The sequence below is a fragment of the Erinaceus europaeus genome, chromosome 6, assembly GCF_950295315.1.
Source record: "Erinaceus europaeus chromosome 6, mEriEur2.1, whole genome shotgun sequence".
NCBI lineage: Eukaryota > Metazoa > Chordata > Mammalia > Eulipotyphla > Erinaceidae > Erinaceus > Erinaceus europaeus.
The window spans coordinates 53,320,989-53,465,167 of record NC_080167.1 but is presented as its reverse complement, the minus strand read 5'-3'; the positions used below and the strand labels follow the sequence as shown (position 1 = coordinate 53,465,167).

Below are 144,179 nucleotides of genomic sequence, written 5' to 3'. Positions count from 1 at the left end.
TATTCTTTACAATCAACTGCATCATAGGTTACTGAAAGAATAGATGAATAGATTGATGAATCAGAATAAAGTCCATATGTCCCCTAGATTTGGGGTTGATTAACCTTCTACAAAAGCACACATCACTTCAATGAGGTAAAAGTAAAGACCTTTCCATAATGATGCCAGAATAGCTATGATTTCATACACAAATAATTTTAGCTAAATCATGAGGAAAAGTCTGAAAAATAAAAAAATCTACAAGAGCAAAATATAAGAAAATACATTCACAATCAAAGGTAGACATGGATTTGCTTAAATCATAAAAGGTACTAACCATAAAAATATCTTTTTTTTTTAATTTAAGAAAGGATTAATTAACAAAACCATAGGGTAGGAGGGGTACAATTCCACACAATTCCCACCACCCAATCTCCATATCCCACCCCCTCCCCTGATAGCTTTCCCATTCTCTATCGCTCTGGGAGCATGAACCCAGGGTCATTGTGGGTTGCAGAAGGTAGAAGGTCTGGCTTCTGTAATTGCTTCCCTGCTGAACATGGGCGTTGACTGGTCGATCCATACTTCCAGTCTGCCTCTCTCTTTCCCTAGTAGGGTGGGTCTCTGGGGAAGCGGAGCTCCAGGACACATTGGTGGGGTCTTCAATCCAGGGAAGCCTGGCCGACATCCTGATGACATCTGGAACCTGGTGACTGAAAAGAGAGTTAACATACGAAGCCAAACAAATTGTTGAGCAATCATGGACCCAAAGCTTGGAATAGTGGAGAGGAAGTGTTTAGGGGGGTACTCACTGAAAACGTTTATTGAGGGGGTTAATGTGTTACAGTGTAGTCATTGTCACATGCATAATTTCATTATGCATCCAGCCTCCCACCCTTAAAAATATCTTTTAAATTTCTTTTTATCAAAAGACACCATTAAAAGATTAAGTAAGTATTTTCCCCTTCCTGGAATATAGAGTCACAGCACATATATCTGGAAAAAACAAAATCCCTCCCCCTTGGAATATCTAAAAGATTCCTACATATAAACAATAAAAAGTATGAACAATCTCAAACTTTTTAAAGGGCAAAATATGTGAATAGGCACTTCAGAAAAAAAGAAGATGACAGGCACCAGTGTACTCATGAAAAGACTCATGAATCATTAGTAATCAGTGAACTTCATAGACAAGGAGATAGCATTGGGCACTCATCAGAATGACTCAGATTTTAAAGACTGTCAAACCCCATGTTCCTGAGACTAGAAGCAATTACAACATTGATGCATTGCCAGTGGGAGTATAAAATGGAAGACCAAGTTGGTAATTGTCGACAAAGTTAAAACATTCAGCTACCCAGCAATTTTACTCCTACATATTTACGCACAAAAAAAAAAAAAAAACCAGAATATTCTTATTCATAGTAGCCAAACTCCGGAAACACTTTTCCACAGGAGAATAGGGTGGGGGGTGGGGGAGCTGTGGTCTTCTTCTTCTAGCGTTTGCCCTTCTTCCATAGCCAGTCAACAGCAAAGCTGTCAGGAGCTGCTTGTTGCTGGCTTTGAAAGTGACTGGGATCCATGTGGAGTCAGTCGGCTAGGAAGGATCGTCAGTTTCCCCAATGAATGGGTACTCACGGGATGCACCACGAGAAGGTCGATCCAATGTGGTATACTGGTATTACTCCTTACTGAAAAGAAATGGACTACTGAAATATATTCAGCAAGGTGATTGTTTTTCCAAGCCATTTCTTTTAAATTTGTGATTAATAGCAGTTTACAAGATTATAAGCTTGCAGGGTATAGTCACACACTGCACCCACCACCAAAGTTCTGTGCCCCAGCACTCTCAATGATAATAACCACCAGAGTTCTTACAAAGTCTTAGAGACAATTTGCTTAGTTTGTTTTTATTTTTCTTAATTTTTTTATATTTACTTATTTATTTTCCCTTTTGTTGCCCTTGTTTTTTATTGTTGTAGTTATTATTGTTGTCGTCATTGTAGGATAGGACAGAGAAATGGAGAGAGGAGGGGAAGCAGAGATGGGGAGAGAAAGACACCTGCAGACCTGCTTCCCCGCCTGTGAAGCGACTCCCCTGTAGGCAGGGAGCCGGGGACTCAAACCTGGATCCTTATGCCAGTCCTTGTGCTTTGTGCCACTTGCGCTTAACCTGCTGCGCTACCGCCCAGCTCCCGCTTAGTTTGTTTTTAAAGGTTTGCGTGTTTCAGTTCTCTAGATTTCACGTATGAACCATTCAGCAGACAACAACATTTTTATAAAATGAAAACAACAAAAAAGAGGAGTTTTTATGTGAAGTTCTAAAAAGAATTATAATTAACCTTTGGTGGTAGGAATCAGAATATTGGCTGTTTCAATGACATGTGGAAACTTAAATGGTAATGGTATGATTTTCTTTTTTAAAAAATATTTATTAATTTATTTATTCCCTTTTGTTGCCCTTGTTTTATTGTTGTAGTTATTACACTGCCGTTGTTGGATAGGACAGAGAAATAGAGAGAGGAGGTGAAGACAGAAAGGGGGAGAGAAAGATAGACACCTGCAGACCCGCTTCATCGCGTTGTGAAGTGACTCCCCTGCAGGTGGAGAGCCAGGGGCTCAAACCTGGATTCTTATGCCGGTCCTTGTGCTTCTCGCCACCTGCATTTAACCCGCTGGGCTACTGCCCGACTCCCGGTATGATTTTCTTATTTGTAGTGTATGCTTTGTAGAGTCATTGACTTAAATATTTGAGGTCTGTCCATTGACCAACATGGTCCCAACTTTCTAGAACAAACCCTCTCAGGAGGAAGTTAGCATCGCCCCAGACCTCTGATTACTTCTACAAACTTTTTTTACATTTGCAGTATGTTACAAACTTAAGTACTTAGGTACGGAAAGGAGGTAGAAACCAAGAAAGAAAAGTGAGTAGAAACGTCACACAAGATAATCAGATCCAAAGGATATGCAGATATAAATGTTAATAAATTTTGTTTTAAACAATTTTAAGGGTGGGGTAGATAGCATAATAGTTATGCAGAGACTCTCATGTCTGAGGCTACAAAGTCTCAGGTTCAATCCCTCCACACCACCATAAGCCAGAACTGAGCAGTGCTCTGGTTAAAAAAAAGGGGGGGGGCCCGGGTGGTCCAAAGCAGGTTAAATGCACGTGGCACAAAGCACAAGGACCTGCATAAGGATCCTGGTTCGAGCCCCCAGCTCCCCACCTGCAGTGGAGTAGCTTAACAACACGATGAAGCAGGTCTGCAGGTGGATGTCTTTCTCTCCCCCTCTCTGTCTTCCCCTCCTCTCTCCATTTCTCTGTCTTATCCAACGACATCAGTAACCACAACAATGTTAAACAACAAGGGCAACAAAAGGGAAAATAAATTAAAATGTATATATAATTTTTTTAATGAATGAGCTCTCCTAATTATATTGTTGTTCATAAAAATTACTGATTAATAAATTGACATAGAAAGGGGCTCTTAAGAGAAAGTGGAAGCAACTACTCAAAGATGTTTTGTCATCAGGTTCTTCTCTGGACAGGAAAGGAGCCCCAGGGCTATCCAGAGCCTGATGTGGGGAAGCCCTAAGGCAGTGATGAGGAAGGACAAAGATGGGAATAGAGAAGGCAGAATGTGATACAAAGACTCACATGGCTGGGTGGTGGCGAAGCGGGTTAAACGCAGATGGTGCAAAGTGGAAGGACCAGAGTAAGGATCCCAGTTCGAGCCCCCAGCTCCCCATCTGCAGGGGTGTCGCTTGGCAAGCAGTGAAGCAGGTCTGCAGGTGCCTTTCTCTCTGCCTGGCTTCCCCTCCTCTCTCCATTTCTTTCTGTCCTATCCAACAACAAAAACAACTGTGACAACAATAACAATAATAACTACAAAGAGCGTAACAACAAGGACAACAAAAATAGGAAAATGGCCTCCAGGAGCAGGGGATTCATAGTGCAGGCACCGAGCCCCAGCAATAACCCTGGAGGCAAAAAAGACTGTAGGTTTTGTTCTAAAAGGAAGTCTGAGAAGCAATGATTGAGGAGGTAGAAAGACCTCAAGATCCTAAGCTTCTTTCTCTACTTGCCCTCAAATCTAGCTCCAGCCTTTCCAGACCTTCCCCAACCCCACTTCCACTATAGAAGTATTGTTTAAGTACTGACTCTCTGTAGAAATCAGGGAGGTTGGTAGGGAGACTCCTCTCTCCAATTTGGAGGCCAAGCAGTAATAAGACTTTTTCTCACTGGTGTACTCCAGTTTGACTTTCTGTGTCACCAGGAAGGAGACCCTTGTTCAGCTCCACTGTCTTTCCCAATACATATTACAGACCTAGTATTGAGGAAGGTGTCAATAAATGTTTGTTGCATGATAACACCACAAATACTGGAAGAATGTATTGGCATAGTTTGAAGTTAATTGTAATAATTTGTACTGAGATTGAGTAACCTATACACAGTCAATAAAGAAAGTGGTATTCAGTCCAATCCAGCAATGAATAAAAGAGTTCACGATTGTCTAAGGCACTTAGACACTAAGCACTGTCCTAAGAACTTTACAGTCTTCATATTCAAGGCCATGATAGCCCTGTTCAGTAAATACTCCAGAAGGAAAGAAAGAAAGAAGGGAGGGAGGGAGGGAAAGAAAGAATGAAGGAAGGAAGGGAGGAAGGAAGGAAGGAAGGAAGGAAGGAAGGAAGGAAGGAAGGAAGGAAGGAAGGAAGGAAGGAAGGGGTGCACCTGGTTAAGCAGACATAGTACTAAGGGCAAGGGCCCACACAAGGATCTCGGTTTGAGGCCTGGCTCCACACCTCCACACCTTCACAAGCAATGAAGCAGGTCTGCAGGTGCCAATCTTTCCTTTTCCCCTTGCCTCTCAATTTCTCTCTGTCCTATTAAATTAAAAAAAAATGGATGGAAAAAAAAGGGAGGATGGCCACTAGGAGTCATGGATTCATAATGCAGGTCTAGTGATAATCTTGGAGAAAAAAAAAAAACTAAAGCTAAAAGCTCAGAAAGTTAAATTTCCCCAGCTCACATGAGTTACCAAAAGGATCAAGTTGAATTCAAATGTCCATAGTCAGATTCTAGATCCTTAGTTATAAACTTCTACCTCTAATCCAATGGGAAAATTGTAGAGATCCATTCATGATTTCCTCTTTCTAGATGACACTATACTCTACATTCCACTTCCCACTTTCTAAAAGGAAATTAGTAATGAATTTAATGGAGCAATGAACATGTTGATTTTCAATAATGCACACCTGAAACTTATAAAGCATTATAATATAATGCTTAATACCTAGAGAACACATTTTACCATGTTTGTGGACCTGGGCTCAAGCCCCAGTCTCTCTGCAGGGGGGAAGTTTCAAGAGCACTAGAGCAGTACTACAGGTTGCTAACTAGTTCTCTCCCTCTCCCTCTCCCTCTCCCCCTCCCCCTGCCTCCCCTCTCCCTCTCCCTCTCTCCTTCTCACTCCCTCTCACTCTCATCTTTCTGTTTCTATCAAATAAATGAAAAAGGGCTGGGTAGTGGCACACATGGTTGAGTGTATAAGTTACCATGTGCAAGGTCCAGGGTTTGAGCCCCTGCTTCCCACATGCAGGAGGAAACTTCATAAGCACTGAAGCAGGTCTGCAGGTATCCCTTTCTCTCTCTCTCTCTCTCTCTTTACCTGTCTCTCCCTCTCTCTCTCTCGATTTCACTTTGTCTCTATTAAATAAGTAAATTATATATATATATATATATATATATATATATATATATATATATATATATACCAATCTAGATAAAATGGAACTTTAGAAATAATAGTTTTTAAAAAAGGCAAACAACTCACTTGGAATTCTGTCTTGGTTTTGAATCCTTGTTTTTGGTATATTTGTTTGTTTTGCATAAAGCACATCTAACATGCATTTGTTTACATGACTGCTTATTTTTTCAAACATACACAAGTGTTGGCATGCTGTTACCTGAGTTACGTCTCAAAGTTTTAGCCATTTCCATCTGGTCTACCTAAGACAAAACCAACTAAGACAACAATATTTTTTCACTGCAGGAACTCTTACTTAAAACATGTTTGAGTGACTTGTTGATCACACTAAATCTTTCCCAAAGGACTTCCATTACCTTTCAATTTTAAATATGGTATATGGTGTATTTTGCACCTAAAGGACACAAAAGACACAAAGCTTGGGAAATTATATACAAGTGTAGTTCTACCATTTTTGCAAATATAGTATAGTGACTATTTTTAAACCACTGGTTTTGGTTATGAGTGTAAGTGCACTGCCTAAATTGTGTGTGTGTGTGTGTGTGTGTGTGTGTGTGTGTGTGTGTGTGTGTGTGTGTGTATGTTCTATTTGAAGACCAGTGAAGGAATATCAAACTGTATATTCAACCCTGTGCATACATACTTTCAGACATTTGCTTGCTATGCAAGCATGCCAATTTCGAGTATCAAGTGCATACTTTATAGCTGTGATTTAATGAACTCAGTATGTGCAAAAATCTTCTCTATTTTATTTAAACACCAATATTCTTTTTAGGCAGACATGTGAAAATTGTTATCTGCTCAAATTCAATACAAAGCATAGAGTTTTCACAGAACTGAAGTACCATTTACTCAAATTTAGATCAATGGAGGTAAACTTGGATAACATAATATTAGGGGGGGATGCTTATTACAGGCAATAGAGTGAAGCCAGTTAGAGAAATCTCTCCATTTTTTTTAAATAGTAATCTAAGAGAAAAGCATTTTAGTTCATTGAGAGTTATGAGATAAAATATCCCATTAGAACAAACGTGCTTCTAAACTCTGTGACAGTGGACCTTAAGGTCAAAAGCAATGCAATCTGTGATGCTCAGCTCAGCCACACTCCAGCTAATATTGTACAATTTAAAGCTTTCCTGAGCTCACTCTTTCTTGACACCCAAGTTCAGGGATGCTTTTGTTGCATTTGAAACCAAACAAAATGCATGTACTACTACAGCAGTCGTCTGTTTATTGACTTTATGGCTTCCTATAAGCAATATAGGTGTCCTCCAGAAAAGGTATTTTGTTCTTCTTACATGTGTATTAGTTTTCCAAATCACTTGGGGGGGAGGGAAGATAACAATTTACAGTATAGTTGTTGACACATGGTTATAATTTCTCACCTTCCCATGATGTGTGTCTGCAAAACACTCTCATCCTTAACTGAATCCTTTTACACCATCATACACCAGGACCTTAAGCTCCCTCCAGAACCTCCCTTCCCCAGAGTCCTTTGTTTCGATGCAATATACCAAACCCAGTTCCAACTTTCACTTTGAGTTTTCCTTCATTATCCTTGTTTCTTAGGTTCCACCTGTGAATGAGATCTTCCTGTTGGTATGCTTCTAATTCTGCTTCTAAAAACCCCTTCTGTTTCATTTGGTTTAGTCCCCCCTGCTTAACACTGTATTCTGTTTACATAACCACTGTTAACTAAGCACCACCCTCCCTCCAGAGCATTGGTGGTTCAGTGGTAGAATTCTCGCCTGCTCCGCCCCCTCTCCTTGTCACACCCTGATTTTCACCAGTCACTTTTCTCTCTACCCTCTCTACATCACATCCTGTTTACACCCTACTTGGCAAGTATATTAGTTTTAGTTCAGCTTAGCTTGACTTAGATTGTGCTGCGCTCCACGTGAATAAAGACTGAACTGGGTACCAGCCATGAGTCCCTGGTCATCTGTATCCTGCCCGCGAAGCTCAGCCCGACATCTTCCAGTATTTACCCCTCTCTGATCAGTTTATCTCACTTAACATGGTTTTTCCCAAGATCTATCCAGGATGAAGCCAAGGAGATGACTTCATCATGTTTAGCAACTGCATAGTATTCCCTGGTGTACATATACTACAATTTTCTTAGCCATTCATCTGTCCTTGGTCATCTGGGTTGTTTCTAAGATTTGGCTATTAAGGATTCGATATATCAAGTTTCACAAGTGGTGAAGCAGTGCTGCAGGTGTCTCTCTGTCTCTCACCCTCTCTACCCTTCCCTTCCCTCTCAATTTCTGACTGTCTCTATCCAATAAATAAATAAAGATAATAAAAAAAATTAAAAGGGGCTGGGTGGTGGCGCACCTGGTTGAGCACACATTACAATGTGCAAGCACTGAGGTTCGAGGCCCCAGTCCCTACCTACAAGGGGAAAGCTTCACAAGTGGTGAAGCAGTGCTGCAGGTGTCTCTCTGTCTCTCACCCTCTTTATCCCTCCCTTCCCTCTCGATTTCTGTCTGTCTCTATCTATCCAATAAATTAAGATAATAATTTTAAAAAAAGAATTCGGATATATCCCCAGGAGAGGAATTACTGGGTCATAAGGTAGGTTCATTTCTGGCATTCTGAGAATTCCAGACTGTTCTCCACAGAGATCGGTCCATTGTGTACTCCCACCAGCAATGTAAAGAGCTGCTTTTCCTTTCCTAGAATCAGGGTTGGTGCACTTGGTTGAGTGCACACATGTGCAAGGGACCAGATTTGAGCACCTGCTCCCCACCTGTGGGGGGGGGTGTTTAAGAAGCAGTGAAGCAGTTCGGCGGGTGTCCTTGTCTCTCTCACTCTAAGCTCCCCCTCAAATTTTCTCTATCCTATCTAATAAGATAGAAAGGAAAGAAAAGAAAAAAAAGAAAGAGGGTAGGGGAGTGGCCATCAAGATAGGTGGGTTTTCCAAACACAAAAGGAAACTCCAATGCTCCTACTTTCTCTCTTCCTTCAAGTATAGGAGTAGCTACTCCCCTGCTGTGTCAACCCCAAGCTATTGCGCTTCCACTTGGAGTTTTTGACACTCTGGTGGCCCCTACCCCAACTGTGCAGTCCCTATGTGAAACACTTCCAGGAACTATTCCAATTCCAGTGTACCTTTAGAATCTAATTGGAGTCCTGCTTTACAAAATTATCTTGTGAAAAAAAAAAAGCCTTTATCTCTCTTGTGTTACTATAGTAGCCTTTAGAAAAAATGGGCAAGAAATGTGTGTGTGTGTGTGTGTGTGTGTGTGTGTGTGTGTGTGTGTGTGTGTGTGTGTGTATTAGTCAACCCATATCTGTGACTTTGGGAGAACGACTGCAGATTCCAATAGAAGCAATGGGGACACAGAACTCTGGTGGTAGGAATCATGTGGAATTATACCCCTGTTATCTCATAATTTTTAAAGCCCCAAAAAAGATGGCAGAGTACATGCTTTAGAATTCCTGACCCCCAGTTTTAAGAACATGGAGGCATGTAAAGTACAAGCTTCATGAATGAATATATCTCTCCTGTTTCTTTTATTTTCTATGTGGAAAAAATAAATGAAAATAGTCCACGAAGAGTGGTAGAATCATGCAGATGAAGTTCATTCAAACACACTTTCCTGCATCTCTGAATTCTCTCTTCTTTTCTCTCAATCCAGGCATTCTATGTGGAGTTAAATAACTAGGGAAGAAGAACACGGAAAGGGGTGGGGGGTGGCTGCTTTTAGGTCCTGGTACACAATGGTGGGTCTAGTTTGGAGATAAGAGTGCTTTGCAGACATCTATCTTGGTAAGATGAAAAATTGTTCCCATGTGCCAACAAACATACTGTAAACCATTAACCCACACACAAACAAAGAAAAGGAAATAACTTACAATTCTTCAGTGAGGGTTAGCAAGATAGTTCATAGTTCACCTGGGAGGGGGTCTACTTTGATATGTGTGTGACTCAGGTTGGAGCCCTGGCCTCACAGCAGTGGGGGGAAGCTTTGGTGTTCTGAAGGGTCTCTTCTCACTCTGTATTTATGACTCTGACTCTCTCTTTCTACCTGAAAAAGTCAAGCCAGAGTGGTAAAGTCTCCGTGACTTTTATTCTATTTCCCCAGCCCTATTTATTTTATTTTACTATTATTTTTTTCACATTTAAAGATTTTTTATATTTATTTATTTTCCCTTTTGTTGCCCTTTTTTTTAATTGTTGTTGTAGTGATTATTGATGTTGTTGCTAGATAGGACAGAGAGAAATGGAGAGAGTACGGGAAGGCAGAGAGGGGAAGAGAAAGACACCTGCAGACCTGCTTCATGGCCTATGAAGCGACTTCCCTGCAGGTGGGGAGTCGGGGGCTGGAACTGGGATCCTTAAGCTGGTCCTTGCACTTTGCGCCACGTGCGCTTAACCCACTACTGGCCTACTCCCTTATTTTTTTAATTAGTTACTTAATATTGATTTATAACAAGGATATAATTCCATCCCAGTTCCACCACCAGAGTGCTGTCTGTTCCCATTCCCTGCACTGGAAACTGCAGTGTTTCTCCCAAGATACACACACACACACACACACACACACACACACACACACACACACGTCCCATTTTTCTATGGTCCTGCCTTCCTTCTTTTCCTTTCTAAGTCACATCTACTACTTCTGAGTGTCCTTTCCTCTCCCTCCCTTTCGTCCCCACTTCCCTTTCCAGGTCCTCATGGAATTGGAGTTCAGAGTCCTCTGGTCATCCTCCCCGAAGATTTACCCCCTCTGGGAACATAGGTCCAAATTCTTTTTGGGGTGCAAAAAGTGGGGTTTCTGACTTCTGTAACTGCTTTACTCTGGACATGGGCATTGGCAGGTCAATCATACACCCAACCTCCAACCTATTTCTATCTTTCCCTAGTGGTGTTTGGGCTCTGGAGAGGCAAGATTCTAGGACACATTGGTGAGGTCATTGGCCCAGGGAAGTCAGGATGGAATCATGGTGGCTGTGTCTTAGTAAGTTTGTGAAGAAATCCTGGTTGTATTTTGTTGAGTTTTCAGGTGATTTTTTAAAAAACTTATTTATTTACTTATTTTCTCTTTTGTTTCCCTTGCTGTTTTATTGTTGTAGTTTTATTGTTGTTGTATTGATGTCGTCGTTGTTGGATAGGAGAGAAATGGAGAGAGGAGAGGAGACAGAGGGGGAGAGAAAGATAAGACATCTGTAGACCTGCTATTCAGCAAAATGCATAAGGGGAGCTGGGGGCTCGAACATGGATCCTTACTCCGGTCCTTGCACTTTGCACCACGTACGCTTAACCCGCTGTGCTACCGCCCTGCCCAGATTTTTTTTTTTTAATAGTTTATCAGGAGCATGATCTGAAAGGGCTCCTATTCTATAGCCATGTCTCCAGACACCTTCCTGTTTTTTTCTTTCTTTTTTTTCCAGAGTGAAGACCTAACACACTTATGATCTCACTGTTCCCTGACCACCTTTTCATTCAGCTAGAGCGCCAGAGAGAAACATATGGAGGCATCACAGCATTGGAGCTTCCCCTAATACCACAGTATTTGTCATGTGGTGCCACATCTCAAACCTGGGCTGTATACATGGCAAGTCATTCACCCTATCTGGTGAGTTATTTTTTCCCAGCCCTTCCTAAGCTTTTTGATTTTCTAAATAACAGTAGATAAAGTGTTCATAATTTCCTGTGATCAAAATGCAAACGTTAAACAGCCTTTAAAACCTCCCTGAACTAGAAAGTCATGTGTTGGACAACTGTATGAATAAGTTCCATTATACACCTTATGGCATGACATTCTTACACAGAGAGAAAATTACACCAGCTAGCTAGCTTAAAATATCAGCAGTCGGGAGCTGGGCAGTGGTAGCACAGTGGGTTAAGTGCACATGGAACAAAGTGCAAGTGCCAGCATAAGGATCCCGGTTTCAGCCCCCAGCTCTCCACCTGCAGGGGAGTCTCTTTGCAAGCGGTGAAGCAGGTCTGCAGGTGTCTATCTTTCTCTCCTTCTCTCTGTCTTCCCCTCCTCTCTGTCCTGTTCAACAACAACAACTATGACAACAATAACAACTACCACAAGTGCAACAACAAGGGCAACAAAATGGGAAAAATGGTCTCCAGGAACAGTGGATTCCTATTGCAGGCATTGAGCCCCAGCGATAACCCTGGAGGCAAAATAAAATAAGAAAAAGAAAAAAATATTAGCAGTCGAAAACCACTCACACACACATTCATGAGTGACTGGAAATTAAGAACAATTTTAATGTCCTTAGCAACAAAAAATACAATGCATAATAACACTATAATAATTCCTCACCTATTTGCAATAATTAAAAAGGATATTACTCACTGGTGCTAACACTTCACAGACTGTTGGTGGGAGTGAGAATCAACTTTCTCTTTCTAGAAAGTATTGCGATGGCCATACCTATTATGTATCCGTGCTACCAATGCATGTGTAACAGATGTTCATTTGTAAGTGTGTGTGGCTATATCACAGAAAGTTCATGCATTTTGCTTATTAGTAAGAGCCCTTATGTAAAATACTTGCTAAGGAAGCATAGATACATATGCAGACGTGCAGATGACTCCACTTCATTGTGAGGAAGGAAGGAGGTGTACAGAGTTCTTCATGGCAAGGTCAGACATGACCTGGGAGCTCCCCTTGCTGTGCTGTTTCTGTCCTTTTCCTCAGTCCCTGCAGGTCTATGGTTCACCTTTTCTCCTGGGACCCTCTACCTCTGGCCCTTTCCTCTGAGTGAGATCCGTTCTCCCCCCAGCTGCATTCCCAGCCCTCCTGGGACTCGGTAAGAGTCAGGGCTGTATTTGCAGAATAGCAAAGATGGGGTGATTTGTAGATGACATAAAGTGACATCACACGTTTCTGGTAGCCAGGTGTCCCTGTCTAAGTGCCTACAGATTCTAGGTCTGGTGAAGACCCACTGCCCATTGATACTGTCACTCAGTGTCCTCACACAGAAGACAGACCAACAGAGCTTTCTGGGACCCCTTTCATTAGAGCACTAACGCTACTTCTAACGACTCCACCATAATGACCTAGTGACTCCCAGAACCTCATCTTCTAATATAACCACACTGGGAGTCAGGTTCCAGCATATTATTTCTGAAAGGGTACAGATATTTAGTTTTTAGTACACTTGCAGCAGAAAGCACTAGAAATCACCTTCATTATTATTATGATTACGCTTTCTGTAGAAGTAGCACTGTACTATTGTAATATAGTACAGTTAAGGCTTCAATGTGGATTATTAAAAGCCAACATGTGTCTATGAATTATTAAGTTTGCCCCTGAAATTCATTTCTTGTATTATTGTGTCTCTTGCCCTAATTTAAACTCATGCCCCTTCCCCTATTCCCTTTTCGGTAGCTACAGTAGGGGTCTTCTAGTCCAAAAGTTCAATTTTGCCTTATTTAGTTCATCTGCTTGTTTTTCTCTGTATTCTGTATCTGAGTGCAATCACATGGAACTTGTCTTTCTCTGTCTGGCTTATTTTCACCAAGCATGATAACCAGACCCACGGATGCTATTGCAAATTTTGGGTTTCGTCTTTTCAGAGATGAATAGTATTACCCTGTGTGTTTAAACCTCAGCGTCTGTATCTATTCATCTGTTTTTCTCTATTTTTAAAAATTTTTGCTTTTTCCCCCTTTTGTTGCCCCTGTTGTTTTACTGTTGTTGTAGTTATTATTGTTGTTGTTGTTATTGATGTCGCCATTGTTAGATAGGAAAGAGAGAAATGGAGAGAGGAAGGGAAGACAAAGAGGGGGAGAGAAAGGTAGACACCTGCAGATCTGCTTCCCGCCTGCAGGTGGGGAGCCGGGGCTCAAACAGGGATTCTTATACCCGGTCCTTGCACTTAGCGCCATGTGCACTTAACCAGCTGCACTACCGCCCAACCTCCTATTTTTACTTTTTACATTATTATAAATTTTAAATTATTTTTATGAGAGACAGGGACATATACCAGAGCACTGCTCAGCTCTGGCATACGGTGGTGCCAGGGGTCAAACCCAGGCCCGTGGGCATATAACTCTTGTACATTAGCAACTGAACTATTCATTAATCTGTTGCTGATGGTATGGTTGTTTCTAGCTCTGCTGTTGTAATAATATTTCATAACTCTTAAAATTAGTGTTTTTTTCCCCTTGGTAATGCCAAGTAGGATAACTGGCTCATACAGGATTTCTATTTTCAAGTTTTGGAAAACTCTGCATACTACTTCTCACAATGGCAAGGATCAGCTTGCATCCTATTCACAGTTAACAAGGGCTCCAGAGTAATTTTTGTGACCTGGTCAGTCACACCTTTTTCTCCCATCATTTTTTCCAGGAAATGAGTGAGACAGATTGGAGGCATAAGGGTTGTGAGCCAGACATCCCACCTAATATCTGCACCAGGCTGGAGAGAAGTGGGCATCTGGACTGCTGGCAGGAGATTGAGCGTGTTATTCCAAGCCCTTATTATGAGTTTGACTTAAAGATACTCCTGTAAGTTATTTTTTACTGAGAGTTAGAGTAGCCTGTTTGCTAAATATATTATATGCATAGTATCTAACTTGTAGATATCCAGTTTGAAATACATTTTTTTTTAACCAGAGCACCATTCAGCCATTTAGCCACTTCTCTACTATCTCCTAGTTTTGAAGTGGATTTTAAAGAAAATAACATCATCATCAACAACAATAACAATGGCTTTACTTGGACAACTGGGGAAATGGCTCTACTAGTAGAGTGCTAGACTTGCATGACTGAGGTTCCTGATTTGGTCCCTGGCACCACATATATGAGTCTGGTGTTCTGATCTCTCTCTTTCTCTCTCTCTCTCTCTCTCTCTTTCTCTCTCCTGTCTCATGTGAAACTCTCTCTCATATGTCATAAAGGAAATAACTCTTACAAAAACTGAAGGATGGATTTTTAAAAGATAAAATGACTATTCTTGGGGTCCAGAAGATAGAGAGAAGTGTGTCTTAGGTAGGGTTCGGTTTCCCATGAGCATGACCCAAATTTCAACCTTGGGATTACATGGGGGTCTCACAGCACCAGGGGGAGCTCTGAGTCTGTGATGTCTCTCCCTCCCTCTTTTTCTTTGAAATTAAAAAAAAAATAAGAAAGAAAAGAAATGAAGATGTCAACCCAGGAGTGAATAAATAGTGTCTGTATACAGCCATACATAGTAAATGAAATAAATTATTGGGCTGTCAGAAAAGGCATGGCATATTTTTCTGTGCTTTTCTATGTAAAAATGTGTCATGCCTTTACTGACAACTCAATAGTATCCTTTCAATTTTCACAAAATTAGGGGCTACAAATTCTAACTTGAACTAATCCCATCTCCAGAATCATATTCTTCAGTTTTATAAAACCTTTGGTATTCTGACCACCTTTGGTATTCCTACTTATTTAATTCTTCCTACTATATTATAGAATCATACAGTTCCACAGCAGACCTTCTGGTCATTAAAGATGTAAAATATCAGGTATCTGGATCTCATCTATTCAAAATGAAAAAAATGAATCCAGATGCTTACCTGCTGAAAGGTGTCAGATTCTCACTCCACCCCCCCCCCCCCCGGTATCTCAGATTTAACTTGGGAGAATAAATAATAACTTTGGGTCAATTCTGTAGGGACCAGTGGTCACAGATGGCTGAATGATAATAAATCTTTAGGTGGGGTGAAAGTTCTGCACTACAACATTTGAACTGATCTTAATAATTCAAAAATACTTCCTCTGGCACCATCCAAGTAAACGAAAGTTATCTATCTCTCACATGCAGTTCTTTTCTTAAAGAAGATATGTTGTCATCTGATTAACACCTTACTCTTGTTCTTCACCTTACTTTGAGGCTCTGCATCTTTTCCAGGAATTGAGGCCTTCTTTCCCCATAAAAAGGGTCAGTTTCTTCCCTCTGTAAAAAGACAATCCCTTTTCCCACAGGAAGCTTTGATTTGTATTCTCACGCTGAGTTCCTATGAAGATGCTTTTTTTTTTTTTGCATGTTCTTATCACTGAGTGGTACTGCTAGTTCCCCTCAGTGTCTTTTATTTTATTTTATTTTATTTATTTAAGAAAGGATTAATTAACAAAACCATAGGCTAGGAGGGGTACAATTCCACACAATTCCCACCACCCAATCTCCATATCCCACCCCCTCCCCTGATAGCTTTCCCATTCTCTATCCCTCTGGGAGCATGGACCCAGGGTCATTGTGGGTTGCAGAAGGTAGAAGATCTGGCTTCTGTAATTGCTTCCCCGCTGAACATGGGCATTGACTGGTCGGTCCATACTCCCAGTCCGCCTCTCTCTTTCCCTAGTAGGGTGGGTCTCTGGGGAAACGGAGCTCCAGGACACATTGGTGGGGTCTTCAGTCCAGGGAAGCCTAGCGGGCATCCTGATGACATCTGGAACCTGGTGACTGAAAAGAGAGTTAACATACAAAGCCAAACAAATTGTTGAGCAATCATGGACCCAAAACTTGGGATAGTGGAGAGGAAGTGTTAGGGAGGTACTCACTGCAAACTCTAGTGTACTTCTGTGAAGATGCTTTTCTTACTCACATCACACATCCACATAGGATTATGATTGTTGGGTTGTACATCTGAGCTCCTTAGAGGAAGGGATCCATTCTTTATCCAGTATTGCCTTTTCCATGGTTTCCCAGGGTACAGGGTGCCTGGCATATTATAGACACTCAATAGAGAATGAAGTCTCCTCCTCCTCCTCCTCCTCCTCCTCCTCCTCCTCCTCCTCCTCCTCCTCCTCCTCCTCTTTCTCAAGATTTTATTTATGAGAAAGACAGGAGGAGAGACAGAAAGAACCAGTACACGTGCTGCCAGGGATTGAACCCACAACCTCATGCTTCAAAGTCTAATGTTGGGGGTCGGGCAGTAGTGCAGAAGGTTAAGCGCACATGGACCAGCACAAGGATCCTGGTTCGAGCCCCCGGCTCCCCATCTGCAGGGGCATTGCTTCACAAGTGGTGAAGCAGGTCTGTAGGTGTCTATCTTTCTCTCCTCTCTCTGTCTTCCCCTCCTCTCTCTATTTCTCTCTGTCCTATCCAACAACAATGACATTGATAACAACAATAATAATAACCACAACAACGATAAAAAAAAAAAAAAAAAGGGCAACAAAAGGGGAAAAATAAGCCTCCAGGAGCAGTGGATTTGTGGTGCAGGAACCGAGCTCCAGCAATAACCCAGGAGGCGAAAAAAAAAAATCTAATGTTTTATCCATTGCACCACTTGCTGGACCACAAGAGTGAAGTCTTTAAGTCTAAATTTATGCTGAGCCATTTATATTCTCCAGTATAGGCTAAAGGGAAGATTGGGTACATCTTTGGATAAAATATATTTATTTTTATTGTCTTTATTTATTGGAGAGAGACAGTCAGAAATTGAGAGGGAAGGGGGAGATAAGGAGAGAGACAGAAAGACACCTGTAACCTTGCTTCACCACTCACAAAGCTTTTCCCCTGCAGGTGGGGACTGGGGGCTTGAGTCTGGTCCTTGCACATTGTACCATGTGCGTTCAACCAGGCCACTGGTATAGAATGTTTTTTAAAAATTTAATTATTGGGAGTAGAGTGGTAGCGCAGTGGGTTAAGCGCATGTGATGCAAAGCACAAGGAACAGTATAAGGATCCTGGTTCAAGCCCCTGGCTCCCCACCTTCAGGGGAGTCGCTTCACAGGCGGTGAAGCAGGTCTTCAGGTGTCTATCTTTCTCTCCCCCTTCTGTCTTCTCCTTCTCTCTCCATTTCTCTTGACATCAATAACAACAACAATAATAACTACAACAACAATAAAAAACAACAAGGGCAACAAAAGAGAAAATAAATAAATATAAAAAATTGAGTTACTCATATATATTTTTGGATAGAGGCAGAGAGAAATCGAGAAGAAAGGAGGAGATAGAGAAAGACTCTTGCAGCACTGTTTCACCACTTGTGACACTTCCCTCTTATAGTTGAGGACTAGGGGCTTGAAGCCAGGTCCTTGGCACATTATAACATGTATGCTCTATTGAGCACAGCATTGCCTGCCTTCTCCACACTCCCCCCACCAGTTAAAATATTTTAAGACTATTTTTATAAGCAAAGAGGAGATTATGTATTTCATGTAACAGGAGAATTTCTTTTAATTTTTTTTTCTTTTTTTTCTTTTGGTCACAGAGACTTTACTTTTGGTTATGCAAAAAGCTTTTCATGTCTGAGGCACCAAAGATCCCAAATTTAATCCCCAACACTACCATAAGCCAGATCTGAGCAGTGCTATAGTAAAATAATAATAACAAATTAAAGTAGATAAATAAAATAAGAAATCTTAAAGTCAAGAAATACACTCAGTTGATTTAAGATAACCAACTAGTAGCTATAACACATATTGCCTGTTGAAAGGTTAAATATTGAAATCACTTTTCTAACATATCTTGACCCAATGTCTAATGCCTTGTTTTAAGTAGAACATTTTTCTTTTCTGATGGATGCATAATCTTTTGTGCTAAATATTTTTCTGTTTTTGCTTTGAGATTTTGCTCCAAATTTTTTTTTAGGACAACAATTAAAACATTTTTTTTACAATTTTTATTTATAAAATGGAAACACTGACAAGACCATAGGATAAGAGGGGTACAGCTCCAGACAATTCTCACCACCAGAGCTATATATCCCATCCCATCCCCTGATAGCTTTCCTGTTCTTTATCCCTCTGGGAGTATGGACCCAGTTCATTATGGGGTGCTTCTTAATGGCAAAATAATTTTTTTTTCTTTGAGATTTTGCTCCAAATATTTTTTTAGAACAACAATTAAAACATTTTTTTTTACAATTTTTATTTATAAAATGGAAACACTGACAAGACCATAGAATAAGAGGGATACAGCTCCACACAATTCCCACCACCAGAACTCCATATCCCATCCCATCCCTTGAAAGATTTCCTATTCTTTTTTTTTTTTTTAAGAAAGGATAAATTAACAAAACCATAGGATAGGAGGGGTAAAACTCCACACAGTTCCCACCACCAGATCTCTATATCCCATCCCCTCCCCTGATAGCTTTCCCATTCTCTATCCCTCTGGGAGCATGGACCCAGGGTCATTGTGGGTAGCAGAAAGTGGAAGGTCTGGCTTTTGTAATTGCTTCCCCGCTGAACATGGACGCTGACTGGTTGGTCCATACTCCCAGTCTGTCTCTCTCTTTCCCTAGTAGGGAGGGTCTCTGGGGAAGCTGAGCTCCAGGACACATTGGTGGGGTCTTCAGTCCAGGGAAGCCTGGCCGGCATCCTGATGGCATCTAGAACCTGGTGGCTGAAAAGAGAGTTAACATACAAAGCCAAACTAATTGTTGAGCAATCATGGACACAAAGGTTGGAATAGTGGAGAGGAAGTGTTGAGGGGGAGGTACTCACTGCAAACTCTAGTGTACTTCTGCTTTCAGGTATATATTTTGCACTAGCTTATGGGTACGTGTGAACATATGCTCTTTCTCACAGAACCTGGTCTATATCTAGGTTTTGGGACTTTGTTAGAAAGTGAACCACCTGGGATGGAATTAGAGAATACTATGAAAGGAAAGGTCTCACCCGAGTAATGAAGCTGAAGGGTTGTCATTCCACACGTGAAGTCTCTGGACACAGTCTGAGCTGAAGCATGTTGAGGTGGCAGTCATTGCGTTGACTAGGTTGTGATCGGCAGATGCAATATTATTTGATATGGATTGGGAGAAGCATGCGGGGAAGTGGGCCCTATCCTAATTGTTCCGGGACTGGGGGAAATATAGGCTCTATAGTGGAGATGTGAGGTTCCTGCTGTCTTAGGGTTCAAAAAGACAATGGATAATTAATGTTATCATCACATTATTTGGTAATTGGGTTAACTTTGAAAAGTCCTTTTGTTAGGGTTTGCTGTACAGTACCCAGTATCTTGTATATAACTGTGCCATTAGTTGCTTCTGATCTATTTGGTCTAGGCTTTTGAGAGAGTCCGCATATCAAATACACAGCCTATATATTAAAAATACTCAGTCTGTGTTTTAAAAACTTTGAGACATACAATTAATTTTTCCCCTCTCATCCCTCTGGGAGTATGGACCCAGGATCATTATGGGGTGCTTCTTAATGGCATAGTGTCTCTTAACATCTTATAGATAGTTTAAGCTACTTAAATATCTTTCAAGTGTTCCCTCCAATTTTTAAAAAATCCTTTGGTCTCTAATTATCATGAAGTTCTTTCTCATAATTATTTTCTTTTGTAGAAAACCATAAGAATGTATTAAATTGAAAAAACTCACTATGCATATGCCAACTTTATTTTCAAAGCCATTATTAATACAAAAATAATAGTTCTTCATCCTAAAACAACTTTTTTATGTAATACATTTTGACCCTTTCATTTATCAATCAACTGCTATGAATTGACAGTGTGTGCTACAGCTGTGAATATGAAAGACACAAACTCTTGATGATTGGGCTTATGAGATTTTAACATATGAAAAAAAAATTCCGGAAAAATAAGTAATTTTTGTATGTAGGTAGCTCCCCAATACACTAAATAAGAAAAACTGCTTATTGGACATTCACACTTCACTGGAAATGTTCTGCATTGTCCTAATTTTGCATTGAGAGCAATTATGACCTAGTAGAAGAATAAAAGCAATTCTCTCTTTAAACCAAATATTTTAAACCAGAGCACTGCTTACCTCTGACTTAGGGTGGTGCTGGGGCTTGAAACTGGGGACCTAGAGCCAAAGGTATGAATGGGCTACCTCCCATGAGGGAGATAGATTGAATGGTTGAACCTGGGATTTTGAAGCCTCAGGCATGAGAGTCTCTTTGCATAACAACTTTGCTATCTACCCCACCCAGCATGAAGGTCTTCTTTTATAGTTATCGTGCTATCTTCCTAGCCCAAAAACAATTATTTCATTTAATAAGAAGAAGCAGTTGTATTCTGTGCTATAAGGCAAGAATTTATTCGTGCCATACAGGCTGAGAGCTGGTGTCATTAGAGTGATTTCTATACTAAATGCCATTTTGGACAGTTGATAACCACCACTATTCCAGATAAGAGGAGGAGCATAAACCCACAAAAGGTCTTGACAATCTGTACTTTTTAGCAATGACCCTTAAGTGTTTCTTTACAGACAAGTTTGGGCAAGGTTTTCAAATGCAAATCTTTCTTCTTAACGGAAAGGTGAATGGAAAGAAAGAAATAAGAGAAATCCCGACACTGTGGTTCATTTTGACTGACAAAGAAATTCTCACTAGAAGCTGTGTGAACAGGAGAATCTTGAGGAGTGTGTGTAGAAGTCTCAGGTTATAAGTTATGAAGGAAATGCACGAATTACATTTTTAAGTTATTAGTTCAACGATGTACTGGGTGGTGGTAGTTCTGCCTGGAAAAAATGACTGCTCTTTATTTCAAGGGGAATAGCTCTCTCTACTGGTAGAAAGTAGAAGAATCTATTGATGTCTAGCATCAAAGTAATGGACATTTTGTTATAAAGTATGGTAATACTGGCAACTTCTTGGAATATCTTCTTTTAAGCGAAACAGGTGTTTTTATTTTTTTGTAAATACTATAATCCCAAAACCTATTAGTGACAGAAAACACTGCTAAGAGTCTTTTGAGGATTAAGTTAAAACCATAAAATGGAATATGTCAAATGGCTTCAGTGAAGCTCACGCAAGTTTTTTTTTTTTTTCCCCTCATCAGCACTGTCTTTCCAACCTAATCTGACTGAATGTAAGAGAAAATGCCACATCTGGTGATAAATATATTTCCTGTCCTCCTTGGAATGAGATTTAATGGAAGCTTGAATAAAAATACTGTTCAAAAAATATTATTGTTCCTACCCCAAACCACTAAAATTTAAGTGCCGCAAAGAGAGACTTGACAATATGCTCTTTTAAAAAGAAAGATTTATTTTAATTATTTCATGAAAGAGAGAGAGATCCACCAGAGCATCATCTGGCACATGCAGTGCCAGCAAAGATCAAGCTCAGGACCTCTTGAGGCTAAGTCTAGAACTCTACCACTGAGCCATAGATAATTGGCTCTTTTGATAAACAGCCCCTGTAGGATCTTTACCAACCAACCCCATTTGGGGAAACCCTTTTCCAATGCAAACCTTCCTTCTCCAACTAAAACTCTTCTGCCACTAACTTGTTAAGTAGCAGACCTGGGATGATTCTCCATTAATTAACACCACCTGTTTAACAAAGGCAACGGCTCCCCATTGTCCATTAGATCAGCTCTAAAAGCTCTGTCTGGCAGCAACTCAGTCTCTCCACCAGCTGGTCTTGTCTCATCTGCTTCCATTCCTCTCCAAGGCCTTGGCTCAATTTGGCTTCTCTCTTATTAGACCTTGTTTTGCTATGTTTTTCCCTACAGGAAAAAAAGGAAAGAAAGAAAAAAATGCTTGTACAGGAATATGTAACTTCGCTGCAGTCTCCATGCCCTCTGTGCTGTCTCCCCTGGTCTAGCATGGTTCTTCCTCTCCAGTTCTGTGCATTCTTCAAGGATTAGTCTTAAGCCTGCCATCCTACCTGCCCTGCAGTAGTCACTAGTTTCTTTTCTCTCAGTGGGCACTCCCAGTAAGCTAATCATTCTTCTAATTCAGACTAGTTAGATATGAGCCAGCCTTTCGGTAAAGGAGAGGATGGCAAGTATAAGGAGGACTGCAGAGCTCAGTTATGTCTCCATAAGTCTCCTACTGTCATCTGTTAACTCACCATCCCCTTCTGGGTCTTCCAATTTCTTACTCACATTAGGAAAGATTTAACCAAATGTGAGAAGAGCCAGTGAGTAAAGAAGCCAGTACAGTGTTAAGACAAAATTTACTAGTCAAAAGAATTACTGGAAGCTCACTTGGGAAATATTGCACCCTCCCCCAAAGAAGGTGCTTTCAAGGAGGCAAAAAGAAAAAAAAAGTGCGGGGGGGGGGGGCTTGAATCCATGGATTCCTGGTTTATAAAAGGTGTTCTGGGGGCCAGGCAGTGGTGCACTCAGTTGAGCACACACCATGTACAAGGCACACACCATGTACAAGGACCCAGGTTCGAGCCCCTGCTCCCTACCTGCAGGGGGGAAGCTTCATGAGCAATGAAGCAGGTCTGCAGGAGTCTATCTCTGTCTCCCTTTATTTTTTTAAATATTTATTTATTTATTTTCCCTTTTGTTGCCCTTGTTCTTTCTTTTGTTGTTGTTGTTGTAGTTATTATTGTTGTTGTTGTTGTTAGATAGGACAGAGAGAAATGGAGAGAGGAGGGGAAGACAGAGAGGGGGAGAGAAAGATAGACACCTGCAGACCTGCTTCACCGCCTGTGAAGTGACTCCCCTGCAGGTGGGGAGTTGGGAGCTCAAACCGGGATCCTTAGGCCGGTCCTTGAGCTTTGTGCCACGTGCGCTTAACCTGCTGCACAACCAACCAATTCCCTCTCTCTCCCTTTCTGTATGCCCCGCTCCTCTCAATTTCTATCTGTCCTATCAAATAAACTACAAAGGGAGAAAAGGTAAAAAAAATGGCTACCAGGATCTGTGGGTTTGTAACGGCAGCACAGAGCCCCAGCAATAACCCTGGTGGCAATAAAAATAATAATAAATAAAAGTCTTTCTTAGTCTCATTTCCATTGCTCAGGTTTGGCCAATTCATATTTCACAGCCTGGCTGAGTTATTGTGTTTCACACAGGAGAAAGCTGGCTGGTTCCTCCCTTGGGTCACAGGTCAGGGTCAAAGGTGGTCTTACATCAGACCTCCTCGCTGAGTCATTGTGCATAGTCTCTGCCACATGGACTCTGTCTCTCTGGTTACCTATTCTTACACCACCCCAGGCTCCCAAGCACCATCCTGCAACCTGACCTGTTTTTAGAGACCTCCCACCTCTACCTCTTCTACTCCACCAGTTGAGCTATATCCAACAGTTTACAGTTCAGAAGGCTGGGAGGACATGACCGGTTCTCTATATGAAGTCTCATGAGGCTTAAACCAATGTGCCAACAGACCTGATCCATTATTCTAAGGCTTTTGACAATCCCAATTCCCAGTTCATCAGATTCTTGGTAAAAATCAGTTCCTGTGTGGCTGTTAGACTGGGGTTTCTGTTTTTCTTTCCTTATTTTATTATTATTTCTTTATTGGGGGATTAATGGTGGACAGTAGACAGTAAAATACAATAGTTTGTATATGTATAAAATTTCCACATAACAATACAATCCCCACGAGGTCCTCCTCTGTCATCAGGTTCCAGGACCTGAACCCTCTCCCCATCTCTGTTTTTCTTCCTGTCAGTTGGAAGCTGCTCCTATTTCCTGCAAATCTGTCCCATTCATGGGAACTCCACCATTTTCTAAACCAGTCACAGTGTATCAAGTGTCCCTTGTGCTTTGTACTTCACTTTTCTTCACCTGTCTGTAAAAGTATTGCTTTTTTTTTTTTTTTTTTGCCCCAGGGTTATTGCTGGGGCTCGGTGCCTGCACTATGAATCCGTTGCTCTTGGAGGCCATTTTTTTCCCTTTTGTTGCCTTAGTTGTTTATTGTTGTTATTATTATTATTGTTATTGATGTCATTATTGTTGGATAGGACAGAGAGAAATGGAGAGAGGAGAGGAAGACAGAGAGGGGGAGAGAAAGATAGACACCTGCAGACCTGCTTCACCGCCTGTGAAGGGACTCCCCTGCATGTGGGGAGCTGGGGGCTCAAACCAGGATCCTTATGCCATTCCCTACGCTTTGCGCCATGTGCTTAACCTGCTGCGCTACCGCCCGGCTCCCTATAAGTATTGCTTTTACAAGACTTGTAAAGTTAGATGATGCCCACCTAGTTCACCTCCTAACATTATGGTTATGATATTATATAACCATATAGTGTTGTGGAACCATTTAATAACAGTTAATGATATATAACCATTATGTAATAAATAATGTTATATAACCATGGAGAGGGTTCCTCAGTATAAGTAGAGCTAGTACCCTACTCAGAGTGAAAAAAAGAGTCTAAAAATAATATGTTCTTATAGTAAATAATAGCATATAAGTGTTGGGAAGGAAAACAAAAAATCCAACTTTATTTAAAAAGAGAGAGATAGAGAAAAAAACCACTGGCCAATGGGGGAAAATATAATTCTCAAATCTTTGTCTCCTACCCTCCATGTCTTTCTTAACTATAAAGTTTTTCTCCTCTTGTCTACATATATGACTTCAGATTATCTCTTTTTATAGAGTTAAGAATTTTAAAAATTGTGGTTCAAAGGGCTGGGTGGTGGTGCACCTCATTGATCGCATGTTAAGGTGTGTAGGGATCCAGGTTCAGGTCCCCAGTCCCCATCTGCAGGGGGAAAGCTTCACAGATGGTGAAGCAATGAAACAGTTGTCTCTTGTCCTCCTCCTCCTCCTTGCTGTCTTCCACATCCCTTTCAATTTCTCTCTTATCTCTATCTAGTAAATAAATAAAATATTTTTAAAACTTGGAGCCTGAGGGAGGCCAGGTGGTAGCACAGTAGGTTAAGCACACATGGCGTGAAGTGCAAGGACCGGTGCCTAAGGATCCTGGTTCAAGCCCCCGGCTCCCTACCTGCAGGGGGGGGGGTTGCTTCAAAAGTGGTGAAGCAGGTCTGCAGGTGTTTATCTTTCTCTCCCCCCTCTGTCTTCCTCTCCTCTCTCCATTTCTCTCTGTCCTATCCAATAACAACAACAGCAACAATAGCAGCAACAATAATAACAAGAGCAACAAAATGGAAAAATGGCCTCCAGGAGCAATGGATTCATAGTGCAGGCACTCTTGGTTTTTATTGTTGTTGTTATTGTTGTTGTTAGTGATATCATCGTTGTTAGATAGGACAGAGAGAAATGGAGAGAGGAAGGGAAGAAAGAGGGGGGAGAGAAAGATAGACACCTGCAGACCTGCTTCACTACCTGTGAAGCGACTCCCCTACAGGTGAGGAGCGGGGGCTCGAACTGGAATCCTTACGCCGGTCCTTGCTGCTTTGTGCCACATGTGCTTAACCCACTGTGCTACCGCCTGACTCCCAGCATTTATTTATTAATTCAAAAGATAATTATAGAACTCTGTACCAGGTATTTTTCATGCAGAATAAGGAAGCCTGTGCCCTGCCCTCAGAGAGACTGACTAACGCTTAAATCTTTCCTGTAATTAATGCCCTAACAGTGACTGGTTGGATGTAAGATGGCTGTGAGTCTTGGTGTAGGCTCCAGGTGGGTATCAGAAAGGGATGGTAAGCTGGTGATTAACCCCAAAGAGAGAGACAAGAGAGACACGACAGCACTGCTTTACCACTGGTGAAAACCTCCCCTTTGACGGTGCTCTGACTTAGGGGCTGAGGAGCCCTAACCCAGCTTCCAACATATAGGAAAATCTGTGCTCTACAAACTTTACTACCCTCTGTCCCCCACAACCATACTAATTTCTTAAAGACATATGATATATTTTGAAATCAAGGAATAGGATACCTCTAGCTTTATTCTTCTTTGTTGGATTTTTATTCTTCTTTTAGGGCCTTTTGTTATATTATTTGAAGTCTAGGAATTTTGCTATCTGTAAGCAATGCACTTGCTTAACAGGAAAAGAAAATGAGAATGTGCTAGAAATCTGTCCCCCTTTTCTCGCCGGCAGCCCGCACTGGTTGAGGGGGCGACATGCCACCGCAGGGATACCAGTGGTGAGGGTGAGCACAGAGAAAGACACAAACCTCCGGGAGTGCTTCAGAGAGACAGCTCCTTTATTGTTCAGCAGGCGGGGTTAGTATACTGTGGTTTAGGGAAGGGGAAGTAATAGTAATCCAATCACAGAGCCACACCTCATAGCATACCACGTCATGCCCGTAGCATAAGACCACATAGTCCCTAACAGGTGCTGGCCACACTCTTCATCCTAAGTTATGGAACTCGTGATGAGGGCGTCTCCGGCCCCAGCCTGGAGTCTAAGCGCCATCTTGGGTCCACATGGTTAAGAAGGGAACCGCCAACCCTTCCCTCTCGATTTATGGACGTCTCTATCCAATAAATAAATAAATAAAGATAATAAAACAATTTTTTTAATTGTGTGGTCTGAGAGGTGGCTCAGTGGATAAAGCACTGGGTTCTCAACCATGAGGTCCTGAGTTCAATCCCCAGTAGCACATGTGCCAGAGTGGTGTGTGGTTCTTTCTCTCTCTGCCTATTTTTCTCATGAATAAATAAACAAATTCTAACCTCAAGTTGGGGAGGAAATATACCTAGAATTCTAGTGGGATCTAAATTAACCTCAAGTTTTACTGCATTTAGTTGTTTATTCTAATAAAGGTTGTCATTAATTGTCCTTTAGTTGATAACTTTTTTTTTTTTAAATTTAGCAAAGCACCATTAAGCTTTGACTTATGATACTGGAAATTGAACCCGGGACCTCTGGAGGTCTGCTGTGTAAATTTCTGTGCCATTTTACCCTCCTCCATTTTTAAAAAAAAATTTTATTATTACTATCTTTATTTACTTATTGGATAGAGACAACCAGAAATCGAGAGGGACAGAGATGATAGAGAGAGAGAGAGAGACACCTGCAGCACTGCTTCATCACTTGCAAAGCTTTTCCCCTACAGGTGGGGACCCCTACCCCATTTTTAAACAGATTGTATACTTTGATGCTGTTGAATTTTATGAGTCTGATATATTTTGCATATTATCCCCTTGTCAGATTGGTAATTTTCAAATGCCTTCTCTTATTTCTTTTGTTTTCATGAACAAAGTTCATTCCATTCTACAGATACCCTTTGTTTGAGGTAGTTATTTTTGCTCTTTGCTGTTGGAATCAAATATCAAAAGACATCTGTAAGGTCAATGTAGACATATTGCCTGAATTTTCTTCCTACTATGTAGTAGGAAGAAATGATACTACCTGACTTAACCTAATGAAGAAAAAAGAACAATATGTTAGTATACTTCATAGGCTGCACCTCTACTTTTTTTTAAATCCTTTTTTAATGTTTTTTAAATTTATTTATTTTCCCTTTTGTTGCCCTTGTTTTTTTACTGTTGTTATAGTTATTGATGGCGTCGTTGTTAGATAGGGCAGAGAGAAACAGAGAGAGGAGGGGAAGACAGAGAGGGGGAGACAAAGACAGACACCTGCAGACCTGCTTCACCGCTTGTGAAGCGACTGCCCGCAGGTGAGGAGCTGGGGGCTTGAACCGGGATCCTTGTGCTTCAAGCCACGTGCGCTTAACCCACTGCGCTACCGCCCGACTTGACTTCCCTCATCTTCTTTTGCAATCTTATTTTTGGTGGGACAGAGGTCTTGCACTTCAAGCCAATTTTTCATTCAGGTACAGAGACACAGAGATAAAGAGACAGAGTAGAAGATACCACAGTGCCAAAATGTCCTCTGTTGCCATACCAACTCCCAAGTTGTGTCAGTGTTTGAACTGGGTTGCAGGTGTCTTATCTGGTGAATTATCTTTCTGGCCCTATTATCAGTTTATTAAAACTAACATTTCTACTGTACCATACACTGCCTATGCCTTCTGAACAGCTTTATTTACTGTTATAAAAAGTCATGATTAGAATTTATTCTTTTTAGTTCCTGTTTTAGTTAGGGCTTTGATATTCCCTTTCAGTATAACTTGTGAAAATGTATCTTAATTGTGAAATGAATGTTGTTACAGATTTATATAAGAAACAAGGAGACTAAATCAGAATAATTTTGAAAATGTGTCTAGGAACCACATAAGTATGCTAATAATTAGGAACTACATATTAAAATTTACATTAAAGGAAAATGGTCTTAAGGTATCTTTCGATTCGTTGTAAAAATGAAATAAGATAAAATGTGCCTGGTGTGTTGCTAACCACACTAGTTAGCATATAGTATTTAACTTGGTTTTCTGTTCCCAGATGAACTCTGTTTTGTTGACTTTGAACTGAATGTTTCCTCTGTTGACCTACTCATCTAATTGATGCAAACGATTTGAAGTATTTGTTTCATTGGTATTGCCTGCATTTTTACTATTGCTAAAGAACAGTATCATTTTCAATTATTTTCTTCATCCATATCAACAATGCAGAACTAATGAGCTTTAGAAGAGCTAGCTGTTCTTGAAATCACTGAGGAGAATCACAAGAAGCCTCAAACAAATCTCTCTGTCAGTGACTTGTTCCAACTTCTAATTACTTCCTTCTGTGACCATGCTGTGACTTTGAAAACCATCCTGGAGGAAATAGCTTTGTTCCTTTACAGAGTGAATCCAAGATAGTACTAGGGAAGGGAGCAAGCCTAGTGTTAGACTTTATCTATTTTCTTTCTAGCAGGTCATTTGGGGTTACCAACCCATATAGGGTTTCACATCTCTTACAAGGTTATCCATCCTATGTGGGGTTACCCAGTCCAGGCTTACCCTGTGTGACTTACTGTGACATAAAAGGGAATCCTGGTGTTATTTCTGGGAAGACTTAACTACAAAGAGAATTCTTGGCAAAGCTGTGACCAATGCTGTATTTAGCATTTGTAAAGAAAAAAAAAATCCCAAACATGCCTGGGTTGTTGTCTTGTTCATCTTAGTTTTTTTTAAATACAAAGCAGTAAAATAAAGTGAGAATGTATTTTGATATATACTAGCAAGGCAGATTTTGATCCTCTTTGTGGACCATATATTAGAATATGTAGCTGCCTATTACAAACGCTACTTTTGGCTATGAATTGCTTCATAGACAGAATAGCATGCATATTGTATAGTTTCTTGAAGTATAGTCTACATTAGAAGATTCAGTCAATTGTATGTCCACAACATAAGTTTAAACAGATTAAAAACTAAAAGAAACCCTAAAGTTGGTATTTCATAGGATGTAAAAGCAGTAATATACAACTATTAAAAACAGTAAAATAAGAACAGGTACAACTACTTCAAAATTATGCTTTTCCTTCACAAAATTCAAACTATAATACATTGGCACCACCTGTTGATGGAATAACAGAATTAAAATCCTAACATAATATCAAATATACATTGAGATTCTAAATCAGGAATAGTAGGTTTTTGATCATTCATTAGATGGCATATGTTAGTGAGATGATCAGATTTGATTCCATTGACATTCTTGGAAAGTTCTTTGACTTTCTAGCAGTCTGTAAATGTTATGACATTACTTTAAGGGTTAGCTATTGCATTAACATAGGAAAATGCACAATTAAGGTTAGTGTTCTTACATATGTTTAAAAGTAAATTTTAGAAGAAAAATTGTAAGTTCGTTCTTTTTTTCTTAAACGTTAACTTTTCTTAGAAAGATTTTAAAATTAACTTTATTTATTTATTTATTTCTTGGATCGAGACAGCCAGAAACCAGGAGCCGGAGGGGGTGATAGAGAGGGAGAGAGACAGAGATATACCTGCAGCACTGCTTCACCACTCACAAAGTTTTCCCCCTACAGGGGGGGACCTGGGGCTTGAACCTGGGTTCTTGTGCACTAAACTAGGTGCGCTACCATCTGGTCCTCACTCTATTTTCTTATCCAGCAATTCATGTTAACCACTAGTGGCCTGGAGAATGTATATTAGGGGATCTAGATTCATTTTGTGGAGAAATACTGGATTGAATATAAACAATAAAAATATTTAAAAACAACTTTTGTGCCAAGCACTCTGAAATGCATGCTGATACTTGCAAGAAAGTAAGAGCTATCCTTATAGGTCAAACCTGGAAAAAGAACTCACATACAGAGCAGCTCTAACTGGCATCAATTTTCCTCCCCAGTGTTACCACGACTAACTGCAGAACCTTATTCTTCTCTAGATGACCCATTCCATCCCATTTCTGAGTTTAATCCAGCAGACATCCATTTTTCTTTCAGATTAAGGGAAAAGAATTAGATATTATAATGCAGCTTAATTCTGTATTCATTTTTGAGAGCGTTATTTTGCATTTTTCTGTGTGTAGGAGATTCAAGAAGTGATGTGAGGGTCTCAAAAAGTATGATGTTGTCAAAGGCTTTTTAATTCTGGGTACCAGCAATAGATGCTATTGGTTTCCACCCATATTGTTTTCATCAAACTAGTCAATGTACCCATGCTTAGATACAGAAAATGATTGGTAATTACAGTGTATAGTTGTCTATTTATACAAAGAAATACCTTTGACCAAATAGTAACCACAACACCAACCACTATCTAACTACAAACTAACTTGTACTTGCAGACTCATCACTTTGTAAAATACCACTGAGGGCCCAGGTGGTTCTGCACCCAGTAGAGTACACATGTTACCACGCACAAAAACCTGGGTTCAAATCCCTAGTCCCCACCTGCAAAAGAACACTTCATGGATAAATGACACAGGTGACTCTCTCTGTCTTACCCTCTATCAAAGAAAATAAAGTAATACTTTTTAAAAATTAGCTGCCAGCAAGAACAGTGGAGCGGTCACCCAGGCACCAAGCCACAGTGACAGCTCTGGTGATAAAAACAAAACAAAATACTGAGTCATTGAAGGAAAAACAACAATTCATATTGATTAATCAACAACCCAAGACAAAGTATAAGGTGCAACAACTAATTTAATTTAGCAGCATTAAAACACACACACACATTTATTTCAGTGAGCAAATCAGGAAAGTTGAAGGCTATTATATAATGTATTTCTGAAGGTAATAGAGTTTCAGAGAAGACTGAATTCTACTTTCCTAGCTCAGACCATTCACTTATATCTCAACTAAATTTTTTTGCAGATGGAAGGACTAGAGTAATAGTCATAAACAAGTTATTTACAGTTAAAGTGGGACAAATTTTATTAATTTAAGGTGTAATAGTTGGAGAAAGTTTTCTTTCAAAATGACTTTTATACTATGTCATGAAGAATAGATAAGATTTGCAAAATTAAGGTAAACTATATTCCAAAGATAATTAATAGCAGGGCAGTTATGAATATGACTCAGGCACTTTAAACATTTCCTTTTAACTATAGCAAAGTTTGCTGATGTCTAAAATAAAGCAGCAAAGCCCTTTAATTGCATAATAGAAAAAATCCATTAGATTGTGCCTATTTGTTTAAAATTCAAAGGTCACCCAAAATAAATGTTCACACCCCCTCCTTCTTCTCTTCGCCCTCCCTACAAATAGAGGTTTCCATAAAAACTAAATTTAAGTGAATCCTAGTCAATGATTAAAGCTTGGACTTTAGACCAGGTGCCACCCACATAGCCCAGTCTCAAGCAATGGAGTGCTGATGAAAGTGCCCTCTTACAAACAGGATACTTTGAATCTGTCTCCATGTAAATAGCTTAATTACTCATTACACCTGGTAGAGACTGCTAAAGCACATTACACCATACTCTCAGGTTATGTTTTTAGTAGCTGTTTTAACTTTGAGGCACAGAGACTTGGCAGCTGTTAACTAAATACAAACTTAGATTTTAGAGTTTTGTTTTTTTTTTAAAGAATCAAACTGAGGATTCAAGTGTGGAAACAGCTTTTAGATTACTTAGAGAGACAAGTTACAAAGATGGTGTTCTGGTATAGAGATTTTACAAAGTGTGTAGAAATGATGGAGTTTAAGAATAATATTTATGTCAGGACTACCGCAACATAGTGATGCATAATCTGTCTCATGACTCAGTGTCATCTATTGAGGCAAATAAATGGGGCTTGCTCCTTGTACTTTTTCTCCAGTAAATTAGGGTGTTTTTAATGTCACTTTTCTGTATGTTTTGATGGTTGGTGAGTAGTATATCTAAGGTGGAAGTTCTTCAGAATCAGTAGGCTTGTGTGAGGCCTTTTCATAGAACCAAACCAGCTTCACCCTGACTTGGTCCACACATTTACAGCAAAAGTGATAGTGGACTTAATTAGTTCGTCTCCCACGATGCCTTTTTTTTTTTTGGGGGGGGGGGTACTGCTCAGTTCTGGCGAATGGTAGTGATGGGAGTTGAGCCTTGGACACTGGAGCCTCAGGCACTAAAATCTTTTTTTTTTTTTTTTTTATATCCATTATGCTATCTTCCCAGCCCTAATTTCTTGTTCTATTTTGTTACTGTCATTGCTGGGACGTGGTGCATGCAGGATGAATCTATTTCTAGTGGTTTACTCCTTCCTTTCCTTTTCTCTCTCTTTTCCCTCCGCCTCCTCTTTTCCTTTCTTTCTGGACAGAGAGAAATTGGGGGGGGGGAGTTAGAAAAAGAGTAATTTGGGAGTCTTGAGCAGTAGCAGTGGTTTAAGCGCACGTGACGCAAAGTGCAAGGACCAGCGTAAGGATTCCGATTTGAGGCCCCGCTCCTCACCTGCAGGGGAGTCACTTCACAAGTGGTGAAGCAGGTCTACAGGTGTCTGTCTTTCAAATCTCCCCTCTGGCTTCCCCTCCACTATCCATTTCTCTATGTCCTATCCAACAATGACACCAGTAACAATAAAACAAGGGCAACAAAAGGGAATAAATAAATATTTTAAAAAGAGAGAAACTTGTGGTACTGCTTCACCATTTGTGAAGCCCCCTATCCCCTGCAGTTGGGGACCTGGGCTTGAACTCAGGTATGTCCTAGGTATGGTAACAAGTGTGCTTTACCAGGTGTGTGACACTGCCTGCTCTATTTCTGTAAATCAGCTTTTCTCTACACAAGCATGTATTTTTCCCCATTGAGACCCAACCATCATCTTATAGTTGTAGTTTAGCATAAAATTACCCAACTTTAAGCAACAGGTTGTGTTCTGGGTTTAAGGACTTTGGCCTCAGAGCTCCAGGTAACAGAGAAGCCGCCGCAAGAGGAGGTGTCCCAGGAGCACACAGGCCAACTCCAAGGGATGTGACTCTCAGTATAGAAAGTGGCAGCCACTTAGAGCCCCAGGACACAACTCAGATAAACCCGTGGTCTCCCGAACCTGGTCAGCGCTCCTCTTTTATAGCCACTCCACTTCCGCTTCCGGGGAGGTGTCTCCGTGCTCCGTAAGAGCCGGAAGTGAGCGTACTTCCGCCTCGGGGAAACTCCTTCTTCTCGGCTCGGACTGGGCTTGACAGGCGCGTTCCCGGCAAGTGGCGGCTAGCTCCCTCTCGCTCCGCTCCGGCCGACCTCTTGTGCCGCCGCCTTCCCGTAGCTCCGGTCTCTGAAGCCGCCCCTTCCCCATGTGCCAGGGCAGGTGTTGTGGAAGCGCAGCCCCGCTGGCCAGTCCCCCAACATGTCCGAACTGACTCAGGAGCTGATGGAGCTTGTATGGGGCACCCAGAGCAGCCCCGGGCTCTCCGACACCATCTTCTGCCGCTGGACGCAAGGTACCCGCTGGCTGGGCTCCGGGGATCCGGGCGGGCGGGCTTGGGACTGTGGAGCAGCAAGCACCCTGCCTGCCCGCCTGCTAGGGGCCGGGTCAGTTGTCCCCTAATGCTCCGAGCAGAGCAGGTTGGGTGACCCCCTAAAGTGGGTGCAGTGGGTGCCCCCGAAGGTCCGTCTGCCCGTGCCCGGCTATCACTTTGTCCACAAGTGCTGGGGGCTCCGGTCACCAGCTTCAGGTTAGGGGTGTTGGGGGAAAGGGGGGGCCCCGCGGTGAAGCCCAGGCGGCCAGTTCCGGGCTCAGCTTCATCTTGAGGGCGTGGATTGTGTGGTCACGCTCGGTGCTGGGGAGCCCCGGGTTGAGTCCTCCCGAAGCATCCCCTTCAAGTAGGATGTGGAGCAGAGCACTAACTGGGTGGCCTTTGAGTTCTGTAAGTTTTGTTAATAATGCCCAAACGAAACACATTAAAAAAATAATAATCCCATTTATTGAGCGCCAGCGCCGTGCCAGGTTTTGGACAGGTAAATATCCCAAATTCTTGAGCTTTGGTATGAAAACACAAGTGTAAACACATTACCTAAAGTGATTTCAGAAAGGCCACTTTAGTGAAGTTCATCCAGCAAATTTTTGGAGCCAGAATGACTTAGTCGACTCAGGAAACACCACAGGCCAATAGGTTAGGTAATAGCAATTTCTTGTCGTTGTTAAAACACTGAGACAATCTTCTTAAAGGGTCTTGGGGGATTTTAGCCTAGTAAATCTAATTCTCTATTTCCTAATGTGTATTTTGCAACACAGATTTTTAGGATTTAAGTAATCCCTTCGGGGGGGGGGGGATGTGTGTGTGTGTCAGGCGGTAGCGCAGCGGGTTAAGCGCTCTTGGCGCAAAGCACAAGGACCAGTTTAAGGATCCCGGTGCGAGAGCCGCGCTCCCTACCTGCAGGGGTTCGCTTCACAGGCTGTGAAGTTGGTCTGCAGGTGTCTGTCTTTCTCTCCCCCACTCTGTCTTCCCCTCCTCTCGATTTCTTTCTGTCCTGCAATGGCAACAATAACAACCACCAGGGCAACAACAAGGGAAACAAAATGGGAAAAATGGCCTCCAGGAGCAGTGCATTGATAGTGCAGGCACCCAGCCCCAGCGATAACTCTGGAGGCAAAAAAAAAAAGTCCTTTCCCAGACCACTCCCTGTTGTCTCTTAAGCATTGGTAAAATTAGAATCATAATGCATTCATTAGTCAGTGTGGGTTAGTAAGTCCGGTTTTGTTTTGCCGATGAGAAAAAAGGTTAAATGACTCCTTCTGAGGTCAAATTGATATTGGAAGTGAATTCCAAGCCTTCCAGCTCCTAAACACAGCTCTATTTTCAGTTTTTAAACTTCACATATAGTTTGTTTCACTACTCATTTAATTACGTCAGCTAGCTAATCTGTGGCATCTTGGGTACATGCATGCCCTGATTTACAAGGTATTCCCACTCCGACTCATTCATCCTAGTAATGAGGATTGATGAGATACACAAGACTGAAGGGTCAAGGAAAATTTTACTTTCCGTGTGACTCGTCAGCATTAATTAAACATTTGCGATATGGAATAAGGTAACTTTCTGCATTATATATAGTAAGAGCGTGATGAAAATCCGAAGAGTCCATGTAGAAAGAGTTAAGAGCAGTTTTGGAATAGGCGTGTTTTAAACTAAAGTTAAGGGGCTAGGCGGTGGCGACCTTGTTAAGGGCATATAGTACTGAGTAGTACTAAGCACGAGGACCAGTGCTTAGATCCGCATTCAAGCCACAGCACCCTCCACCTGCAGTGGGACCTCTCACTAGAGGTGAAGCAGGTCTGCAGGTGTCTGTCTTTATCTCTCCCTGTCTTCCCCTTCCCTCTCAATTTCTCTCTGTCCTATCAGTTAAAATGAAAACAACAAAAGGAATAAATGGCCGCCAGGAGCAGTGGATTAGTAATGCTGGCACTGAACCCAATGATAACCCTGGAGGCAGTTTTAAAAAGTTATTTAATGGAGGCCTAGCAGTAGTTGGGCGATAGCACGGTGGGTTAAGCACACAAGGCGCAAGGACGGGCATATTGAGCCCTGGCTCCCGACCTGCAGGGGGTTCGCTTCACAAGCGGTGAAGCAGGTCTGCACGTGTCTTTTTCTCTCCCTCTCTGCCTTCTCCTCCTCTCCCAACAATAACAAGGGCAATGACAAAGGCAACAACAAAACAAAACAAAAAAAATGGGGAAAATGGCCCCCAGGAGTAGTGGATTCTTAGTGCAGGCACCAAGCCCCAGCAATAACCATGGAGGCAAAAAAAAAAAAAAAAAAAGTCAAGTCGGCGGTAGTGCAAGGACCCAGTAGCATAAGGATCTCAGTTCGAATCCTCGCCCCCGGCTCCTCACCTGCAGGGGAGTCGCTTCACAGGCAGTGAAGCAGGTCTGCAGGTGTCTGTCTTTCTCTCCCATTTCTCTCTGTCCTATCTAACAATGACATCAATAACAATAATAATTACAACAACAATAAAAAACAAGGGCAACAAAAGGGAAAATAAATAAATATAAATTTTTTTTTAAAAAAATTATTTAACTCTTACAGCTTCAATTTCCTTTTAAGTACAGGTGTTGGTAGTGCCAATCTTACAGGACTGTTGCATGGATTAAAGATGTGAAAAGACATTTAGGAACTCAACACATTATCTGCCAAATTGTAAACACTTGCAAAATGGTAGCTTAATGTAAAAACTTTTAATTTTGGGCTAAGCAAAAATTACTCCCTGGCTTTGCCCTAAGAAATTGTTTGTTGCTAAGTAATCACACAAAATAGAACTTTATAGTGACACAATGAAATGTTATGCCACCTTTAAGTGTTAGGAAATTTTATTATCAGGAATCAGTCAATACTATTTTAAAAAATTACAGAGATATGAGATACAGGAGAAGAGATACGGTCAGAACTGTGAAAAAGTCAGCCTTGTGAAACTCCCCTGAAAGTGGGGACTGTGGCTCTCACACATGGTAGCATGCACTTTGCTGTGTTCACCACCACCTAGCCCCAAGAATTTTATCTAATTAACTAATTTTATATTTTTGCTTTTCAGAAGGTGCAGTTATATTATAGATGTATAATTCTTCAAGGTCTTTGAAGATTTTAAAACATTCAAATCAGTGTTTAAGTTATTTCTGAATCAGGAATGCTTGCTAATGGGGATATAGATGCAGAATCTATTTCTAATTTGCTGTGGGAACTTTGGGTTAGTGTGACTAAGCCCAAGTCACTGCTTTGTTGTGATTGTTAGTGATGTGACAAATGTACTTTGGCAGCTGTAATTCCTTTTTATCTATCTATTTTTTTGAAATTAAGTTTATAGGTTTAAGATGGAGTAAATATATATAAAATTATCTTCATGGATATTCCATTTAGGAAAATTTGTTAGTCAAATTATTTTGATATATTGAACCAACAAACTTAGAAGCACATAGTTTCTTTACCTGCTTGATTGACAGTTTTTAATAATATGATAAAAGTTACTTCAGGAGTGAAACATTACTTTTTAAAAAATTGATAATATTTAAATTTAAATTATTTATTTGATTAAATTAGATATCATACAGATTGTTTTAAAAAACTTATTCCTCTGCTCCACTTTTTAACAGTAATAATATATGTAATTGAAAGTTTTGAAGTTGTTGCTCTTTTAAATTGGACTTTTGTTTTTATTTTTGACTTATTTATTTTAAAATATTTATTTCCTTTTGTTGCCCTTGTTTTATTGTTGTAGTTATTATTGTTGTTGTTATTGACGTCGTTGTTGTTGGATAGGACAGAGAGAAATAGAAGAGGGGAAGACGGGGAGAGAGACACCTGCAGACCTGCTTCACTGCTTGTGAAGTGACCCCCCCCCCCCCCCCCCCCCCGCAGATGGGGAGCTGGGGGCTCGAACAGGGATCCTTACGCAGGTCCTTCGCTTTGTGCCATGTGCGTGCTTAACCTGCTGCGCTACTGCCCAACTCCCTTTTATTTTCTACTTCTACATCACACCCTCCTGTTGACTTTTTCTCCTTTTTTTAAAATATGTATTTTATTTATTCCCTTTTGTTGCCCTTTGTTGTATTGTTGTAGTTGTTGTTGGATAGGACAGAGAGAAATGGAGAGAGGAGGGGAAGACAGAGAGGGGGAGAGAAAGACAGACCTGCTTCACTGCTTTTCTTCTTCTTCTAGCGTTTGTCCTTCTTCCGTAGCCAGTCAGCAGCGTCAGGTTGAGCCTGATGTAAAGTTTCGAGACCTCCTTTTGAAGCGACTCCTCTGCAGTTGGGGAGCCGGGGGCTCGAACTGGTATCCTTACACTGGTCCTTATGCTTTGCGCCACCTGGGTTTAACCCGCTGTGCTAGAGCCCGACTCCCTGACTTTATTTTTTTAAGGCTTATATTTTCTATTTCCCTGGTTTATAAGCACAGTTTATCCTCCCTTCCCTTCTTCCCATGGACAACAGTATTCCAGGCCTCTGCATTTTAGGCTTGGGAGGGAAGATAAAAATAAGATAAATTGGTATAATAATTAGTAGGTAAGAAAATGGAGAGTTCTGGAATGGGGTGACCTGGATGGACCTCATTTTAAGATGAAATTTGATTCAGGGCTTTGAAGTTACTCACTTTGTCATGTAGCTATTGAAAGAAAGAGTGTGTAGGGTAGAGGGAATACCCTTTATAGACTTTGTGCAGATTATGCCTGGCCCTTTTATTTATTTTTATTTTATTTTATTTTATTTTTTTGGTAATTTTATTTATTTTCCCTTTTGTTGCCCTTGTTGTCTTTGTTTTTATTGTTGTAGTTGTTGTTACTGATGTCGTTGTTGGATAGGACAGAGAGAAATGGAGAGAGGAGGGGAAGACAGGGAGAGAGAGAAAGATAGACACCTGAAGACCTGCTTCACCGCCTGTGGAGCGACTCCCCTGCAGGTGGGGAGCCGGGGGCTCCCCACGCTGGCCCTTGCACTTGGTCCTTGTGCTTTGCGCTACTGCCAGGCTCCCATATGCCTAGCCTTTTAAGGGAAAGGAAGAAGGAGATTAGTTTGGCTGGAGACGAGGAAAGGGGAAGGTAATAATACTGGTGTAGGAAATAATATATCACAAATGATATAAAACTTCACAGAACATAGTGATGACTGGTTTTATTCTGAATGAAATGAGACATCATTGGAAGGTTGGAGGTAACAGAGAAGCATATGACAAGTTTATAAAGAATCTGGTGACTCGGAAGATAGACCTGTAGAGAATTGCGTGAGACAAGATGGGAAAAGAGGTCATTGCAGTAATCCAGACGGAAACAGATGTTAATTTGGGTCAGGATACTGGGCAGTGGTTTGTAGGTAGTGGTCAGATTGACCACATCTCAACATCACCAAAGAGTTACCTAGGTTAACACAATGAGCAAGCTTACTATAAATAAAAACATTGTGACATACCAACATTTTTTGTTTACTATATTGATGTCTACCTGAATATTAGGTTGTTTTTTGTTGTTGTTGTTGTTTTTGCCTCTAGGGTTATCATTGGGGTTCGGTGACTGTACTACGGAACCACTGCTCCTAGTGGCTGTTCTTTCCATTGTTGTTGGATAGGACAGAAAGAAATCGAGAGAGGAGGGGAAGAGAAAGATAAGACACCTGCAGACTTGCTTCATTGCTTGTAACAACCCCCCCTACCCCCTGCAGGTCGGGAACCAGAGAACCTGGATCCTTGCATCTGTCCTTGAGCTTTGCACTATGTGTGCTAAACCCGCTGCACTACCGCCCACCACCCTGGCAGGCTTTTTCTGTGAATTCACTGACTTCTGTTTTTCAATACTCAGCTCTGTCTTTGTGTGAAAGCAGCCCTAGATAGTGTGGGTATGGCTGTGTTCCCAAACTTTGTATACAAAGACAGTCCACCCTCAGATCTAGATCATAAACTCTCAAAACCATTATTTTCCTCCTTGCCCCAAGCTCTTAAGTTTATTGTCTCACCTAAAGATGAATCAGAAAGGGAGATGCCCAGTTGTGCTGCTTAGAGTTAGCTGGTCAGTGTGTTGGAGGGGTGGGGAAAACTTTAGTTGGCAGAAATTAGTTTTGAACTTCCTGATAACATCAGTTGGTATTTGGGGGGGATATAAAAAATTAGCTTAAACAAATTAATTTAGGAAAATTAAGGGATTGGTTAAAATGTTAAGTACAAAATGTACTTAGTGATTTATATATTTGGATTTGAGTTTATTTTATTTTTATTTTTTATCTTTATTGGATAGAGATAGAAATCGAGAGGGAAAGGAGGGATAGAGAGGGTGAGAGACAGAGAGACACCTGCATCCCTGCTTCACCACTTGTGAAGCTTTCCCCCTGCAGGTGAGGACTGGGGGCTTGAACCTGGGTCCTTGTGCATTGTAACGTTTGTGCTCAACCAGGTGTGCCACCACCCGGCCCCTGGATTTGATTTTAATAGTATGCTAAAACATGTTTACTATAATTCGACATTTCACCATAGTGAGAATCAGTTAATATTATAGATCATGACATTTTCAAGGTTTTTGTTATTGGGAACTTTTTATTTTTCCTAAGTGTGGGTTTGCATTTCTTCAGTCTACCTAAATTCTAACTCTGTGGCATTCAGTTCCTCATAAACCTATATATGACAAAGTTAACTTCTTGGTACTTTGAATGCGTGATGTATTCTTTCAGTCTGAGTATCAAAGTAACTTAGGTTTTCTATTATGGGCCACAGTTTTTTGAGTCTTACTTAATCCTTTCAACAATCCTGTGCATTAGCAAAGGATAAATGTAATTATCCTCCTATTTGAAGATGAGTAAACTATGCCTCAATCAGATATTTGGCTTAATATCTATCTGGGAATAGCTCTTCGGTGGCCTTTTGTTTATGTGGAAGACTAGATTTATAGAGGCAGTAGTTGTCAGACTGGTTTGAATGTCTATATGCATGTAAATCACATGAGACAAAGACTAGAAAATTGCAGTGAGGTTCATGGTTCAGGTTTCAATTATTTAAAAGATAAAAAACTGAGAAAGACTTCTTTGTACTATGATACCTGATAGAAAATCATATTTAAGATCAGATGCCTATATGGATTAATTCAGATCTAAGGAAAATCCATTTTGTGATAAATTCTTTTTGAAGCTAGGAAGTACTTGAGTGTGAGAAACAACAATCTTAAAAGTTCAGACTCAAGTAAAACATATTGCTAAAGAAAAGCCTACTTAGCATAGTTGTTTCAAGTTTGAATACTTTATTTTTCATTTAGGTGACTTTATTTCATATTAAGTACTGATACTCTTTGCCCATTAGAAATTAATATCAGATTGTGTAGAGTAGACTTGTCTCAGAATCTCTCCTTGAAGTTTTAGTATCTAAAGTACAAGAGCTACTCACTGTAAAACATTTCAAACTATCAGCAGTGCCATGGATCTTGAAAAACACCTTACATTATTAGTAATTTTAAATAAAGCAAGAATCCATTAGTATTCTACTTATTACATACCCTGACAGTTAGGCAAAGCCTAGTTTTTGCCTCTGCATGAGACCCAAAGCCAGGGTCTCTCTGCTGAGTCCCCATAGAAGAGCTCAACTGAGTGATGGCCTCATGGTGTCCCCTCTTATTCCTAGCTGGGACCTCAGTTTGATTTTTTAACATAACCAGCACACTTTCTTCTCATTTGTCCTATTCTTCTTATTTGTCCTTACTAAATTTGTCTTACCCTATTTCTAATCCTTCATTTATCCTGCCATTTGCTGTGTTTCTCCCTGGCTGCTGGTATCTCAGGAGAAGAGAGTGGCTAGCACCAGTACAAGTGCTTTAACTGTCACTGTATCCGTAGTGCTTTCTAGTTCTTTTCTCTTAGCAGCTTGTGATATATTTTCAGAATTAACATTCTCTTCAGTTCTTCTCTTCTTACCCCCCCTCTTCACTTTCCTTTTGCTACAGTTTAGAAGCCTGCTAAGATTTACTTAGCAGTAAATGATACTCATGGTTTGCTTTTGACTTAGTTTAATACTCTTAAATTATTAAAGTCTAATTGTGTTTCTGAGACAGCAGTCATCTTGTAAAAAAAAGTCCTCAGAACTAAGCCAATAATTAAACAGTTGAGGACTTCAATATGAAAAAATTACCAAGTTTTTTTTTCCCCCCCAAAAAAGCTCAGGAGGTAACAGCTAGATTCTCTACTGCACTCTGTCATTGGTTAAAGTAAATAGTAATTCAAGCAACAAAGTTAGGAGTTTTAATGTTTTTGCCCCTAGTAATTGAGGACATTTTCTTTGCCACTACACCAAGAACTCAACAAATGATAATTTCTTAGAGGTCTTATAGTTCAAAATCTGGAGCCACATCCATAAATTTTGTGTACCCTGTTAGATGGAAACTCACTGGCTTGTTTTCTACTTTTTAAAAAAAAAAAAAAAAAAAGATTAACCTTATTTCTTATGAAGTAGAGAAGCCAGAACACCACACTGGTACATAACATGCTGGAGATCCAATCAGGAGCCTCAGGCATGCAAGACCTGTGCTCTGCCAGTTGACCGTCTTCCCAGGCTGCTGTTTTATGACTGACGTGTCTTTCCAGCGCTGCGCTCACTTATATCATGCATTGACCATTGGCAAGTCTTGTCCAGTGGTTCATGAAGATCTCCCGTGTTTGATGCATTTCAATGTACAGTTTGAAAGGTCACATTTACCACTAGTACCACTGGTCTCATTAGAAAAATCTCAAGTATTCAGAAGCTGTCAAGCATGCAGCAGTTGACACAGGTTTTCCAAAATTTTAGTCATTGCTTAAAAGCTTGAAGTGCCATCACTGGCAAAAAAAAAAAAAAAAAAAAAAAAAAACTGTCAGTTTTCTTTTAATTGTCCAGCTCACTTCATTTATTTCAAGTCTGAATACTTATGGTTTGCCCATAGCTTTTGCAAGTAAAAATAGTGCTCAGTTTTGTTTTTTTGTTTGTTTTTTAAAAAGGAGTTTGGCTTGCAATTCAAAGCATTCCATGTGTGCTTTCCCCTTGAGGTGGATGTCAGCCTTTTTTCCCCCTGTTAGAGAGTGGTGTTTACTAGTTCAGTGACTGTTGTACAACTTGGAGTCTCTGCTTTGATGTGCACTAATGCATCAGTAGTTTAAGCCACTGTTGCTTTTGTACTACTAACACAGTGAAAGAAAGCACTTTTATTACAGAAAGTAATGTGACTGTCATTGGGCCTCCTGAGTGGTTCTCTAGGACTTCCAAGGCTCTGCGGACCACACTGAGAATCCATCCAGCACCACCTCCATCAGACCATGTTTGCTCAGAACTTGGAGTTTTTAAACTTTTTCTTTTCCATAGAACCGCTCTTTCTTGAAAAGAAAAAAAAAAAAGCCTTCAGTCTATAAATATTATCTCCTTGTCTATTACCCTTTAAACCATCTTTTCCCCCTTTATCATAGTTTACACTTTCTTTTTCTCCTTATATTCTGAATTCTGCCTCAGCAGTTTAAAACGTGACTGTTCTCTACAATGCTTGATAAAGACTGTTCAAATAGCTCCCTTCCCAATTCTACTCCCAATAAAAATATGAGGAAAAGCCAGCATGGTCACATAACTATTTGAATAAAGCATGTAAGCCATTTCAGTCGTGGCCTGACCCTGCCCAGTGCTTATGTCTTGTCATTCTCTCTCCTCCCAACTGCCACCTCTCCTCCCACAGTTCCTTCAGCGATGTCATATTCCCCTCTGCTGGGTCTCCTAGCAAACCATAGTCCTACCATAAAGGTGCTTTCTTTTTTTTTTTCTTTTTATTCTTTATTATTATTTTTAATTATCTTTATTTATTGGATAGAAACAGCCAGAAATCAAGAGGGAATGGGGTGATAGAGAGGGAGAGAGAGACAGAGAGACCTGCAGCCCTGTTTCACCACTCATGAAGCTTTCCCCTTGCAGGTGGGGACCGGGGCTCGAACTCACGTCCTTGCACATTGTACTACGTGCACTCAACTAGGTGCGCCACCACTAGGTGCGCCACCACCCGGCCCCTAAAGGTGCTTTCTTTACCTAAGAATCATTCTCCCACTGTTGGATTTCTGGCCAGTTCTAATTCTAGACCAGCTTCAAAGTTACCTGCTGTGTTTTGACTTGAGCAAAGCCAGTCATTCTTTTCTCTGCCCACAATGTCATTCGTGTTTAGGACATAAATGCTTGGTGAAATGTTGTTGGATGAGTGGCTAAATAACTATTAATGAAACTTTGCAAATTTCTCGCATGTCAGAACTGGAAATAAACGACTCTTCTGAAGATAAGTACACTGAGGCCTAGAGAGCTGAAATGATTTTCTGAAGGTTGAACTGATGGCATCTCAGTTCTCCTTCCCTCTGTCTGACTCCATGTCCTCTGGGAGAACCTCTGTTGCTGTCAGTAATGGATGAGTTAGAGGAACAAGAGAAGGCTCACCCAATACAGTGCACACTTCATAATGTGTGAGCACTTGGGTTCAAGATCCCAGCCACCACATGGAAGTAACTGCACAGCTTCACAAGCTGTGGACTGCTGTTTCTCCTCCTCTCCCACATCTAAAAAAAAGAGGAAGGGGGGGGGGTCTGTCTGAAGCAGAGGAATTGTGAGATATGGAGGAACCTAAGCAATAACCCTGTTAGCAAAACAAATAATGATGGCTAAAGACCTAAGACAGAGCTGGTATGAGCATGTTCGTTGTCTCATTAAATGATGAAACTGGCTATTTGTTTATTTATTTATTTGTTTTGTTTTGTTTTTACCAGAGGACTGCTCAGCTCTGGCTTATGGTGGTGTGGGGGATTGAACCTCGGACTTTGGAGCCTCAGGCATGAGAGTCTCTTTGCATAACCATTATGCTATCTACCCCTGCCCAACACTTGCTTTTTAGGTTATACAATGTTCAGAGATAGAAATTGTTTTGATACTGTATAGAAAGGGCCTTTTATCATCAGATTTAAAGTCTTTTCTTACTGAAGTTCATCCTTTATCTAGTCCCTTTTGAGGGTCCTCTAGCTGCAAATTTGTGTGTTTGTATGTATTTAAAAGGGGGACATAGTTCCATAAATTTTTTTAAAGATGTCTTGGTGAACTTCCCCACAAAGTTAACAACCAATGCACCTGACTTCTTCCAGATATTTTGCTGTTGTGAAAAATAATCTTTTCAGAGCAAAGTAAACTTTTTTAATAACTACTCCTTGAATTTTAATTTTAGTCTTTGCTACTTGCTTTCATTTTTAGGGTTTGTGTTTAGTGAATCAGAGGGATCTGCATTAGAACAGTTTGAAGGTGGACCCTGTGCTGTTATTGCACCTGTTCAGGTAACAGATTACTTTACCAACTCCTTAGAAGGACTTGTAATTAATACTGGTGATCATGGTATCTTCTAATAAATGAAACTCTTGAGTGGTAACATATATGACAGAGCGTACATCATAGTAATGGTACTATGTTCATGTCCACTGTCTATGAAAATGACTTTTTTCTGATAAGTTAAAAATGTATTAATTTCATGGCCTAAAACTATAAATTGACAGTATGTACTATTTTAAAATATAGGTCTAACTTTTAAAAATAAAATTAGTAGCAGTTGAAACAATTTCCAAAATAAAAAAATATTCCTTTGCACAAAATATATTTAATCTGAATATTTTTATCTTTGAATCTTAATTTGTTATACTGAATTTCAAAAATTTAAATTGTTATACTTAAGTTATAAAACCAAGAATTAAAATTTTAATTCATTACACTTAATGTCTAAATTGCAGTGTATAATTCACAACTGTTATTAATGGAGCTAGAATTTATTGTTAATGCTTCAATCAGCATATTTAATGTGATATTTGCTATGCATTGGGTATTAAGAACACATTCCTGAACTGCTAGCTGTAAATTTGTCTCTCAGATCTTATATACTTACATTATTAAATTAAAAATATATATCTATGAAGAAAACCCTTTTGGAATTAGTTTGAAAAAATGTATAGACTATTCATCTTCATTAAAAACAGAGCTTTTTTTCTTCATTAGTAAAATTGTAAAAAAAGAAAAAATTGAAAGTTTGAACCTTGTCTGGGAGGCATAAGATATAAAAAAAAATAAAATTTAATTGTGACTCAATTATTAGAACTGCTAAATGCTGACTAGCTAATACAAATTTCTGTTGCTTGTAGGGATTTATTTCAATTTGAAGATTCCTTATCCTTTGCACATCAGATTACATTAACATGTCTCTTTTAGGCTATACCAATTCCCTTAAACAGGCTCTGGGGACTTAGGTTTTTATTGAAAGACTGTGTATGTGGTTAAATGCAAGGCTTGCTACCATGAAAGTTGGTAAAACTCAGTACTTTTCCAAGATAGTTATTTTGCAAGTATAGTTGGTTTATATCAAGTAATTATAATTTTCAATTTTTTATTATATATTTTTTTCTCTGAGATAATAATCCAGTTGAATTGTCACATAAATTCAAATAATGTAAGAGAAAAGTAGATGTGATCTTGTTCTAATAGGGCCATTCTGTTGTGGAGTAGCAAGTCTCTTTATTTTCTAGTTATGTGACTATTAATTTTGAGTCACTTTTTTCTTTATCACCAGGGATATCACTGGGGTGTTGGTGGCGACATTAAAAATTCACTGCTCCCAGCAGCCATATTTTTTCTTTTTCTATTGTATTTGATAGTACAGAGAGAAATTCAGAGGAGATGGGTAGATAGATATTGACAGGTCTACTCCACATGTAGTGTGCCCCTGTAGGGTTGGTGGCGGGGGGCTTGTGCCTGATAATGTGTGTGGTCAGCTGGGTGAGTGTACCACTGCCCCGCCCCCTTGAGTTAGTTCTTGCTAGGAAGTGTGTGTTATGGAGGAATTTTATGAATTTAAAATAAAGTTAGTATATTCTGAGCCAATAATTTGTCATAGTTACTGTTGAATATGAAGGGGAACCATTTGAAATATTTTAGGACTATTCACAAGATGAAAAAAAGACATAGATTAGTCTTCATCAATTTTAAAACAAAAGAGTGCCATAAGATATGATGCTAATGCATTCTGCTAATTGATGCTTTAATTATCTTAAGGCGTTTCTTTTGAAGAAGCTCCTGTTTTCTTCTGAGAAGTCATCTTGGAGGGATTGCCCAGGTATGAAAGCTGACCATTACAAACTTTTACTCTAGTTTCTGTTTTCTAGATGGTCATCAACAGTAGCTTAATTGAAATTCTATATCTTAAAAAGTAAGTTCTCTGTTGAGACTTTATCTGTAAACAGTTGAACAGTGACTTTAATTTTTAAGTACACAATTTCAATTTTGCTTTTCTTAGGTGGTATAAAATGGAATACTGTAACTGAGGGGAAAACGTGTGTGTCATTCTAAAACACGTCCCTCAACTGCTCAGTGATAGCAAACCATAAGGAATAGTGATGTATGTTTTGTTTTAATGAGCACTGAGCAAGTATCAGAGTTGTTGTTTATGCCCCTTTATCTATTAGCATAATACTTTACTTAAGGAAGATAATGTTGCAAATCATCCTGAATTAAATTGCTAACAGTTGTCACAGCTTGTGCATATGATTACATCAGAGAGCTGTTTGGTGCTGCCTGATAATAGCATTCGACTTGACAGTTAACAGAGGTCTTCCCTTCTCTCAATTTCATCAGAACTTCTCAAAAACTTCTGGAAGAAGGTAGTACATATTATGATCCAAAGTCTACTCATAGAATCTACTAGTGATTTTTTTTTTGTTTGAATTAAATTGTAATTGTCAATTTTTTTATTCATAGCTGGAATACAAAATAAATTTTAGTGAGTTCTTTCTGTTCAAGTTATTGATGTAAACAGCCTTTTTAAAAATAAATTTTAAATATTAATTAAAATTTTTGCATGAAAATATATGCACAGAGATGAAAATTATGTAGTACTCTCATACGTGTCATAAGTGCTGTGGTGCTTAAAAAATGAATGATATAGTTCCTGCTTTTAAATCATTTTTTAATCTGTCAGGAGAGACAGAGACTTCCTTGCAATATAAAATTGCACATTGGATATGTATGTATATGATTATATGTATATCTATCTTTTCCCCTTTATTTGAAAGTTTCAGAAGGTGACACTATTTCTGGGCAGGTGCCCTGCTTTTGAAAAAGAATAACAGGATGTTCTGAAAGAAACTGAGCAATTGTACTATTGCTTTAAAAGGCTAAAGCTCAAATCTGCGGTCCAGCATTGGTAGCTTCTCCATTAGGCTGCCACAGTCTTGTCTGCTGATGCACTGGGCTGTATGTGTTGATCTCATTACCCTTGCCCCAGTGGGACAGTAAGATCAGAACATTAGGCTGAATCAGAAATGAGGGAAAATAGAGGTCTCATCAGGCCCTTACACTCTGGTTGGTTCTACAATTAGGAAACCCTAAGTGCTCCTTTAGCAGGTTCAGAAAGGACGATCAGTATCGGATTATTCCAAATAGCATGTTCTTTATCCCAGTGCTTAATTCTGCATTTTCAGAATGTTTTTTTCTAACAGCAATATTTTAATAGTGGGTACTTTATATTTAAAACCCTCAAGTACATTGTTTTCCTAAAATAAAACTTTGGATCTTTTTCCTATGGGTTCTATCCCTTTAAAATGCTTGCGATTCACCAGTAAATTAACACATTCCTAATATTGTTACTTATGACAGGAATTTTTACCCCCTACTCTCATCCCGTTATAACTTACACTTTGGTTATTTTTAGAGGAAGAGCAGAAGGAACTCCTTTGTCATACCTTATGTGATATTTTAGAAAGTGCTTGTTGTGACAACACTGGATCGTACTGCTTGGTTTCTTGGTTAAGAGGAAAGACAGCTGAAGAAACTGCTGGTATTTCTGGGAGTCCTGCAAAATCTAGTTGCCAAGTGGGACATTCTTGTAAGACACATTTTTATTTCCTGACTTTACTTGTGATTTTGATTGAAACAAATGACCATTTCAAAGAAAAAGGTTTAATTTTTTTCTACTTTTCTTTTAGCCTAAACTCAATTCCTGTCTTTTTCTTTTCCCTTTTAATCACTAGAGAATATATTTTTAAGTTGTTGCTTTTGTGGAGGAGGTGAAGGAAATGCATATTAAGCTTTTAAAAAAGTTCTAGTTAACTTCTGCCTGATAATCTTTTTAGCTTTTTAATTTTTCCTTAGAACCTCTACAGAATGTATTTATATACACCATAGTTTAACATATCAGTGTTTTCTTTCATACTGGCATTAGACTATTTCTCTGGTTTTATTGGGTTGCATACTCAAAACAGCTTTATTCAGTATAAAAACACACTCTAGAAGATAGGAACAGTTAAAGAATTTATTTTAGAGAATATATAGTTGAAGGGGCCAGTGGTGTATGTGATATCAAAGACACACATTACCTACTGGGTGCCTAGGTCCCAGTTCAAGCCCCTGCACCATCTTGGGGAGAAGGGAGAAGCTTCTTGATCACTGGAACAGTGCTGCAGGCATCTCCTGATTCAATGTCTCCATTCCAAAGAGGGGTAACCGGGTGAAAAGGAAAAAATTGACTGCCCAGCACAGTGGACTTTACTTGCAGGCAGTGAGCCCCAGTAATAACCCTGGCAGCAAAGAAACAAAACAAAAACCAGAATATGTAGTTGAAGCCACTTTGTTCATTGATGTGAAAGAATAGTAAAATTGCTTTTGTGACTTCTCATTAACATATTAATAATATACTAGCTTGCTTACTGTAAATATGTAGTGCATTTCTGTAATGTTAGGTTAAATAGTTCTAGGTTAAATGTCCTTATAATGCATTAACTTCAGTAAGCCCATAACAAATTCCCTTCCACAAAATGTTGACTATTAAGTTTACTGGCTACTTTGATACATTTTAAAAGTGGATGTGAACTAAAACATTATCGTAAATGTTTTTAATATTAATATCAATTTAAAAATCTTAACTGAAAAATGCTAATTTACTTCAGGTGTTGACAAATGAACTGAATTTATATTAAGATCTTGGCTCCACATAACAATCTGTTTTACCTGTTTTTTCCTTTATTCCCAGCTGTGTTCTTTCTCTTGTGTTTATACTTTTCCACCATCCTGCCTGCTAAGCTTATTTTGCTTGCTTCTTGCCACATTTGTGTTCACTGCCATACTGTATTCTCAATAAATTTAGGTAAATAAGCACTGCCAATTGATCAGTACAGATTGGAAAATGTTACGCAGAATTTGTACTTAATCTTGAAATTTTCCATGTGAGATGTTTGACACCTGTGCCAATACTGTGTTCTGTACAAACATTAATTTCATAAGCTTATGTGATGTGTATAGTTTTGGCTTGTTGGTAATGCACAGTTGTTTGCAGTAGTGAATATGCAGGTTCAATTTCAGTTTGTTTCCCACAGAAATTAAAAAAGGTGATTTAAATTAATTCACTTGTACTTCTCAAGATTTTTGAAAGTCATTTGAAAATGAAAAAAACACTTGAAAAGCTAACATAATGTGACTTAAAAGTTGTACATTAAAAAATTTGCTATTTAAAAGTTCATAATATATTTGGTTCTCTCATAAGGATATTTAGGAAAACACTATAAAGTTTCCTTTTTGAAATTGTTCATCTTGGTAAATTAGAGTAAATATTTTTTATTTCCTTATTTGTTGCCCTTGTTTTTTTTTTATTGTTGATGTCATTGTTGTTGGATAGGGAGAGAGAAATGGAGAGAGGAGGGGAAGACAGGGGGAGAGAAAGAGAAATACCTGCAGACCTGCTTCACCACTTGTGAAGCTACTCCCCTGAAGGTGGAGAGCAGGGGGCTCGAACCAGGATCCTTACTCTGGTCCTGTGCTTTGCACCACGTGCACTTAACCCTCTGCGCTACCGCCCGACTCCCAGAGTATACATTTTGATTCATTCATATGATGTCTTAAAAGATAATGGAATCAGAGCTACTTGGGTTCAAGTATCAGCTTTGCTATTTGTTGCTCTGTGCTTTTGGGACGACTCTTGTTCATTGGATTCATTCCTCTTCTGTAAAATGGGGATCATATGACTGTAATAGGGCTTACATGAGGTAAGCCTTGTAGAACATTTAGAAAGGGGTATGGCACTTAGGATCGTGCTAAACAAACATTTCCTTTGGCTTAGGTGCTTCATATTGTTACTACATTAGTAAATAAGCGAAATCAATTTCTGAAAACTTACCAGCAGTTGTTTAAGTGTGGAAACAAAGTTGTTGTTGAACCTGTGTAGTTTTGGAGTGCTATGCATTTTAGATTGTAATGGAGGAAGATGAGTTGTAATATTTGCATCTATAAATTAAAAGACTTAAAAGTGCAGGACACACAGTGATGTGTGAAGCACAGTGATCATCAGTAATTGCTCGTATCTCAAATTGTCCTAACATAACTGAGTTGGAAAAGAACAGTTTAACCACCCATTTACATTCTCAGTATTATGCCCACTTTAATTATAATCATAGAAACTAAGGTATTGATTTAGGAATTATATTAGAATAATGCTGAAAACATACTCAGAATTTTAAGGGCATAAGAAGTAGGGCAAATCTTGATTGCTTGAACCTATTTACAGCCTGCTGTGTGTATCTTGTGTCACTTATTTGCCATGTGTAGTGCTGAAAAGTGTCTTTTGTGTATAGCTGCCTTGGCTGTCGAAGAGCTTGGCTTTGAGCGATTTCATGCATTAATTCAGTAAGTAACATTGGAACATTTAAAATCCTTACCTTGTGAACACATTGCCATTTTAAGTTTGTTCATACTGTGAAAAGGTACTTAGCTTTATATGCTTGAGTATTGATTTGTTTTAAAAAAAATTTAAGTTTACATATGTAACTAAATTCTGGCTGTTAAATTAACCTATCAAAATACACTCTAGGGATTGAAAAGCTTTTCTCACTGTCATGAGAAAAATTAGATTAATTTACTGTTTCTCCTTAGTACATGTAAAAAATTCTATTAGGGTGAATACTTGAATTATTATTTGTTTGCTTTCTATAATTTTAAGGGCCAGATTTTCACTAGAGCATATCAATTATTACAAAATAAAAGGATAACTATGCTCATAGAATCATAGGCGGCATTTGAAGAAGTACAGTATCACAACAATTTTAAAACTTGTGAAGCCACAAGTTTACATATGTTATCATGTGCAAGGGCAGAGGTTCAACTCCCCAATCTGCCTCCACTCATAGGGAGAAAGTTTCATGAGTGGTGAAGTGGTACTGTAGGTGTCTTTTTTTCCCCTCTACCTCTCTATCCCCACTTCCCTCTCAATTTCTTTCTCTCCCTGTCTCAAACCAAAAGTCAGGAGTTCGTGGACTTGTATAGGCACCAAGCCCCACCAACAATAACCCTGGTGATAAAGCTGCAAATGTATGCCTTGTCTTTGGTATTTAGATAATTGTTAGGCTTTAAGAATTCCAGTTAAAATGATCTGGGTCCATATTCCCAGAGGAATAAAGAATAGGAAATTTCCCAGTGGAGGGGTTGGGATGCGGAACTCTGGTGGTGGGGAGTGTGTGGAATTGTACCCCTTATCCTAAGGTCCATCATTATTAAATCAATAAAAAAAAAATTCATTACTTTTGTTGTTCTTAAACACCTCTGAGAACCACCCATTCTTTTCAAGAACAGTAGTTACTAGAGAATATATCTATGCCACATAGTTCACCTAAGAGATGAGGAAGTGCTTGCCAACTAGGTATTCTGTCTTACTGGTTCACATTATGTAGTCATAACCGTCAGCAATAGCTTGTGCTTTATTTACATGGCTACATTAAAAAATCAACACAAAAAATTGTACATATGTTTGTTTTAATGTCTAAGACAACTTAATTTTTTTCCCATTTAAGAATGAGTTAATCTTATAGTGGTGCTAATAACAGAATTATCTTTGCCTCTCAGAAAAAGATGTTTCAGAAGTTTGTCAGAATTAAGAGATGCTGTCTTGGATCAGTATTCAATGTGGGGAAACAAATTTGGAGTATTGCTTTTCCTATATTCCGTGTTACTGACAAAGGTTTGTTGAAGAAAATGCTTTTGACTTTTATTATTTGGTACCTTTTCCCCTGCTATGTTGTGTAATTTGTTTACTTATTTATTTAACCAACTTTAAATATTCACTTATTAATGATAGAAACTTTCATACTTTCAAATTAGTCACAAATTTTATTTATTCAGCCTCCAGGGTTATTGCTGGGGCTTGGTGCCTGCACTATGAATCCACTGCTCCTGGAGGCTCCCCCCGCCCCCTTTTAGTGCCCTTGTTGTTTTTATTGTTGTTGTTGCTATTGTTGTTGTTGCTGTCATTTATTTTTAATGTATCTAAATCTCCAAGTATAAATTTCAAATCCTAATTAACTTCTCTCCCCTCACCACTTTGAAATTTATTTTCTGGACTGTATATAAGTCTGAATTTTTATGTCTAGAGCTTTTCACCTTGTCTCTCTCTTGTCATTTACAACCAATAAATCCTCATGTATAGTTAGTTGTCCTCCCTTGAGCTGGTCTTTGAAATGATGTCATTCTCCCCCACCCAGGTCTCATGATTATGCCACTTGGTCATACTGTCATTCTGGCTTTACCATAGCCTGCTTTGTATTTACTGGGAAGGCAAGTGAAAGATTTTATACTAGTTGTGTCTTCCTAGAGTTTTTATGCTGGCATTAAATATTTTGATTGTTGATCATTTCTTTAATTTTTAGAAATAGCTAGTGTTGATTTTTTGCACTCATAATTTCCATTAAAAATTAGTTAATGAAGTCTTGGTTTCTTTAGGGTATTGAAAACATAAAAAATGAAATTGAAGATTCAAGTGAACCTTTGATAGATCCTGTGTATGGACATGGCAGGTAATGTAACTAAAATCTATTGTTTCTTAATGAACTTAATTTTTTAGGAACTTTAGATAGAACACTAGTGAATTAGAAAAAAAAATGTCATTCACATAATTCTGAATTTGAAATCAATAAAATTATTGATTTTTAATTTTTAAAGCATTTATTTTTTTAACTTTATTTTATTTTGATAGAACAGAATTGAGATGGGGGAGAAAGAGAAAGAGGGAAAGAGGGAAAGAGACAAGAGACACCTGCAGCCCTGCTTTACTGATTGTGAAGCATTCCCCCTGCTGGTAGGGACCAAGGCCTTGAACCTGGGTCCTTGTGCATGATAATACATGCACTTAACCAGGTGCACCACCACCTGGCCCCTGTATTTGAACTTTTAACATAACCCACTTTACATATGAAATGCTAACATCCACTGTAAGTTTATGTATGCATTCATTTGTCTAGGTAAACAGTTTAAAATGATAAGAGAATTGTGACAAATTATACTTGCTAGTCCACTTAGGAAGTTAATGAAATATCCCAAATGATGACATTTACTCATTTTGAGTTTGGAAGAAACATATCCATACCCGTTCGTAAGCATATTTTTTCTGCTTGAGCTAGCTTTTTCTGAGACTGCCTTCCCCCCTCAAGCTTTGTATAGCTATTTCTATTCAAGTCAATAAAACAACAGTGTTATCCACTCAAATATATAATTCCTTCTCTAGCTCTTCTTGCCTCCAAGTTAAAATTCAAATGTCTTTCATTGAGCACAAGAGAATAAGTTACATTTCTTTCTTTCTTTCTCTCTTTCTTTCTTTCTTTCTCTCTTTCTTTATTATTGGATAGAGACAGAGAGAAATTGAGATAGAAGGGGGAGACAGAGAGGAAGAGAACAGAGAAATGCCTGCAGACCTGCTTCACCACCTGTGAACTGACTCCCCTGCAGGTGGGAAGCCAGGGGCTCGAACCGGGATCCTAAAGGTCCTTGTGCTTTGTGCCATGTGCGCTTAAGCCACTGCGCCACCGCTCGACTCCCAGTTACATATATTTCTAAAGGTGATCATAAATACTTACTCCATTTAAATACATCATGTTGTGCTATTGAATTCCTGTGCATATATACAAGGCATGATTGCAGCGGTATACTTATACTTAGTGCTGCTAAATTTAGCAAGGCATGCTGCTCAGCTGAATGCATAAAATGAGAAACGTTAGGGTTTTCCCATAACTATTTTTTCAAATGGCACAATTTAATGTAAGACCTTGCCATAGAAATCATTTGATTTGGAAATCAGTTGAGTCATCTTTTAATTATTTGTTGATGTTTTTAATTAATAGCCAAAGTTTAATCAATCTGCTTCTGACCGGACATGCTGTTTCTAATGTGTGGGATGGTGATAGAGAGTGCTCAGGAATGAGTAAGTATACCCTTGGTTGTGGTGATCTCTTTAATGGTGAGTGTTTCACTAGAATACAGTGAAATAGTTAATGGTTCTACATCATGTGGAGGTTAAATAAATGTTTTGTCATGGAAAAAATATTGCTACTTTCTAAGATACTCAACTGTAAAAAGCACACTTTGGGTTCAGACAAACTTGGGTTCAAATCCTACAGGTGTGATTCTAGTCTAGTTATCAGGTTTCCCAAGCCTTTGGTTTTCTCTGGTATAAAATTGGAATTACAGGATTTGTGAGATGTCTTAATGTAGTACATATTTACCCAGGGCTGTCAGAAGTTCAAGACACTATTGCATTTTGTTTAACATTGAGAATTACAAATGTTTTGATTCAAAAAATTTCCTTGAGTTATCCAGTGACTTTCCTGTATGTCAATCCCTTTAAAAATGTGGACAAATATGTTATTTGGGAGTTTCAAACCACCACCTGCACTTAGTGTCAATTACTTCATTTCTACAGCTTTAAATATAGCCAGGGACATGGAAGTAAAATGCTGAGTCAAGCTACATTTGTTTATTCATGTGCATACTACTAAATACTACTGTATTTCTTCTCTTGATGTGTAGAGGACCAGGACCAGGAGCCAGTTCAAAGGGAAATTTGACAGATTGAGTGAAAAAGAATTTACTGCTTTCTGTCCCTAAGTAACTATCTTGACCTAAAACTTTCTGAAGTTTTTAAGAATTATCTATAGTTAATTTACAGAGACAGAAAAGGATACAATATTCAGAAAAATATCAATGAAAGTTCTAAAACTTCAAAATTAGAAAATAGCATGATTCAACCCCTCAGTTAATGTTTTAAGAAAAGTACAGACTGTCTTCCCTCCTATTAAATAATATATGCAAGACTTGAGAACGAGGATCTAGTTTTGCTGGTTTCTGGTGAAGGTCACAACTTCAACAGGAAAAGTAACGGGCAAAAAGCTATCAGGTTATGTTTTCTCTAAGCGAGCCTATCCTAGTCTTGAGGCTATTTGGACTGATAGCTGAAAACATTCTGTCCTGCCAAGTAAAGATAGTCAGTCACTCATCAGTAACACGCAGGTTTCTCTCCACTTACCCACCCTCTTTAACCATTTCCCACTGGTTTCTGTCTGGGTCTTAGAATATCTTTATTTCAAATGACGAGAGAAAGAGTATCAGTTCTCTTAACTTTGATTATGGCTAAGGTAGCATCCCTCTGGCTTCTACCCTTGCTACATCCTCTTGTTTATTGTAGCTCTTGACTTACTCCACTTGTCCCTTTGTGCACTACTTCAGTTTTTGGTTAAGCTACCAGGTTCTTAGTTTGTGTGCATTTTACTTGCTGAGACTCCAAAGCCTTTCTTACTCCTAGACCCATAGTATTCTGACTTCCTTGACTTTTTCTCACTGAGCCTCCTACAGACCAGTGCCTCTTTCCTTCTTGCCACAAAAAACTTTTTCCTTTACAGAATATTAGTCATTTATCTAACTTTTGGTACATACTATGTACAAATTCATCCTTTTCAGTTTCTTGAAAGTCATCTTAACTGTAGATTTTAAAAGTATAGTTTAAGTGTAAAAACTAAACAATGACTTACATAATTATCATGGAAAAGAGAATGGGGTGGGGGCAGATGGTAGTGTGCAGCAGGTTAAGTGCACATGGCGAGAAGTACACATGGCGTGGAGTGCAGGGACCGGCATAAGGATTCCAGTTAGAGCCCTGGCTCCCGACCTGCATGGGGTTGCTTCACGGGCTGCAGGTCTGCAGGTGTCTGTCTTTCTCTCCTCCTCTTTGTCTTGCCCTCCTCTCAGTTTCTCTCCGTCCTATCCAACAACAATAACGGCAAGGGCAACAAAATGGAAAAATGGCCTCCAGGTGCAGTGAATTCGTAGTGCAGGCACTGAGCCCAGCAATAACCTTGGAGGGAAAGGAAAAAAAGGAGAATAGGCATGTTATATTTTTGACATTTTCCTTTGTTAGGAATTCTTTCTGTACATTGAATCTGTTTTCAGTCACCAGACAAAATAAAAAATCCATGTATTTTTTTTTTTTGCCTCCAGGGATATCACTAGGACTCAGTGCCTGCACTACGAATCCACTGCTCCTGAAGGCTATTTTTCCCCATTTGTTGACCTTGTTATCATAGTTATTATTATTATTATTATTGCTGTTATTATTATTGCCGTCATTGTTGTTGGATAAGACAAAGAAATGGAGAGAGGAGGCGGACAGAAAGACAGACACCTGCAGACCTGCTTTTGTGAATTGACCCCCCTGCAGGTGGGGAGCCATGGACCTTATGCCTGGTCCATGCACTTTGTGCCACGTGTTGACCTATTGGAAGAGCTTACCTTTCCCTTAAAAAGATAGTTTCCTACTTGGGAGCTTAACTCAAGAGTTAGAGCAAACACCTGGTAACTGACACACCAGCTTTGATCTCCAGTACCACATTTACCAGAGCTAACCAGTGCCCTGGGCTTTCTCATAAGAACAAATCAATACATCTTCAAAAATAAAGAAAATGGGGCTTAATTAAAAAAAAAATACTCAGTTTGGAGGAAGGTACACACACTAAAAATAAGAATATTTGGGGTCAGAGGGTGGCATACCCCTACAGCACACATTACCATGCATGAGGACCTAGGTTCAAACTCCTGGGCCCCTCTTGCATGAGGGAAGCTTCATGAGCAATGAATCAGGCTGCAGGTGTCTCTTTTACTCTCCCCGTTTTTCTGTCTCTATGATAAAAAAAGAAAAAAACAAAAACTGGCCTCAAAATGGTAGTCATTGTGTAGGCTTTACTAAAGCTCCAGCTAAAGCCCCAGCCATAACCATTGTGGGGAAAAAATATATTGGCCAATATAATGTATTGGAATGGGGTGACAAGTCAAAACTATAGCACCTAGATAAAGTGTATTACACAAAAGAACTTGTGAGAGAAGCATCATGGTGGTTCACTTAAAGTCACTGTTGTGGTAGAAAGAAAACAAATGATCAGATTTTAATTTATTTTCTTTCATGTGTTTTTAAGGCAATATAATAACTATTGCTAAAGGATAATGTTTACATTTCATTAACAGTGCCAAGACTTGTTCTTGGTATTTGATTTGATTAATATTTTTTAACATTTCCATTTATTCACTTCATTCTTGTAAGTACTCTATGATGGTCATTCTCCTTTTAGCAAATTCAGGCACATTCAAGGTGGTAAAGCCATAGACGATTCTCGTTTTATGGGAAAACTTGTGCCCAGACTGCTTTAGTGTTTATGCCTTTTTTTTTTGCCCCCAGGGTTAATTGCTAGGGCTTGCTGCCTCCACTACAAATCCACTGCTCCTGCAGCCTTTTTTTTAAATTTATTATTGTTATTATTATTTGGATAGGACAGAGAAAAATTAAGAGGGAGATAGGGAGGGAGAAGAGAGAAGGCACCTGCAGACCTGTTTCACTGCTTGTGAAGTGACACCCCCCCACCCCCCCACCCCCCCCCCACCCCCCCCCCGCGCAGGTGGGGAGCCAGGGATGAAACTGGGATCCTTGCACTTCAGACTATGTGGCTTAACCCAGTGCGCCACTACTTTTTTTTTTAAACCAAACCCATGTTAATAGTAGGACCAAGATTTGAACTATAGCAATCTGATTTCACAGCTAGCATATTTAATCATTCTGATGTACTGCCTTTTATAACACATTTCATTTTGAGTGCTATATAGTAAAAATGTGAGATGACTTAAAAGACATTAAATTTGATGGTAACTCTGACAGATTTTTGCATTATCTCTACAGAGACATTCAGAATAAGAAATCAACACCAGATTATCCTGTGTCACGTAGTGAGTGAATGAGCTGTGCTGTTCGTTTTATTCAAAGAGAGTGAAAACTAGGAGTCTGGCAATTAGTAAGGCCTTTGCAAACAAAATATTGCAGTTGATAAACTATCATAGGTAGTAAATGTTTCAGCATTGTAAAGCAAGGAAATTTGCTAGTGAAAATATGAGAAAAATTACCCCTTACCAAATCATAATGGAAAAAATATATATGTATATATAATATGTGTATATGTATATTATTTATATACACATATATTTGTTACTTAAACTATGATTGAAACAGAGAAATGAGAGCCCTGCAGCCCATCCACCACTCCTGAAGCTTCCCCTCTACAGGTGGCGAGAGGGGCTTGACCCCGTGTCCTCACACATAGTAGTTTGTGTGCTTTACTTGGTTATGCCACTGCAAGACTATTGCCAGCAATATATTTATCATCCTCAAAAAGAGCCATTAGCAATCATTCACCCTACTTTTCTCCCCTTAGACCCTAGAAACCACTAATTTACTTTCTCCCCCACCCCCACCCCCCTTTTTTTTTTTTCGCCACCAGTGTTATTGCTGGGGTTTGGTGCCTGTACAATGAATTCACTACTCCCAGCAGACACTTTCTTTTTTTCTACTTTATTTGATAGGACTGAGAGAAGTTGAGAGGGCATAGGGAGAAAAGCAGAGAGAAAACTGCAACACTGCTTTAACTACTCATGAAGCTTCCCTCCTCCAGGTGGGGACAGGGGAATTGAACCCAGGTCCTTGCACTATGGTAACATGAGCTCACTGGGTACGCCACCACTCAGCCTGCAGTTTATATTCTATTTCCTGTGACCACGCCCCCCATTCTGGACATTCCATGTAAATAGAACAGTGCAGTATCTGAACTATTGTGACAAACTTCTTTCACATAGCACGTTCTTATGATTCCATGTTTTGGTGTGTATCAGCATTTCATTCCTTTTCACTGATGATACATCACTACATGTGTTTATCACATTTCAGTCATCTACTTGTGGACACTTGGCTTGTTTTGACTTGGGTATTGTGGATGAGGTTTATTGTTTTTCCGAGGACACCGTTTGGGTTTTTTTTGTTACATGCCCAGAAGTAGAAATACTGGATTATATACTATCCAAGATAATCTGTATCTAAAGGAAAAACCCAAGTTTCCATCAGTGTAAGGGTATTTCTGTTTTTGTATCCTGACCAACACTCACAACTTTTCACCTTTGATATTTGTCACTTCATTGACAAAATTTTCTGGTTCCTTGAAAGGTTCTATTAATGAAAGCTTGTATTTTACCCAGGGTTTTTACTATTTTTTCATAGTTTTTATTTTTTATGAAGATAGATAATTTGGTTTTTCTGTTTGGATTCTTTTTTAAAGTTTCACTTGTTACTCTGTCCAAAAAAACTACCTAGTATCCTAGCTCCACTCAATTCTTCACAGATAGGAAACACTGATAGAATTAACAGAATCTCTAAAAAATTCATCTCTCGATAATTCAGTGCTAGAACTTTGCTATTCCAGTTACTTATTTGTGGGTTCTTACACCAAAACTAAATTGCTGTATAATTTAAAAAATATGCTTTGATATTTACTTGCACGTTTCTAATATTGTGCTTTTAAAATTATCATGGACATTTTTGCATTATCCTATCTAAAATGTCAACTTTTTAAATTCTAGTTTTGAGAAATCTGTATTTGATTGTGGTTACATGATTGGTAGATTATTTTAAAGTGACATCTCTGCAGTGTTAATCTTTCCACTTAGAAATTTGTTTTGTTAACGAGATGACATATTGTCGGTTTTGTAGGTCATGCAGTCCCAGAGTCCATATAATTTATTGTATGATTCTTTCTGCAGTTGAACCAAGAGTGCCCTCCACTTCCTAGTCTTTGCATCCTCTGTCTCTAATTTGAAGAGAAAATAATAGGAAGAACTACGTTGCTTGATTAAAGGTGTCATTTTAAATAAAAATTAAGACCAGGTTTGCTTTCTTAAAATAGCATGAGAGGTTCAGAATGAGAGGTGAAGGGAGGACACGTAGAGGGAGAGAACCAGAGCACAGGTGGAGAGAGAGGGCCAGGGCACCTCTCAGCTGTGATGCAAATTGGTGCTGGGGCATGAAATGTGCAACACGTGCGTTCTTTTATTATCAATCGCACTCTATGTCTAAACGTGATTTTACTGACCTAGTTTGAAAGTATCCAAGAACTATGAGCAGCTTGTTTGATGTATTTTGTAGTATTGTATCATTATAAATACATACTATAAACATTGCGTAGACTTACAAGGAACTCGATGATGCAGTCTTTAAATCAGAACACTAGGTGGTAGTAACTGATTTTAGGAACTAATTTACAACCGAGAGTCTCTGAATCTGTTTTCTTTTTTTTGGACATGATAACATTTAGTGCTTTTCAGAAAAGGAAAAAATACAGAATAACTTTTCTATCTGAACTGTTTATTCCCCACCCATTGTGTGTGTGTTCTCTTTGAATACTCTAATGAATGACTTTTAATATTTTGGGGCCATTCACATTACAACTATGGTCATTATTTTTCATACTAGAGATTAATAAGACTGATACCTTTTTTTATAAACATATGGTTTTAAAATAGCATATAGGCTCATTAGTTTAAAAAAAATAATTATTTTCATACAATCTAACTTCTTTAAAACAAAAGAAAATTATTATTTTTTATTCCCTTTCGTTGCCCTTGTTTTATTGTAATTATTAATGTTGTTGTTGTTGGATAGGACAGAGAGAAATGGAGAGAGAAGGGGAAGACGGGGAGAGAAAGATAGACACCTGCAGACCTACTTCACTGCTTGTGAAGCGACTCCCCTGCAGGTGGAGAGCCAGAGGCTTGAACCAGGATCCTTAATGCTGGTTCTTACGCTTCACACCACGTGTGCTTAACCCGCTTTGCTACTGCTCGACTCTCCAATAGAAAATTATTAAGGTGCCATTGTTTAAAATTTTTCAGGCTTCAATGAGTAGGTTATTAAATAAGTTTTCTCATAGGTCGCCTATTGGGCAATGACAGTCATTTGAGAGGGTAAGAGTAGTGAAGGCAATTTACATCTTGTTTTGATTTCATGTAGTTGAAAAGATTCTTAGGTCAGAGAATCCTAGAACACAGTGTAATAGGTAGGGACCAGGTCCTGACCATGGTAGTAAGTACTAGACCCACTTTACCAGGTGAATCACCACTTGACCCCAAGACTTTGTTATTACCATTACACCTCTCTTTGTGAAGTCACCTCGTTTTTGTCACCTGTGTTGTCAGTGCTACCATACCAACTTTCATGACTTCAACTTAACATTTCTGCTGCTGACTGCCACAGCTCTATTCAAGTTTGACTTTTCTTCATGTTCCTGAGCCTGCTAGTTGTGTACCCATCTCTAGCTAGAAGCACATAAAAGTATTTCAGCCCCAATTTGTCTAAAACCTTCTGGGGTGGGGAGATGCCACAGTGGTAGTACCCCAGACTGCCATGCCAGAGGCCCTAGAATCCCCGAGGTCTCCTGACCTGACCATATGTCAAAGCTGAATAGTACTCTGGTGAGAGTCCCTCTGTTTCTGTCTCTCCCATGAAAATGAACTTTTTAACAATATAAAATAAAGGCAAACTCACGTTCTCTCTTCAATACAATCCAGAATGTCTTCATTCTTCGCCATTAAAATTAGCTAACAAATTCTTCATCACTTCAACACATTGTTTCTTGTTCCATTTTAGTGATTTCGTCTGATTTGAGTATATTCTCTCTCTCTCTCTCTCTCTCTCTCTCTCTCTCTCATATCTTGGTAATTTCCTGTATTTGCTTCAAGCCATCTCAAAATTTATCATTTCTGTATTCCTTCCAAACATAGTAAGCAGAAGCTCTTATGCTACTACAGTGTGTAAACAAACACGAAACATTTTTCCTGTCCCCTTAATAATCTATCTGCTGTCTAATTATCATGTCCGTATCACCCTGTCCAGGTAGATGTAATAAAGAATGAAGAATTCTTGATGAACAAAGAGGTCACGTGGTAGAGAACATGTTCTATTTTTCATTTCCCAGTCTTCAACACACAGTTGCCTGTTTGAAGGAAAGAGTGTATCAGATAACCCCTTGAATTGTCATGCTATTATGTTTACTGGATTGATAAATTCTACAGATTCTGATTAGCATATTTGTTTTTCTAAATGAAAGTCAATTCAAGTTGCTTGATAATCTTTTAGTTGAGTGAAGGATGCCTTCATTGAAACAAGTAGCACTGAGGGCCAGCAAAACAACTCACCTGTCAGCGTTTGCCTGCTTTGCTGTGCATGTGAGTCACGTTTAGGCCAAAGCCCAGCCTGCATCACATCTGGAGAAACACAGGTTGTCATTTCCTTTCTTTTCCTGTCCCTGTCTCTATTTGCAAAAGTTGGCTCAGAGTGGTGAAGCCCCGGTGACAGCAAATGCTAACCAGACAAAAAAGTCAGCATTGAAAAGGTCTATGAGTACACTTACTGTACATCCAAGGTATCATATACATAAACCTGGAAAAGGTGTGTTATGATGTATAGTACCATAATAATTTGATATAACCCTTAACAAATGTACTAGTTTTAAAGCTATGGTTTTGTGTAAAAATGAATGCCTTGATATAGGACAAATTTCTATGATGTATATGTTTACATATAAGTACTTTGTATTTTTCAGATTTTTATTATACTGCTATCTTTTTTCTTTTTAGAACTTCTTGGTATACATGAACAAGCAGCTGTAGGATTTTTAACACTAATGGAAGCTTTAAGATATTGCAAGGTAAGGTTATTTTCAAGATAACCTTGAATACCATTGTGGATAGTATCTCCCCCACACTAATAGTAATGTCAGTTTGTACTTTTTTCCAACTCCTTCCTCACTTAAACTTAATCTAATTTAAGCTCACTGACCATGTTCAGATTCCTGACCTTGAGGCTAGTTCCCTTTTGGTGGTTAGTATCTGGCAGAATCAACTGGTATTTTATTAAGCAAAGAAAAAGAATTTCATAAATGCCTAAAATTGTAACTTTTGACTTACTGTATCTAAAAAAAAAAGAGAAAATATTTCACACTAAAATAATCTTAAGTAGGCCAATAGCATTAAACTCTTTAACACGTGGGCTACCATTGAAAACTGTCATACTCATATTTTACTATGTTTCATGGTTTTCCTACAGTCTGAAGTATAACTCTTTAATATTCTAAATAGTTGTAAATGAGATTTGCATCATTGATGGTTTGTATTTATTAAGATGCCCTGTTTTTAAAGGGTTAAGTCAATCTTTTTGTTTTTCTATTCATTGAGGAGGTGGGGTGGAGAAACACCATGATAAGTAAATAAAATTTGGTGGGCTGGGTGGTGGTATACTGGGCAGAGTGCACATGTCACCATGCCCAAGGACTCAGGTTCAAGTCACCAGCTCCCCATAATCCCCAACAGAGGAAGATCCATGAACAGTGAAGCAGTGTTGCAGGTGTCTTGCTCTCTACCTTTCTGTCTCTTTTTTCTATCTCATCTTCTCTGTCTCTCCTGGCCACCAGGGGTGGTCTTAAGACTATTTCTGGGGGCAGTACCGGCACACTGGCTAAGCACACATAGTACTGTGTTCAAGGAACCAGGTTTGAGTCCCTCTCCCCACCTGTAGCAGGGACACTTCACAAGCAGTGAAGCAAGTCTGCAGGCTTCTGTCTTCCCCCTTCCTCTGTCTTCCCCCTCCTCTCTGTTTCTTTCTGTCCTACTGAATGAAATTGTAAAGGACAAAAAAAAAAAAAGAGCAAGAGAAAGAAAAAAAGAAAGAAAGAGGAAGAAAAAGGAAGAATGGCCTCCAAAGCTGTGCTTCTTAGTGCTAACACTGAGCCCCAGTGATAACCTTGGAGGCAAAAAAAAAAAGGCTATTTCCCTTTACTTCTGTAATCATAAATTTGGGTCATGTCTAGGAAGTTGAATAAAATGTGAGACTGATTTCTAGGACTAAACTAATTATTTGTCAAATCTGTACTACTCTGATGTAAAGGTCCGATAGGTTCTTAACCCTGGTAATTTTTATAGTATTTTCCCATTCAGCAATTGAGCCTCTGGGTAAGACATTGTGACATATTATTCCATTTAGCTGTGAATTGCACACTTAAGTCATGCATCAGATATTCAGGGGCACATACTTCACAAACAGTATAAATTTATCATTTGCTTATTTTGCTATATTTGTTCTAGGTTGGTTCTAACTTGAAATCTCCAAAATTCCCTATTTGGATTGTTGGCAGCGAAACTCACCTCACCGTATTTTTTGCCAAGGTATGCTTATAATGGGATTATTTCTTTAAGTGTGACATAAAACAAGTAATATGAGTTTGTATTTACTTTGGCTGTTTGTGCAAACTGTATTTCCACAAACCAGAGGACTGTTCCAAAAGCTCAAAGTCAATGCTAAAGAAGATACTGTTTTGCTGCTCTAGTTCCTTTACTTTTCCTGTCTTTAGAACTTCGACTTTGGATTTTTTTAGAAGCCACTTATATTATGTTGAAAATGACTGAATTTAAACATTTTGATTTTTTTTAAATTTTTTTATTTTTGAAAGAGATGCAGAGAGAGAGAGACACACAGAGAAACACCAGAGCACTGCTCAGCTCTGGCTTATGGTGGTGTGGGGGATTGAACCTGGGACTTAAGAGCCTCAGGCATGAGAGTCTGTTTGCATAACCATTATGCTGTCACCCCCACCCTTGAATTTGTTTTACAGCAGATAAAAATATAACTTACAAAAAAAATTTTAACTTACATAATACAAAATAATTTTAGTTACACTATCTCCAAGGGATATATTTTTAAAATCTGTTCATAGTTGGGTGGCTTAAAGCCATGTGCTGCTTAAAGATGTGTATTTTCTACAATGTTAATATATACAAAGCTACAATATTGAAAGAGATGAAATGCATTTGAATGTTTATTTTAAAATTATTGTTGCAAAACTGTCTAAATTCCAGGCATGAACTGTAATATTTCTTTTCACACAACTGAGCGGTTTAGAGCTTTAGAGTTAGACTACTTTGAGTCCAGCCTTACCACTTCCTAATATTGTCCAGCTTCTCTTCCCATGTGTTTAAGCATAACTCTTAGAAGAATTATTGTCAGGCCTAGCTATAAAATATTTTCTAGAATCTAGTACAAACTAATGGCATTAAATCCTGTTTTAATCATCAGCATGTTTATTCTGTGAGCCTGTGTTAAATACCTGGTATGCTGAGTTATGAGGCATTGAGTGGAGGTGGGAAATAGCTCATTGTTTTGTGAGATTTCTTAATTCTAATGTGCTTTCCTGATTTCCCATAAGCTTTTTTTTTTATAATAGTATTTTATTTGTGTTCATAAGAAATATGATTTGTGTAAATTATACCAAAGACTAGATTGATACTGCTAACTAAGCCTTTTAAACTCTATTTTATTATTATACTGCATTTACTTTCATTATGCTGGCAAAATTCCATCTGCTGAATGTAGGGCAAGATACATTGATACTTTTCCTTAGCAAAGATTATGTAAAGTGCAACTCTAAAAAGTACAGCTTTTATTGATGTGTTAGATTTAGCCTAGAGGTTTTGTTCTTATTTTTTTAAATTTTTTATAAAATGGAAACATTGACAAAGCCAAAGGATAAGAGGGGTACAACTCCACACAGTTCCCACCACCAGAACTCCGTATCCCACCCTTCCCTTGATAGCTTTTATATTCTTTAACCTTCTGGGAGTATGGACCCAGGGTCATTATGGGGTGCAGAAGTTGGAAGGTCTGGCTTCTGTAATTGCTACCCTGCTGAGCATGGGCATTGACAGGTCGATCCATACTCCCAGCCAGACTCTCTCTTTCCCTAGTAGTGTGGGGCTCTGGGGAATAGGGGCTCCAGGATGTATTGGTGGGGTTGTCTGTCCAGGGAAGTCTGGTTGTATCATGCTAGCATGTTGTTAAAATTCGTAGGCTCTAGCTGGCCGGACTAGCTTCACGGCGGGTAACAGAGACGTGGAGACAACGGCTGGGCAGGGAAGCTGTATTTCTTTATTCAGGAACAATGATTCATAAACTAAGACAAACTAATCACCAAACAGATCTCTGCTGTCTCTTTGCGGCGGCGCAAGCACTCTCTCTTACTCTGGAACTCAGGAACCCTCTCTTACTCTCGAACTCTGCAACTCTGTCACTCTGGAACTCTGGCGGGGTCCCTAGGGGCGGGGCCAAGCGGGCCCGCGAAATTAACTGGACTGATCTAATTCTCTTGGCGGGGGAGAACTAGAACCCAATGTAAAGCATACAACAATTCCCCCTTTTCATTTTTAACTAAATGACTATAGTATCAAGGGTGTGGGTTGAACAGAAACATATATCATACAGGCATTTTTAAAAAAGAAACTGGCACAAACATGGAGAAACATGTAAGCAAGTAACAAGAACCAGTGTACTGCCAAGGGAAGGCCTGAGGTAGCCATTTCTGCCTCTGTGGGCTAAACTTTATCAGCTTAAAAAAAAGATTTCTTGCCTCTGGGGGGCTACTTGCCTCGACGGGCATTTGTATGGGGGCAGGGAACGGCCTAGAGTCCCAAAGGCAGCTGGCTGCAATTTACTTACTATGAAACAAAACTTGTTATTAGCATATTTCTAATAGAGAAGGAATTTGAGACTTTTACATATCAACAACGTCTTTTAACCTTTTGTTATACCCATTCAAGATGGAGTCACGTTGTACTCAGGAAAGGAAACCTCAGGCATGAGAATAATTAGCATAGCCATTGTGCGATCTACCATTTCTAATAGAGAAGGTAATGGAGAGTTTTACATATCAACAAGTCTATTTAACCTTTTGTTTAGACCAACTTAGTTAAAATATATTGTTTGTTAACTAATTTTTACCTTAGACTTTAAATGTAAGTTAATTTTATCTTTATGAGAATTACGTTGAAAACCTTTTTCATTTAACTTTGACTAGTAAGAATTTAGCCTTAAAGTTACTGTTTACCAAACTTTAAACATACACATAAACATGGTCATTAATATACAAGGAGAGAAACCTTCGTTACGAAGACATGTCATTTTAAACAGGAATTTGAATCTATACTGTCTTAGTTGTTGGGGGAGGGGGGTTTTACCATCTGGAGGTTGCTTCCCGCACAGCTTCACTTCTAGGAATTGTAGGTTGTGATCTCTGTACAAATCTCTGCGTACTCCAGCTTGTCTGCCTTCAGACCGGACTGGCAGCTGGAGATCTCGTGTGCCCAGTTTCGGCAGGGAGCCCGGGGGTCCGGGAGGCCCGGGATGGTTCCAGAATTTATAGCAAGAGGGCAGGCAGGCCAGTTTTGTAGAAGGCGTGGGCCTAGGTGCCCAGGGGTGGCGGCCATGATAGGCCGCCGCGGCCCTGCCCCATGGCCCTGCCATGTCTGCTGCCCTGTTCGCAGTGGCCGAGCAGCGTGGAGGGATCACACGTCCAGTGCCCTGCGCCACGCGGTGGAGAGCCGGCTCCTGTGGGCTGGCCTCGGGCTCCAGCGTGTTGGCATCGGGCTCCAGCGTGTTGGCATCGGGCTCCTGGGGCTCTTGTGTGTTGGCGTCGGCCTCCTGCAGGCTGCGGGGCTGCGGGCGCGGTGCGCGGGGTTGTCTGGGCGCAGCCGGCTGGCTGGCTGTTTAACCAGGTGGAAACAGCAGCTCCGCGCCTCGCCTCCCTCCCGCTGGCTCTTCCCGCTGGCTATTCTGAGTTCGCCCGAGCGAGTGGGAACCACAGAGTGGTCCAGAGATAAATGTTCCAGAAACAGCAAAACAGTCTCGTGAAGAAAGAGCAGAGGCCTTTGGAGATCTCTTCACAAGCAGAAGAGAAGGCCATAGTGCATAGGTAGCCAAATTGTCTTTACTTATCTGAGAGATGCACAGGTCAGGTCCACGTGGGCGCCATTTGTTGTTAAAATTCGTCGGCTATTGCTGGGCGGGCTAGGTTCACGGGTGGGTAACAGAGACGCATAGACAACGGCTGGGCAGGGAAGCTGTATTTCTTTATTCAGGAACAACGATTCATAAACTAAGACAAACTAATCACCAAACAGAACTCTGCTGTCTCTTTGCGGCGGCGCAAGCACTCTCTCTTCCTCTGTAACTCAGGAACTCTCTCTTACTCTGTCACTCTGGAACTCTGGCGGGGTCCCTAGGGGTGGGGCCAAGCGGGCCCGCGAAATTAACTGGACTGATCTAATTCTCTTGGCGGGGGAGAACTAGAACCCAATGTAAAGCATACAACACTAGCATCTAGAACCTGGTGGCTGAAAAGAGAGTTAACATATAAAGCCTAACAAGTTGTTGACGAATCATGAACCTAAAAGCTGGAGTAGTGCAGATGAAGAGTTGGGGGGGGGGGTCTCCATTCTGTAGATAGCTAGTAGGCATATTTTAGTTATATTCCAAAGGGCCTGTGGCTATACTAGTTTTGTTTTGTTTTGTTTTGTTTCCCTGAGCCTGAAATCTGATATACAGGTGGATCCTAGTTATTGTCTGATAACTATGGGAAAGGTGAATAAATACTGTTGACTGTAAACCCCATCGAATTGATCTGATCTGGGACCCATATTCAGCTTAGGAGCCTATGTGACCTCTGCATCCCTGTAGATCTGAGCTCACATTCTGTGGTAATCATTGGGAACATTCCAAGCTGTCCCAATATTTATTCCCTTCTTAAAGGAAAGAAAGGTTAGAAGCAGAATGTGAACTACAGAAACTGAATAGCTACTGATTCCTGCTTGAGAATTTAGTCATTTTGACTATTTATTTCTAGTGTTAGAAAAGTATTCCAGTTCACATATAGAAAGTATTCTCAAGCCTACTTTAAAAAAAACCTTTAAGCACATTCTTTTTTTTTTTTGTCTCTAGGGTTATTGCTGGGGCTCAGTGCCTGCACCATGAACCCACTGCTTCTGGAGGCCATTTTTCCCCCTTTTGTTGCCCTTGTTGTAGCCTTGTTGTGGTTATTGTTGTTGATGTTGTTCTATGTTGGATAGGACAGAGAGAAATGGAGAGAGGAGGGGAAGACAGACAGGGAGAGAGAAAGACAGACACCTGCAGACCTGCTTCACTCCCTGTGAAGTGACTCCCCTGCAGGTGGGGAGCCAGAGGCTCAAACCGGGCTCCTTAAGCCAGTCCTTGTGCTTTGTGCCACATGCCCTTAACCTGCTGCGCTACTGCCCGACCCCCAAGCCCATTCTTTATCGTTAGGAAAATAAATAAATGATACTGTGTATGTTTTAAATATAAACTGCTCTGAAAATAATTTTGAATCTTACACTTTATGATTACTATTTTAGTTATGGCTTTGTCGTAACAGATTTCATAGGTTAATACAGAAACATGTCATTGAGCTTTGTGAATGTACAGATGTTTGTATCTATGTACGAATGTATTAGGCTTGATAGTCAGGAATGTGAGATGTCCTCATCTTCTTTTGAAATATGTGTGTCCCACCTGCCTGTCCTGGTAATGTTTGCTGACCTGTTAGCATCTGAACTATTGTGCTGTTGCATTTATTACACAATTGTAAATTGCTATTGGGTTGTCAGAAAGGTCATACTCCCATCTTTTTTACTCCTCTCATGCCCCGTGTTTTGTAAAGTGCCTTGTCAAGCTCAGAGACTTTTCTTTTTTTTTTTTTTTTTAAAAATTTTTTGTTTTTATTTATTTATTGGATAGAGACAGTCAGAAATTGAAAGGGAGAGAGGCAGAGAGACACCTGCACCCCTGCTAGGATAATCTAGCACTAATGCTGAGTGTTCACCATTTTAGCAAATAAAACTTGCCTGAGTTTTCTACACTTGGGTTCTCATGTCTTCTAAACTGTTTTGAATGACTAATTCCTAAGCTTCATAAAATAACCTTTACATCCTCGTTGGTATATTTTAGAACAATCAGATTTGGGTTGCAGCAATAATTTTTAATATATAAATTGTTCTCTTTGAAAAGGAAAATAGAGAACCATATACAGATAAATGAAATCACAAGCGCTTTTGAAAACATCAAGTCTAGTTTTGATCTTTTGTAGATAACTGTATAGTATTCACTATATAGAAACTGCTTGGGAGCTGGGTTAAGAGCACATGGCGCAAAGCACAAGGACGAGTGTAAGAATCCTGGCTCCCCACCTGCAGGGGGGCCGTCGCTTCACAGGTGGTGAAGCAAGTCTGTAGGTGTCTTTCTCTCCCCTCCTCTTTCAATTTCTCTCTATCTTATCCAGTAACATCAGCAATAGCAACAATAACAATAATAATAATGGCAACAAAAATGGTGGGAAAATGGCTTCCAGGAGCAGTGAATTTGTGCTGTAGTCACTGAGCCCCAGTGATCACTCTGGAGGCGAAAGAAAGGGAGGGAAGGAAGGAAGGAAGAAAGAAGAGAGCTTTAGCTGGCATTACAAGATCTGTCATCTGCCACCACCACCCCCCAGGTATTTCTATACTTAAAATAATTTTAATTGTGGGCTTTTGTTATTTTTTTGAATTCTGATTCCCCCCCACTCACAGTATGCCCCATTGCCTAAAACATACAACATGTGTGTGCCCTCCTCTCCCCCATTCCTGGGCAACTTAATGTAAATGTTGATGTCTTTTTCTGATATGTTCATTCATTTAGATATGTATTTCATGTGCTGACTTCTCTGTACTGACTGCAATCAAGTGAGAACAGCATCTGTTAGTTTACAATTTTCAAGGTAGTTCTGGCATTGTAAAATGCAATTGGAAAGCAGGATTCTTCTTGTAACTAACATTGGAGCCCATAGTAACTGTAACTGACTTCACTCCAGTCTCTACGGGGGTGTTGTGTGTGCCTAAGGTGCAGGGCTGTGAAGACAGTCCTGTGCAAGACTGGCTTATTAGTGGTGGTAGTAAACTTAGTAGAAGTTTACAACCATGAAGGTTGGCAAAGCATGGCAATTGACTTGATAGTGGTTTTAGAAGATTAGGAATTTTTGTAATTGTTGGCTAAATCGAGACCTGAAGCCTCAGTAAGGAATTAACTAGACCGAGAGTTAGGCAAAGAACACTCCCTACATAGGAAGTTCTCAGTGCAAACAGAAGTTGTGGAAGAAAGGAATGGTGTGACGAACAGAACAGCTGGGAGCAGGGATACTGAGTGATCCAGAGGAGAGGTGGAACAAAGGATGCAAAGGTCAGTAGGCCATGTGATGCTTTAGCTCAAGAGTGATGACAACCGCCAGAGTGGGGTGGGTGTGTGTGTACTTATGGCAGGGCAAGAGATTGGGGGGCAGGGAGCAAATTAGGAAGGAAGGGATTTTTGAAAGACTGCTGCTTAGTTGTTGAAATAGACACATTGCAGGATAACGTAGGTAGTGGACATACAAGGCTTCTGTGGTGTTCCAGGGAAGCAAAGAATATAGTTTGGCCCAGGATGATGGTGGGTAGAGATGGATGGGAATATTCAGGGTGAGAGATTTACTCTAGAGTCAAACTGACAGTACTGGGTGATAGATTGGACAGGATAGATGAGTGGTGGAAAACTTTATCAAGATGTAAATAGAGGTTTATCTCAGAGCCTCAGAAGATGTCTATCATCTTTGCTATTGATGAATGTGCTCACTCATGATTACGGCACTTTTTCACTATATGCATGTTCTGTAAGAGATGAGAGGTAGTACCCTCTTTGGTGGGCAGATAGAGAGCTAGGGATATAGGCATCCCGCCATTGCTGGCTGGTATTACTTTCCAGAGGGCTGCTGTGGGAGAGGACCTAGTGTAGACCTGTGCTTGATGGCGGTAGACTCCTTCAAAGAGGGGCGTTGGTTCCTATTGGTCAGGGTGGGAGAACTTTGTAAAAGCAGGTTGTCTGCTCTCCTGCAAAATGAAAGCTTCACATCTGTCACTTTGTGGGAGCGTGTCCTTGGGCATGGTGCTTGTGTTCATCCCTTGATGCTTCTAAGCTGAGGTGAACAACTGCAGGCCTGTTGCTTTGGTAAAAGGAAGAATTTCGGAAAGCATGCTAAAAGATTTTAGAACCTATATTTAATCTTAAAAAATGATGTTTTCCTTGATTTCAAGAGAAAAGGGCTTTTTAAAAAATAATTAAACAGAATTAGCACTTGTCTCATATTATAGCCTCTTTTAGCAGTCAGACTTTGTCTCGCTGAAAGTAATACATTGCATAGTCAGAAGAAATCATGATACTTTCTTATATAGGAAAAATACAGAAGCCAGGTGGTGGCGCACCTGGTTGACTGCACATGTTTACAATGCATAAGGACCCGGGTTTGAGCCCCCCAGTCCCCACCTGCGGTGGAAAGCTTTGTGCGTGGTGAAGCAGTGCTGTGGTGTCTCTGTCTCTCTTCCTCTCTGTCACTCCCATCCCTCTTGATTTCTGGCTGTCTCTAACCAATAAATAAATAAAGATAATTAAAGATCCATTTTTAAAAAATCAAGAAAAAGAAAAAAATAGGTCATAACTTCTGACAACCCAATACTTAAAAATTCCCCAGTTTTAAAATACTCAAATATCAAATATTTCCCAAGTAGACATTAAAGGATTTGTCCTATTAACCTTTTACTTTTAGCTAACCCTTAGATTTATGTCTTTATATTTAGGCTTTAAGAATAAATTATTGTGTAACTCTGATAATTTTCTCTTGAATTTGGGACAAATTATGAAATTCATTTTCAAGTCCAAGATGATGGCTTTAAATTTGAAAACCATGGAACTTGTCTTATTATTACAACTATATGTAGGTCATCAAGGTGGCTCCCAGGAATAGTGCTTGCTTAGTCATACACAGCCCTGGCTGGAGGAGCCCTGTTGCTCTTTATGTCCGTCTCATTCTATCTGAAAAAATTAGCCCAGATTATTGAAGCCCTGGCGATGAAAACAAACAAAATACTATATAAGGTGATAGGCTTAGTAGTAATTTTTTAACTGTGCTTTTAAATTTCATTGTGAAGTAAAAACTACTGATCCAGTATAGAAATTGTTGGAACCCACCCATGGCGTTTAGTTTCATCATCAGAAAGCCGATGACTAATTTACTTTTTTGAAGTCTGGGAAATGAATTTTACATCACCTTTGTTCTTTTATGTTCATAAAAGGACTCTCTGTTAGTGTGTGCAGAGTATCACCTTTGCCCTTCCCATAATAAAGCAGGTTCCTTTCAGGTAAAGACTCATGAAAGCACTTTACTGATTAAATGCAAAATATATAAAGACTCTGAATTTAATGTCCCTGCATGGGCTTGCTGTTTTTAAAGTTGCATCAGTTACCGGGAGTCTAGACAGAATTACTTCCACAGAGCAGACTGCTTTTGTTTTACACTCTTCGGTGTAACTTTAGGAAGACTGACACAGTTAAGTATTGGACCCCTTTTAAGGTGCTTCAGAGCTGCACAGCTTCACTATGAGTGCGTGACTTGCAGTAATACAGGCAGCTTAAAGGAAGGAAAAAAGGGATGGCTTCTTGGTTTAGCTATATATATATAGCTATATATATAGGAAGCTACCCTCTATTTATTTATCTTTAACTTGGGTGAAAGTTATGATATTCAGAATACAATTACGTTCACACTCAGGCATGTTCTAGAACTTTTCTTCATACTATTAAAGTTTGTGTGTGTGTGTTCTTAGCTTTCCCACCTTACTAAAAATTTTTATTTAAGTGGCTATGGAAAGAGAGGCAGACAGACCAGACAGCACAGCACTATAGTTTTTTCATTGTGTTGAAGGCTGGGCTGAACTTGGGTCTTGTGAGTGACATAGCAGCACACTGTCCAAGTGAGTTCTTTTGCCATCTCTGCTGTGACCCTTTGTAAAAACTGTTTTCCTGTGTGTCTTTGTGCCTTAATAGTTGACAAGTACAGTAATTGATGTATGGGTGTAATTTCTCATCTCCCTGATAGGTATCTGTAGAACACTCTCACCACTCTCTCACGTGTCTTCCTTCTCCAGAGTCCTTTGCTTTGCTGCAATACACTATACTCAGTCCATAGTTCACTTTGTGTTTTCCCCTTCTGGCCTTTTTTCTTAAGTTCTACCTATGAGTGAGAGCATCCTTTGTCCTCTGTCTGGCTTGTCTCGCTTAACATAATCCCTTCAAGTTCCATCTAAGATGAGGCAAAAGAGAGGACTCCATCTTTTATGAACAAACTTTGAATGCAGATGGTCTAAAGAGTAGTAGGAATGAAAGTGCACATCCAGGCTTCCCACTGATTTTTTTTTAATTAATTAATTTTTTTAAATTTTTTATTTAAGAAAGGATTAATGAACAAAAACATAAGGTAGGAGGGGTACAACTCCACAAAATTCCCACCACCCAATCTCCATAGCCCACCCCCTCCCATGATAGCTTTCCCATTCTCTAGCCCTCTGGGAGCATGGACCCAGGGTCGTTGAGGGTTGCAGAAGGTAGAAGGTCTGGCTTCTGTAATTGCTTCCCCGCTGAACATGGGCGTTGACTGGTCGGTCCATACTCCCAGTCTGCCTCTCTCTTTCCCTAGTAAGGTGTGTCTCTGGGGAAGCTGAGTTCCAGGACACATTGGTGGGATCTTCAATCCAGGGAAGCCTGGCCAGCATCCTGGTGGCATCTGGAATCTGGTGATTGAAAAGAGAGTTAACATACGAAGCCAAACAATTTGTTGAGCAATCATGGATCCCAAGCTTGGAATAGTGGAGAGGAAGTGTTAGGGAGGTACTCACTGCAAACTCTTATTGCTTTCAGGTATATATTTTGCAGTAGTTTATGGATACGTGTGCACATAAGCTCTCTCTCACAGAAACTGGTGTATATCTAGGTTATGGGACTTTGTTAGAAAGTGAACTACCTGAGATGAAATTAGAATGTACTATAAAAGGAAAGGTCTCACCCGAGTAATGAAGCTGAAGGGTTGTCATTGCACACGTGAAGTCTCTGGACATAGTCTGAGGTGAAGCATGTTGAGGTGGCAATCGTTGCTTTGGTTAGGTTGTGATCGGCGGATGCAATATTATTTGGTTTGGATTGGGAGATGCATACGGGAAAGTGGACCCTATCCAAGGGTTCCAGGACTGGGGGAAGTAGGGGCTCTATAGTGGAGATGTGAGGTTCCTGCTGTCTTAGGGTTCAAAAAGACAATCGATAGTTAATGTTATCATCACATTGTTAATTGGGTTAACTTTGAAAAGTCCTTTTGTTATGGTTTGCTGTACAGTGTCCAGTATCTTGTATATAGCTGTGCTATTGGATGCTTCTAATCTACTTGGTCTAGGCTTTTGAGAGAGTCTGCGTATCAAATACACAGCCTATATATTAAAAGGATTCAGTTTGTGTTTTGAGAGACTTTGAGACATACAATTGATTTTCCCCCTCTCATATTAACTACTGATTTATGTGTCTACATTTTGCTAGGAGTGTACATAAACACCATTCCCTCCATCAAAGGACTGTGACCCATCCCTCCCGCCCACTCCCACCCCCCATTGGCTCAGGAAGCTACATGTCTACCCCTCACCACTGGGCTTTTACTTTGGTGCCCTACTTACAATTTGATCAGGTCCTGCTTTTAGTTTCCCTTTCAGATCTTCTTAATCAACTTCTGTTGATGAGTGTGATCATCCCATACTCATCTTTATCTTTCTGACTTAGTTCACTTAACATAATTCCTTCTAGCTCTATCCAAGATGGGTCAGAGAAGGTGGGTTCATTGTTTTTGATAGCTGCATAGTATTCATTGCGTATATATACCACAGCTTTCTCAGCCACTCATCTGTTGATGGGCACCTGGGTTGCTTCCAGGTTTTAGCTATTATGAATTGTGCTGCTATGAACATAGGAGTACACACCTCTTTTTGGTTGGGTGTTATGGAGTCCTTGGGGTATAGCCCCAGGAGAGGAATTACTGGATCTTATGGAATGTCCATGTCTAGCCTTCTGAGAGTTTTCCAGACTGCTCTCCACAGAGGCTGTACCAATTTACATTCCCACCAGCAATGTAAAAGGGTTCCTCTGTCCCCACATCCTCTCCAACATTTGTTGCTGCTGCCCTTTTTGATGTATGCCATTCTTACAGGAGTGAGGTGGTATCTTAGTGTTGTTTTAATTTGCATTTCTCTGATAATCAGTGACCTAGAGCAGTTTTTCATATGTTTGTTAGCCTTTTGGATCTCCTCTGAGGTGAATGTTTTGTTCATATCCTCTGCCCATTTTTGGATGGGGTCAATTGCTTTTTTGGTGCTCCCACTGATTTTTTTTATGGGGGGTGTGAATGTCTAAAATTCACTTAACTGTTGAAAAATATCAAATAATCATTTTTTTGAGTTATGTTAATGTTCGTGTGCCTAGGGAGGGGACTTATGTTAGCTGCATTCTTGATAAAATACGGTTTGAAAAGTGAGCTTTTCTTGGCCCAGTTCTTCTTATGCATGACAGAACACAGAAGGTGATTTGAAATACTGTTTCTCAATTTAACCATAAGTAGGAGCATTCTGCATGCACAGGAGAGTCGTTAGGCAAAGAGAATCCTTGAGGAACGAGTTTCCTGGCCAAAATCAGCTGAGAAAGGCTGGAAGGATGGAAGCCAGGGGAATGTCATTCATGGAAGGGAACTGAACTTGGATGCTTGAAGCCTCAGACATCACAGGCTCAATTCTTAGCGCCATTATGTGCCACAGCTGAGCAGTGTTGGGGGCCTGTGTTTTCGCTTCCTCCCCTTAAGACAATTAAAAGCAAGTCCTAAGGTTGTGATATTGAAAAAAACACTTATCTGTTAATATTAGTTATTGTGATGATTGTAGTAGATCCTCTCCATTGGTGACCTTTCCTCCTATGTTTCCACTGGTATATTTCAAGTTTTTCTTTGTGGAGACAGAACTTTAAAGGCCCTGCCTTATGTATCTTACCCTGACTTCTCTGCTGACAGGACACAAACCTGACCCATACTGCAGAGAGGCTTCAGGGCATCCTTTGGGAAAGAATGGGAGAATAAGAAAAAAGAAGACCCTAAAGGCTGGAGTAGTGCAGATGAAGAGTTGGGGGGAAGGGTCCTCCATTTTGTAGATAGCTACTAGGCATATTTTATATGCCAAAAGGCCCATGAGTATACTAGTTTTTTTTTTTTTTTTTTTCCATGCCTGAAATCTGATATGCAGGTTGATCCAAGTTATTGTCTGGGGATATGATGTCATGGCTTGAAAAAGGACCAGAAAGCTGGATCATGGAAGAGAGTAGCTCCCAAATATGGGGAAGGGGTATAATATTGTTGACTGTAAACCCCATAGATTTGATGTGATCTGGGGCCCATATTCATTTTAGGAGCCTATGTGATCTCTGCATCCCTGTATATCTGAGCTCACATTCTGTGGTCATCAGTAGAAACGTTCCAAGCTGCCCTGTATCAGGACCCATCTTCCTTAGGTGTCACGTAGAGTTTGTTGTCCAGCCTCCCTTCGGAGGATGGAACATTCTCTATCCCATGGTTTTGTCAGTGTTTCCTTTTTATAAATTAAAAAAGACCAGCACAATACCTACACAATTCCAGGTGGTGGGATGAACTAGAATTCCTCCCTTCCTTCTCTCATCAATTTTTTAATGAGAGTACCTAACAGTTGATAGGAAATCAATTCTGGGAGTCAGGCGGTAGTGCAGTAGGTTAAGCACATGTGGCGCAAAGTGCAAGAACCAGCGTAAGGATCCCAGTTCAAGCCCCTGGCTCCCCACCTGCAGGGGAGTCACTTCACAAGTGGTGAAGCAAGTCTGCAGGTGTCTGTCTTTCCCCCTCTCTGTCTTCCCCTCCTCTCCATTTCTTTCTGTCCTATTCAACAATGACATCAATAACAATAATAACTAGAACAATAAAACAAGGGCAACAAAAGGGAATAAATGTTTTTTAAAAAGATTAAAAAGAAATCAATTCTGCAGTGCTTCCCAGATTCTCCTAAGTTTAGCTAGCAAGTCCTTGTTAAGCATAAAGTGATAGTAGAGCAAAATTTTGTTTCCTGGTGAAATATGTATCAATTTTATTTTTAGATGGACTTTTAGCTTTTAAATTATATTTGATAGGACAGAAAAATGAGGGTAGAGGAGGAGGAAGAAACACATGCTTGCTTTACCACTTGTGAAGCACCCCACCCATGGACCTTTAAATAGTGGTATAAAATGGTGTTTGCAAGCTCAACTGTAACTTATACATGTGTGATCCATTGTTTCTGAAGGTTGCTAAGGCTCTCTGGTTCTCTGATTACCCCTGGCAATAGATTGCTCCTGATAGTGCTGAGGGCATAATGAGTGAAGGTTGTAGAACCTTTCAGTAGTGAATTCCTTTCACCAAGCAACCAGCTGAAACCAGTCGAAACCAGCCTTCCTTATATTTCAGTGGGCATAGAAAAACGGTTAGTGTTACAGCCCTCTAAAAGGTTTGTGGTGAACGATGAATATTACACTGATAGTATAAATGGAATGGTGGGAAAAAGATTTGTTTCATGACTATCAGATAATAGATAGCTCCATTATAGTTTTTTTTTTCTCTCTCTCTTTTTGGTTAACTGCTAGTTAAGGGAAGTTGGGTGAGGCTAGATATTTTTTTTAGTTTTAATACACTTATGTATTAATACAAACATGGAATCCATAAAAAACAAAGATACACTGTATCATCTTGGGGAAAGTGTTGATTTTTTTTTCCCTTGTAGTATCTTTACAAGGACCTGTTCTTGTTAGAAATCTCTTATCTCTAAGAAGTAAAAGCTCTTGGTGTTTTTCCTACCTCAACAATCCAAAGGCTGGATCTCTTCCCGTTTGCCCTACCAAGTGCATCAAACATTTGTCAGGGGAGTCAGGCTGTAGCACAGCGGGTTAAGCGCAGGTGGCGCAAAGCACAAGGACCGGCGAAAGGATCCTGGTTCGAGCCCTGGCTCCCCACCTGCAGAGAAGTCGCTTCACAGGTGGTGAAGCAGGTCAGCAGGTGTCTTTCTCCCCCCCACCCCCCGTCTTTCCCCATCTCTCTCCATTTCTCTCTGTCCTATCCAACAACTACAGCAACAATAATAATAACTACAACAATAAAACAAGGGCAACAAAAGGGAATAAATACATATATTTTTTTAAATTTGTCAGGAGAAATCATCAACCTGGTTTCTGTGTTAGGTGATGTTTTATGCTGGCACATGTGAAGATCTTATCTAGATGTTGAAAGATGGAAGGCAGGCCAAGAACAAGAAAGAAGGGATAGTTTCTATTGGCAAAAACAAAAGTAACTTTTAAAATACTATTAGTCTTTCTCCAGTAGATTTTAGGTAAGATTACAAGACTGACACCTTTCTAGTGATGGGATGATTCAGGCTGTTTTTCAGCTTTTGTAAGGTATCATAACAGGTGTGTACCACCACCCCCCCATAAGTAAACTAGGACATTAAAGTTACATTGTTTAGCAATCCCTGTTGACCAGGAAGTTGACTGAATAGAGATTCTGTGCTCTAATGTTTTCTCTGATAAAAGTATCTTATTATGTTGACTAATACAGGCATGCTAGCAACAGAGTGAGAATAATTTCAGTGGTCAGTATAAATAACTCGCTAAAACAGTATGAAATATTTGACTTGTGTTACAAGCTTTTCCTGGTGGAGACATCTAGAAGAATTTCAGGTGTAATATACTTTGAGTTTTCTCCTAACTCTAGTGACAAAGAAAATACAAGTACCCTTACTGATTTAGGTGACTTAAACTACACCATTAAAACCTTTAGGTCCATAAATAGGGGAAGGATCTAATCTGATGGGGTTTTTCCCACTATTTAAATAATATCTGTGGAAATAGATAGAACTACATTGTGTTCTCGCTTCCATAATGAGACTGGGATCTTTAAGTGCTGACTCTCTGCCACCCAATAGCTTGATAGCATTTAACATTCTGTGTGTGTAGTTAGCTACATGAGTAAACACACTAAATATTATAATCTAAAAGCTATCTAGTAAGCCTTAGAAATGGAAAGGTTGGCTGTAGAATCCTATTACAACTGTTCTTCATACTTGCGCAGTTATTATGGAAGTTCTATTTTATGTTGTCCTTTCTAACCATTCTCTTTCAATGCAGTGAGAAAAAGTGGCAGTAATCTTCCCCTCTAAAATATTTTGTCTTAAGATTGTAAAAGAAATTTCTTTGAATTGTTCTTTTCCTTTGTTGGGGGAGATTAATGGTTTACAGCAATTTGTACATGTGTAACATTCCTTAGTTTTCCACATAACAATCTAATAACCTCACACCCCAGAGTCCTTTACTTTGGTGCAATATACACTTTCCCCTCAATTGATTTATGTTTAAATTGTTTAATTGCTGTACAAATTATGAAGCGTGTTAGCATATTTGATCATCTGTTTTATATATTTATACTAGGAATCTTGTTCAGAAGTGTTTAAGTCAAGTTGGTAAAAATGGTGTTGGAACTGGACTAGATAGCATAATGGTTATGCAAAAAGACTAATGCCTGAGACTCCAAGGTCTCAGGTTCAATCCCTCACATGACTGTGATAAGCCAAAGATGAGCAGTGCTCTGGTTAAAAAAATTAAAAAAAAAAAAAAAGAAAAAACAAGTGTTGGAATTTATACTTTTAAGGAAAAAAAATTAAAGACTTTAGCATGAAACACTTTATTGTTAAGGGGTAGAATGCAATTTCCTAATTTCATAAACAAGTAAATGTTAAAGAAATTTAAACAAGCTTTAACTAGATTTATTTTTCTACAGTAACCTAAAATGCATTGTAAATACTTTAAATAAGCAAGCTAGTAATCAGTTTAGAAACTGTGGTTTTGATTTGCGGATAAAAATTTGTTCTCGAGTTACTTGTACATCCCTCCTACTCCTAGTATGAATGCACCTTAAAGTGAGTGCTATGATTAAACAGAGTTGATTCCTAGGAGCTGGGCAAATTCTCACTGAGACCAAAGGAGCAAACACATCTTGTCTTTAATTGTTCAAGACACAGTTTACTTATTAACAGTTACCACTGTTTTTGCTGGCTTACTCTGGAGTCTGACCTTTATGACTGGACTGTATTTTGGGAGGAAAAAAACAGATTTTCTGTTGAAGTAATTCACATAAGTTTTCTGCTATCTCCTCATATATAGAATGTTAAGATAGATACTGTTTCACACTTCTGAATGTCAAGCCCTCAGTTAATCCAAATTCCTCTTTGGAAATACTCTTCTGGTACCTTTGAAGTCATCTACTTTCATCTAAATCAGTGTCCTCTTGTAGGGTCTCCAGCCCTGATCTCCTCTCGTGCTTACAGCGTCCCCCTCCAGACCTGCAAGAAGCTTTTATACTGTGTCAAGCATGTGCTCTACTTGAATGTTCAACCATCACAAGCTCTAAATGTACAAACTGAATTCATTCTCCCACCACAGCTGAGGATTTTTTCCTATTCCTTTTCCCTCCATCCTGTTGAACTCCTTTAGGACCCTGTGTGCTTTGCAAATTCCCAGCTCTCTGCTTGTCATGATTTGTTTTCTAGCTAGAAGTCTCTACCTTCTTTTTTTATTTTCGAAATGAGATTAAAAATATCTTGTGACATGTATTTAGACAACTAAAACATCTTCACACCCCATCCTCCCAGATGTTTAAATGATAGTATATTTAATAAATGCTGCAGTCTGTAGGGAGAAAAGAAAAATTTTATACCTGGGTTTTCACCAGAGCTTTGGTGCCAACACTACAAATCCACTCCTCCCATGGGCCATTTTTTCACTTGTTTTTGTTTCCTTTGGTAGGACAGAAAAACAGGAAGGGGAGTGAAATCTAGACACCTGTAGGCCTGCTTTACTATTTGTGAAACTTCTCCCCACCCCCACAGGTGGGAGCAGGGGCTCGAACCTGGGTCTGTTGTGCGTGATAATGTGTGAGATCAAGTGGGTGGACCATCACCCAACCCCTGGGAGTATATTCTTTCAGTCATGGGCCAGCAAACTGTGCCATAAGTCAAATCTGGTGATCTGTTTTTGTAAAATACTTTTTATTATCATGTTGCTAAAAACATACAGTCTGCAAAGCCGAACATGTTTACTCTTTGGCTCATTATAAAAGAAACTTAGCAACCTCAGCTCTAAGTGAGTATTTGTTTTAGAGTGCACTAAGAGTCCAGGCTTCAACTGGTCTTTCTATCTTGGACCTACATTAACCTATTCAAATTAGAATACTAAAAAATTTCTAAAGTTTAATAAATTTTCATTTGAACATATTCAGATATATAGCAAACTTTTCACCAAGTCTGTTTTTAGTTATTTTCTACAATAGCATGATTTGTTTTTTACTTGCAGCATCTGGAACTTAAAGACAAGCTGTTAGATTGTTGTTTTCAATTATTTTTGTACTTCTATGTTTTCTGAAATATTTAATACCTGAGCATGTGATGGAGACTTTTTCTGTGGTTCAAAGCTGGAAATGTTCTTGTTCTCCAAATCTGACAAACAGTATTAACTCCCCTACAGTTTCTCTTTGTAAGAATAGTAATGTGATACTTCAGTTATATTTTCTATCCCTTATTTTGACCAAGAAAAACATTTGGCATTTATAGTGGCCGTAGTTTTTAGTATTTAGAAAATTTGAAGCAGTGCTTTTTTTTTTTAGATATTTTTTTATTTAATTATTTCCTTTTGTTGCCCTTGTTTTATAGTTGTAGTTATTGATGTCGTTGTTTTCGATAGGACAGAGAGAAATGGAGAGAGGAGGGGGAGAGAAAGACAGACACCTGAAGACCTGCTTCACCACCTGTGAAGCAACTCCCCTGCAGGTGGTGAGCGGGGGCTCGAACTGGGATTCTTATGCCGGTCCTTGCGCTCTGCGCCACTTGCGCTTAACCCGCTGCGCTACCGCCAGACTCCCGAAGCAGTGTTTTTAAACGCATTTCAAATCATTCACCCCTTAGTCTTAAGAAATGATTCTTCTGTCTCTGAATTCCCCCTTGCTTGAGCGCATATCTAGTGCTGTGTGACTTCTCAGCCACACTCTCAGTGACAGTGTATAGCCACTACTTCCAACAGCTATTCTTTTTTTTTAATTCCCTTTTGTTGCCCTTGTTGTTTTATTGTTGTAGTTATTATTGTTGTTGTCGTTGTTGGATAGGACAGAGAGAAATGGAGAGAGGAGGGGAAGACAGAGAGGAGGAGAGAAAGATAGACACCTGCAGACCTGCTTCACCGCCTGTGAAGCGACTCCCCTGCAGGTGGGGAGCCGGGGTTCGAACTGGGATCCTTATGCCGGTCCTTGTGCTTTGCGCCACCTGGGCTTAACCCGCTGCGCTACAGCCCGACTCCCCAACAGCTATTCTTTTTTTAATATTTATTTCATTTTGTTGCCCTTTTTTATTGTTGTGTGGTAATTATTGTTGTTATTGCTGTCATCATTGGTAGGACAGAGAAATGGAGAGAGGAGGGGAAGATAGGGAGAGCAAAACACCTGTAGACCTGCTTCACTGCCTGTGAAGCGACCCCCCCTGCAGGTGGGGAGCCGGGGGCTCAAACCAGGATCCTAATATTGGGCCTTGTGCTTTGCGCCACCTGCTCTTAACCCGCTGCGCTACGCCCGACTCCCCCAACAGCTATTCTTAAAGGCAGAATATGGGAGGCCGACAGTAGCGCAGCCGGTTAAGTGCACGTGGTGCGAAGCGCAAGGACTTGCATAAGGATCCGGGTTCAAGACCCCGGCTCCCCACCTGCAGGAGAGTCGCTTCACAGGCGGTGAAGCAGGTCTGCAGGTGTCTCTCTTTCTCTCCCCCTCTCTATCTTCCTCTCCTCTCTTCATTTCTCTCTGTCCTATTCAACAATAACATCATCAGTGACAACAATAGCTACAACAACAATGAAAAACAAGGGCAACAAAAGGGAAAATAATATTTTTTTAAAGGGAGAATATAAGAAAAAAAAGTGGGATTGTAAGTAGTTAAGCTAAAGTTTGTGGAATAACATGTAGAGATTTTTGCAGCTAAAGGATAGTAATAATAATAACCTTAGTCTTAGTAGTTGTTTTCTTGATGTCCCTTAGGGTTTGGTACAAAGTTAATTGTAGAGCTCAGGCTCTGTTTATGATGCTTTAGGAAAAAGGCATTGCTTAAAATAGGTTAAGTGAACAGATGTAACCCAAGAATCTGGCAGTCTGTGAAAACTGCAAGAACATGCTTCCTCTGGCCTATTAACCTGGGATATCCACTCTAACCTAAAGAGGAAAGCCACATCTAGGACATTATATAGTCAGGCTTATTTGATACAGCATTACTGTAATTACAGAAAAGTTAGACACAAGCCAAGTGTCCAGAATTGGTGGACTGGACATAAAATCAGAAAGGCATTGAAAGATAAGCCAGAGGGAGCCATGCCATTTGACGTGTATTATCTTCAAACTAACACTGAAAATGCCATAAGAGGAGACCATAGGAGACCATACACATTACTTTTAAGGGATGGTAAATGAAAGTGAGCATATATTACTGGATTCTATATTGTAAAATGCCAGGCTTTTAAATTTTTGCCTTTAGCATATATTATAAAACATGTCTCAGGGCTTCCACAGATTGCCTTGTTTGGATTCCCATTCCTTTTTGCCAGCTGAATTGAACATCCTATTAAGATGTTCTCTTAAGGTTGGATAGAAGCTCTTCTAACTCTTAAACTTGTGTCTTCACCTCTGAACAGGGAAAGGAAGGGGGTTAAGAGAAAAGCTAGTACTTTTTCTTTTCAAAACTTTTACAGTTTTTGTCATGTTAGTAAAATGTACACCCCACAACTTCCTAAAAAAAAGATTCAAAGTAGTAGGACTATCTAGAAGCTTGTTCTGAGGTTTGTGTGAATAAACACAGTTACAGACAGAAGCTGTGACCAGAGGGAAACAACTGGAGCCCAGAATCGAGATTCATGTTTGCCAAGCACTTGAATCTCCTAGTGCTTTACATATGTGAAACAGAGCTTTTTGAATATTCCAGGATAAAGGTTTTGTTTTGGCTTAGAATTTTAATAGTAAAATTGTTTACTGTGTAAGAAATGAATTTTGATTATTATTTTTATGGGGGAAATGATATGCCTTTTAGGTGTTTTTTTGTTTTGTTTTGTTTTTTTTACAGGAAGAACTTGACTGTTAAGTCTCTAGCTATGTCTTTGATATAATTTGCTCATAAAGTAATCTCAAATGTATTATTTGTTAGATATTTCAGAGTTAGAATATAACTTAAGTCATATGTGCTACCTAGACAATAATGTAAATGTATGTCACTTTTTGGGTAGATTTTATTTTCATAGGAATAGAATTTTCAAGTCCTTTAAACATAAAGTACCATATGTATTCTCACAGTTCTGTCATTGAAGTTTCGATGGCATTTTAAATGTAAGGTTTATGCCCAGAATTTGATTTATCCAGGTGCACACCTGTGGTACAAATGTAACTAACTGAGCTTTCTGACTCGGAAGAGCATGGCTTCACCCTCTCCTGCTATGTATCTTAGTGTTGATGCCACATAGGACTGACAGCTCATCTGTCCTCTTTGCAGGATATGGCTTTAGTTGCCCCTGAGGCTCCTTCAGAACAAGCCAGGAGAGTTTTTCAAACCTATGATCCAGAAGGTAAGATTGTCTTAGCTCTGTTGTCTATCTCTATATATTTGAAGTATATTAATAACTTAAATTCACTAATTAGTGGATTACTGAATATAAGGTAGGATGATGCATTTCTTGATATGTAAGTCCTCACTGAACTCTAACATGGCATAATGTTTCATGTTATGGTTACTTGACTTTTTACCTCTGATAGTCAGTGTCAAACTGAAAAAGTACCACCATCTGGACAAGCTCTTCAAAAAGTAAGTCATTTCCTTATTTATTCAAGTGAATATTAAGTAAATCTCCCAGAATTTTGAGCTAATTGACATATAACATTGTGTAAGTTTAAGGTGCATAATGTGTTGGTCTGATAAATGTATGTCTTACAAAATAATTGCCGTAAAAGTAGGTATTGTGTAACTTAATTTTTTAATTCTTAGCATTTACAAACCACCTAAGTACTGTCTTAATTGAATAACAAAAATTGAGAGACACAATTGTCAATTTTTTAAGGTAAGAACCTAGTCTTTCAACAACTCTCACATTTATTATGTTATATAGAATTGTTGTGTATGGCCATTGTGAACAGAGTATAGACACTCTTCAAAGTACGGAGTTTGTTTTCCTTTGTTTTCATTCCCAGGAGTAAGAATACTAGATCGCAGGGCAGTTCAATGTAAAAATTTTTGAGCAGCCATTGTACTCTGCTTCTTGAATGGTTCTCTACCCTTTTCTATTCCCACCAGCACCATCTCAGGGCTCCCCTGTATTCATCTTCTCCCCCAGTTGCTATCATTTGTATTTATGATAAAAACCCATCTAAACAGAAGGAAAGTGATCATCTGGTTTGTTTTTATTTAGCCCCTTGGGAATTTTGCTGTTACTTCTTTATAGTCAGCAGTTGATTGTACATTATTGGAACCTCCTAGCCATTCATCTTGCTGACACCACTCCCTAAATTATTTCTGTATTAAGTTATTGTGCCAGAAAGAAGATCCAGAAGAGACATTATCTTTGATCCTCTCTGGAATCTGAAGTTGCAGTTATACAGTACAAAGATTTGAAAGTTAACATATTAAATATCCACTGTGTCATGATTAGGTTGTTTTACCTTTGCATTTAAGTATTTTGGTAACAGTTTTGACTAAATTATATAATTAACTCAATAATTGCCTTACAACTTTTAATCCAAGTAAGTCATATCTTAAATTCTATGATAAGTTACTGTACAGATGCCAGCATGAAGCTTCGTTGAATTGGACAGCTATCTTTCTGGATACACTTTTGTCTTAAAATATTTTGCTATTAGGGATGTACTCTCTCCATCTGAAAATTTGTGTAACACAATCTAGGAATATATTCTTTATGACTTCCGTGTATAAATTACTAGCTACCACATTATAAATGTGACTTCTCCCTAACTTGGAACAAAAATTTAAGAGTTATGTTAAAATATTTCATTCTAGACATTCAGGTGGGAAATTAAAGTATAAAGATTTACTTCTTTATCTCTTCCCATCACTGATTTAAATTAGCCTATATAGTAAATTGGCTAACCCATCAGTAAGTGTCATGGCAGGTGACATGGAGGATGGGGTGAGGGTAAGTGAGCGTCTTCCCCACCAGGACTCTCATGTACTTGACTTTTTTTAGAGATCCCTCTATTTGTTTCATTAGTGAGAATTTTGGAATTGAACATGAAGTTTCTTAAAAGGCAGAAAATAAGAGGATCACAAGACCATAGGAGCTAACTGTTCATGAACAGAGACAAATGCCTTCAGAGCAAGCATGTTCACAGGCAGAGATAATAAAACTGAGGGTTAGTATCTTAATGTTATAACCAATTGATTTGTTCCTTACAGATATTTTCAGTTGTTAATGGTGTAGCAGTCTTGTACCATTAGTTTGTTTTACCAAATTTAGAGTATCTACACTTTCACTGTTTATGAATTAACTAGATATTCTAATTACTCTGGGAAGCAGAAGAGTTTCATTCACAAATCTAGCTGCTAATTTGCACACACCCTCACATACATTGATGTACCACATTTCATTACTTAGTCCAGTTTAAGAAAGAATCCCAATATCAGAAGTGAGTTCACACTAGTATGTAGCATTCAGACCTATAAAGAGTATTACATATGGGCACTAGAGAAAGTTCCTATAGTTTATTTTTGCATTCTTTCTGTGGAAGAAAGTATATAGACATATACTTTGTATTCAGGTTTTTAAATTTATTTTTATTTTCCTTTTTGTTGCCCTTTTTAAAATTATTGTTGTAGTTATTGTCATTGTTAAGTAGGACAGAGAGAGGAGGGGAAGACAGGCACCTGCAGACCTCCTTCACCACCTGTGAGGCGACTCCCTTGTAGGTGAGGAACCAGGATACTTGTGCACTTAACCTGCTGCGCTACTGCCGTACTCCCTATTTGTATTCAGTTTTCTAGGAGTTTATAGAGTAGGGAAGGATGAGATAGCATGACCAATACCACCAGAGGAGCAAGACAAAAAAAATTGGGAGCCCTCCAACAAATGATTAACTGCTAAATGAACTGCAGTTAAAATAAATTCTGGACTCACATCCCAGTTCTGTAACTTTCCAGTTACCTCTATGATTAGGCAAGAACCTAACCTATCTTCCCTGGTGTATTCGACCACTGAAATTTTCTACATAGATGGTATTGGAATAACAGTCACATTAAGCATAGAGCCTGTTTTATTCTTTTCTCCTTGTATACGGACATCTCAAGAAGCAACCCTATTGACAAAACATTTTTATTTTAAGAGGTTTTCTCTTTTTTAAAGTGTTGGTACATGTATAATATTTGTTTTCTGCAAAACACTCTCAAACCCAGCTAAGTTCACTACCACCACCGTCGTGCATGAGGATAAAATACCTCCCACCCCCCAGTCCTTTTTACTTTGGTACAATACACCAGACCCAAACTTTGTGTTTCCTCCTTCTGTTCTTACTTCTCAACTTCTGTCCATGAACAAGATCATCCCATATTCATCCTTTTTTTTGACTTATCTCACTTAACATGATTCCTTCAAGCTCCATCCAAGATGAAGTGAAGGTGAATTCATAGCTTTCTCAGGGTTTTGGCTGTGTTTGGTTCCTTACGAATCATCCCCAGGAGAGGAATTGTAGGGTCATAAGACAGGTCCATTTCTAGCATTCTGAGAGTTCTCCAGACTGAAAAGAGCTCTTTTAAATATAAGGTTTAAGTTCCTAAAGTATACTGATAGTTTTTGTCTGATTTCAGGGTTGTCTTTTCTGTCCCTTTTAAAAATTTGCCTTTGGATACCCTTACTGCTCCCTTTCCTCCCACAACTTCTTTTGGGTTTTGCAAGACAGGGGTTTCATTTCCAGTATTGGTGACTTAAAGCAGGATGAGCGTTACTACTGAGCAGCTTTTTGGGCTAAGCACCCTTGCCATGTAGGGCCTCACGGCTGGAGAAACGCTCATCTGTACTCAGACACCAGGGCACAGGGAAATGGGCAAAAAGCCACATGTTGATTGCAGCCAGTCACTTAAAATTTTTAGTTAACACAAAGTTATCTGACTAAAGCAAATGCCATTAACTTTTAACTAGATTTCAATTTTCTGCCTGTCCCAAAAAGTATCTTTCTCTACCCACAGCAGTCTGAAAATAAGAGTCCCCAGTACCCACCTGCCAGTGTCCTATGCTGGTTCTAGTTTAGAAGTGCCAGGCACAGTTTTTATAGCACTCCATGGGAAAGAGTCAAGAGGAAACCTAGCTAAGCTCTTCTTAGTCCCTAACCTGTCAGTTCTGAAACCAGGATTGGTATACATTTTTAATTTTTCATCTTCTAAGACTTAGATTAATAATCTGGTAGAAAAAAAAAAGATTGGGAAGTGCTTTGGCCTATCTTCATGATGTCCAGCTAAAAACTTCCTTGCATTATGAAATGGTTTCTTACATAGGAAACTACTTATTCACTTCATTTGCCTCTTCATCAGTATTTCATACTTGGCTACAGACTGCTAGCCAAAATATATACATATATATATGCATTTTTAAAAAGCAGTTTTCCCCATTTTCAAAGAGACTACTGTATTTGAGATCTCATGCAATAGTTTCTTACCATTACAACTACTGTCTCCTTATATTCCACACTTTTTAAACTTTTTAAGCCTTAAAGCATTAAAAGTCCAAATTTTATTCAGGTCATTAACTGGCCAGTGCCTTTGAGTTCTGCCTATTCTTCCTTATTCCTCGGGTCAAAACTGTGCTCTGGCTCCCCTTGCTGTCGAGTATTAGGTCTTGTCACTACTGTGTCTGTTTGCACACGCTTTAGGAATCAGATAATTCTAGATCTTCTGTTTTTAAACTCAGTGATTCTGACTTTGGGAGTATTGGGAAAATTAGATTATGGCTGCAAATTTTAAAATACTGAAGGTACAGCATGGAGAGTCATCAATTTGTTGTAGTTATTGTTAAATTCCAGAGACTTTTCACCTCAAAGCTTAAATATCCTGAGTTGGGACTCACCCAGTAGAGTGCACAAGGGCCCAGGTTCCCGGATTCACCTGCAGGAAGGAAAGTTCTTGAGTGGCAGAACTGTTGTCTCTCCTCTTCTTCTATCAGAAGGGAAGGAAACTGTAAGTTTTGATGGAGGAATACCACTCTTTGTCATGTTTGTTATTTTTGATCATCCAACCAGTCAGCCCTTAGAGTTTGGGGTTCTGATACAAAGCTGCCTGCCATTACAGAAACAGAAGAGCACTGCAGCCATGCCCATAGGCACAGTCTTGTCCAGATTAATGTTTCTATCTGCTGGTTGCTTGCTAAATACTTGGGTGCTGAGGTTTTAGCTACAGTGTAACTAAGCAAAATAAAGTTTGCTTTTTCTTCTAAATCTAAAACTTGAGCTTGATACTGCTAAAAATGCTTCTCTCTCCCCCTACCCCCAATTACAAGTAGCTTCACAAATTTTATTTACTTTGGATAGAGGAGAAGGGGAAATAGAGAAGTGGGGGTGGGGGAAACAGCACCAGTAGCAGGCAGTGCTTCACCACTTGAGTCTTCCCCTTATGCACTGTAGCTAGTCCCAGAAAACTGGTCTTTTATTCAAGGCCAATCCATTTTATGCAGTTTAAAACAGAGAAAGAAAAAAAAAAACTTTGATAGGCTAAAATTTCTTTATTGTGAAAGACTTAAGTATCTAAGCCTTGAAAAGGATATTGTGCTAAAAGTTGATTTAAAACTGAGACAGTCTTCAGGAATGAGTAAATGGACAGAAACTCAGGCTCTGTACATTTAAGGAAATAAATAGCTTGCTTATTTGGAACAACGGATTTCAAACAGCCCCACAGGCTGTGTGTGTGTGTGTGTGTGTGTGTGTGTGTGTGTGTGTGTGTGTGTGTGTGTGTGTGTGTATGTGTGTGATGTCCTATTGCATCATCAGAATTTGGGCCATTAATTAATGCTATTCTTCACTGAGCCAAAGAAAAGGAATTATCTTCCATAAACTGGCCTTCATCAAAATTTAATTGTATTCTGCATTTTGGCTATCTAAACTTTGGGTCCTTTACAGCATCCTCTAAAAAGTTAACATCAAAGGGTCACAGTGTTTATTTGAAAGTGACGATTGTTTAGTAAATCGGGTATGTATTAAGTAGGAAAAACTTTTTACTATTTTATTTGTAAGCCTGCTTAAAGAGTCATTAGCTTTTGAGTTCACAGGTGGAAGTTAGGTAGTTGATTTTTATTAGAAACTAACCTTGCAAAGCTTTACCTAACTGATCATGAATATTAATGAGCATGCATAGTCTAAGGATAATGGGCATTGTGCCTAAAATAACTTTGTGTAGTCTCTTTTTTGGGGGGGGTTCTTTAACTAGAATCTGATTAGACATAATAGCATTTCTTAAAGTAAATTTCGTTATTTTCCCCTAGATAATGGATTCATACCTGATTCACTTCTAGAAGATGTGATGAAAGCATTGGATCTTGTTTCAGATCCTGAATAGTAAGTAAAACATGAATGTTACTCAGAATACTTAGATACCATTAAGTTTAAAACACCGTGCACATTTTTCTTGCTTTTAAATCCAACTCTGGACATATGAAGTATAGCTTTAGGAATGAGAGAGAATGAATATTTTATCAGACTTACATTGAGCTTCCCTTCTCCTGCTTTACTTAGCTACCCAGCTTTTTACGACAGTGCTTAAAATGGATATGCCTTTTTCTGTCATTTTTCCTCTGTGTCCTTAATCCTGTCTTCGGTTACTTCAATTAATTCTTCTTCAAAAGCCCGCAAAACCTGGCTTTCAGATATAAAGACTTTGAGACTTCTATTTTATATAGAACTGTGTCTACAGCCTCTTGCACAAAGAAATCTCTGACATATACTACCCTCTCCTTTTTCTTCAAGTTTGACAGTGCATAAATTTGGAGCATAGCTTAAAAATGTATATGTGATATGCCAGCAACATAATTAACCTGCTTTATCATGCAATTGACCCTGGCCTCCACCTCCTGGTTGTCTTTCCATCTATATCTGGCAACAAAATAAGTTTTGTGGCAAAGGACCCTGCAACATAGCACAAAACATAATGGTGTACGGTTTTTAGAATGTGGTCTTATTCTGTTGTTGAATAGCCTAGGTATGTTTTCTTTGAAAGTATAAAATATAAAAGTATTGGCGAACTAATCACTTCTGAATTAAAATGTTAGAATCTTAACTCATAGAGGTGTGTTACCTTTAACTGTTTCTCTAACTTAAATCGGGAAAACTCAGAGCATCTGAAACAGTCCAATAAGGGACCAAGTGTTGGTGTGTCTGATAAAGCACACAACAGTGTGTGCAAGGACCCAGGTTCTATTCCTTGGTCCCTGCCTGCAAGGGAAAAATCTTCACAAGCAGTGCTGCAGGTGTCTCTCCCCCCTCCCTATCAACTTCTGATTACAGAAATACGATAATAAATAAATACTAAGGTTAAAAAGAAATAGTTGACAGTCACCATATTGTCTGCTGACTGAGTTGTAAGTGGTGGTCTTAAGTTAATGGCTATTAAGACAAAGGCAGGGGGAAAGGTCAGATTAATTTTTTCCAAATCTGTACACAGATGGCTACAGATTTTCCATTTGTTTTCCGTCTTATATTAGAATAACTTAACACATTTTAAGTAATTAAGTTAGTATAGTGAGATCATTTTTTTCTAGAAGTAGTTGAAAGGTTGGATTATATTATTCATTCTGTACATTAGTCTAGTTCCATTTATATTGTGTAGCGGCCATAAACCAATAGGACCATGTTCAGGATTAATAAATTCAATATGGACCTCCTGGTCTTAGTAGAATGCTGTATGTGTTGCTATATTTCACTTGGAAGGTAACTCTGGAAAGCACTACTCATTTCAATCTGCAAGGCTTACAAAGCATGTACACTCACTGTTCCTGAGTGCTCTAAGAATCCTCTTATCGCTTTAATCTGCTCTATTGTCTACCAATCCCGTCCTTCAGCTTTTTAAGTTAAATGCCTCATTGGATTGCCTCATAGATGTTGCCCATATTTAAAAAAAAAAAAATTGAAGGGTGATAAACCTGTTTTTTTAATTATTATTATTACTTTAGCTAATAAGGAACAGTGTTTTGAAGTCATCATCATTTAAATTCTAGATAGTAACATTACTCTAATTTGTCCAAACCTAGTTATTTTTAAAACAGACATCATTACTTTGTATTTGTCACTAAGGATCTAAAAAGAACAGCTCTTACAATTTTTGGCAGTCAAATGTGTTGTAGTCCCAGTAATTTTATTATTTTTTTTTTTTTTGCTCTCCCCATAGCATAAATCTCATGAAGAATAAACTAGATCCAGAAGGATTAGGGATCATATTATTGGGTCCATTTCTTGAAGAATTTTTTCCTGAACAGGTAACATATCATCTTGTGATTGTTTTCTTACGCATGTAAAATGTTCTGACAGTAAATAATTATCTACTTTCCAAAGGGGATGCAGAGCACCTGCGTTCCAGTAGATACCCATAATGACAGTTTTTCAAAGAGAAGGATGTGGAGTAAAACGATATGAACAAAAGAGTAAAAAAAAAGCCTGAAGGAGGTGGTGCTCACCAGTGGAGTTGTGCCATCTCACTGGGCTGTTCCAGTCTTTTCACCTAAATAAGGACTTTTACCACTAAACCAGTGAGGTATATTGTTATCAGGTATTTGAATAACAATTTTAAGGTTCATTTTTTAATAGAAATGCCATTTTCTATTCTACCAAGCAGGAAAGTTAGAGGGTATCAGGAAATTTTGAGGGTGTGATTGAGCAAGGGAGGGACAGGAGTAACCCCAAAGGTGTTCCTTCTCCTATCAGACTCCCTGCCTCACAAAGCAGCCCACATTCCTGATACTATGGCCATTAGATAAAAAGTAATGGGGAGATGTCGGGTAATTGTGAGGCCTCACGATTACCCGACAAGAGAGCAGATTTAAATGATCTTGAACAGAAATAGTGTCAGGGACATTCAAACCCATTATTTAAAAAAAGAACTCAAGGATATCTCAATTGGGCTTTTAAAAAATAGTGAATTATACTTTCTGCTTACACTTTTAAAAGTTTAATGTAGTTCTGTGTATCTTAAATATTTTATGTTTTGGAGTAATTTTTCAGCTTTTTTTCTTTTGTTGCTCTTGTTTAAATATTTTAGTTTTTAAACAACTTGTCAGAACATTTTATTAAAAGGATTTCTACGTTCCTAGTAAAATAGCTATTTGTTTTTAATTTGGGAGAGAATAGTAGTGGTTATTGCCTTCAGTTAATTCAAGAAAAGCTGGCCTCTTACAAATAAGGTGGTATTGGCATTAGTGTTCTTGGTTATTTCCCACTTTCCTTCTGAAGTAATGGCACTTAAAACTGGTTCCTCTCAGAGTGTGGTCTCCATGATCTTGTTACAAATGCAAATGCCCTAGTCACCCTGAGTCTGAATGGGGGAGTAATGACTCTAGGACCCAGCAGTCTTATATAAACAGCTTTTTAGGGAAGTCTGCTAATGCTAATGCCAAAGTTCAGAACCTGTTGCTGTAAAGAAAAAAAAAATCACATTCCCAGCCTACAGAGTATAAATCTGTCACCCCTCTGTTTTGATCATGCTATTTCTGTCTCCTTTCTCTACAGCACAAATATAGAGCTGTTAGCACTCATTTTGGCCACAATCCACATGCTGATTCTATTGTTGCAACTTCATTTATTGTAGGTTGATTAGGTGTTCACTGTCTTCTACAGTCTTTACAAATACCACAAGCACTCTGCAGAGCATTTCTTTGCTTCAAGGCAGGGGTTAATAGGTGGAATTCACAGCAAATTGTTGATAGTAACAATGGCAGAAGCAATTACCATACCTTATGCACTACCCAAGCACTCTGCCATGCAAGGTCTAGGTGAGAAACCTAAGCTGATTCAAGGGCCCAAGTCTTCTCTGCAAAAGTTACGTATTTCATGCCTGTTGTTAAAGTGCATTAACTTAAAATCAATAATCAAACTATTGAGTTTCTTTGACTCAAATTTATCCTTTTTTTTGTTTATGTGAAACATTCAGCTACAAAAATACAAGTAGTATACGACTCATTCTGAAATTATCTGCAGTTATTATAAAGGTGCTAAAACAATACTAACCACTGTGCTCTGGGAAAACTTTACAGAAAAAGCAAGATTCCCCAGGGAGATGAACATTTATTGAGGCAAAGCAGGGACAGAGGAGAGAGGCATAAATGCCCCGAGAGAGCAAGAAGTCTTTTTAAAAACCACAAATGTACTAGGAGCCAACAAGGAGGAAATATTTTTGTCCCTTAAAACTTTGTTCTTTATTTAAAAGGTATTAAAAGAATATGTGCACCTATTTTAAACCAAGCCAGTACATAAGGGCTTATAGTAATAGAAATGAGTGGTTTGGTGGTGTTTTTTTTTTTTTTTTTGGGGGGGGGGACTATTTCTTGCACTATCAAATTTAAACTTGCATCTTTTATTGCTAATTAGACCTTGCTTAAGTATAAAGTTTTAATGGCACATCACTGATTTATAATAGGGCTCCAAGGGTCCAGAGTCTTTTACTGTCTATCACTACAATGGATTGAAGCAGTCAAATTACAATGAAAAGGTATGATTTACCCAGAAATTTGTCTACACCTGGTTTAAATCAATGTTTGGTCTCTAATTTGCTCTCTTTTGCTAAGTTCTAGCTTTATATGCACATACACTGTTTTCTATTTATATTATTCAAGTCATATTAGAAATGGTTTCTGAAGGAATAAGGCCCAGAATACTTTGTTTGAAATACCATATTAGGTCCAAAGATTTTTTTTTTAACCAGATATATGTATAGTCAATAGTATGGTTGGTCAGAAAGCATGGGTGTGCCATGTCGAGAGTCTGCAGTTGCACAGGCTTGTTAGAGACTCCAGAGGAGGGATCTGAAACAAGATCAAGTTCCTGATTCCCAATTTTTTTTGTTGGGTGGTGGCACACTGGCTTCAAGCCCCTGTCTACAGGGGGAAGCATCAGTGACAGTAAAGCAATTCTTACGGTATCTTCCCCTCTGTTCTGTCAATGAAAAGGAAAAAAAAAAATTACTGCCAGGAGTAGTAGATTCATTGTGTAGACACCACCACACCACCGAGCCTAAGCCACGTGAAGAACCCATCCTCTACACTGCTAGAAGCTTTGGTTCTTCTTACCCCTATCTCTGAAGGAAAAAAAAAAAAAAAAGGCAAATGTGTTTGTCACAAAGTTGCTGACGTTTCTTAGGAGCTAGAACCCTCACGTTGCACTTTTATGAGTGCCTGAGGAAGCAGAAGAGAATGACGGGCATTAAGAGAGCGCCTGGAACAGCAGGGCTTCACACTGCTTTGCCCAGGTGGATCTATTTGAATGCCCGGAGCAAGTTAACTCTTTGTAAAGCAAAAATATTAAGCATTGAAAGGTGAGTTTTCTCCAAAACTAGCAATAAACCAATGTATGAGCCAAGCCGAGATGCCCCCCCAAAAATTATTCATTAAAAATTCATAAATTCTCAGCACTACTAAGACTTATGTCCACACAGGTTCTGCCTACAGACGTATTCTTTACTAGCTAAACTTTTTTGTGCACAAAAAAGGAGATTGAGGAAATCAAATGATCTGACCCAGTAATTGAACTCTCATTTGAGGTTAACAAATACCTGTGGCTTTTATTTTATTCATTTATTAATGAGAAACATAGGGAGAAAGAGCCAGACATCACTCTGGTACATAGTACATACTGCCAGGGATTGAACTGAGGACGTCACGCTTGAGAGTCCGATGCTTTATCCACTGTGCCACCTCCCGGACCATAGCTGTGGCTTTTATAGCCAAAGAATGTAATTAGAACCCTGTGTTTTAGCCATTCAGTGTGTGAAAACTACACATACTTTAGAAGACTATTTGTTCCATCTATACAATTGAAGTTTCCCTAAAAGAAATACAGGGTTGTCTTTTTTTTTTTAAATAGGATAGGACAGAAAAAAATTGAGTGGAGAGAGATACCTGTCGCAGTGCTTCACCACTTGTGAAGCTTTCCCCCCTACAGGTGCAGACTTAAAACCTTGGTCCTTGCACATTGCCCCGACAATTCAAATTTCTTAGTAAAAAAAAAAAAAAAGATTCAGTGAGTCCTAGTGAGTTGAAGCTCTGATCACTGAATAGAATAGCAAGTTTCACTAAAAAGCTACTTCCAGCTCTGGAAAATTCACTTCAGAAAGCAATGCCTCTTGGGTCCATACTCCCAGAGGGATAAAGAATAGGAAAGCTATCGGGAGGTGATGGGATATGGATATGGTGGTGAAAGTTGTACCCCTTATCCTATGGTTTTGTTAATGTCTCTTTTAAATAAAAAGTAATGCCTCAATATTAAACCAGAAACATAAGTATTTTCTCATTGAGCAGTGAGTTCTGACATTATGAGGGATTCACTGTTCCAGGAGGATTTTTTCAGGTAGACACCAAAACTTCCTAAGGCAGGGGCCTAACTCAGACCTGCGTCCTGCCCGTGACAAAGCCAGCACACAATCCAAGTGAGCTGTCTTGCCACAGGTTTTAATTGTAAGAATCTGCTAAGGACACTGCTTAATCTTGGAAGCTTTGTTCATTTAATAGGTAATGTATGTGGAAGGGACCGCAGTTATTATGGGTTTTGAAGATCCCATGCTGCAGACAGACGACACTCCTATTAAACGCTGCCTGCAAACCAAATGGCCATATATTGAGTTACTCTGGACCACAGACCGCTCTCCTTCACTCAACTGACCTAAGTGTTTCTACAATTGCCATAGCAGATGTTGAAAAGAGATGCAAGGCTGGTGCTTGGCTTAAGCTACACACTGGGATCATTGATCAACTGTAAACACCAAGTAAAAACACATTTTCAGTGTTTTAAGATGTCTTAATTCTCTTAAAGCTTTGTTAAAGGTTACCCTATTTAACTATGTGAAATACTAACAAAATTAACTTTTAATCAAAGTGCATTACTTTTGCAGTCAGATAATTGGGCATTTATCAAATTACAAAGATCATAATACTATTTGTATATTAAGCACTAGAACTACTATTTATAAACTTCTACTTTGGTTTTATCTCACTAACATTTTACTGTTTAAATGATTCTGGCTTGCAATGTATCGGCCTTCACATTGAGAGGCTGAAGAGCTTTGTTATTTCTTCTCTAAATCCTGGTTTTCACTAGAAATATCGATAAATACTCAATTATTGGCCCAGATCCCTTGACAATTGGCTTAGCATGTCTAATAAAGGAACCATACCTTTTATTCAGATATAAGAATGTATTTTAAAAGTTATCAGAGAATTTGTTTGCTAGTCTTAACACTGTAAACTTTATTGCTGAATACTTTTCCAAATATGTCCCAGCCCTGTAAGCCAGCTTTCTTGTATATTTATAAAATGTGATAAATGCATGAAGACATCTGTTACTTTAGTATATTGCATTATTTATTATGACCGTAATGAATGACCTAAATAAACTTTTTTCTTTTTCTCTACCCATGTATTTCTTCCCATTAACCTTGAGGGCACAGCACAGAACAAATGCCTCAGAGACGAACTTTAGATACTTAGTTTTATACTCTACTCATCAGCCAAGAGTAGAACATGGGGGGGGGGCAACACATACAGAAGCCCCAAGATAGACTTTCCAGTATCTTCTAAATTAGATAGTTGCAGAGCTACTACAGTCATAGGGTCTTTTGGTTACTCCTGACAACTTTCAAATGTTTAACGTACTTTACGAATTCTCTTAATTCAGGCCTGAAATTCCATATGGATTATGAATGAACACACTCAGATTGATCCTAAAAAAAACTATCTCATGCAGTCTTCATAACTTAGCTGTTTTTGTCTCCAGGCATATCGCTTGCACTACAAATCCACTGCTCTGAGGCCTGTTTTTCCCATTTTATTGGATAGGTCAGAGAAAGGGGGGAGAATAGAGACACCTACTGACCTGTTTTGCCGCTTGCAGAGTTTCCCGCCTACAGGTAGGAAACCTGGATCCTTGTACCATGTGCAGTTAACAGGCTGCGCCACCGCCCAGACCTCTTAAAGGTTCCTGTCTCCAAAAGTAGTATATCAGTGGCCAGTAAAGACAAATAAAAGAAACTTATAATGAAGAGGTTAGGGGGACAGAATTTTGGTGGTGTGGAACTATGGTATTATATGTTTTAAGTCAGTTAAATCACTAATATATATTTTTTAAATGTTGGCATCTGTTGTTGGGCATTTCATAATTTGGTTGTAAATAGTGTTCTTATGAAGATAGGGGTGCATATGTCTCTTAAAATTACTATTATGTATATTGGATATTTGCCTGGGAGTGACACTGCTGCGTCTTAGTGCATTTTCATTTTTTATTTAGGTATTCAAACTGTTCAGTTGTGTGATACTTATTCAGTGGAAAACTACTACACAAAAAATATGAGATTGTATCATTTGGAACAAAACAGATGAAATTCGAAGCGATTATGCTAAGTGAAAGACAACTATCAGATGGCCTCACTTATAACACTTAAAGGATTGGCAAAGTTGTGGCCACCTTTGGCAATACTGAATAATACAAAATTCAAACCCCTATATTACTGGTGAGGCTATTCAACAGCAAAGTCACTTTAGAAAAATAGCATTGCAATTCCTCAAAAGCAAAGCATGACCCAGCAGTTCCACTCCTATGTGTATAATACCAAAGAGAAATGGTAAAAAGTCATCACACAAAAATAGTTGAGTAGTCAATGGCATTATTCATACTGACATATGCCATATATATATATATATATATATATATATATATTTAAATTATCTTTATTTTGTTTGATAGGAACAGGGTGATAGAGAAGGAGGCAGAGAGACATCTGCAACACTACACCACTTGCAAAGCTTTCTCCCCTGCAGGCAGGGACTTGAACCCGGTTCCTTGTGCACTGCAATGCCTGTACCACCACCTGGCTCCCAGGTTGCTATCACAAGACCACTAATTTTATAATTTACTTCTGTGAAGTGTTCAGAATAGGCTAATCCAGAATGACAGCTAGCAGTCACCAGGGGCTCTGGAGGGCTGAAGTGAGCCAAGAGGCTGAGAAGTCTTTTGATATATACAGAGTTTGTCTGGGGGCTGACAAAAATATTCTATCATTAGTCATGATTGTGGTTGTCTACCTATGAATATACTGTACCTGGCTGAGCGCACATACTACCATGTCAGGGACCTAGGTTCAAGCCTCCAGTTCCACCTGCAGGTCTCTCTCAATTTCACTTTCCTATCAAAGCTAATAAGTAGATACTAAAGAATAAAAGAAAAAGGAATAGCAGAAAGTGCTGACACCAAAAACCAGGTTCAGGGGGGCTGGCAAACCTACTAACAAGAATGATCTAGAAAGAAATAAAAGGAAGGAGAAGATAAACATTACCACCAATCGCCTCAACGTTTCCTTGTGATTAATAGTGGGTTAGACTGAAGATTACGGGAGTACTTCCACACCACAACCAAAGTCCTGTGTCCCCACCTGTGAAGCAACTCCCCTGCAGGTAGGGAGCCGGGGGCTCGAACCGGGATCCTTTCGCTTGTATACCCCTTATCTTACGTAAATCAACACTGAATCACTAATTCTAAAAATTCTAGCAGTTTGATCCAAATTCTACTGCAACTGTATAAAGAAAATTTTGTACAGGCTGGGGTAGATAGCATAATGGTTATGCAAAGAGACTCTCATGCCTGAGGCTCCAAAGTCCAGGTTCAATCCCCTGCACCACCATAAACCGAGCAGTGCACTGGTAAAAAAAAAAGAAAAAGAAAATTTTATACTTATATTAAAAATCACATTTTTTAATATTTGTAAGGAAAAAGAAACAAATGTACCTTGGAGATATTTGTACCACACACAAGATGTACAGTCTAGAATTTGTAAAATGTACTGTTTAATGGAAGAAAAATACAGAACCTGCTGTCATATAACATAATATCTAATGTCAGGGCTTGGTGGCAATTTTCCAAGCATGAAGACACTGTTATATCACAAAGGCGTTTTGATCTGTCTATAAGATTGGCAGCACAAATATTTCCGTTACCGTGTTCCCAATCAGAGTTAATGCTGAACATCTCCAGTGGAGAATAGTAACTCATTCTATCATCACGATGGTTACATTGTGCAAAAATGTTTTCTTCCCTGTCAACTGTGCTTGCTGCTTTTCTTGTTCACACTAACTGATGTTACATATTAAATCAATTGACTAATTCTAAACAAATATTTTGAGTGAAAAAGCAAATGTGAGCTATTTCCAGCTGTCTCCGGGCATTAAGTGGAAACGTTCTGTCTATAAATACACAAAATAATGGGAAAATGCAGTCGGGAAAATATGCCTCATCAGAATAACTACTCTGGGGGGATAAGTGGTCTTTTCTAAATATTCTATATGTAAATGTACTAAAATGTCCGGTTCCTTGGGGGAATAAGCCAGCCCGGCTCCTACTTCTCTGCCTGGCCTGTTGGCCACCAGGAGAGCAGGGAATCTCGAGCCAGCAGAGGCAGGGGTGAGTTCCTTGAGGGGTCTTCCCAGCATACCGTGGTGGCAGACGATACAAACTTCAGGGTACCGTAGTGGAGGACGGAACCTTTTATTGTTGCGGTTACAAGTTTATAACCTTATAAGGGAAAAGAGAGCAGGGCAAGGAGAAGGTATGGATAGTGATACAGGAACGGGGAAATAGAAATTTAAAGAAGGCGAAGCCCACCAGAGGAAGGAGGGGTGGGGTGATGCTGCGAGGCTGATAGGAAGGTTGGAATTCCCCACATACTCTGGCCACATCTCACTCGACCACAAGGCTGGCATGCCAAGGGGAGTCTGCTAGACGAGCTTCCGGGGGGTCAACCATCCATGCTCAAACACCCATTAGACCCACACTAAAATATATGTCACTACTGTCATGTTTCTTATCTACTCATTTTAGCAGTTCCAAGAACACCAGTATGCCTTTCCCCGGTGCCAATGCGCTAAAATTCTAATCAAACCTTGCAAGAGGTTTAAGCTGGAAGTTAAGGTAAGCATAGTGGACCTCTGACATGGTTCCTGCCACTACATAATGAACTCGAAGCAGACCGACAGGCTTGCTTATTTTGTTCATTATCTGTATCCACTCACTGGAATATGGACTTAATAAGAACAAGGAATGGTGTCTTCATGACTGTCTCTTCAGTACTTAACTAACAGGGGACCTCAGTAAACATGTGTTCAATGAATTTCTCTAGCCAAGAATATGTCAAAAATGGGGATTAGGGGATTTCACAAATAGTAGTTAGACCAGTGACTGACTTTACACCACCACACAGTTGCACTCACACAGAAGCAGTCAGTAGGTGTGCTCAGAGCACAGTGAGCACTGCACAGTGAGTGTCTGCTCTAATTGTATGCAGACTATAGGCAGTGAGTGAGGGGATAAATGCCAGAGCTATCGGGAAAAGGGAGAACACTTTGGGGCTGGGACACTAGCAGGGCCAGTTCCAGTTGGCTGTGCTCATGTGGCTGGGAAAGGAGAGCTGGCTGGCAGCTGGGAGTGCAGCTGACTTTCATTTCCTATGATTTGTTCAGACTCCTTTCCTTCCTTGGTCAAGGCCCACAATATTGATCTATTTTTCTTTTAAATTTTTATTTATTAGAGACAGAGAAATTCAGAGGGGAGAGGGAGATAGAAAGGGAGAGAGACAGACCTGCAGCCCTGCTTCACCACTCATGAAGCTTTCCTACTGCAGGTGGGGACCAGGGGCTTGAACCTGGGCCTTACAAACTGTAATGTGAACATTTATAAGCAGATGCATCACTGCCTGGGTCCTCCGATCTATTTTTCCAGCCTTCGTCTTTCTCTATTTTCATGACATTCTGGAGAAAGATGCCAGACTGATGTTTCTAAACACTTTTTTTTTTTAATTTTATGCTGAAGGTAGGAAGTAGAGATAAGTGAGTGCAAGCTAATGGGATTTTCTTCGTTTGCCTTACTTTTTGACATCAGGGTTATAAGTCACTACTCCTGATGGCCTTCTTTCTTGTTTTTATAGAGACAGAAGCTGAGGGGGCTGGAGAGAGAGATACACAGGCAACACTACTATACCACTTGAGAAGCTTCCCTCCTGTAGGTGGAAGCCAGGGGCTTGAACCCAGGATCTCCTGCATGATTATATGTACACTCAGCCAGGTGCACCAATGCCCAGCCCCTGTATGTGTTTTCTCTCACTAATAATTTACCTTCAGGAGTCAGGCATAGTGCAGGGTTAAGCGCACGTGGTGCAAAGCACAAGGACCGGCATAAGGATCCCGGTTCGAACCCTGGCTCCCCACCTGCAGGGGAGTCGCTTCACAGGCGGGGAAGCAGGTCTGCAGGTGTCTGTCTCTCCTCCTCTCTGTCTTCTGTTGCTGAGGAGTTATTCTGATGCAGTCTCCGCCCCCAGGTTTTTCTACGCCCCGCAAAATCCTAGAGTGCCCCCTTCAACCAATCCTGGCCCTACACGGCACCCCTGGTTGTCGCCCTATAAAAAGCCCCCTCACCCCCCCCACCCCCGCTCTCAGCTCTCCCTCTCTGAGGTCTCGCTCCCTGCTCTCCCCCCCCTCCCCCCCCCCCCGCCCCGTGGTCGGCCATTGCCGGCTGGCTCCACATGATCTGAACCAAACCCCCCCCATCCTATAATAAAGATTTGTGTACCCCTTTGCTCTGGACGTCCGCTCTCTTCTCCGCAGTGCAGCCCGACACCAGACCACCACAACAACAGTCTTCCCCTCCTCTCTCCATTTCTCTCTGTCCTATCTAACAACGATGACAGCGATAACAATAATAACTACAACAACAATAAAAAAACAAGGGCAACAAACAAAATTAAAAAATAATTTACCTTCAGAGTTCTTTTACTTGATTCTCTCTTTGTGAGTTAAATTAGGCTTTTATTATACATGGAGTTGATTATAAACCCCAGCATAGCCAGTGAGGTAGGTCTTTGTCTTTCAGTTGGTTATTTTTGGAAGCTTTTCCTTACACACCAATTCTGCAGTTGAAAAAGGAAAACAAAAATCTCTACATACTCTCAAGTTCTCAAGGACTTGACCACAGAGCAATTGTCATGTTTATCAAAACCCAATAAACTTTTCAAACTACTTCTATCATTAGCTTAGAGCCAAAGCAAATTATAAAAAGGCCAAGCATATTTGAGACACAATATCAATTTGCTACCACTAAGAAAAAAGATCATTTTTCTTCTCTCGTTGTATTTTAAACAATTGTGAAATAAATTACACTGGCCAAGCAAACATAAAATTAGTTAATGGTGTCCATCAGCATCACTAAACGAGAAGAAACATTTACTGCTGCAATTCTGTCGAGCCAGTCATATTGTTTCTTTTACTGATGTTTTACATCATGACTAACTATGAAAGTAAAACTTGAAACTGCTTCATTAAGCCACCTAAGAATAGAATCAAAATTGCATATTCTGTGGGACCCAAGCAACAGCAATGACTTCTCAGCAATGACGTCTCTGCAGTGATGGGACAGCTTTTCTGCCCTTGCCAACCCTCTAAGCTCCCTTGCTTAAGCAGAAAGTAGATGGGGGATGGGGAGGGAGATGGCCTCTATACTCTCCACTCCATGCAAGAGAACATAAGACCTTAAGACCCTTGTTGTTCAGTGGAGCTAAAAGCCAACGAGTAGCTAGAAGCTGTCTGATACTGCTAGTCACAACTTTACAAGGTCAAATCTCATTGTGGAGTTGGAGTCTGTCTCTATGGGAACTACAAAACATCAACACACAGGGCTACTCCCACTGAACACAATTCATCACCAGCTGCACTGGAAGAAATCTTCTATGACTAAATAGGAGCTTACAGGTCGGTGTTTTCCTTCCTTGCTCCCAGATCTGGATGTGAGTAACTTAACACTTCTGCCCATCTGTCCTCAAAACCCAGCTACAGAACAGCCCCACACCCAGTGACATACAGCCAACTGCTTCCTGAGGAGTGATGAGGGGATCCAACCTGCAGAGAGCCCTGAGATTGAGGGCTCACCTGAGGGATGGGTCTGTAAGACTTTGGGCTCTGAGTATGTACAGAGCCAATTGGGTGCATGGGCCCCACAGGGTCACAGTCAACAAGTAGAATCATGGTGGTTCTCCCCCCCCCACCGGGGGCGGGGGGGTGGCATGAAGGCTTTAGACTGAGAGACCCACCTCAGAGTCTTCCCATCAAAAAAGACTATTTGATTGTAAAAGTCATTGTCTGACAATCAAGACTTCAAATTCAACATCAATTTAGGAGCTGACTGAAATCTTTTCCAGAATCTAGAGGAGGCAACACTCCTATTTAACCTGTCATCCCACAGGACTGCAAGGAGCAAAGGAACATTCTTTGCTTTCCCAGGGCTCAGTGCAGATTGGAGCAGACAGGAATGCCTGTCTCCCCCTCTCCCTAGTGACACTGAGAAGATGCAGCCCAAGGACCAGGTCTAGTGCTGGCAGAGACCCCGCCCTTTGGGAGATGGCAGGTCTCATCACACCCCCAACCACTGCACAGCACCAGGACAAGGAAGGAGGCTTGACAGTCACAGAAGTTAGAGAGACAACCCAGCATGAGGGCAGGGCTGGAAAAATAAGGCCCTGGATATGATGTGTACACAGCCGTGCACTTGGTCTGGGTTCGAGCCCCTGGACCACATGAGAAGGAACTATGGTGATTGAGGAAGCTTTGGTCCTGTCTATCTGAATAAAAAGATACCCCAGAACAGTGGTTCCACAAAAATCAAAACAAAAACAAAACAAGGAAGAAAGATAAAGAAAAGAAAATGGGGAGGGGGGCTTATCAATTAAAAGGCACAATGTGGATGAGCTGGATAAACTTTTAAAAAAAGACAAAACTCTAAAAATGCATGTTGTCTGCAAAAAAGGTCAATTATTCTACACAAAGACATACAGAGCTGGAGGGAGGATAACAGTACTCCAAGCTAATATGGGATTTTAAAAAACAGGAGGGGGTGGGTGGTAGTACACCTGGTTAAGTGCACACATTACAGTGTGCAAAGACCTGGGTTCAAGCCCCCCATCCTCACCTGCAAGAGGAAAGCTTCATGAATGGTGAAGCAGTGCTTCAAGTGTCTATCTCCCTATCACCTCCTTCCCTCTCAATTTCTGCCTGTCTCTCTTCAATAAACAAAGATAAGGAAAAAAAAATTTAAAAACAGGAAGCTTCATACTTGGATTAAACAGACTTCCAGTCAGGAGACAAGATGGGTATAACAATGATAAAAGCATCAATACAGCAAGAAGACATAACACTTATTAATACATATGCACTCAACAGAGAAGCGACTACTCACAGACCTGAATGGAAAACATGGGGCACGAACACAATACTTACTCCAATGGATGGGTGATCCAGACAGAGAACTGAACTGACAAGGAAACATGGCCTTAACTAGCAAATTAGATGAGGCGGTCATATCAGCTGTATACAAAGCACTCTGTTCTAAAACTACAGAACACACCTTCTCCAGAGCACAGGAAACATTCTGAACACTAGACCACATGTGGGGACACAGAATCAGTCTCTAGTTTTTGAAGACTGATAGTGTATAAAGCATCCTTTCAGACCTCAATTCTATGAACAGAAAAATAAAAGAAGGGAAACCACAAAAATGTGAAGCTCTATGTCTTACCACAATGGGTCATGAGAACATCAAGGAAGAGAAATAATACCTGGAGACAAAGGGAAATTCAGAGAAGAGTTAGAGAGGCACAGTAAAAGTGGCACTAAAGTAAGGTTAGGATCAGAGACCTACACCTCAGGAAATAAAGTTCACAAGAAAAAAACTTACATTTTTCCTTTACTGTGTGTGTGTGTGTGTGTGTGTGTGTGTGTGTGTGTGTGATCAGTGTTATTTGTATGGCCACATGACTTCACCACTCCCAGGGGACATTTCTTTCTTTCCTCTAGATAGAGGATGAAAGAGAAAAGGAGAGAGAAAGAAAGGAAAGACACCTCAGCACTGCTTCACTGCTCCTTAGATTCCCTCCTGCAGGTGTTCCCATGTGGTGGCCCAGAGCTTGGCCCAGGACCTGGTTCAAACCAGGTCCTCAGGCATGGAAACGGGAGAGGAGGAGCTCACTCTACTGGGTGAGCCAGCTGCTGGCTCCCTCTTCTTTTTTTTTTTTTTTTGCAGTTTCAGGGCCTCATGCAAGTATGGCTAAATTTCTGCCAGCCCAAGTTTATACACACACATACACATGGACAGGTGGAGAGTGGAAAGGCAGAGTTCAAAAGAGAGAGAGAGAGAGATTCCACAGGAGCAGAGCTTCTCCCATGTTGTGGCATTCCCTCCATGTGGTGAAGAAATTCAAACTTGGGTGGCAGGGCAAGGTAGACAGGTGAGCAACCTCTCCTGTCCCAAACCTTATTTCTAAAGAATAAGAAAATGAAAAAATAAAGTCAAAGGTCAACAGAAAGAAGGAAATAAAAAAAATAGAGCATAAAAAGATGAGAAATGGTATCAAAGTACAAATGATAAATGAAACTAAGAGCTGATTTTCTGAAAAATAGACAAATCTTCAACCAGAATCACAAAGGCTAAGAAATGACAAATAAATGCAATCAGAAGCAAGAAGTTTTAACAGATAAAGCAGTGCATTGTAAACTTTCACATAGTAACAAATTGAACAATTTAGAAGGAATGTCAAGGGCCGGGTAGTGGCACACCTGGTTGAGGAAACACATTACAGTGCACAACAACCCAGGTTCAAACCCCTGGTCCCCACCTGCAGAAGGGAAGTAGTGAAGAAGTGCTCCAGGAGTCGCTCTGTCTCCTCTCTAGCTTGCCTTTCCCTCTCAATTTCTTTGTTGATATATATATTTTTTGCCTCCCTGCTACCCACTCTAACAGTCTTTTTTTTTTAACTGCCACCAGGGTTATTACTGGGTCTCAGTGGCGACATTACAAATATATCACTCCCAGCAGCCATATTTTCCTGGGTTTTTTTCTTAATCTTTTTATTACATAGGATAGAGAGGGAAATGGTAAATAGAGAAAAGACACCTGTAGATCTGCAGGCGAGGAAATCAGGGGTGGGGTGGCTCCAACTCGGGCCCTTCCACATGGTAACATGTGGTCTTAACCAGGTGCACCACTGCCCAGACCCTTCCTTCTTGATTTGTGTCTCTATCCAATAAGTAAAAGTAATAATAAATTACTTTTTAAAGCCCTACAACAGCTTAAGACTGAATCAGGGCCGACAGAAGATCTGAACAAACTGATCACGAGTAAGGGCACTAAAATGGTAATCAGCATTCCCATCCACCCAAAAAAAAAAAAAAAAAGGGCCCAGGGTCAGATGATTTCACTTGTGAACTCTACAAAACTTTCAAAAAATTCTTTAAAAATTCCTTTCAAGTCTCAAATTCTTCAAAAATTGAAAAGGGGGAAGTTTCCAAATACATTTTATGAGATAAATATTGCTACTCCCAAACCAAAGAGATCATAAAAAGAAAATATACTATCTTTGAACATGGATACAAAACTCGAACAAATACGAGCAAAATAAATTCAGTAGATGTTCTGCCAAAGCAAAACTAATTCAACACATTAAATGAATAAAGCACAACAAGTGGAATTTGCCTCAGGGACATAAGGATTGTTCAACGTACGTAAATTAATAGTACACATCAAGAAAAGTAGAGAGATTGTGGGATCACCTCTGTAATAGCTGCAGGAAAATGTATTTCACAAGATTCAATATCCATTTGTGATTTTAAGCTCAAAAACAAAATTGGTACAGGATGAACATATTTCAACCATATATGTGTGTGTGTGTATGACAAGCCCACCATTAACATCATACTCAAAGGCAAAAAACAAAGCTTTCCTTCTAAGATCAAGAATAAGACAAAGATGTCCACTTTCACCACTACTATTCAATATTAGAAGTTCTAGGGCCAGGCTTAGTTAAAGCACACACTGCAGTGCACAATAACCCAAGTTCAACCCCTGGTCCCCCCTACAGGGGAAAAGCTTCATGAGTGGTAAAGCAAGGCTGCAGGTGTCTGTCCCTTTCCCTCTTTCTCCCCTCCCCATTTTCTCTGTCTTTAATAATAAATAAATTAATCAAAAGTTTAAAAAATTTTAAGTTTTAAAATTTTTAAGTGCTAGCCAAAGCAATTAGACAAGAAAGAAAAAAGGAATTCACAATGAAAAAGTAAAACTTTCACAACTTGCAAAAGATAGAAAACCTTGTAACACACATAAAAAAAACCCTAAAGGTTCCATTAAAATAACTTCCAGAAGCAATAAATATGCACAGTACAGTGGTTCACAAAGTCAATGTAATATAAATATATATATTATGCTTCTATAGACCAACAATGAACTAGAAGAGAAATTAAGAAATAATAAATAAATTATCACTTATCATGACTTGATAAGAATAAACTAGCATACTACACAGTTATTAAGAACAATGAACCCACCTTCTCTGACCCATCTTAGATGGAGCTAGAAGGAATTATGTTAAGTGAAATAAGTAAGAAAGACAAGACGAGTATGGGATGATCCCACTCATAAACAGAAGTTGAGAAAGAAGAACAGAAAGGGAAACTGCAGGATCTGACTGCATCCTGGAACCTCACCTCCCCAGAGCCCAGCCCCACTAGGGAAAGACAAACAGGCTGGGAATATGGATTGACCGATCAATGCCCATGTCCAGTAGATAAGCAATTACAGAAGTCAGACCTCCCACATTCTCACCCCATAAAGACCTTGGGTCCATACTCCCAGAGGGATAAAGAATAGGGAAGCTTCCAATGGAGGGGATGGGATATGGCCTTCTGGTGGTGGGAATTGTATGGAATTGTAACCTTCTTATCCCATAGTCTTGTCAGTCATTATTAAACCACTAACAAAAAAGTAAATAAAATAAAGTCGCTCTCAGATAGGACTGCCCCAAATGGGGAAAGAAAAAAAAAAACCTGAAACCATAAAATAGGCATTAAGCTCCTTGACACTGGCCTCTGATTTCTTTGGGAGTTTTACCATTTACTTGAACAGTAACAAAAACAACAGCAAAGGGACACAAAAGGTGTTACGCCAAACTAAAAGTTCTGCACAGTGAAAGAAAGTGTCATCAAAATGGAAAGGCACCCCACTGAAGGGGAGAAAATATTTGTAAATCAAGCATCTAATAAGGGAGTAATATTCAAAATGTACAAAAAAAAAAAACTCAATCCAAAACAAAAACCTCAATGCAGTTAAAAAATGGGCAAAAAACCTGAATAGACGCTTCACCAGAGAAGACATACAGACAACAGACATACGTAAAGATGTTTATCACTCTTTTTAGGGAAATGAAAATTGAAATAACAGTGGAGGTTTCATATCATACCAGCAAAATAGCTCACTTGGATAGTGTGCTGCTTCACCATGTACACAACCCAGGTTTGAGCCCAGCTCTCACTGCATTGAAGGAAGCTTCAGTGCTCTAGTCTCTTCACTCTCCCCACTGCCTATGTCTATCTAGAAAGGGGGGAGGGAGGGAGAGAGAGAGAGAGAAGAGAGACAGCCCAAAGCACTACTCAGCTCTGGCTTATGGTGCTGCTGGGGATTGAACCTGAGACTTCCAAGCCTCAGGCATGAAAGCCATTTTGCATAACACACTGTCTCCCCAGCCCCAAATCTTCTGATCTTAAGGTACGACCCAACACCAATCTGCCAGAACCAAAGAAATGTTCCCTGTGAAATGCCTGCACATTCTCATCTTAACCATTAGCATGGAAAACAGAAGTGGTTTAATAAAAGGCAAATTATGCAACTAAGCAACTGTTCGAATACAGCCAGTAAGAACTGGAGATTCTCCCAGCTTCTGTCTCAATTATCACAATGACATCCACGATGCTGTCATGTCCAAAACTGCATTGTGTATTTAAAATATTATCTATTGATTGCTCAGATTATGTGATTACATGATAAGCTTGACAGCATAATGAGAGATTTTCTGATAAAATCTTAAACTGGGGCTTAAGAATATTTTGCTTAAAATCTGAAGTGTTCCTAACTTAAATACAGTGTCTTGAGAGCAGAGAAGGGGGAGTGTCCAAGAGCCTTAATGAGAGACAACAAAAGATATTTTCAACACTTTAAGTACCCAAGGCTGCCAACTGCATGGCAGACAGATGTGGCAGGGGAGGCTGAGCATGGGCAGCATTCTCCACAACTAGGAAAAGCTCTCTATACTCCAGAGCCAGCACCCCTGGGGGCCAAGTCTTCCCAGTCACTGTCCTTTGAAAACCTCCGCATGAGGTTGAGATGGCTTCAACTGTCCTAAAGTTGTTTTCTTAATCAGAAACAAACAAGAGTCTGATTCCTTAACTCCCGCTTCTTAGAAATAAAGTCAACACACACACAAACACACATACACACACACATACACAGCTGCTGGCCATGGCTTTATGCAAACATAGTTGTCACTCTATTACCTGGCCCTGCTCAGACACCCTCTGATTTAAGAAGCAGAGCTATACTCATAATTCTAAACGCAGCCAAAATCCCACTTTGAACCTTTTCCACACACAGCCTCAAGTCTCCTTCTGCAGAAAACGGGGTATGCTTATCTCTGCTGCCCTTGCCCAACAAGCCCAAGCCCAGGATCTGGGATTACATTTCTACTATAGAAACTCCCCTCTCACTTTGCCCAAGACAAAAGTTTTCTTCCCAGCAATTGTAACTAATCAAAACCAAACTGAGCTTAAGGCATTACTGTTCTCAGAAACAAAACAAAATGTCAAGTGGCCCCAGAAAACCCTGCTTCTTTATGAGCCCAAAGCAACCCCTCCCTGCTCTCCTGTGCCACTCCCCACCCAACACCAGTGTCCTCCAAATGCAAATTGAAGACCACAGTAGGTAGATTTTCTAGAAGATTCACGGCAGACGGGCTTTTTGGCACCAGTATAACTTTTCAGAAAGCCTTGTCTGACATATGGACTGTCCCCGGCAGAGGACGCAGCCTGCTTCATGTGACACTGCAGAGAAGGCCACCAGGGGGGTCCTAGCAGAGACACAGGCTGGCAGCCAGCAGAATTCTCTCAGTAATGGGAGTGTAAAGTCTGGAGGGAAAAGGCAGCCACAAAAGTTGTCCCGAAAGAGCAGTGCTGGGGCTCACACCACTCAAGGTGTCACAGTGTGGGCAGGTGATCTTTCGCTAAAAGGGACTGTCACCAAGACAGTGGCTCAGCTCAGAGTGTATGCCTTCACAGTTTTTAGTCCTTCTCCCTCCCTCCCTCCCTCCCTCCCTCCCTCCCTCCCTCCCTCCCTCCTTCCCTCCCTCCTTCCCTCTGTTACCCAGGGCCAGGTACAGCAGTGCTAGGATGGCCTCCTTTAGTTTATCATCTCTATTTTACTAGAACACTGGCTTATGGTGGTAGAGGGGATTGAACCTGGGACTTCAGAGCCTCAGGCATGAAAGTCTCTTTGCATAACCATCTAACCCCACCTGTTCATCATCTCTTTATAATGATGGTGAGAAACACGAAGTCCCACTGACTAAGGAAATGGCATTATTCAGTGGGCCTGCTTCTATTACACTTGTTTTGCTGGCCGTCACAGCTTCCTAGAAGCTCTCCAGGATAGCAAGAGAAGAGTTGGTGTGTTTCCTTTATAAACTGTGCACCCTTAGGCTCAACAGCCTCCTGGAATGTGTTTCTCACTAACTTTCCAGCTCTGCCTCCCCCAACTTTACCTCACATCTAGAAACCAAAATAGCCTGTCCTTAATGTGCTTGTATCATGTTGCCCCGGCCACAGAATCAAACAGCAGCCTGTCTCGTCAAGCAAACTCACTTCCAACTACAGGCAGCAGCTTCCACCCACCTGCTTGCCCCCTAGGGACCACTGGATCCAGAGTGAACAGTCACAAGTCTCTGAGTCCCTTTGGTGGCACAAAGGTCAATCCATCATTCATTCTACTCCCAGCAGCCAGTGCTTGCACCCACCAAAGCTGTTTAAGAGGCAGGGTGGTGGCGCACCTGGTTGAGTGCACATTTACAGTGTACAAGAACCTGGGTTTGAGCCCCTGGTCCCTACCTGCAGGGGGAAAGCTTCACAAGAGGTGAAGCAGGGCTGCGGGTGTCTCTCTATCTCCTTCTCTTCTATCTCTCCCTTCCTCTCAATTTCTGGCTGTCTCTATCAAATAAAGATTCAAAACATTTTAAAAAGCTGTTTATGGGAGTCAGGCGGTAGTGCAGCGGGTTAAGTGCACATGGCGCGAAGCGCAAGAAGGACCAGCGTAAGGATCATGGTTGGAGCCCCTGGCTCCACACCTGCAGGGAAGTCGCTTCACAGGTGGTGAAGCAGTTCTGGAGGTGTCTGTCTTTCTCTCCCCGTCTTCCCCTCCTCTCTCCATTTCTCTGTGTCCTATCTAGCAACGGTGACATCAATAACAACAATAACAACAACAATATAAAATACCAAGGGCAACAAAAGGGAAAATAAATAAATAAATAAATAAACAACTACATCAAGTGGGTTAATTGGGCAAAGGTCCTCATTGCCTAGAGAAAAAGCAGCCTTTGGAGAGAAGGCAAGCACAGATGAATCCAGATAGAGAGAGGCAGAGAGATGCAGCATCAACTTAAGAGTCTGGTCATGTGGCAGAACACATTGGGAGAATCAAAACTCCCCCCCCCCAAACAAAACCTCAACCAAAGGACAGGATAGCTCACTGGGTAGGGGGCATGCCTTGCCCTGCTTGCAGCCCAGGTTCAAGCCCCTGACACCACACAGGAGTGCCACGGCACTGGCAACAGCTCTTATGCTGTGGTATCTTTCTCTCCCTGAATGAAAAAGTGACTTGACACAGTGAAATTCCACATACAAGCATAATTCAGTCCAGGGCCAGGGAGATGGCTCAGTAGGGAGTGTGTGTGCTTTGCCAGACACCATGGAAGAGGTACTATGTCACTAGAGGAAGCTCTAATGGTATGGTCACTGGTTTTAATCTATTTCTTTATCTAAATTAAAAAACATCTCATGTGATGAAACTGAGCATGCACAAGGCCCTGACTTAAAAAAAGAAAGAAATCTGGACTGGTGATGTAGCTTAAAGATTATGCAAAAAGCCTTTAATGACTGAGGTACCAGAGGTCGCAGGTTCAATCCCCAACACTACCATAGCCAGAGCTGAGCAGTGATCTGGTAAAAAAAAGAAAAGATAGGAAGGACGGAAGAAAGGAAGGAAGAAAGAAAAAGAAAACCATTAAACTAGTTGCTTTCTGTGTTTAGCTACAGGGACTCTGAAGTTAAAAAAAATAAAGGAGGAAGAGAAGGAGGGAATGTCACACACACGACTGGTATAAAATGAAGCCCCAGGCCTGGAAAAAGAAGATTTCAGACAAGAATCTGGTTAATGTTATCACCGGTTTCATGAATGAGGAAGAAGTGAAGATCTCTATCTAACCATCACTGATGCTTTTAACTTGTGGTAGAGATCTGGTAACAGCTATAGTTCACTGCACTTCACTCTCATTTCAGAGAATGGGCTTAGCCATTCTCGCTAAATCCTTTCACCACTTCTGAAAGATGCCATTTCCCCTTGTAGAAGTTCCTACATTCACTGACTCCTCCAGGCATCTGGCTATTCAGCCAGAATGTTTCAAGTAAGATGGTGAAAATCCCTCCGAGAGGCGCATCTTTCTTTGCACATAACACTTCCAGTGTATACTTTCATTTTCTTTCTTTAGTATTTATTTTTCTGGAGCTGGAGCCACATGCATGTTGTGACTTTGCTGATACCAGGTCACTTTTTCACTGTGTGTGGGGGGAAGGGGGTCAGTTTCCTCTACTGCCAAGGCAACACCTATATGGCACATGCCCTACCAAGTCAGTGACCTCTCTTGGCCCCATATTTCTCCATGTTAAAGTGTATTGATGTTTACCCAGCTCCCATTTCAAGTCAAAGACTATATACCACATACCAGGGGGACAGAAAGTATATATATCATCTCAAATAACTGACAAGCTGGATCAAATGAAATAAACTGACCAACCAACCAACCAGTCATGAATCAAATAATGAGAATAAAGAAATCACTTAGCACAGTCCATAACTGTTAGAAAGTCAGAAGGATCCACAAGGACCAGGAAGTCCCTGCATGCTGGACATGTAGTATAGTTTTTTTCTTATTAAGTCTTCCTGGATGTTGAGGGTCTAGCCCCTCACCTACCCCAAGGAAGACGGCTGCGACGAAGGTCACTTGAGCACTAGAGAACCAAAAAGCACTACCCTTGAGAGGAATTTAATTTTTTGTTGTTTCTTGGTGGCTTCAACACCCAAGGCCAACTTTTTAGATATAGAGACAAGGGAAGAAAGGAAAAGATACCACGACACTAAAACTTCCTCCAGTCCAGTGGGGCCCAGGCTCAAACCTAGTACACATGACCAACATGGCAGATAGGGTACTAACTAGGTGAGCTATCTTGCAAGCCTTTTTTTTTTCTCCCTTTTGTCCAAAGTGCCACACAACCCTGGCAATGTAGAATACTTGCATGCAATTTTTTACATTATCACTGAATTGTCTCTCCTGTCCTTTAGGAATTATATCAGAACGTCTCTAGTAGGTATTTGATCTAGAAAAGCTCAGGTTGAAGAGATGGGGAGAAATAGCAGATGCCAAGAAGGTCCACCAGCTATAAGCCAAGGAAGCTAGGGGAATTGAAAAGACTGGAGCCCAGGGTAGACAGAGCCTGGGGATATTCCTCAAGGCAAAGAAAACAGCCACAGTACCTTTTACTAGAAGAAGCTGCTGCTATGCATTTCAGCAAAGAGGAGTCACAAAAGGAAAGGATGTGTCTTCCCTAACTAAGCATTCCCAGCTACTGACCAGGCTGGGTCTCCCAGTCAGTCACACAGATGTCACCCATTTTGATGCTCTGATAGCACTCATTCTTTTCTCATTGGCCCATCTTTCTACTGGAATCCTAAGATTTTCTAATTAAATGCCAAATTTCCTTGAAATACTAATATGGTTTTTGAAATTACAAATATTTTTACTCAATTGATTGTTTTTCCATTGTACTCTCTGTTGAATAGTCAGCTTTCATTTTAATAATTTTGATACTGTAAAAAAATTCATCAATCTGATTTAAAAAAAAAAAGGAGAGAAAAGGCAGGAGTAGATAGCATAACGGTTGTGCAAGGGACTCTCATGCCTGAGGTGAGGAGAGAAGAGGAAGGGAAAGAAAAGAAAGAAAAGAAAGAGGCTGGACTTCAGCATCCCCTCCCCCTTGTGAGATTCTCTTCCCACCAGGAAAGGAGGAAGGGTTGGTTCTGCCCAATGTACAAGGCAAACCTACCATCTGTCTGTGCTGGGAGAAGGCTTCCCTCTCCTGCCCCTCTGACTGGACATTTCCTAGTTACCACTGGACGTGAAAAGCATTTCCACCACACATTTAGGGGTATAAGGTAGAGAGGAGGCTTGTGTCTTGTTGATTCAGATTACCATTAAAGAGAAGCACAAGGTGTGTGATGGTCTTAAAGTAGCATCTTTTATCACCATGGAGAACCAGAAATAGTGGCCTTCTAGCAGTTAGTAAGCCCAGACTGACAAAACTTTTTTGCTCTGCCCGTAGCCCCAGCCCCCCTCTAGTTACAGAGCTCCTTCTATGTATGTGGAGACAGCTCACTTAATGCTGACCAGCTGGAGGCTGAGAGGTGCCAGGGATGGCAGGGGACCAGCAGAAGGGGGACAATGATACAGAAAGGAATGTTCTGGCCCATGGGCCCTGTGAGTCACCACATCTGAATGCCGTGTGAATACATGGAGCATGTGCCTTTTTCATTAAGAGGCACGACTCTGGAATCTCATTTGAGTACCAACAGATATACCCCATATGGCTGGCAGACTGAGTATGAGCAGTGAGCAAATGAGCCCAGATTTGGGAGGTCCAGAACCAAGACCTGGGCTGCTTGGTCTGACAACAGATTCCCCTGTGGAGACTGTGGGCCACTGGGCCTCACCTGCTGAACACTCAGGAGTGAAACTTTAGCACACAGATATGTTTTAGACCCTGAAGTGATCCTGTGATTGTGAGGCACATCAAGCAAGTAAATTATTGTTCCAGAAACATGTACTACAAAATGAATCAATGAATTAGGTCTGCAGGTGTGTATCTTTCTCTCCTCCTCTTTGTCTTCCCCTCCTTTCTCAATTTCTTTCTGTCCTATCCAACAATAGCAGCAGCAACAACAACAATGGATAAAAGATGGCTGCCAGGAGCAATGGATCTGTAGTGCAGGCAACAAGCACTGGGCCAAAAAAAAAAAGATTACAGTTCTTTTGGATGTGTTGCACTAAAGCAAAGAACTCAAGTGAAGGAGGGGAAGGGTAGGGGTGGAGATGGTGTCCAGCCTAGGTACACAATGGTAGAAATGGACCTAAGTTGGAGATGAGAGCGTTTTACAGACACCTCTCATGGGGGAGATGAGAAATTGTACTATGTGTCAACTGTACTGTAAACCCTTATGCCCCTGATAAAAGAGAGAAGCAAAAGATAATTAAATCATGTAGCTGTAAATTAAACCAAATCTCCAGAGCAGGCTGGAGCCCTGGGGGAAAGTCCCAAGGCAATGCGCAGGCAGAATCCCTTTTTGCTTGGGAGGAGTCAGAGTTTTGTTCAGTTCAGAACTTCCACTAATTGGAAGACAATTTGCTTTACTATTGTCCATTTAAATGCTCACCTCACACACAATCACCCTCACAGACCCATCCATGATGACTAACTAAATACCTGGGTGCTATGGTCCAACCCAGTTGACAGACAAAACCAGCCATAATCACATTGCTAAATTGCTACCTAAAAGATCCGAACCCCTCAAGCACCCGAGACCACCAGTGCAGATGGTGGTGTGGATGGACTGCAAGTCACTAATAGCACACAAACGTGTGGGCAGTCTCAGGGTAAGTGCAAACTCCAATCTTCTTCGATACCTGCTTGCAAATGCTTTGCTCACCATTTGTTTGCCCCAGGAATGTAATGAAAACACCTCTGGAGCAAACTCTTTGTCATAACCTGGACCCCATCCACCTTTATGAGTTTCACAGGAGCACACAAATGGGAGGCTATTTTGGAGAACTTGGCAGAATACTATGGTGACTCAAGTAGGAGGTTATGTTACTGCTATCTACTGAAAGGTGATACCCTTGTAGCCAGCAAAATCAGAGAGCAAAGAAGCCATTGTCACTGTTTCTGAGTGAGTCACTGTAAGTTTCCTTGTCACAGTCTGGGGATTATGAAGTTGGAGGACCACTGAGCCAACCAAGCCAGTTCTATGCAGGACTTTCATATCTTAAGGAAATCAAACTATTCATTAGGGAAAAAGAGACAAGCAACAATGTAATCTTGTTTGTCTCTCTATCTCTCTCTCCCCAATCAATGGTCTGCAAACTGCCAAGTGCATGGTCTTTGTCTCACTCTGTCATGGTCCCAGAACCTGGCACATAACAGTTCCTGCCCAGTAAAGACAGGTTTAAGGACTGATTAAAAGAGTCCAAAATCCAAAGCTCGTCATTACAGTGGATAATGGAATGAGGAGTTTTTGCTTGCTTGTTGGTTTGGAAGACCAGGATAGTCTTAGAGTGATATATATATATAATTATTATTGTCAAGGGGGGGGGTTAATGCTCTGGGCTGCCATTTTTAGATAGAGACAGAGGAAGGGAAAGACAGGGGAAGATAACACAGCACCCAAGATTCCGCCAACACAGTGGGGACAGGACTCGAATCTGCACTGTGCACATGGCAAAGGAGGTACACTAACCAAGTGAGTTATTTTACAGGCCTCAGGGTAAATGATTTTTAAGTTAAACTAACTCATAAAATGGCCTCATCTTTGCTTGTCCCTCTGTAAAATAAGATAGAAGAGGGTTTACTGAGCATTCATGTGAAGCTTGGGGACTCATTTGATAGGTAAATATGGCAGAGTGAATAGTAACCCAGCTACTCATTCACAACAAACCCCGCCTTTTCTAGTACCAAGACAGAAGGCTCTGGATGATCTCACAGAGCTACCTGATCTGCCTGGGTTTTCACTTTTTGAGCACAGGGATTGTATCTTCTCCCCAGCACCCAAAAGCCTACGTGGCACCCAGAGAGTGCTGTAACTGAGTGCCAGTTATTAGATGCTCATGTTGTCTTCCTCTCCTGGCATGGAGACAGCAGTATGGGGGTGAGGAGGGCTAAGGAAATTACTGAAGTGAACAGAGAAGTTGAAGTTGGTCAAGTGAGCAAAGACTATTGCAATGGAATGGAGAGAATTTCAAGGAACAAGAGAGGGTACTGGCAAAGAGTGAAACTTAACTACAGAAATGAACGAGACTGTCTAGTCATGAAGCCAAGAAAAAGACAGAGGGAAGAAAAGTAATTCTACCAGCAGTGAGTATTTGCCTTGCCAGGATGTGAACTTTTCAACAGATCAGAAGAAAATAAGATGGAGAGCAATAAGCTGGTTCTTTTCTTTTCTTTTCTTTTTTCTTTTCTTTCTTTCTCCCTTTCTCCCTTTCTCCCTTTCTTCCTTTCTTTCTTGTTTTCCTTGCCACCAGGGTTATCATTGGGATTGGGTGTCTGTCCTATGAATCCACTGCTCCTGGAAGCCATTTTTTCTTTTCTTCTTCTTCTTCTTCTTCTTTTTTTTTTTTTTCAATTGGAAGTAAATAGAGTTGTTGATACATGTGAAAAAATTCTCAGTTTTCTGCAAAAACACTAACACCCACCCACTCCCAGGTCCTCCTCCACCATGGTGTATTGTAGTAAAGGACTCTGGGTGCAGAAAGGGACAGCTTGCAGGTCCTAGTACATGATGGTGGAAGCAGGCTTCTTAGGGAGATTCAGAGGACATAGAAGACAGACTTGTTGGTAAGGCTTGTCAGTAACACCAGGTTTACATACACTTTTTCATGAATACTCAGAACCAAGTATCACAGCAAGAAATACTATTTTAGTAATCAGCGATTACTATCAACTAGTACAATTTGTCACCTTTACTATAGCATGCTTTTCTTTATAATTACATTTCTCTTAAATAAGCTGTCGAGCCAGAGACTAAAAGGTCCACGAACGGGAGTTGGGCGGTAGCACAGCGGGTTAAGTGCACGTGGCACAAAGCACAAGGACTGGTGTAAGGATTCCGGTTCAAGCCTGACTCCTCACCTGCAGGGGAGGGGGCTCGCTTCACAAGTGGTGAAGCAGGTCTGTAGGTGTCTATATTTCTCTTCCCATCTGTCTTCCCCTTCTCTATTTCTCTCTATCCTATCGAACAACAATGACATCAATGACAACAACAATAATTAAAACAACAATGAAAAACAACAAGGGCAACAAAAGGGAAAAGAAAGAAAGGAAGGAAGGAAGGAAGGAAGGAAGGAAGGAAGGAAGGAAGGAAGGAAGGAAGGAAAAAAAGGTCCATGAGCCAATTAAAGTTTTTGCACTTGCCATCTTCATGCACAAGGCATTTTAGCATTTTAGCACTTCCCAAAGAAATACGCCCTCAAGTTACCATTTTGGATCCTGCTGAAAAATCTCCAGCTCTTTTCAGATCTATTCATCACACCACACTAAGCACACACCCCACAGTGAATGCCTGTGTTCCTGTTCCTCACAGAGCAGTAAATCTTGACCCCTGGGGAAAACTATACTATGAGAAGCTGATGTAACCCCATGGTACCACTCCCAAGAAAAAGTTAATGTAGTTTACTGTTACTCTGTAGTTGAGTTTTATCCATAGACTAAATATACAAAAGATGAGTGTTTATGATTTTCATTAAAAAGTAATGTAGTCAATATTTCCATTTTATAAATAAAAAATAAATAAATAAATAATGTGTGCTCTGAAACATAAAATGGAACTAAACCAAAAACTACAAATAAAGAAAAAATAAAATGAGGCAGTGGTGTACCAGGTTGAGTGCATATGCTACCACATGCAAGAAATGGGGTTCAAATCCCTTATCCCTGCCTGTGTGCAGGGTTGGGGGGAGTGCTTCATGAGCAGTGAAGCAGTGCTGCACGTGTTCAGGTCTCTCTCTCTCTCCCTATCTCCCTGTCCCCTATTTCTCTGTGTCCTATTAAAAAAAAAAAAAAAGAACAAAATGGCCACTGTGAGAGGTGGATTCATCATCATGAAGGTACTAAGCCCTAACTATAACCCTAGGTGGCAATGAAAAAATAGGAGCTGGGGGGCTGGATGGTAACACAGTAGGCTAGGCACACATGGCCCAAAGCACATGGACTGACTTAAGGATACCAGTTTGAGACCCCAGCTCCCCACCTTCAGGGGGCTTGCTTCACAAGCGGTGAAGCAGGTCTGTAGGTGTCTATCTTTCTCTCCTCCTGTCTTCCCCTGCTCTCTCGATTTCTCTCTGTCCTATCCAACAACAATGAAAGCAATGACAACAACAATAACAACAACAATAATAATAACAATTATAAACAAGGGCAACAAAAGAGGAAAAATAGACTCCAGGAGCAGTGGATTCATAGTGCAGTCACCAAGCCCTAGTGATAACCCTGGAGACCAATAAAATAATAATAATAATAATAATAATAATAATAATATGGGCTGGGTGGTGGCACATCTGGTTGAGTGCACAGGTTGCAATGTGCAAGGACCTGGGTTCTGGCTCCCAGTCTCCATCTGCAGTGGGAAAGCTTATGAGTGGTAAAGCAGGTCTGCAGGGGCTCTCTCTCTCTCTCTCTCTCTCTCCATTAAATAATGATAAAAAAAATTTAAAGCTCTCAAACATGAGGTACTTCTGAGTTTAATTCCCAGCATCAAAGGTACCAGACTGATACTCAGATTTTCTAGTTCTCATAGATAAATACATCTTTAAAAAGAAAAAGAAAATTTTAATTGCTCACATTTCAGCAAGTTGAATTTTGTTAACTTTAAACAGGAATTAAATTATGAGACTTGGCACAGCAATGTTCAAGTTAGAACAATACTTGGCATCTACTTAGTTTTGACTTTTGTTCTCACCATTAGAAATGGTGAGAAAACTTCAATACACAAAACTCTGATATGTTCACAAAGGCAGAATTCTCTACTCACTGCTTCAGAAGAGCCCAAGCTGGTGTCTAGATCCACAGGAACCCTCTCAATTCCTTGCATGGAATAAATGATCTAACATTTCCTTTGTCTATGAAGTGAAATGGAGCACAATCTGCAACCTGAATGGTGTTGTACAAGATAGAGTCTCTTAAAAGGAGCCGTCATGCTCACCCCCAGCTTATTCTATTCCTCTCAGTCTCTTGCTCCTATATTCCCCTCCATATTTGATCCTTTGCCTCTTCTCCTCACTAACATTCTCCAGCACACACACACACACACGCACACACACACACCTCTTTATATTACTTTGATTATTAATTTAGCCACCAGTGCTATCTGTGCATGCAGGAGAACTCCACTGCTTCTGGTGGACCTTTTCTTTCCTTTATTCTGATAGAAACAGAAAAAACAGAAAGGGAGGGGGAGAGAAGAAGGGGAAGAGGGAGAGAGGGGGAGATGGGAAGAGAGAGAGGCCTGCAGTACTAGCCACCACTTGTGAACCTCTCTCCCCAACCTCTCATAGGTGGGGACCCAGGACTTGAACCTAAGTCCTTATGCAGAATAACTCATGTGTTTTACGAGGTATGCCACTGCCTGGCTCCCACACACTCTTTTGTGTCCCTATGTAATATCCAGGGAGCAAGGAGCAATCCTTCTACAACTGAGGGGGTGGGAACTCTGAACCATCCACCTGAACACCTGCAACAGAGAGAGAAAGAGAGAAAGAGAGAAAGAGAGAAAGAGAGAGAGAGAGAGAGAGAGAGAGAGAGAGATATGAGACAGCAAAGCTGGGTTTCTGACCCACTGTTCCATCAGGAAGCAGTGAGCAAATCAGTAGGGCTGGCCTTTCTATAATTACATTTTTTCCTATTAAAAAACACCTTCCCAGGTCTACACAATCCAGAAAAGCCAGATTTTGGAGCACGACCTGTTTAGTGCCGAGGCATTGCTTGAGCCAGATGCAAGTTTCACCCTCGTTAATTTTAATAGAGTTGAGCAGAGTTCCAGGTGCATTTTATTCTTATGGGAAAAACGATTCGATGAGTGTCTACCCATGGCCCTATTCTCAAGACACAGGGGTTACTGACCATTCCCATTCTTTTGACTGTCAGGGAGAATAGTTTTGTTTTTCCTTTGTCACCAGGGTTATTGGTACCTGCAGGGAAACTCCACCACTCCTGGCAGGCATCCCCCCCTTTTAAATTAGCTTTATTTATTGGACAGAGCCAGTGAGAAACCAAGAGAGAAGATAAGACAGAGAGGGAGACACCTGCAGCCCTCCTTCCCCACTTACAAGGCTTTCCCCCTACAAGTGGGGACCAGGGGCTCAAACCCAGATCCTTGAGCATTGTAATGTGCACTCAACTAGATGTGCCACCACCACCCCTTTTTTCTTTCCTTTTATTTGATAGAGAGGGAGAGAAAGAAAGGAGACACAGAAAGCCTTTTATTTTTATTTATTTTTTTAAACTTTTTTTTCTGCCACCAGGGTTATTGCTGAGACTCAGTACCAGCACTACAAATTCACTGCTCCCAGCAGTCATTTTTCCTTTTCTTTTTCTATTTTTTTTAACTGGATAAAACAGAAAGACATTGAAGGGAAGGGGGTGACAGAGAGGGAGAAAGACACCTGCAGACCTGCTTCACCACACATGAAACTTCTTCCCTGCAGGTGGGGCTTGAACCTGGGTTCATGTTACAATGTGTTCTCAACCTGGTGTGCCACAACCAGGCCCCCTTACTAAAGGATGAGACAGAAAGAGATAGGGAGACATGGAAAGAGAGGAAAAAGAGAGAGGAAACATCTGAAGCACTGCTCCACCATTCCTTAAGCTTTCCCTCTACAAGTGGGGAACTGGGACTTGAACCCTGGTCCTTGCACATGGTGATTTGTGCACTCTACCAGGTACAGCATCACCACCCAAACCCAGAACTCTTTTCTCCTGATATTTTGATATAAGAGCAGCACAGGCAGCTCCATTTTCACACTGGTATTCTGTAGTACCATCATGGACCAGCAAAGCTAGTAGGAAATCTTAAAACTGTGGGATACCTCCAGTTAGAGCTTTAATCACTTTCCAGACTCTGGCTTCCAGTTTGGTAAAAGCTGAGCCTTAACTGCTCCATCCTAGAGAATTCTTGACTAGCTCTGGCTTCGTGTCCTCAGAAGCTAAAATTTGCCTGAAACATTAAGGTGGACACAGAGCATCCTTGGATGGGTATACACTTTTAGACAGAATACAACTTACCATGCACTTTTATTTTTTATTTTTTAGAATTTATTTATGAAAAAGATAGGAGGAGAGAGAAAGAACCAGACATCACTCTGGTACATGTGCTGCTGGGGATTGAACTCAGAACCTCATGCTTGATAATCCAATGCTTCATCCACTGCACCACCTTATCATGTACATTAAAGTCTTAATTTCATCACCAACCCTTTACCTCTTAGTTACTCGTTATTGCAATTAAAGCCGTGGTGCTAAATCTTGTGGCTAGTGTGTTGTCTTGCCTCTCATATTATTACAGTCTGGTGGTGTCAGACGCTTACACCAAAAATACAAATCTTCATACAGCAAGTTCTTTGTGTTTGCAGTGGCAAACCTCCAAAAGTGTTGTTTGGCAAAAACAGGAGTGTTTTTAGCAACAAGATCCAAGACAATTGAGCGCTACAAGTTGAAAACAGGAGAGAGGGCCAATTAAGTGAGCATCTGTTGCATCTGGCCTCGAAACTCAACTCACAACCTTAATTATCTTCATGTGTGAAACAAGAAAAGCCATCACCCCACCTGTGTATTCTATTTTTACTATACCTTAATTGTTTTCCACAAAAGTCAGAGACCGAAACTGATTTGACAATGTTCTCTTAATGTCTAAAGCCCACGGAAATGTTTTTTTAAAAACAGATATTGTCTTTTTCTCTTTAGTTTCTTTAGAAATTCTGTTTTTGAAAAATACCTTCATAAACATTTAAGTTGTATAAACCTGAAATATAAGGACTGATTTGCATCACATGGCATGATTCCCGATGAAACCGAAAAGCATTCCAACTCCAAGAGACTTAAAAGACAAAAGAGTATTTATAACTCACATCACTGAGAAGCTCAAAGGCAACACAGGTGTCAAGAGGCAGGGACTCCAGATCCATTCTTCCGAGATTCTCCTGCTTCCTCCTCCAGAGAATGCTCCTCTATACATTTCAGAAGAGAAAGAGCATTACATAGGAACTTGAGCCCATAACGGAGGTTCTGATTGGTTGATGCCTGTATCATTAACCTCATCCTACCAATCATGTGACCCGAAAGAGAGCACGGGCTGATTGGTTCTGCCAGTCAGATTCTGTTTATAGGTAGATCTGAAGGATACCATCTGGATACCACTCACCTTCTAACCGCACACGCACACGCGCGCACACACACACGTTGAAAGAAGAAAAAGGCACAGGGAGGTTCACCATAGAAATGGGCAATACCCACCTGCAGGGAATTCGCTTCGCAGGCGGTGAGGGAGGTCTGCAGGTGTCTGTCTTTCTCTCCCCGTCTTCTCCTCCCCTCTCCATTTCTCTCTGTCCTGTCTAGCAGCGACGACATCAATAACAACAACAACAAAAAGGGCAACAACAGGAAAAATAAATAAATGTAAAAAAAAAAGAAAAAGAAATGGGCAATACATTCCTGTTTCCTATAAAAGCAAATATTGACTCATTATACCGTTTATTCACCTTTAAAATAAAACTGGCCTTTTCATTTTAGAGTCGTAATGAGGACTTACAGAAATTTCTTTTTTAAAAAGAAGATTTAGTTTCATTTTTTTTTAGAGACAGAGAGAAGCTGAGAGGGGAGAGATAGAGAGGGAGAGACAGCTATAGCACAGCATCACTGTGAAGTTTTTCCCTTATAGGTGGGGACCAGGGGTTTGAACCTGAGTCCTTGTACATTGTAACATGTGTGCTCTACCATTGCCTAGCCCCCAGAAATAGCTTTAAAGCAGTCTAATTTTTTAATGGCAGAAAAAGAAGGTTAGAAATAGGAGAATGTGTGATCCCAGAGGTATCTCAGTAATAGAGCACAGGACTTGCTTGCATGTATGAGACCCCCCCCCAAGTCCCATCTGTGGCACAGTATATGCCAGTGATGCTCTGATGTTCTCTCTCTCTCCCCCCCTCTCCTCTGCTTCATTAATAAGTAGTTTTTTAAAAAGAAGAAATAGGACAGACAGTATTCATCTATCCAAATGTATAATTTTATCAATATGATCAAATGATTCAAAATATTCTGGAATCTGAACCTTTCAGTTTAATTTGCATCTTGGTCACTTAATAGCTGTGGCCTTAGGTCAGTCAGACAGCCTCTCTAGGTCTCAGGAAATGAGAATAACAATAGAGCTGACATGTTCAGGACTGAGTGAAATCACACATGGAAATAAATCTGGTAGCAATAACCAGTGCTCCGCCACTGTTACCCAGCCATTAGGATGTGGCTTCTACGTGGGCAGCAGCCTCAACTGTCTTACCTACCACCCAGACCACAGTGGCTGGCATATAATAGGTACTTGATAAACACTTGCAGGATGAATGAAGGAATACATCTCCTTTCCTCCATCTCTAGCTCTCCATTGCTAGGATAGTTAAGAAAATGAGAGGCCAGGCCAGCTGAATGAAGCAAGGCCTTGGTTGAAGGCCAGCCTTGAATCCCGGAGGAATGGGGATTGCAGCCGCAGGTCCACTCTGAGAACTCTTGCAGAGAGCAGCTGACAGGGTTTGGAATGGAAGGAGAACTAGTTGTAAAATCCCACACCATAGGCTTTTTTTTTTTCTTCTTTTTGAGCCTGAGAAGCAAAGAAGGAAGCTGGATCATCTGCTTCAGTAGCAGAATCTGAAATTCAAACCAACACACTGGGAGGTTCTCTGTGGGAAAAACAAAAGCAACTGGACCAGTGAAAAAAGACAATAGAGGATTGGCTCCAAAAAATCAAAAGGAAGTTATTGTTTTCAGGGATGTTCAGAGATTCTCCAGAAAGGGAGAAAGAAATTCATGACTAGTGGTGAGCAGAATACAACCACGGGGCTATTGCACCTACAGGAACGGCGTGCGCGTCTCTAAAATACATCTACAATGACGCCGTGCTCTCGCAGATTAACCTGTTTAATTCTTTTTTTTATTTTTTATTTATTTATTTTCCTTTTTGTTGCCCTTGTTGTTTAACATTGTTGTGGTTATTAAAGTCGTTGTTGTTGGATAGGACAGAGAGAAATGGAGAGAGGAGGGGAAGACAGAGAGGAGGAGAGAAAGACAGACACCTGCAGACCTGCTTCACTGCTTGTGAAGCGACTCCTCTGCAGGTGGGGAGCCGGGGGCTCAAACTGGGATCCTTACGCAGGTCCTGGAGATTTGCGCCACGTGCGCTTAACCCGCTGCGCCACCGCCCGACTCCCTAACCTGTTTAATTCTTCTTCTTCTAGCGTTTGCCCTTCTTCCATAGCCAGTCAACAGCGTCAGCTTGAGCCTGATGTAAAGTTTCGAGACCTCCTTTGAATCTGGAGAGGTGGCAGTCGTTGACTATGTGGGTCATAGTCTGTCTGGAGCCGCAGGGGCAGTTTGGTCGTCTCTGGCTCCCCAGCGATGGAACATAGCGGCGCACTGGCCATGGCTTGTTCGATAGCGATTGAGGAGGGCCAAAACACATCTACAGCGACGCCGCGCTCTCACAGACTAACCTGTTTAATTTTTCAGGTGGCCCTCCTCAGCCACTACCCCATCTCCGGCCAAAAATTTTCCTATTTCTAGGGCTCTTAATAAAAACAGAATAATATTGACTGTAAATATGGATTAACAGGGGCAGGCTCGATGATAAACTGCTAGGCTCAGTCCCTAGCATCAAAACAAGTAAAACCCTTAAGTGGTAAAACAGTGCCTTGGTCACCCTGAGCCTTTATCATAAAAAAAGGAGGGAGGGCTTCCTGTTTAGCGAGAAGAAACTCAGTCTCTGTTTCCCATATAAAGCAAATATCTGTTCACTTTTGGATATTCAGAGGAGCAAATACAAAAGAGAAGTCATATGGAAGAAGTAAAAATTCACAATTTCCCATTGTTTTCTTAATTTTTAAGTTTAGAATAGTTTTAAGCATACAAGGGACTTGCAAAAAAGAAAAAAGTCACAGGCAGTATCCATAGATTCCTCTGCACCCAGTGTCCCCTGGGTGGACCCCAAACAGAGCAGAGCCACCACGAGGGACCAACATTGCTGTATTCTAACGCACCCAAGCTGACACTCTGTTCAGATGTCCTCTTGTTTTACCTTCTCCTCTGTTGTGCCAGGACCCCACTGAGGGCGTCATGTCACATTTAGTCATCTTGTCTTTACAACCTTCTCTGAACTGTGACAAATTTTCAGGTCTTGCATCTTTGGGGTGAGCTTGATACTTGTGAAGTGTGCTCATCAGGTATTTTGCACAGTGTCCTTCAATTTTGGTTTGTCTGATGTTGTTCACTGGAGGCTTTAGTTTTTGGAAAGAAGATCACAGAAGCTTAGTGTCATTCTCATTAAGTCACATCAAGGGTGCATTATCAGTGTGACTGACAGCTGATGCTGTCACCTTCCATGTGATTAACTCTTTCACCCTCTGCTCTTTGCACACAGGTCACTACAGCCCAGATTTCAGGGGCTGGGGGAATGCTTTACTTTGTTAAAGGGTAATATCTACATGGTTAAAAAGTTTTCTTCTTCTTTTCTTTTTTTAAATTTTATTTATAAAAAGGAAACATTGACAAAACCATAGAATAAGAGGGGCACAACTCCACATAATTCCCACCACCAGCTCTCCGTATCCCATCCCCTCCCCTGATAGCTTTTCTATTCTTTATCCCTATGGGAGTATGAACCCAAGGTCATTGTGGGATGCAGAAGGTGGAAGGTCTGGCTTCTGTCATTGCTTCCCCGCTGAACATGGGCGTTGACAGGTCGATCCATACTCCCAGCCTGCCTCTCTCTTTCCCTAGTAGGGTGGGTCTCTGGGGAAGCTGAGCTCCAGGACTTATTGGTAGAGGCATGTCAGCAGAGAGGAAAGAAACCAACTGCCTCACCGTTTGGCAAGAATCCATTTGTTATATACAATCCAATGGAAATTGGGTTCTGCTGGGTAAACAGTGGCAGGAGTATGTCACTAGCTGCTCTGGTGTTAGGGAGTAGCTTTCTGTTTTAAAAAGTTTTCTTCTATATGGGAATTTATCTTCCTACTTAGTTAACTCATTAAAATGTTCTTATGTGCAAAAGCCTACTAACCAAGATAAATAAAGCACTCAAAAAACTGGGAAAAAAGGAAAACTTTCTTTTTACAAATATTTTCATATTTATTCCCTTTTGTTGCCATTGTTTTATTGTTGTAGTTATTATTGTTGCTGTTATTGATGTCGTTGTTGTTGGGCACAACAGAGAGAAATGGAGAGAGGAGGGGGTCGGGCGGTGGCGCAGTGGGTTAAGCGCATGTGGTGCAAAGCGCAGGGACCGGTGTAAGGATCCCGGTTCGAGCCCCCGGCTCCCCACCTGCAGGGGAGTCGCTTCACAGGCGGTCTGCAGGTGTCTATCTCTCTCTTCCCTTCTCTGTCTTCCCCTCCTCTCTCCATTTCTCTCTGTCCTATCCAACAACGAATTGCGTCAACAAGGGCAATAATAATAACCACAAGGAAGCTACAACAAGGGCAACAAAAGGGGGGGGGAAAATGGCCTCCAGGAGCGGTGGATTCATGGTGCAGGCACCGAGCCCAGCAATAACCCTGGAGGAGGAAAAAAAAAATGGAGAGAGGAGGGGAAGACAGAGGGCGAGAAAGATAGACACCTGCAGACCTGCTTCACCACTTGTGAAGCTACCACCCCCCTCCGAAGGTAGGGAGCCAGGGGCTCGAACTGGGATCCTTAAGCCGGTCCTTTCGCTTTGCTCCACGTGTGCTTAACCCACTGCACTACTGCCCGACTCCCAGAAAACCGTATTTTAAAAAAATAGGGAAAAGGGGAGTCTGGCTGTAGCGCAGCGGGTTAAGCACACGTGGCGCGAAGCACAAGGATGGGCGTAAGGATCCCGGTTCCAGCTCCTGGGCTCCCCACCTGAAGGGGAGTGAAGCAAGTCTGTAGGTGTCTATCTTTCTCTCCTCCCCTCCATCTTTCCCTCCTCTCTCCGTTTCTCTCTGCCCTATCTAACAACAACAACATCAGTAACTACAACAATAAAACAAGGGCAACAAAATGGAATAAATAAGTAAATATTTTTTAAAAATAGGGAAAAGAACAAAGCAGACACTTCTCCAAAGAAGATAGTCAAAGGTCTAATAGGCACATGTAAAATACTCAAAATCTCTATGGAAAATAGTTTGGAAACACCTGGAAACATTAAAAATCAGTCTACCAGGGGTTAAATCTGTGTCATCTGGTAAAGTGACCACATTACCATGCATAAGGATCCAGGTTCAAATCCCCAGTTGCACGGAGGAAGCTTTAGGCGCTGTGAAGCGGTGTTGCAGGTGTCTCTTTTTCTCACCCTCTCATTTAATTAATGTCATGTCACAGAGAGTCTATTGAGAGAATATTCAGGAGAAGGAGGTCCTGGAAACTATTTTTCTAAGTATTGCACACACGGAACAGGGATACAGGCTACACACTTATAGCACAGAGATGTTCTCACTGAATTTGCACATGTAAAGTGGAGTTTTAAAGGGCGAAGGGTTCTTTTATTTTAGCACTATATGAAAAGGAAGTTTATTCCATCAGGCCAATGAAAAGTGGGCTCTGATGTGATATGAGTAGGGCTATACCAGAGTGGATTTTGAATGAGGAGGGGTCTTTGGGCCTTGGTCACTCAACCTTGGTAGGTTTGGGTCCATAGACCCTCAGGGTAGCCTTTATTCCGATCCCCCCTTTTTTCTTGTGGTTTTCGATGGGTTATGTTGTTTTCGCCGGGCTGGCTTCACAGGCGGGTAACAGACAACCGGGGACTCATGGTTGAGCTGTAGGCAGTATCTCTTTATTCATGCAGGACGCAGCACAATCTAAGCCAAGCTAAGCTAAACTCAAGGTAAAGTACTCTAAAACTCACAATGCTGTCTTTATATATACTTCCCAAGTAGGGTGGAAACAGGATGTGACATAGAGAGGGTGGAGAGAAAAGTGACTGGTGAAAATCAGGGTGTGACAAAGAAGGGATCAGGGTGTGACAAGGAGTGGGGGTGGAGCAAAAACATATCATGAAACAGTGGGGATTGAACCAATGCCCTGGAGGGAGGGTGGTACTTGTTAACAGTGGGGTTATGTAAATAGAATGAAGTGGTTATGTAAATAGAATAGTGTTAAGCAGGGGGGATTTAAACCAAATGAAACAGAAGGGGTCTCATGCATACCAACATTTCTGAATTTTTACTTTGCATATGTAAACAAAGAATCTAGATACCATACACCTGAACTCATGTCCTTTGGAATTTCCTTTTCATTAGAACCATAATTGACCGAAGAAGGACCCTGCTTCCACACATGACCACATGTATCTCTCAAATAAATGCATTTCACTCATTGATTTGTCACAAAGCTGCAGTCTTCTTTTTTAATTAATTAATTTATTTTCTCTTTTGTTGCCCTTGCTGTTTTTTCATTGTTGTAGTGGTTATTATTATTGTGGTTGTTGATGATGATGTCATCGTTGTTGGATAGGACAGAGAGAAATGGAGAGAGGAGGGGAAGACAGAGAAGGGGATAGAAAGATAGTCACCTGAAGACCTGCTTCACTGCCTGTGAAGTGACTCCCCTGCAGGTGGGGAGCCGGGGGCTCGAACTGGTATCCTTATGCTGGTCCTTGCGCTTTGTGCCATGTGCGCTTAACCCGCCTGACTCCCTGCTGCATTCTTCTTTGAGGGGAATCACCCCATGGAGGCTTACCCACATTCTCATGCCCCTGATAGTCTTTAAGCTGTTTGCCTTGCCACTGGCATTTACCCATCTAACCATATTCTGATCAGTTGCCTAGTTTGATTGCCACCTGCAGCCGCACCACATCACAGCTCCATAAAGAGAGTAACGACATTTTATCTGGCCAGATCACCACTACATCTCCAAAGCTGGTACAGTACCTAAGACATAGTGGGCTTGCATATTTGTTGACTAGATTAAAAGGATGAATAAACAAATCACAACTCATGTAGAACAGGGAAGTCCAGGCCTTATAAAGATGACCTACAGCTATGATTTTGATTTTACACTTAGTTACTATGGAATAGTGTGTGTGTGGAGGGGAGAGAAGCAAAGAAGAGAGGGGACGGAGACGTCACAGCACTGCTCTACCATCCATGGTGGTCCCGTGTACTGCTGAGGCTCTAATCCAGAATCATTTGCACGGTGAGGCAAGAACTCCACCAGGTGAGCTATATTCAGGTCCCCTGGGATGTTGTTTTTATGAACAAATTCTCCTTCCCTTCTCCCTTTTTGCTCTTCTCCCTCTTTGCTCTCCTTTTTCTTTCTTTTTTCTTTTTTGCGTGACCTGCAAAGCTATGACAAGGAAATAAAAACATAGACTGTTGTGGAAGAGAGCACCTCAATATTTGGATACTCTTTAATAAAAAGGTTATTTACATTGTTGGGCATCCTTGTTGTTTTCCTAAAAGAAAATTACACATACTTGCCCCCTTTCTTCCTTTCTTTCTTTCTTTCTTTCTTTCTTTCTTTCTTTCTTTCTTTCTTCTTTCAGTCCTTATTTATTTACTTATTTATTTCTCCCTTACTATGGATTTGGGTTTTTGGTGGTGACAGACTTAAACCGGAGACCTCAGAGCCTCAGCCATGAAGGCGTTTTGTACAGTCACTGTGTATGGCCCCCGTCCCCCCACCCATTTTAATACAATAGGCTCACAAACAGTTGAGGGCAGTCCCAGAGGCTGAACCAACACAACAACTTAGTTTGGGGTTCAGAACAAACTTCTACCAACAAATCAGATGCTGCAGCCTTTGCCTCTTCCTGCTATGGGAGGGCAGCTCCACCTATTTGGGGGGGGCTGCAGTGTCTCGGGTGGGTCCTTTCCCCTCTTCTAAGGACTGCATGAACTTCTGGCTTCAGAAGCAGCTGTCTCTTCCAGGAAGCCACAGACATTGCTGCTGACCACGACCCCAGTCCAAGACAGAAGACCTCTTCCCTGAATATTAACACCTGTGGACTAAATCCTTCACCACACTCTTCCTGTTAAGCTTCCCCAAAGGTCATACATGCACATAAATGGCCAAGTTGACAACTACATGGCCACTTAAAGGCTCAGTGAATCCACCACATAGAGTGCAGAACCTTTGAACAGCACCTGCGCAGACCAGCAAACCATATGCAGTTAAGAGGATACTTGCTGAGCGCCAGTCGGTGGCACAGTTAAGCTCACATAGCTCGAAGCACAAGGAAAGGCATAAGGATCCTGTTTCGAATCCCAGGCTCCCCATCTGCAGGGGACGTCGCTTCACAGTCAGTGAAGCAGGTCTACTGGTGTCTATCTTTCTCTACCCCCTCTGTCTTCCCCTCCTCTCTTAATTTCTCTGTCCTATCAGACAACAATAATACTAACAACAATAACAACAGCAACAATAAATAATAAGGGCAACAAAAGGGAAAAAATAGCCTCCAGGAGCAGTGGATTCATACTGCAGGCACCAAACCCCAGCGTTAACCCTGGAGGCAAAAACAAACAAACAAACAAACAAGCAAACTGTTGCTGGTTCTTGGTTGGAGGGTCCCAGGAATCCCATACCACCTACATGCTGCCACTCCTATTACTCTTGTTGTCTTGGCGTTTCACTAATCTGAGCCAACTTCTTTGGATAGTGGATAGAGAGAAAGGTAACACAGTACTGAAACTGTGGTGCTATAGTACAGCTGTGTGGTGGGGGTTTGGTTACAGGTGCATGATAGAGCAGTCATCCTCCCAGGTGAGCTATCTTGCAGTCTTCACTACTGCTACTTTAAAATCACGACACAGGGAGTGGCGCAGCGGGTTAAGCGCAGGTGGCACGAAGCACAAGGACCGGCATAAGGATTCCTGTTCAAGCCCCTGGCTCCCCACCTGCAGGGGTGTCGCTTCACAGGCGGTGAAGCAGGTCTGCAGGTGTCTGTCTTTCTCTCCTCCTCTCTGTCTTCCTCTCCTCTCTCCATTTCTCTCTGTCCTATCCAACAACGACAACAACACTACCAACAAAAAAAGGCAACAAAAGGGAATAAATAAAGAAATAAATATTAAAAAAATAAATAAGTAAAAATCAAAACACAGGCTTACCTCTGAGAGCTGGTGTATATTGGGGGGAAGAGGGACCAGTGCAAGTTTTCCCAACATTTAAAAAGGTCATCACACATTATCTCAACAAAGAATTGAGGACAGAGCATGATTTTCAGGAATTTTAATCTTTATTGAGGAAGATTGAGAACATTCATGTTAGTGCTAGAGAGGGAGAGTTCTCTGAATGTATCTGTGAGGTTACTAAGAGAAGGCAGCAGTCTTCTGTCTGGTAGAAGGTTTTATCAGATCCCAACTGTGCTAGCACCCCATGTCTTTGACTTTCAGCCTTCTTAACTGGGAGAGAAATACATTTCTCTTATTTATAGGCCTCGAAGCCCATGGTATTTTGTTGTGGCAACTGAGTGGACTAAGCTACTGGCATGTTTTTAGTCAAGAAAACATCAGCTTCCCTATTTAAAAAACATGAAATTGGAGGATAAACCAAGCATCTTGCACAGGCCCAAAGCCATCGAACAGCTTTCCTAGCCCAAGTATTTAATTCTTTACATCTGAGAGAGAGGGAGAGAGGTGGGGAAGGTAGATAGATAGATAGACAGACGGATGGATGGATGATAGAGGAGAAACATCATGGCACTGCTTCACCATCCATGGAGCTCCATTGGTGCCATTCATGGTGTTTCCATATAATGCCAGGGCTCCATTCAACACAGGATCTTCTTCATTCAACCCACGGTTCTTCACAGAGCTCTATGAGGTGAACTATCTCCTAGCTAGTTCCTCATTTTAAGTGTGCCTCTTTCCCTAAGACCAGAGTGATGTTATCCTGAACCCTATCGTTTTATTGACATTTAATAAGAACACACATGTACCAAAAACATAACCCCAGACCCTCTTTTGGTATTAGACTCAAATGTAAACTCTCAATGGCCCTTGGAAGTTGGCTTGATTCACCCTGGTAAATATGCCCAAAGGGCATATTCCCACCAGCCAACCCATCAGACTAGAGTTGGTTTGTCAAGATTCTGGAGTGAACTGGCTCTAATTGAAACCTGTAAATCATTCAGGATCCTAAGTATAAATTCAACTGTCCCAGGGGCTTTTCCTCCAGAAAGATTTACCCCTAGATGTCAAAGCTTTGTAGGTGTGTCACATTCCTCAGTTACTTTTCCTGTAGAGGAGGAATTGTTTTGTATTTTGTTTCAAGCAGAGGTGCATTTATTAGTCTCATTCTAAAAAGAAATCACGTGGGAGTCTGGTTTTGACTAGTGGGAATTTTCCTTCAGTTAAAACCAACTGTGGGCTGGGCTTGAGTGCCTGCCAACACAGGGGCCACCACGACAGAACTTTTAACTTAGAAGTGGCTAATAAAATCATGAAGGGAAATCATAAAAGAGAATTACAAACAAAAATCATCAAAAAGGGAGGAAAAAAAATGATTTTGCTAGGAGGAGATTCTCCCTCCAGGAAGCAGATGTATGCCAATGAGGGCAGAGACACTTGACAGATTTAAAAGTTATTTCCCTTCAGTAAGCATAACTGACAAGCCTCTACTAATCAGCTATTTTTTTTTATTTGCAGAGAAACAGAACATTATTGTGAAACAAACAAACAAAAAACATCAAGATCACCTCAATTACCCAAAGCACAAAGGGGAAGAAGTTGAAAAACTAACTTCTAGTTCTGGAATATTCATTTTTTTTAGAATTTATTTATTTTTCATAAGAAAGATAGGAGGAGAGAAAGAATCAGCCATCACTCTGGTACATGTGCTACCAGGGATGGAACTCAGGTCCTCATGCTTGAGAGTCTAGTGCCTTAGCCACTGCACAACCTCCTGGACCACTTCATTTTTAGATCTGATGGAAGCTATAAGAACGCATTCTTCTGACATACTCTCTGAAAAATGGCATGATTAACATTGAAAATGTGTTCGTGTTACTACAACATCATGTCAGGACTCTCACACCTCTTGATGTGAAGGTGGGTTCACACTTTATCATGCAAATACATTTTAAAAGGTCAAGAATAATAAATAGCTACGAATGCATTTGATTATCCATGAAGAAAAAAAAAAGCGTGCACTAATGGGTAAATGTTACAGCATCTCTATTTTTAAACACTTTATATGTGGATACAATCCAAAGATCACTTTTCCCCCTGTGGCACTCTTTGCTTATTTATTTTTGGAAGGCTCGGTCCAAATCCATTCCATCTTTGACCTTTGGAGTCCTGTCTTTTCTTTTTAGGGAAATGGCTCTGTATACCTTTCCCACTATGAAACACACATCCGTGCTCATACCCCTGATAAACAATTCCCAGACTTGCTTTGCTGATAAATAAATCAGTGCTGGGAGATCTTTAAAATGTCAAACTTCTCACTCTGCATGAGACTTGCCATTGTCCAAGAATTTCTAGACAGTTCATTGGCATGGTTCCCAAGTGTCAGAAGAGTGAAATGTACAAGACACCTATGAGGACCTGCCCTGTCCCAGCAATTAGTGCAGCTTTCTCTTTCGCCTTCTTAGAAGATTTACTGCACTCCCAGGCTTGGAATCTCCTAGGGAGGTCAAAGATCTGAGGGTTAGTTTGCTTTTCCTCCACTATTTGAATACCCAGGTGCCACCAGACTTTTTTTTTAAGACCTCCAGAAAAGTAACAGCTGCTTCCCAATCACAGGCATGCCCAAAGGGTCAGGCCACAATAGCTGTTACCCTGAACAGTAACTTCTTGTTATCATCATAACTTCAAAAAACAAGCCCTATAGATCTAGCAGCATGAGTTTTGGCTTCTGACCATTCTGGGCTCACATCATACTAATACTTTGCTCTGTAAATAGATAGGTTTGTATTCTACAAGTCTTAGTGTCTTCATTAAGGGAAAAGTGACACTCTTAAGAATACAGACTTGAGGGGTTCGGGCGGTAGTGCAGCAGGTTAAGTGCATGTGACATGAAGTGCAAGGACCCATGTAAGGATCCCGGTTCGAGCTCCCGGCTCCCCACCTGCAGGGGAGTCACTTCACAATTGGTGAAGCAAGTCTGCAGGTGTCTATCTTTCTCTCCCCCTCTCTGTCTCCCCTCCTCTCTCCATTTCTCTCTGTCCTATCCAACAACGACGACATCAATAACAACAATAGTAACTACAACAACAATAAAAACAACAAGGGCAATAAAAAGGAAAATAAATAAACATAAAATTTTTTTTTAAAATACAGACTTGTAGTGAGGGCTGGGAGGTGGTGGACCTGTTTGAGTACATCGATAACCCTGGTGGCAATTTGAAAAAAAAAAAGAGAGAGACTTGTGTTAGTCATGAACAAGTATGTTTTAGAAGGAGGGAACAAGTATATGCATCCAATTATGTGGAATTTCCTTTCTTTACCTACCTCATCTTAAATAAAAAGACAAGGAATATGTTTAAAAGTACTGCAAAGGATGGGACAACAAAAGTGGGATAACTTGGGGATAATCTGACTATCCTGTAAGTCACCCAAGGAGTATGTAATATCTAACTAGCTCTGAGCAGTAAGTTGGTACACCGGCCAGCTGAATATCTAGGGTTATGCTACTGCTTGATTGATTTAGACATTCCATTTCAACCTAAAACTTGCCTATGATAAGATAAATATCCTAATTGAAGTATTCCAGTGTCAAGAAAAAATCAGGTTAAAGTAACTTCCTAGCCTCAAAGGTTTCTGACAGCTCTGGATCTGCCCATGTGAAAGCTGTATGTGAGTTACTCATCAAAATGCACTATATGGAATGTCACTTAATTAACAATAGTCGCTTGCTCACAGCCACAGAATCTATGTCCAGTATAAATTTTGAGACTGGAAAAAACAACAAAAATGTCTTCTACCAGCTAATCTAAAATCTTGGTTTGGGGAAGGGCTCTCCAGGTAGGAAATTGTCCAAATGTGATAGCCTGGCAGTAAGCTTTGGATAATTGATAAGTTCTCGGTATTTTTAACTGTAGATTTTTTTTAAAAGATTTATTTTAATTTATGACAGATGTAGAAAGGGAGGGAGGGAGGGAGAGAGAGAAGAAAGACTAGAGCATCATCATGCAATGCCAGGGACTGGACAGGGGTTTCATGCTTGAGTGCAAAATGCTTTAGCTTTATCCACTGCATTGCCTCCCAGACCACAGTTCTGAGTCTTTTAAAAATGGGAAACACAGAGTGAGAAAGGGGAGAAAGAGAGAGAGAGAGAGATCCATTTATAACAGATTTGTTAAATGCGGTGCTGAGAATTGAACTTTCAAACCTGGACCTCATGCACACAAATCACAGGCTCTGCCTGCTGAGAGATCTCCTTGGCCCTGATATTTTAGGGACAAGATGAGCAAAATCGAGACTTAAAACTGAAACATTCCGGGAGCCGGGTGGAGGATAGCTGATTAAGCACAGGTGGCGCAAAGTGCAAGGACCAGTGTAAGGATCCCGACCGGTTCAAGCCCCTGGCTCCCCACCTGCAGGGGAGTCACTTTACAGGAAGTGAAGCAGGTCTGCAGGTGTCTTTCTCTCCCCCTCTGTCTTTCCCCCCTCTCCATTTCTCTCTATCCTATCCAACAATGATGACATCAATAACAATAATAACTACAACAATAAAACAAGTCCAACAAAAGGGAGAAAATAAATATTAAAAAAACGGAAACATTCTATTAAGTCAGTTCTGATGGAATAGAAGATAAAGCACCACTTTTCTTTTTTTAATTTTTTAAATCTCTATTTATTTATTGGATAGAGACAGCCAGAATTTGAGAGGGAAGGGGGCAATAGAGAAGGCAAGAGACAGAGAGACACCTGCAGCCCTGCTTCACCAAAGCAAAGCTTTCCTCATTTAGGTGGGAACTGGTGGATCAAACCTGGGTCCCTGGGCATTGCAATATGTGAGCTCAACCAAGTGTGCCACTGCCTGGCCCCCAAAACACCACTTTTCAACAGACTCCCAAATCCCATCCTAAAGGAACAGCTGGGACTCCAGCTCTCAGGGGCTTGCACCATGGCATTCAGATCCACTAAGTCTAGCATGGAACTCACCATCTACCTCCCACCCAGCTCCCCTGCTCATTGATGCTGCTCTCGTCATTCATCTAAATCAACACCTTCTCACTCCGGCTATTCCTTCCACTTCCATTTTATTTTCAATCCTCTGAACTCTTCTGTACTAACATTTCTGGCTTCCCCTCCCTTCCTTCTCTTAATCACATTCAGTTCCTCAAACAGACAGTAGATATATATTTCTTCCTTCTAACAACCTCTCTCCTTTTCACACTTCCTCTCAATTAAACTTCGAATCTTTGCAGGATTCAAGTAGGCAGGCCAAGTCACTACTGAGGATGAAGCATCCTTTGTCTCAATAAATGTCCACATCCTTATCATCCTGTCTCGAGGGGGTCTATCCATCCCAGTTTTCCCACCAATTCCTAATCCAGTCTATGATTCGGGTTCTCTTCTTTGCATACTACACAATTCCTGCCATTTTATTTTTAGTGTCTTTTATCTTTTACTCTTCTCCGACCATCCTGCCCAAAGCTAAGCCTCCTCCAGTTCCTGCCTAAGTCTGAAGATCTGCCACCAAATTTCTTTAAATTGCATTAGAAACCGTTTCGATCTAACCCTGGCTCCACGTGGATTCACACCTAACTGCTCCATTACCATACAGTTAGGTAAGGACAACACAACACAACCTTTTCTACAGATTCGTTCTCTCTCAGATCCCTCCCACGCCCTCCCCTACACACATACCGTCCCACCCCACGCCTAGGACACAGAAAGGAATCAAGAACAACCAGAATTGGAACCTAAGCTTGAACCCCTGTAGTTTTCAACCTCCAGCAGCCGCCCCTGCTGGGGGCGAGCTGTAAAGACCTGAATTCCCAACTGCCAGTCTCCATCCCAATTACTCCGGGTCACCACGATTTAGTACCAAATCATTTAACATGCCCAGGGGCGCCTTAGAGAAAAGCCCTACATCAAGCCTTTTTATAAGGCACCCCTGCGGGGAGGTGGGGTGGAGCCCGGGCTGGAGAGGAACACTGAATTGCAGCTTTAACTCTCAGTCATTCATCCACCTACAAAAAGCACCGACCCAAGGGGTCCCCGGGCTGCTGAGGAGATTCGAGAGGGGGCGCGGCCTCGCCGGGAAGTGGGGTGCTGGTAGGCTGGGAGAAGCTGGAGCAGACTGGTCCCGGGCGGAGGTGGGGAGGCAATGTTTCCACGAGCACCAGCTTGAACCGCACGGGTGAGAGGTGGTCCCCGGAGATGTTCAGGTCGCCCCAACCCGCGCCAGGCTCCCGCCTAGGCAGCAGGGGAACCTGCAGCACCCGCGCGCGGCCCGCGAAACTGCCGCCAGGAGGCGCCCCGAGCGCGTCGGGTACCCCTGCCCGCCCGCCCACCCGCCCGCTGGGGGAGGGTTGGGATCCCCTGGGCCAGCCCCGAGCCGGCCAGGGAACCCGCGGGGAGCAGAGTGCACCGGACTTGCGGCCCAGCGTCCCGGGCTGTCACTGCCACCGCGCACTGCGCGCTCCGAGCCGGGACGCGGCACCTGGGGAGCCCGTGCTACCCTCCCGCCGGGCAGGACCGCAGACCCGGCAGCACTCGCCGGGCCAGGCCATGTGTGCCGGGGCGTGCAGTCCCCCGGGCGGCCGGGCACAACGGATCGCACCCCTCTGGGGCCTGGCGGCCGCGCTGGGGATACTGTGGCCCCCAGCGTCGCAGGCGTTCAACCTGGACGTGGACAAGCTCACGGTGTACAGCGGCCCCGAGGGCAGCTACTTCGGCTACGCGGTGGACTTCCACATACCTGCGGCGCGCACGTAAGTCGCCCCGGACCGGTCTCGGAACTGGGTCCCTGCCCCGCAGCCCTGAGCCCCGCGCCCGTCCCGGCAGCGCTATGAGAGGTGCTGGCTGAGCTGTATCCCGCTACCCACTGGGGATCCAGCCCCGCCGCCCGCTGCCCGCTGCCATGCCATCCCCCACCCCCTTTCCTTGTTCCAAACGCCTGGTGAACTCGGAACCAGAGACAAGAGAAGCCACTCTACATGCAATTCCCAGGTCCTGGGATGCGGGTGGGGTGAGGCTCCCCTCTCCCCCGTACAAACGTCGGGAGGGTTTGTAGGACAGACTCGAGGGTTTGAAGGACAGACTCGAGCCGCCTCAAACAAGGACCGCAGCTTGGTCTGTGGAGACAGAGCCGGGAACCATTAAGTGTCTGGTGCAGGCACCGTCTGCACCCGGCAGTTGGGCTCTGTCCTCTGATGCGCCCCCCTCGCCTTCCCCATTCTTGCTGCACACACAGCTCCACCTACAGAAAGAGGCAGGATGGTTTGCCCTGTCTTTCAAACCGGGTTTTGGATATCCGGAGGTTTCCAAGAGGAAATCACAATTGGGGAGGTTGGAGAGGGTGTGTGTGTGTGGGGCGGTTAGTTCTCCATCACAAACTCATTTTTGCACCCTACGTTCACCGGCATCCCGCCCTGATTCTTTGGAGGGCGCGCAGCGCAGGGATCAGGGCGCTAGTCACTGCCAGGATCTGCAAGGAATGACGGTCTCCCAACCTTCCGCAGGGCCAGCGTCTTGGTGGGGGCGCCCAGGGCCAACACGAGCCAGCCGGACATCGTGGAAGGGGGCGCGGTCTATTACTGCCCTTGGCCCGCGGAGGGGTCTGCCCCCTGCAAACAGATCCCGTTTGACACCACCAGTAAGTGAAATCTGTCATTCTCTGAGCCCCCTGGGTGAGGCTGCAAAGACTCTGAGCCATCCATCTCCTGGCCACCCTCTGCTTTGGACTCTAGCGGCTTCTCTGTTGGGTCTGTGTTGTGGGCTGGGCAGGTCCCTAGAGAAATCAGCTTGTGAGTGAAGAAGGCGAAGAGACCAAGATCATGACCTTGCATATTTGGAGGCATCATAGAAACAGCGTTCCCTTAGGGTCCTTAGATGAGCTTGCTTTGGAGAAATACAAAGGTTGCACCTTAGTCTTGATTCTGGAGAGAATTTGGTCACTTCCCAAGCCCAGAGCTGGGAAAAAGCTCCCTAGCTTTGGTACCCAGACCCCAGGGGCAGACGGGGCCACCACAGACCAGACATCAGCCCCATGTTGCTGTTTAATTCTTTACAGAAAGAAAGAATTTTCTTTCAAAATATTGGACAGTGGATGCAAACTCGTGCAGGCAGAGTGTGGATGGATTACATTCATTTCTAAAATCCCTAGACAGATGTTTCTTATTTAATTAAAGGGAAAATACATTTTAAACAATTCAGGCTGGTTACATTTTCCTCTGGTGTTTTCTCTTTGGGTCCTGAGAAAATAATTTAAAGGTAATGCTTCCCAAAACATTAACATTGAGTGTTTTAATTTGTCCCACCAAAACTTAAGGAATTCAAAAGGAGTATGAGATCACAAGGCAGACGTCTCTTCCCAAGAAAGAGTGAATAGGTCAGCTCAAATAATGCTCTTGGGTATACTGTCATTTCAAATACCTTTTGCCCCCATGAAACTTTCTATGATGTCATTCTTCATAATAGTCATGTTTATGTGCATTTAGAATGTGTGGGACATCCATTTTCACAGTTTTGATGACATTTGATGGGTGGTATTTACCTTTTACTTTTTT

The 144,179-nt window shown here is 40.7% G+C and overlaps 2 protein-coding genes and 2 long non-coding RNA genes across 10 annotated transcripts in view; 2 read left to right on the top strand and 2 right to left on the bottom strand.

Moving 5' to 3' along the window:
• The first annotated feature begins 33,670 nt into the window (after positions 1–33,670).
• On the top strand, positions 33,671–99,700 carry MINDY3 (MINDY lysine 48 deubiquitinase 3). Of its 6 annotated transcripts, none has more exons than XM_060192222.1 (15): positions 33,672–33,983; positions 45,234–45,313; positions 47,073–47,133; positions 48,727–48,900; positions 51,638–51,689; positions 52,902–53,016; positions 53,775–53,848; positions 55,169–55,248; positions 63,819–63,889; positions 65,322–65,402; positions 86,610–86,682; positions 86,870–86,918; positions 91,133–91,286; positions 92,584–92,656; positions 94,482–94,573. In XM_060192222.1, the coding sequence occupies exons 1-14, from the start codon at positions 33,890–33,892 to the stop codon at positions 92,611–92,613; spliced, it is 1,188 nt and encodes a 395-aa protein (XP_060048205.1). In that variant the 5' UTR covers positions 33,672–33,889; the 3' UTR covers positions 92,614–92,656; positions 94,482–94,573. The 6 variants fall into 6 exon arrangements, 4 of the variants coding, with proteins under 4 accessions (XP_060048205.1, XP_060048204.1, XP_060048206.1 ...); XR_009550257.1 differs by lacking the exon at positions 91,133–91,286 and adding an exon at positions 88,336–88,477 and having other exon boundaries at positions 33,673–33,983; positions 94,482–94,546; XM_007526146.3 differs by lacking the exons at positions 86,870–86,918; positions 91,133–91,286 and adding exons at positions 96,723–96,794; positions 98,809–99,700 and having other exon boundaries at positions 33,675–33,983; positions 94,482–94,569.
• On the bottom strand, positions 88,929–91,232 carry LOC132538935 (uncharacterized). The gene is made up of 2 exons (XR_009550258.1): positions 91,177–91,232; positions 88,929–89,416 (listed from the first exon to the last, which is right to left on the bottom strand). It is a non-coding gene; the product is annotated as an uncharacterized LOC132538935 (long non-coding RNA).
• Positions 99,701–100,172: 472 nt separating the features above from the next.
• On the bottom strand, positions 100,173–126,844 carry LOC132539016 (uncharacterized). Its single transcript, XR_009550327.1, has 3 exons — positions 126,796–126,844; positions 126,411–126,509; positions 100,173–100,273 (listed from the first exon to the last, which is right to left on the bottom strand). It is a non-coding gene; the product is annotated as an uncharacterized LOC132539016 (long non-coding RNA).
• A 14,773-nt stretch (positions 126,845–141,617) lies between these two features.
• The window catches only part of ITGA8 (integrin subunit alpha 8), a 183,721-nt gene continuing 181,159 nt past the window's right edge, over positions 141,618–144,179 (top strand). Inside the window, exons 1-2 of one of the 2 annotated variants that reach the window (XM_060192219.1) lie at positions 141,618–142,382; positions 143,133–143,266. In XM_060192219.1, the coding sequence (XP_060048202.1) occupies positions 141,829–142,382; positions 143,133–143,266 (688 nt within the window). In that variant the 5' untranslated portion in view covers positions 141,618–141,828. The remainder of the gene's footprint in view (positions 142,383–143,132; positions 143,267–144,179) is intronic. The other variant, XM_007526133.3, reaches the window with a different exon arrangement.

Excerpts from the sequence above, each read along its gene's own strand:
- MINDY3 (XM_007526146.3), top strand. The coding sequence starts at position 33,890 with ATGTCCGAACTGACTCAGGAGCTGATGGAGCTTGTATGGGGCACCCAG. Across the intron at positions 48,901-51,637 it reads TTGCCAAGTGGGACATTCTT|CTGCCTTGGCTGTCGAAGAG; the intron begins GTAAGACACATT and ends TTTTGTGTATAG. Across the intron at positions 86,683-92,583 it reads TCAAACCTATGATCCAGAAG|ATAATGGATTCATACCTGAT; the intron begins GTAAGATTGTCT and ends ATTTTCCCCTAG.